At 39.4% G+C, this 120,600-nt stretch overlaps 2 protein-coding genes across 2 annotated transcripts; one reads left to right on the top strand and one right to left on the bottom strand.

Annotated features, from left to right (window-relative positions):
• The first annotated feature begins 20,537 nt into the window (after positions 1–20,537).
• Positions 20,538–98,786, top strand: LOC139734081 (Kv channel-interacting protein 4-like). Its single transcript, XM_071644895.1, has 8 exons — positions 20,538–20,631; positions 33,101–33,225; positions 65,851–65,920; positions 76,695–76,765; positions 81,390–81,497; positions 91,961–92,065; positions 93,655–93,717; positions 95,058–98,786. Exons 1-8 carry the CDS (start codon positions 20,601–20,603, stop codon positions 95,103–95,105), a joined length of 621 nt encoding a protein of 206 aa, XP_071500996.1. The 5' UTR covers positions 20,538–20,600; the 3' UTR covers positions 95,106–98,786.
• A 9,136-nt stretch (positions 98,787–107,922) lies between these two features.
• On the bottom strand, positions 107,923–111,927 carry LOC139734060 (uncharacterized). Its single transcript, XM_071644875.1, has 3 exons — positions 111,333–111,927; positions 108,955–110,167; positions 107,923–108,550 (listed from the first exon to the last, which is right to left on the bottom strand). The coding sequence occupies exons 1-3, from the start codon at positions 111,925–111,927 to the stop codon at positions 107,923–107,925; spliced, it is 2,436 nt and encodes an 811-aa protein (XP_071500976.1).
• Between the last annotated feature and the right edge of the window lie 8,673 nt (positions 111,928–120,600).

The raw sequence follows: 120,600 nt of genomic DNA on the forward strand, positions 1-120,600 counted from the left end.
AGCATGGTGACTTGCCACTGATGCCAGCTGTCTTGGAATACTGGATTTTGTCTTTTGATGGATAGGCATGTTTACATCATAAGGTCATATGGATATTATTGTGCATGAAGGAACAACATACCCAGCCCCCCCCCCCCCCCCCAAAAAAAAAAAAAAAAAAAAAAAATTGTTGTCCATGTTTTTAGGCCAAGCCTAACGTAACCCAGGTCAAGCCTAATTTAACCCAGGTCAAGTTACTTCATGTATTTATTTTTATCAAATCAGTGTATAAATGCCAAATGCCCTTAATCAGCTAGGAATGGTGTGTTTTTTCTTCATTTGTATACATGTTTGTTTTCTTCATAGAGGGCACTTATACAAAATATACAAAGTAGCATAGCCAGTAAGGAATAAAAACAAAATTGGAAAATAAAAGCAAATACACAAGAAGTACAAACACAACTGAAAGATAGCATGAAAAAAAAAGTACTTTAGTATGTACAACAGTATGAAATTCATTCCATATATTCCTCTGCACCACCAAATAGTTCACTAGATTGATGTTGTAGTATTAGTGCGGTACTGTATGTGCCGAATATTTTGCAAGGTTTTAATTTTTTTTCGCGAATTTCACGAGTCGGTTGCTATTTGCAAATTTAAAGATACGCGAAAATGTTGACTCTGATTCTGGTATGAATGTGACATGCATGTTGACATTTCTCTGTTCTGTACCATACTCCATGATAGTGAATTTAACCACTCGCAAAATCGTCTGAAAGTCTCAATTCGTGGAAAATTTAACTTCTAGGAAGAGCTGAAATTTTCACCACGTGACCATGATGTATTCAGCCGATGCCTCGTTGCTATAGTCTTTCAGTATCACATAGTTGACTTCAGAGACACTGGGGAGCTAGGAGACGACCTCGTCGATGGAATCAGTTATGTGTAGGGTCAGCTCAGGTTAGTAGGCACAGGAACGGCTGTGTGCCACATGCGAGTGAATATTGAATGTGGCGCCTCCGTCAAAGGCATTAAGTATAGCCAAATGTGACACAGCAGAGAATTAGTTCACTTCAAGTTAGCATAATAGCTAGAGTTTCTGGCGAAACCTGTAGATTTCTTCTTTTTTTCCCCTCTCTCTAGCTCTCTCTTCTATTGGTGGACATGCAATTTTAAAACAAATTGACAACTTTGTTTCTCTTTTTCCCTTCAAACACAGACAGTTTTTCACATTGTGTCTTCATTTCAGACAAGTAAATGACAAATGTGACACCATTCAAGTTAGGAGATCTTGCAGTTCTTTTCTTGGATTAAACTGAGTGGATCTTTTGTGAGACATTAATGGAGGGGTTAGAAAGGAAGAACCAAAATTGTGTGAAGGTAAAGACATGTAACAACAACTGCAATTATTCTTTTTTTCACTGAGGCAGAGAGAACACTAATGTAGTCTTCATTCTAACTTCAACCTTAGAGTGACACTTTTGGACATGTGATAAAGGCAACATGCATTTAAGGTTCATCTCTTTGGTTTACACGTATCTTATTCTCTCTCTTCCTGTCTGTCTTTCTTTCTTTCTCGCTCTCTCTCGCTCCCTCTTATTCCTCCTTTCCTGCAAAGGCACTTATCCCTTTGTGCTAAAACAGAAGTGAATAGAAGTAGAAAGCCATGCTGCAAATACCTCAGAACTGTTGCATTAAACTGTCACAGAGTGCATCCCTTTTCCACAATCTTGGGGGGCAATCCTTGACTTTTGACAAAGGAAAGAGTACTTGGAACATCCTGACCCTAGTGATCAAAGGAAGCCTCCCTTTCATAGCAAGTTTGATTAGAGTCCTTTTGCCATTCAGCTCTCCTGCCCCTCCCCCATCCCCAATTTAAATGCCCTTGCCTTTCACCAAGTAATCCCAAGAATCACAAGGGGGTTTAACCTGTTGAGGAAGGGCTGATTTTGCTACAGCACCCATTTCCCCATAGACTCTGGCCCGAGTATACTCCGGGGACTCATCCTTGACAGGTTAAGATACAAGGCCTCTCAAGGCACTTATTCTAGGTTAGATGAGCTGTGGTTTCAACTACTTTAGTTTCTAAGAGTTTCCAGATTTGATTCTCTGACTATCATTCCTCGCCCTTACCTATGAATCATTAGCAGACAGGAATCTGAGTGATTGGCCTGTAACAATACCACTGTGACAAATTGTGCACCTTGTTATGCAGAGTATCTAGACGGGCAACAAATACACGTATTGATAGAGTAATATGCAACTTGTTGAATGTACAAAGTTATCAGGAAGGCTGTGTCATAACAGATTGCGGAAAGCAAGTTCAGACAACAAAATTTCTCACCACTGTGGGACTAGGGCAGAAGGTAAAATGAAAGAAAAAAATTGCCTGAAAGATACAGAGATGGGCAAAGTTAGTAAAAAGAATGGAAGAGAGAGAGAGTGTGTGTGTGGAGGAAAAAGGAGGTCCTGTAAAGGCTGTTATTTTCGTAAACAAATGTTTTCATGAATGAGGAAGTCACAGACATTTTTGCGAGATGTTGTTTTTGCAGTTTGAAGCTGAGGTTATCGTAAGTGAACTAATGCTTGTCATTTCACTCCGCCCCCTTATGCAAATCAAGATCTGGCGGTGGGAGTTTTTATGTGTGGTTAAATTACCACCTAAACAGTGATTCATGAAATTCGTGAGACTTAAACCCTTGTGAAACTGTGTCCAACTGTACTGAATGGACAATTTTCATTCTATATGTTATGCTGATGGATATTTTGTTTTAATGCCAAGGTATCTGTGCTTTTGAGTAAATATGTAAATGAGGTATTTTACCTACATTTTATGTGGTGCAGATGAAGGGGCAAAGATATATCTTCAACATTTTTGTATAATTCTTAAACTCGTCAACAATCTTTTGACTTTGAGGTGAAATGATAATATGGAGTGTGATATTTTCAAAAGGTCTTCTTTGACTTTGAAAATGTGATACAGTGAAAAATAAAGGACTAGGCACCTTATCGTTCAATGTGGCAGTCTTTTGCCCAATATCTCAGAGATCGCTGATTATCAACCTGCCACCGTGTTAGTGTTTTTCGCGTGTCAAATCCGACCCATAATGAGCCAATAATGTCAATTTTTGAAGGTATGGTCATAATACGGAGGAAATCCAATTCTGGCTGATCTTATTACTACAGGGCGCTAAGCTCATTTTCATGGTGGGGAGATGTAATTATAGATTGATGATCACCGTGGTTGTGAGAGTTTGCAATGGGTCGCAGAAACACGGCTTTCTTATCTCGGCTCATCTTTTTCGGAGACTGGCCGTAAGGCCTTATCCCTTTGCAGCATGTCAGGGGAACTACCACTCTATTGCGTGATTGCAGAATAAGCCATAAAATGTAATTTCTCCACCTTTATTTTTCTCTCAGATCTTAAATACTGATATTGTCATCAGCTCATCACATTTTATCTAATTTAGCTTTTATCATAATATCACATACTCTTAAAGGGGAAAACTCTTCAAGCTTCTTTTTTTTCATTGTTTCAGATTTTTTTTTTCTTTTTTGCTTTTCCAAAGCACGGCAGCTCATTTTCTCTTTAGATTTACGATCAACTTTCCTATTCTCTTAAGATCAGAAATTTGAATGTGAAAATAGCTCAAAGCTATCTACACATTGCCAAGATAGACTTGAAAAGTGGAAAAAGATTGACATTTTCCTTTTTCTTCATTTCTGGTCAACACATCTGCTAGCTTATTATTTCAAAACCAGTCAGCACAATCTGCCAGTGAACAGGGATTTTGATATCTGTGTATCCTCTTTGCATCACAAATAGTTGTAAAAGCCTTTGTTCATGACCTAAGACAATATGGCACAGTTTCACTTCAGCGCATCTGTCTAACATGTTTACAAATTGATTCAGTGATTTAAAAAAAATATATGTAAAAAGTAAAGAATAAAGATGGAAACAAAAGCAATCAACCCCTCCCCCCCCAAAAAAAAAAAAGAAACACTAAAAATTGTGATTTTGAAATTTACTAAATACACTTGTAAAATTGACCAAAATAATGTTTTTCAGAAGGGCACTGTATATCAGACCTTTAAGAAAAAGAAAAAAAAATCCATTACAAGACTATGATTATGCCATTATTATTATTTTTTTTTTTGCAAACAATGACACATTGCAGTAAAGATAGTGAGATATAGAGAATAGCAGGTAAAGAGATGGGGAAACAATTACATAGCATAGTGGCACTCTATCAATAAAGACACTGTTCATATACAAATATGCTTAAATCATCCTGATGCATTACTATTCTTCCTTTATAATTGGAGATCATTCCAAAGAATCAAGCCAACTGCAAAAAGGAGGTGAATCACAAAAGATCAAGGGCAAGTTTGAGCAAGTTTGGGCAAGTTTGGGCTCGGTCATGTGAATGCTTGGGGTTTTGGATGTAACTTGAAAAAAAGAGGGTAGCAAGAAAAGGGACATCCTCCCACTATTCAGCGGGCATCCCTCATTATTTTGTTGGTGTCACTTGCCAGTCAATTTTTCAAGCCCCCGGGATGAGGTGAGAACTGCGGTAGGCAAGAGTGTGAATCTTGTTTGGCGTCAAACTGTCGTGTGGATGGAGGAATGGATGGAGAACAGAAGTGGTATCTACAATGTGTGCAGAAAAGAATTAAGGGCAACTAACTTTTGACCACAATATAGTGACTGTGGTAAACATAATCGTTAGCTGAGAACCAGAAGGGTTTTGTTACAATTTGGGAGGGGGTATTGAGTTATTGCTATCATGTTGTAGAGTTTGATCTGTTCTAAATCTACAATATGGCATCAATTTTAAATTGTTTTCATTTTCTGTAAAATGTTGAAAATCAAAACCACAAGGGTGTTAGTCTATCCTATATTTGTAACAGTGTTCATAGATATACCTAGCTTTTATTAAATAAACTATTTCATAAAATGTGATTGTTTCATGTTTATTCACACTCAAATCTTAGAACGCAATAGCGCCCTTTTGCCCCTCAGCTGATGATATTACATTTTGCCCCGTAGCATTGAATGAGCATATTTGATATCTTAGCACAGACACATATTCTTATGTACCTATTTAAACATTCAAACATATTATACACAAAGCTCTCTTTCTTCCCCTGTATGTATGTGTATATACATATATAAATAAATACAGTCACACCCGTGTCGGCATGCATATATACATACATACATACATACATACATACATACATACATACAAACATACATGCATACATATGAATCCACATCTTATTTAATTTCTACAAATGTTCTACAACATACATTTGTATATAGGTCCACACTCTAACAGTGACATCAAACTCGGCATTCTACCATCATTTTCCCTGTCCATAGAATGCAGAATCTCTCTTCAATGTACAGTATATTTACATCTCTCCCAGGATGCCATGTGCCAGCTTAAATTGATTGGTTCACAGAATATCTCGTAGAATTAGCTTCTCCCCCACGTAAATAGTGTGTTAATATATTCCATTTTTCCGAGACAAAAACATTTTGAACATTTCTCGTTAGCTTCCAAATCACTTTCACATCAGCAGTGGATGGGGAGAGGTGTGCAATAAGATCCAGCATGGGAGATCAGGCATGCACATATATGTGCATCCACTATGGAGAAATGGTCATTTGGGAAATGGACAACCTTTTCCAGAGTAGCCGTAATGCTTGATAAGATTCTTCTTAATCTCTCCCCTCTCTCTTTCTTTGTAACTTGTTCTCAAGGACAATGGGGACATTTAGTGAGATCGGGATTGTGGTTGCATGAAAGGTGATGGTGTGGACCCCTCTTTTTTTTCTCTCTATTTCATTATAAAAATCAAGGAGGGTGCTTAGGGGGAGTAAATGTTGCATTTTTATTCTATTTTTTTTCTGTATTTGAGTAAAGGATTTTTATTCAAAGACATCCACTGATTTTTTTTTTTTTTGATGCTGTTACACTTTGTCACAGAATTACAGTAGGCATTGCCCTGCATAGGGTCATTTACATGTGTTTCATACATGAGAAGGGGAAATTAAAGATTTGCAAATTTGACAAGGTTGATCTGATTTGATTTGATAGCTTCCTGTATCATTTATATGCATAAAAAAAGTACAAATTATCATGTGATTGCAAATGGGCACAGTGTCTTTAGTGTGCAGTATTAATGCAAAATAAGCTGAATCAATACTTGGAACAAACTGAAGTACTACAGCTTGAGCAAAGCTTGATGTGTTTTCAGCCCTTGTAGAGAGTAGACTATGATAATTTAATACCATCCATCACTCCAACTTATGATTTTCTTCACTTATTGGTTTGGATGATGCATTTTACAGACAGGAGCAGTCTTTGCCTCAAAGCTAGACGTTGATAGCATATCATGTGCTTGGGGTTTGGAAAGGAGGAAGGTTAACCCATTGAGGATGAGTCCCGAGTATACTCAGGCAAGTGTCTATGGGAAATGCGTGTTGTAGCAAAATCAGCCCATCCTCAATGGGTTAAAAGGGAGTATCGCAATTATTCAGTGTATCACAGTTGATATTTTATATTCTTCTTTTTTTTTTTTGCATTTGCCCCATAAGTTCTCACAGTATTACCTGCCCAACAGTGTGTTTTACTTTCCCTGGGCAAGAAGGCAAGTGGGTTAGTAGCACCCTGTTATTATCAAGTTCTGCCTCGTTGTGTTCTCCTTTAAATTTGGCACGTCACACCTTCCGTTAATGAATTGACACGTCAGCTGAGGCTAAGGTGTCCCGTGTGAGGCTACCCCCACGGGGAATGCACCTGCTCCTTGGTGGGTGGGAGGGGAGGGCATCTCCATCGCGGGATAGGACGGTGTCAGTATCACTCCAACCCTCCACAAGTGACCCCAGGAGGAGGAGGAGGAAGAGGAAGGGAAAAAGGATACACTAATAAGACGGGATTGAGTAGATCGAAAATAGGTTGTCCCGCCAACCTCCATAAATCGTTTCCAACAAGGTCAGTTTCAAATGTCTCTTGTTGCTTGTATCCTAGAGAGTGTAGCATGTACACACAAGAGATGGAGGCTTAGAATAAATCACAGCAGTAAGGACAAATATTCTAGGAATCATTTCAGAGCTTCATCACATACAGCTGTACTGTCATATTCAAAAAGAATGCAGGTAATGATTGTGTCAGAATAATGGGTTAAATGATTAAATATAAAATTACTCTGAATCTACTCTGTAGGTAATTCAATGTTTGAACTATCAACTGCAAGTTTAGCAGGCATCAAAAGTGTGCATTTATATCTTTGTTTTTTTCCTTACTCTATGTTTTTCAGGGGATTGGTTTTTTTGTTTTTGTTTTTCTCTATATATGTATTCTATCCAGACAAATCTTTCCACTTATCAATTATGTTTGATGGCAGTTAAAGTAATATGCAGCTTTGACACATAGAACTAGATGCTGCGGAGGTTTTCTTCGGCCGAGGCCTTTTTGCTTGATCCCCTCGTCTCCCGCGTGATAACATTATCTCGAGTGATTTGTAAACTTCGGGATCATTACCCGACAATGTCCTCCGCTATTCCCTCTCGCTCTCCATCTCACCAACCCCCCCCCCCCCCCCCGTCTTGTTGCATGCGAGGCTTAAGATTACAAATGAAGTTGTGACGCAGATGCGACGGAGCCCTCAAGCGAGACGTGAATGTGAGATGATCGCGGGGTGACAAGAGAGGTAGAGGAATAGGCACCCAAACAAAACGCGGGACTGGATGTAGACAATGACAATGATGCATCCACTGAGAATGACATCAGTTTATTAAAGTAAGGTCATGGAGAGTTATACGCTACAGCTACAGACATGGCTGTGCATCAACAATGGTCACCAATGCTCTGAACTATACAGAAGAGACTGGAAAGCATGAAAGACTAGTCCTGAATATGTTCGGGCAGGCCGGCATCTATGGGAAATGCATGATATAGCAAAATCAGCCCATCCTTAACAGGTTAATGCAAGCCCTCTCCTAGTTACCCTCTCTGCAAACCTTCACCCATCCACACCATCAATCACTCGATCATTTTTGTGTGACGGAACAAGAGGAGGCGGGGTTCAATTATCAAAGACTGAAACAGACTTCCACCAAACTGGCTCTGCTCTCTAAATATCACTTCCAAATTTCTGAAATCTCAATCTCTCTTTATATGTCAGGTATAAATGTCCATTTATCTACAGTGGGAAAACACAACTTAAATACTTGTCAATGTATGTCTGCATGTTTGTGATACTCGATACATATTTTTCTTTTGTATTTATATGTTGTTATATATTTATGATGACAACTCTGATAATTGAAAAGGGTTATATAGCACAGAATAAGCAATGTGTATGTCTCAACTATGCACTCAAGAAATGGAGGAGTGTAGAATATGTAATTCCAACAAGACAGAGTTTCATGTTTGCAGAAAGTCTAAAAAGGTGCATTATTAAGTCAGAATGCATGTTTTTCTATGACTGGTTACTGAAACTGTACTTGTCTTACACTCAACCACCATTGGTGGACAGTTGCCGCACATTTGTTTTCATGTTTCACTTGGCATTGACATAATACATATGAACAAAGAACAGTATACAAAATGCAAAATATACAATGGATTAGAACTAGAAAGTACGTCTGCACATACTATAAAGGACATTTATCTAGAAGCTGAGATGGTGAGGAACAAAGGGCAAAAAGGAACAACACAAGTAAGAGAAGGGTTTTGCACATATATGAAGGTATAGATATAGATAGATTATATACATAGATAAATAGAAAGATAGATAGATAGATAGATAGATAGATAGATAGATAGATAGATAGATAGATAGATATATAGATAAAGAGATAGATGTATCATTTTTTCCCATTTCCTGTTGATAAAAACAGTGTAGGGAGGGAGAGAGAGAGAGAGAGTGAGTGAGATAATGATATCTATCTAATAGCGTGTGTATATGCTCCATCACGTTCTTGCCTCATCCAGTGTGGGAACACCTCCTCAGAGGTAAACCCTGGAGCTGGATGCCCCGCCCCCTCTAGGGATGGAGATGGCAGGCACGTTGCCGTGGAAATGAGGAGTTGCACCCCCTATCTGGAGAGGTTGTTTGTATGACTGGAGTCCAGGATGAGGAGAAAAGGAGAATTGTCAACTGCATGACACATTTATTTTGAACTCACCATACAGAAGTCATGTCGTTATTGTGCAAATCAAATTAATGCTCATCGTATTCCTTGTTCTCTCTTGCATTGAAATGTCATGTCTCTTTAGGAATATAAGTGAACGAGGGAAAGAAAAATTATCCCTCAGTGGCACTGAAGCAATCATTTTAGAGTGCAGTGCCATTTGTTTTTTCCCAATTTAGAATTATCAGTTGGGATGTTTTAACCCAAAGTAACAGCTTCTGACTTGACTCTATGTGGAGCATTAGAGGTTAATTTTGATTGAGATGGGGCATGAGGTTTCCAACATTTTTTGATGATGATTTTTTTTTAGATAATGAGGAACCTCTTATGAAAAATGAAAGAGCATATAATTCTAAGAGAAATTCAAAGTTTATTTGATGAAAATTGGTTTTTGAAATGGCTCATGAGATATCCAAAACAAAGCAATCCAGGTGTGAGTTTCTTCACATTGTCTCCCTCTACAGGTTTGATTCCCACAGGTTTGAGTCCCACTGGTTCCTTTTTCCGACATGATTGTTAATTTACTGATCAGCAGTTGCGATCTTAACAAATTTAATTTGTAGAGGGAGACAAATTGAAGAAAGTCACACCTGAATACTTTCTTTTGCTTTTTAACCTCTGTCTCCTGGAACCTGAGTGAGTCATGTGTAAACCCGTGGGACTTATCAGTTTCTCCAAGTGAAGTGGTTAAATTAGTGACACTTTATTGTGGTTTATTTATCCTGGAAATCCTGTAATATGCCATTAATATTTTGCTATTTGTCAGAATTTCTTGCTAGGTGTTCATATTAAGTGTTGTGATTAAATTGCCAGAAATCGTGATGAACACAGCTTTCATTCCAGCTTTACACAAATATAGGGGTTATTTTCAGTTGTATTTGCATTATTTCTCTCTGGTATTGTCTTCCCCAGTAGAGATATGTGCAACATGCAAACATTGATAACATGAATGATAGCTGTAAGCAGTAGGCACACTAATCTCAAAAGAAATCATGAAAACTGCTAGTTCTTGAGGAATCAAGCCATGTTAATGCTGTGTCATTGGAATGCTGTTCTAGCAGTCTATGCAGAAGTAGCCCTCTTAAAAAATAAGAGAAAAAAAAAGATGATAACCTTTGTAGCACTCAGTGGCTGGCTCGAAAACTAATCTTCATGCCTAGAGTAATCATCCCCTCTTTGATTCACCCATGAATCTCTTAATCACATTTGTAACACTGTTGGGCAAGACCCAAGTAGTTTTAAAGTGAGGATGCGAATATTGCCGTCAAAGATGTCTTTGGCTGATTGAGGTTATGTGTGCTCCACACCACTCACGCCACATCCGAACCGCGTGCTATATTGCACACCCTGAACTAGGTCATTTAACTTGAGGTCCTGGCATGAGTCTCCTTGCAAGTGAAGTCCATCCTAAATGTCTCCCTCTGTTGGTGGAATGCCAAAAAGGTCAGATACTACACCAGTATTTTCCCCTCGCAAGGTGAGAGTAGAGGAAACCAGGCAATATGGAGCTCACATCATGAGATTTTCCGCGAAATTCTATCCATCGTTTTTCGGGAGCCAACTTTGTAAATGTTGATGGCATACACTGCATGTTTCTAGTCTTTGCTGTACGCAAGTTTTGATCATCCACTGATATCAGTAATATTTCACTATCTCTTGCTCTAATTGGAAATATGAAATCCATTGAGATGACTGGGAAGAGAAAAAGAATTGCTTCTCATCAATGACCTTGGCATTCCACTCTGTTCATTTTACTCCAATATCTGTCAAATCTAATTTTTCTCTTTGTTTGCTGCTTGATCCTTATCAATGATTCCTTTTCTGTGGCTCCAGTAAAAGACTTAAAAAAAAGAGTTTTGCTGATCTTTCGGTAAGGAATTAAACCAGGTCGCTTCATGATGGAGCAATCATTCTATCATTTCTGAATCCAATCAGGGAGTTGACCCAGAGGAAGCCCATCCCAAAAAACCCTTTGCCTGATCCAGTGCCACTGTAATGAACTCTGATCAATTTTCAAGTGCATTAAAATGCCATATTCTGTGAGTGCATTCAACTCCACTTGCAGTTTTGTAAGGCCACATTTCAACTTGTCACATGGAAAATAGCCCCCCCCCCAAAAAAAAAAGAGAGAGAGAGAGAGAAATTACAAATGCAAAGATCTCCAGCTCTTACCTCTCTCTCTCTCTCTTTCACACACAAACACACACACACACACACACGCACACACTCACTCACACACTCACACACATATAATACATTGTCTCTGTCATTCTTGTAACCACACTTTGATTGCATAAAGCAGTTGTTTGGTATATCCCTGACAAATGATCACAATATAGGGTCAAGACACAATCCAGCACCCAGCCACCTCACTTCCAAATCCTGGTGCAAAATACTATACACTTCATCTATTGCATGTGTTTTTATTTTTGCCAATTTCTCAAGTCGCTTGATGTTAGTTACATTAACAACTTGTAACAATATGTACATCCCATAATACAAATTTGCTGTACATACACGAAGAATTTGACTGCAGAACAGATGCCATTTTTAAACATTCTAAATTAATTCCACCATCAGATATAACAAAACACAACCTTTCTGGTAATACCTGAATTGTTACGAAACAAGGAATATCCTTGAGGTAATCATAAAAAGATATCCCATATTTTGTTACTATTTTCTTTTCAAATTAGCAAGAAAGTAACTAACTGGTTTTTCAATCAAAGTCTTCATAATTGCCTCCAAGGTGGGAAATTACCAGTCGCTAACTTTTCTCCTGGAAAATGCCTAAAACTTATTTCATCATCACTGCCGTTCTCAATTGCAAATTGAACATCTCAAGAAATTGTTTTACAAGTCCCAACGCAAGGTATCATGCTCACAAGATGTATAGTGTATTAAGTGTACTTCAAGTAGTGGCACTCATTTACTAAGCATTGTTAAAGCAAAGTTAAAGCTAGTTACACCAAGCTTAACCCCCATTGAGGACGGACTGACGGGTTAAGACTCTGTAAGGCAGTCTGGAGCAGCGCAAGAGGTGGATTAACTTTGGTCTGGTATGAATGGGGCATACGAGATACCCAATTCCTTCTTGTCCCGTCCATGCAACTTCGTTGTTGACATTCTTGGGGTATCGTGCCGACGGTCTCTGGGCCGTAAATCGGGAATGAGCACCGAATGAACGTGATTGATTTGCGCAATATTTGATGAACTCACCTGTCTCGCCCAATCCTTCTGGCCCCCATTTCACCCAGCCACATCCTTCTCCCCCCGCATCTCGTTCCCTCTGCAATAAAAACAGTCAAACAGAGCAGAAGTGGATCTTAATGATCAAACTATCAATCTCTCTCAGTCTTACGGAGACAATTTTCGTTTGGCACGCTCTCTGACGATGATGCCGTGGACTTTGCGGGACCGCGGTAGCGAAAACCACTTTCTTTAGCATCCCCTTTCAACATCAAATTGGTGCTTCCTATAGGGAAAAGACCCTGTGGTTATTTGTAGCCTTGCAGTATAACATTTTGCGGTTTTGTTTTTGTACAAAGTTTGTTTTTAGGAGGATTTGTACGTTCCAAATTTAGCTTACTTCATGTACTGTTGATAGATTAGATTTATCTTCTGTAGTGCAGTGTTATTCTATGGTAACTGTTTCTCCATATACATTGTCTTTGCAGCATTCTGACCTAAGTTTGATGTGTTCACTTTTCTCAAAGCCTGAAAGCACTGGAGATGGCTTAGGATGGGATTTCTTTTTTTTGGGGGGGGGGGGGAGGGGGGGGGGCTGTCTACATCTTTAGAGCATAATTATAAAGTCCATATCATCAAGAGTCTCCCATTAGTGTTGCTCCATTATTGCTATTTAAGAGTTACAAGAGATTCAACAGATGAGTCTTGTCAAAACTTGCAACACATCCATTGGCAGGTTGGGGTTTCAATGTTCTGGAGATTTCAGTAACCCTCATGAGATAACAGCTTCTTAAACTGAACTGACACGTCATTCTGACAGGCTGTCAGTGATACTTACAGGGTTAAACAATTGGATTAAGGTGGGGGACTTCGTAAAATTTCCTTTTCATGGTTGCTGTGTGGATTTGCTTTTCGGATGATGCAAATTGACAAAGTGTGCTGACTGTGAGATTACGCATGGTTGCTATAACATTTATATATATTTTTATACGCATTTTCACAAAATCAGCCAGCTGTAAAAAGTTGCTATGGGCAAAATTACCTTCTTTAAAAGTTTGTGCGAGCCCTCTCTCACTCACACCTACTCCTTTCCCTCGAGCAGTGCTGTGAGAAGGGAGAGCACACTTTGGATACAGCACCACCTTCGTAAAATCTGTGATTCTGTTTTGATGCAATGAGGTTTTGCTGTATTTGTTTTTCTCTCTCACCGCATGATCGGTGGCGTTTGCTGCATTACATGAGCAAACGCGTGTCTCGCGTTTTAATTTGAGTGGTTTTCCTCGCCGAAGTCGGACGAATATTGAGACGGGTGATCTCAACTTGCTTGTACAGTTGCAGAATTGATACAAAAAAAAAAACTGCAGTAAGGGTGCATTGATGTGCCTGACTGTTAACACTTGATGTTCACCACAGCAGAGCAGCGAGAGCAATGAATCTGACTTCAAGACAGGGATCGAAGGATGGGAGAACTTCAACAACATCACATCTGATTGATGAAGATGGGAAGATATATTCAGTCTTCACAGAAAATTAATTTCAATGAGACTTGGCTCATAATTGTGGCCTCAAAATGGATCTTCTGCATTATGAAATATGATTATAAAAATGACCATTCACTTGACACAGGTTCCTCCTCTGAATGGGTTAAGAATAATGACATCATGAAGAAAGAATAACTTTTTAAAAATATAAATAAACAGTTCCATGACATTTGCCCCTGCAACAATTGCTCCCTTGCAGTATCTGCACACTAAGCCAAACATAAATTCAACCCACAAACATAACCCTAACCCTTATTGTAATCCTCACATCAAACTAAACCTAAAACCCAATCACAACCCTAACCCTAAGTCCTTGGAGAAAATAACACTGGAGCAATTGTCGCAGGAGCAAATGTTGTGTCACTAAATAAACCTTTCTTTGATACTTTCATGCATTTATGTATAAATAGTGCCTTGCCAAAATGTTGTGATGTGTCGTTTATTTGAAATATGAATAATCATGGCAATAGGCAAATGAATGGATGATATTTCCCAAACTTAAGATGTAGCACTTCAGAATTAGATTTTAAATACACTGGTCCATTATTTCAGATGCTGTGCCAGAATTGATGATTACAAAGACTATCAGTATTCAAAGGAAACTGGAAACTTTTTCATGTACATAAAAACATACTGCTTTCTCATAACATTCAACGAATACGTACCTGGCTACATTTACGTTCACCTTCTTATATGTCTTTTGTCCTTTGTAGTGTTTGTTTTTGTGTGGCATCAATGTAACCATTTTTAGCTGTAAATCTCGGGATCGGCCTTAAAGTAAAAGAAACCCCAGCAGTCTACGTTGATCCCTCCCCCCATACTGAAATAAGTATTTTCATGCTGTATTAAGTCATTTGTCAAAATGGTGATTTAGTTTTCCCTGTATTTTTTGTATGTTTTATATACTATTCTTGAATTCCTTATAGATTCTTTTATTAGATGTGGAGATACGATTTTTTTTTTTAATGAGGAAAGAAAAATGTTGATAACAAAGGGAAAAAAACCCTCTAATGTCCAATGATCAAAATATCATTCATACCCTCTGAGGGTAACTGAAAGGGGAAAATACACAAATGCCCAAGTTATTGTATATGGAAGGGTAGGAAGAAAGAGAAGGGGTGGGGGTAAGGGGGGATAGGGGAAGCTGGAGGGGAACGAAATGATAGGGCTTGTAGGAAGGAAACTGCTGGTATGATAAGACTATACACTCAGTGGGTAAACCAAGTCATTGTTTTTAATCATTGTCGTTTAAATGTCATGTCTGCCTAATACCATCCCATTCATCATTCCCTACGAGGCGTTAAAAAAACCCTTCTTTGAGGGACACAAAAGTCATCATCATCAGATTGTGATTGGTCCATGAATTATTTGGATCCAATGGAAGTCGAACTGAGCCTGCTGTAGTCTAACAAATGATCTTTGTACTAGTCTAGTGGGTACTGTGGTCTCTATTGGCTCAGGGGTCCCCCCACCACACTGTTATATTGAATTTGCTACTTTTCAAACATATGTTCTGCAGAGTCAAAACTGCTGGGGCCAAGTTATAAGGCAGAACATGAATGCCTGGGGAAGGGAAAAGTAAAGGGCGTACATGATCAAGCTCCCAGAGTGGGATAAGATATGTAACTATATATTTCAAGGCTTAGAATTAGGCCTGATCAAGCCAAGATTATACAACATCTATGTGCCTGTGCAGATTTTTACCACTTCCATGTAGATTAATGACCCTGTAACGCAGGCATTCTTGGCGCAAGAAGGCCGGCCTGGCTCGGATATGTTATTTGAGAATCCCAGTAACAAACTGTGTACAGTTCTATCACTGACCTGATCTGTGTATAGGTATACAGTCACACAGTCTAAGAATCTCGACTAGAGTCGACCATTACTGATGAGTGTACATTTTGATGCACATATTGGATGACCAGTGCTATTCCTGGTTTTTAACTCTTTATGTGCCATGGTGGAAACCCCCTGTGTGCCATGTTATTCTGAGACACGAAGGTATATGCTTCGAGAAAGAATTCTGTTTTTTCCAATTTGTATAGCTTCTACAAATTTCTGTTAAGATGAGCATAATAGTAGGCAAAGCTAAAGAGGAATGCCAAGCTTTGTTTCGATATAAATTGTATGACGACTCTATTTTCAATTTTTCTTTTGAATGACCAGTTGCTACATTACTGTAAAGGCATGACTTTCGCACATAAAACGGTGGCAGAAACTTAGAATATACAAGCAAATCAAGTTGGGAATATCGCTTGATAGTCGATCACCACATAGAATGCAAGCCGTTATATGAGAGGAACAAAAGCACGAGAAACGCTTTCATTGTGCCACGGGATTAGCAGTAATTAGTGGTTTATCGATCGGTCTTGGCGGCTTTGTTTGTTGAGCAGAATATGCGAAGTTGGCACGCCATCGACTGAGTCGGACGTGCGAACGCGGCACATAAAGAGTTAATGAACCGCAGTAGGCAGTAAATGAATGGGACCACCCATCAATCCCAATGCTACTGTTGTGCCTGGGGGGTGTTTCATAACGCGCACTGTTTGTAAAGTTACGAACAACTTACGAGCGACTGGTGATCAGTTCTGATGTGCTATACTTATCAGAATTTCCATAATTCAGCACAAGAACTGATCACCAGTCACTCGTAAGTCGTTCGTAACTTTACGAACAGCTTTATGAAACACTCCCCAGGTCCTTAAATCTACAAATTATAGGGATGTGTATGTGTGTGTGTGTGGGGGGGGGGTTAATATTAACAAGACTCTGGTTTTTTTTTTTATTTACTGAGATGTGTTTGTGTACTTACTTCTATATGCCAGGGTATTATCATATCTAATTATTAACTCATTTGGTCTTGGACATTGTTACAAAACCACAACTACGACAGCCATGATTTGACAAGAGTCGATCATACATGGTTGATTGCCTTTCACCAAAGTCCATATTTGCTCAGGTGTTTGTAATGATGAGTAGGTGCTTGGAAGTGCCAGAAAAATAATGTGCAACCTTCATTCACCATTGAGCAGAGTTAGACCCGCAACATCTATTGTTTGTTCATGTGAGAAAAAAAAAAAGAAACAAAAACTGGCAGCATTTTTTGTTTGTTTTTTATGCTGTGTATAGGCCTCTCTTTCTGTGTTTTTCCTCTTTGGATTTTGATTTTGAGCAGCAAACTTATGTGCCTTTAACGATAAGTCCCCCTCTTTAAAATGCCATCCCTGTATACCTTCATTCCCTCCAGCTCCACCCCCACCTCCCCCCACCCATCCTTGTGATTATAATTGTGGGTTCTTCCCACAGCAGAAGTGATCACTGACATTGTAGAAGCTATTTGGCTCCCAGCGCCAGTGCCAAGATGGATAAGGCGATTTACCAGCATCAGGGAAAAGTGTCAATTCTATAAATTGGAGACGATGTGGGCAAACAAATAAGAAAAGAGGAAGGAAAGGAAAAAAACAGAAGGAAAGATGCAGAGTTAAGAACAGGATAAAGATGCAGGGCGAGGGGGGGGGGAGAGGGGTAGAGAAATAATAATTAGGACAGAGTACGGGAAGACAGAGTGGTAAAGATGAGTTTGGTATCATATCAGCCTGAAGCTATGGGTGGAAGATAATGGCCAGTAGTAGTGAGACCTGGATAGCTAGCTGGAATGACACTACAGCGGTGGTGGGTGGGGTGGAATGGAATAAGGACACCTCGTAGAAACCGACGAGGTAATGGGGCGATCCTGGCTTTGAGCCCCCGTTTATGACACCCGTGTCTCCGAGCAAAGGCATCTTTTCCTCACACTTTTGTTGACGGGGTGCGCCGCAAGGGTGAATTTAAGTCTTTTGTGGAGTGCATGGTCTCATCCTCAGCCACCACCAGACGAGACCAAGCTATGGTAAACTCCATCCATGGAAGATTGACATGATGCATATATTGTAAGCTAGTAGTACCCTTATTGATGGTGTTCTTTTTGATCAAGACCAACATCAAGTCCTCCAAGATGGCAGGTGCCATTTTTCATGACCTTAAAGCCTGAATTTTGTTTTACTTCTCTGTATCCCATTATATTTTGTACTGATCATCAGCAGGATGTGAATTTGATGGATGCTGCAGAGATTCAAGTAAATACAAACTTTTTGTTAGGACTATTAGCATGGCATATCATCTATTGGCAAAACTTGGTGCCTGTTTGACGATGTGTAGCAAAGATGTTGCAGAGAATTCCAATTTTGATATTTCTGCACACAAACAAAAATTGAAATGTTTATGTATTGAGATACCATGCATTGAATCTAATTATACACTTGTTTTTCTTTTAAAGACAACCCCCCCCCCCCTCTCTCTCTCCCATGGGTCAAGTGCTAGCTTATTCCCAATCTGTTGCCTTTCATGACTCTTAGTAACTGAAAAATGAAATCTATAATATATACATGTTTATATATGTATATAGCTGGATACGATCTTGTGGGGATGGAAAATTAATTTCCAGCTGTTTGATAGGAAAGAAAGAATCCATGCCTAAAGAACTCACTCTAGCTTTTAATGTTAAAATCATCCAAAACTATGATCAATTAAACTCAACAAAACAAACTTTCCCATATTATCTCACTGTCTGTTGTTCCCAAGTACATAGAAATTCTTACATAGAAATTCTTTTTTTTTTTTTGCTTTTGTTTTATGGAGGATTATGTGAACATTCAAATTTTGATAATGACTAGACTCTTATGTGATTTTGATATGGCAAATATATTCTCTATTTCCTTTCTCTGAATTGCACATTCCAGGTTGCCACATTCTTCTCTTTTCACATTATCCTATTGCATGAATTAACCATTTTTGGGTCTGTGCATTAAAATTCTATGTTGCAATCATGCATGCAAATTCACTACTGTAAAACATGATATATTCGCGCCACGAAATCTTCGCGAATTGGAGCCGACGGCCTTTTTCTTGGCAAGAAATTTTCGCGAATTGCCTCTTGCGTTCAATGCATATGGTGTAGATAAGAAATTTCGCGTGCATTTTAATTTCGCGAATCTTGGCGCTCGCGAAATTCGCGAAATTAAAATGCATGCAAACATTTCTCGTTTTACAGTATATTATCACTGTCACACACACACAGACACACAGACAGACAGACAGACAGACAGACACACACACACACACACACACACACACACAAATAAGCATGTAATTACAGTCCTTGTACACACATGCAAACATTCACACAAACAAAGATGAACAAGCATGTGTATGCACAAAATAAAAGCACATGCACATAGACAAACAAGCAAACCCCAAAATAAACATGTGAACAAAACTGTATGTTCACACATATATGTGTACAAACAAATAAGAACAGACATAAACAAAACATGCACACAAACATAAGTTTATACCAGTGAAGAAAGGGTGCCAATATCAAAGGATATTTTAGTTTCCATGTTATATAGGAGTTATAGATAAAGGGATGAGTAACTAATCAAAAATAGAATGTATATTTTCCAACGATTTGCTTAGAATCAGAGCCATATTTTTTGTTGTTGTTGTATCTGTGTCAAAATATTAAGACATTTCTCCTTGTTTTATTTCAGTATCAGGACATTTCCATTTATTTAAATTGTGTCATGGCTATTACAGAAATATAGTTCCTCAAAAGGAAAGGAAAGTTAGATGAGTGTGGCAGTGTTTACTGGGCCTCTGACAATTTTAATCAGGGTCAACCTGTTTCGATACATATATGTCTATAGAGGGAGATGTAAGAGAATACATATTGTCTGTTGAATAATATCATGAGTCGTCCCCCCCTAGAGCTTGCGGCAAAAAAACGGTTTGCATATCGTTATGAAGATCTGCGGCTGACTGACTTGCCAGCCACAAACAAGTTCTCTCCTCCATCAGCAATAAGACAGTGCATTCATGGCAGTAGGACGAGTGAAATCGCATGCTGATTCTCCATCGGGCCCAACACAAGGTGGATAATGCTGTACACTCCCCCTCCGCACACAAACACACACACACACACACAAACACACACACACACACACAGAGTCATACACAGCACACACACACACACTGTTCTGTATGCACATGCTAACACAGAGAAGTAGCTTGTTCGTGTCTAATGGCGGTATGCAAGCAATTGTAAATCATCTACCATCCTGTTGTCCTCCCCTGTTCGCAGCCTTGCAAGCCGTGACGGTGATGCGTTGAATTTCCAAAATAAACGACATCATCGGAGGATCTTTATCGGGTGATGAGTGTCTCTGATTTTTTTTCAATTCTTTCTCCTCCCGGTAGATTTCTTGTAATGATGTGACTTTCCTCCTAATGAGTGATGTCTGAGTGGCTGGGTATGTATTCAACATCTCCGTCTCCCAAAATCTGCTCGAATTTGAAATTTCGCTAGTCGGCAGCCACCTGACGGAATTAGATCCTGCAACAGCGTGCGTCCGCCTGGCATTGTATGTGGTTGGAAGCCGTGGCCAGTTGGCATTGGTCAAGCGGGGTACGGCGCAAAACAATTCCTCGCTTGTTTGTGTTTCTTCGTTCCTCCCCCTCCAACAAAAAAAAAGTCTTTCTCTCTGACGGTGTGTCTGTTTTTGGGGGCCACTGTGGAAAAGCAGAAGGGTGGTCGCACTGATCAGCCGACGGCAAGTTTTCTCCATGTAGTGAACGAGCACGGCATCATGGGCGCCTTCTTGGCAACGCTTGGTCAAGGTAAACCCTCCTTAAAATTACCCCCCTTTAAAGGTGGTACCCTGTCTTTTAGCACCGCCCCACCCCCTCCACTCTCCCAGCCAAACAAAGTTCTGCTCAAAAAATTATGACAGCACTTCACACTGCAGATAAGCTTGTGTGACATTTGTCTGTAAAGTCCTGTGTCATTGATACCATTCAGTATGGAGAGTCAAAGGGTTGTCATATTTTCTTTGAGTATACAAAGCAACATGATGTCATCTTGAGTATAGAAAGGATCTACTTTTATCAGCTTGATGTGTTATACCTGTAGCATGAGTGTACCCTCCCCTCCCCTTCCGTACCAACCAACACAATCCAATAGATTGTTTTCCAAATAAATAGTACTACCTTTAAACCACGCACTTCCACTTTGTTTGTTTGTCGGTTTTTTTTTTTGTTGCTTTTGTTCTTTTGTTTTTCCTGGGGGAGAGTAGTAATGTTGTCAACATTGTTTAGTGGTGTTGTATATTTCTCTGCTGCTGTGTATGACATGCATACTGTATGTGCATATTGCTTGTATTAAGCATGTATTCAAAGCACACACATCATGACACGAAAGTCATGTGTTTGCTAGCTCCATGCATCATTGTGCATTCCAGTCACAAAGATATGAGCTCAGATGATCACGGGGGGGAGGTACGGATTGAATTGTCAATGATTCAAGTGTACTGTTTGGTATTTGGGTAGGTGCATGGAACATTTCCAGTCTTTAGTCCTACATTGACTCTTAAGTATCATTGATAGTACCTGCCGTGCATAATCATTGTGCCTAAATTCATCACCAGCCTGTATGCTTGTGGTTCCAGAAGAGTTCCTCATGTCATGTCTTCCATGGAATGAACAACAGTATGAAAACAAGAAGAAGACAGTGTCGTGTGAATGCATTGGCATTTTGATTGAAGGACTGTTCAGGGTGGATGGGGTCCTCTGATAAATCTGACAGAGTTATCTTAGAAGTTAGATGATGCTTTCTCCAGTATAATTATGTAAGGTGATTCACCTGATTTTTATGCTAATGAAGTAGTAGATAATGAATACCACATATCCAAAGTGAGCGGTATGATAGGCAGCCACATATCCCTTCAGTTTGTGTCATGCGTTTCATTAGAGAGGCAAATATATTCAAGAAGTTACTGGTATGTACACCCCCTTTTCACATTAAAACCATATGGTTGACTGGCTGTGTTCACCAAAGGCCAAGCATGGTGCATTCCACTATCCAACACTTCCACACTTGAATTATAAAGATGAACACATTTTGTTATGTCTAAAAGCAAAATGAAACTTGTTTTCACAACCCTTACCTGGTATCCCTTTTGTTTTGAGGCATTGTTGTGAAGGACGATCGAATATGTCATGCATATATTATGGAGTAATAATGCATTGTACTTGTTGTGGTTCAATGACTTTTCACAAAGCAAGAACATACAAAATTGATGTGCATTTGTTATGTTCTGTTGCTTCTGCTGTGCACAACATAAGCATAGCCGTGCTGTGTGTAGATAAGTCAGTGATGAGTGAATGTATTCCAAAACGACTCACACAAAACAGGAAAGGTGGTTGGTGCTTACAAAAATGTGAAGCAAATGCATATGATAAGACTCTACGTCAGCATACTTGATTATGTTTTGCACTCTGGTCACATTAGAGGCACATTAAGTACATCAATCACAAAATGTCAAATTCAACATGGAAGATAAGATTCTCCTCTGTGCATGTCAGAGAAGAGGTACTGTGTACCCTGTAGATTTCACTGCGTTTTTACTTTGCCAATTTCATGAGTCCGTTGATGACCCCAGAACTGACAACTCATCAAATTTTTGCCCCCATAACCTGAGTGCAGTGAATAGTCACCCTGAGGACGGACATGGCTAATTTCTATCCTTAAAAAGGGGCAAGACATGAAGAGCTTCTTTTTGTCACTCTGGCTCCTGAGATAATAAATTCCACCAAAGGTTGAGATTGTCACACAAGTCCCAATTTGTGAAACATCATGCTCTCTAGGAAATATAATACGGCATATGTGCAGTATTTTGCATCTCTCATCTCTAGGTCACAGGAAGTATCATGTGTCAGTCATATCAAAATCTGTATCAGTCAACTGCCTCGCTAGTTCGTCAAACTTCTTGACAGGAAAGATCAGCCAAGGATCAGAAGTGGCTCCTGTAATCTAGCCCGGATGTGAACATACTCACTGAACACCTAATTAAATCCAGCTTTACAGCTGGCATACATTGTATACCTGTCTATTTTTCACCGGCACTGATACCACTATCGCTGCATTGTCATTTTGGATGCGTCATCACTGTTTACGTCAATCATTATCATAAGTATCGCTGTTATTGTTATCATCATTATTATTTGTAATCTTTAATAATGGGTGTGATGTTATTATTGACGTTATCATGTGGGCAAATGCTCTTCAAATGTCAATATCGTTGTCATGACAGTGGTTTTTTCATCATAACAAATTGCAGTTTATTCTCGCATAAAACCAAATGCAAGTAAAGACATAGCACTGTCTTTGTTCAAGATATCCATGCAACTGTTTGAAAAGTTAAACAAATGCCACAGAATAAGAACAGAAAAACATATATATTTGTTTTTCATATGCATATGATAATATGTAGAGAGTAATGTGGTATTCTGATTCCACAATTTTTTTTTTCATGCCACAACACTACAAAGACTCAGCTATATCTATCCATACAATTTTTCACAAGATGGAAAGAAGGATTTCTGCAAACCACCGAGCCTTCTGAAACCCAGCGACAACATCAAGAAAACAAGGTGAATCATCCCGTCTCCATGGCAACGATGATGTGATTAGCCTTCTAATGCATAATTCCACAAACAAGTCTGGAGCCCGGGGCGTCACTCTGCAGCAAAGTCAGCATTTTGCCATTATCATTCACTGAAAAATGTATGTCTGTTATCTGGTGAAGAAGCATGATGTGTCCTTAAATGTTATGGCTTTCATTGACATTTACTGCCGTCTGACATGAATATATTTTTTCACAAATCGGTTTTTGCCCATGGAAGACGTAAACATGAGCTATAGTACTGCGTAAATTTCCCGCTGTCTGTCTGTTTGTGAGTCTGTCTCTCCATCTGTCTTTCTCTCACTTTCTTTCCCTATCATTCTTTCATACACAAACAGACAGACAGACAGACAGACAGACACACACACACACAAAGTACAAACTTTTGTTCAGTAGGTACTTGTGATATGTGTATATAGCCACAGTCATGCCTAGAGTATTCCAACCCAGCTTAGGAATATAAGTTGTTATTGTGAACATGGCAAAATCATGAACAGTATGAAATGCAACCTTATCTGTTCAAATCTGAAAAAAAAACTACTGTTGATAGTAGCATATATGGTATGTAAAACCATCATCTTCAATTTCTTAGACTTTCCTTGTAGATATACTTGGAAAGGGTAAAAAAATGATGTGATTTCATTAAGTAAGCAATGTAAACAAAAGTGGAATATTTGTCTTCATTTTAGCAATAGCAATATAACTGAGAAAAGTTGCTATAAAATGAAGGTATTTCCAATTATGATGATGGGTAGCCTTACAGAAATGAAGTTTTGAGTCTTTTGGGTCTGAGAATCCAATTTGCATATGACAAGAAATAAGACTCCCTTTAGATACATGCCTCATGTATCACTGAAGTTTTTTTGTCTGTTGACACCTACATACTGTGTATTCAATTGAAATCCACCCATGCTTGTTTTACTCTATCTGAGAGATACAAGCTGTTTTGGATGATGTACATCTATGCTGAGGTGAGCACAGTAGAGTGATGACTTGGGACCACAGAATTTCGGTTTCCAAAAATCTATACTCTGCCACTTCTTCTTACCTCAGTCAATAGCTGATCCTGAGTGGTTGTAACAGTGTAAATAGAATTGATAGAAATGAATCTTGACACTGGCAATCAATGCTGCGTTACAGTCTGATTTGTTCTGGAGAAGATGACTGTCATGCGGTTTGTGCGTCACATCACAAAAACGGTGGATATTTATTTCCGTTTGTCACACCAAGGGGTCAGAAGTTTACCCCAGTTTCCTCGTAAGCTGCTTGCCCTTTCTTCCTCAAATGTTGCGAAGATGCATGTGGCGTCCGTGGACGTGAAATAGTAAACATCATAAATCTTGGCGTGTCTGACCTACTGTGTACATATGTGCGCGGGGAGATGCCGGTTCACATCACATGCGGGGTTATGCGTAATGTGTGCTTGTTTTGGCGATCATCCAGCTTTAATGTGTATACTCCCGCACTGTGAAGGTACGCAGGAATTGAGTTACCAAGATCTTTGTGATCAGCATTAGAACGCAACTTCACCCTCCTGTAGATGCACAGAGGGAGATAACATTTTCAATATTAGTAAAACAACTAATTCATTTTCAGTACAGATAAAATGGCTGTTACAAAATACATGCAAATAGAGATACTTGTTATTTTTAAAACAATTGTATACAATGCAATAACAGTGAAACGCTACCATGGGAAACTTCTTGGTAAGCAAATTAAAGTGAAATGGGCTATTGGTTACTTTGCTGTGCATATGACATCAATTCTATTTCAATGCTACCCAGTCATCCTGCTCTCACCCCACATCTTAGCAGTGATGTGCATTCATACCAGTATCTCAAATCAGTACAGCTGATGCATCATTCAGTCTAGTCTTTCTTCAAGCCCGATATACGTACCTAGTGCCCAATCCAGCATATATGTGCCAGTCTTGAGTTGAGGCTATTCTCTCCCTCAAAATGTCTCCTGTATCATGTTAAATGGAATCTCATCTGAGTGTATTAGAGGATGCAGTATGTGACCCGCCACAACAAAAGGATCCTAAAGTCGCTGATGGCTGAGCCGAGAAAATCAAGCTTTAAGTGAGGTCAGCAAAATCGGCCAAAACCATCGACTTTCTGTTTTTGACATAATTGTGTACTCTTATGTTTCGTATATCATCTGCCAAAATTTTGAAGCTAAATGATCAAAGGAATGGAAAGGAATTAGCTTTTTTCTGGGCCATGATTTTTTGAGTTTCAACAGAACAGAAACGTGTCCGAAGATTTGGATTTAGCGCCCTAGCAACGAGGGAACCGAAGTGTAAAGCTCACACAATGCCCAGTCACTGGTGTTAGACCGCTGGCACTAGGCTTGAATTCACATCACGGAGGTTGCTAGGGTTATACCTTCTATTGTCCAGAGGTGAAAACTGTTCAACCTCCCCTTGATCATGATTGCATCGAAAGGAAAACTTTGACGGTGGTTTTCTCGAAATGCCGATTTCTTCAACCACGTGACATGCTCTCTTAAAATCATTGATATCTCTGCAACCAAGTATTTTTATGAGTCATGTTATATATTAAGTTAAAGGGTTAGAGTAAGGGAACAATGTCATATCATTTTCAGAAAATCGACCTCCAACAACTTAAGGATCCTTTTGTTGTAGCGGGTCACATATATGCGGGTCTTGAGTTGAGGCTATTTTCTCTCTCGAAATGTCTCCTGTATCATGGGACATGGAATCTCATCTGAGGGTATTAGAGGATATAATCTCCCTGTGTATGTGGTACCGGAAATTATAGCGCCCACGGGCATGGAAATAGCCCAAGGCGCTGAAAAGCTTTTCTATACATTCGGCCGTTGACACTCCAGTTTAGACGAAAAAAGAAAGTTGTCCCATGCCCTGCACGCTACAAAAACAGTAGACGATATCGTGTTTGCAATTGCATGTGCAGAGACAACTTTGCAGGAAAAGAAGATGTTCAACCTGATGAGACCGCATTCTCCTGGAGGGGATTTCAGAGGGATTAGAGTCAGGAACTCCATTTAGTCGATGAACTCATACCCATTAAGACACCTGCTTGTGTAGGGGAAGTGTGGCTGTGCCTATACATACCTGAGTTTATTCACCCCCGCGACGACCCCTTAACATCATTGGTTTTCTCGGGGGGACCTTTGCGTCGTAGTCCAACTGAGCTATACTATATATGGATTGAGATTTGTTTTTGTAACCAATATGGGAGCCGGCATGCACCGTCCCTGGGAAATCACCGTAGGGCAGTTGTGGTCACATGATTATACTGGGTGTCGTACCCACATAAGGTACAACCCCATGGCTACCGTGTGATGTTGTCACCTTAATTCAGATGAAGAAGAGGTAGAGAAGTTTAATATCATGGCTGATGGCCGTCAACAACGAGGATTGAATCATTACCCTAGAGAAGAATTAGGTCCATTTCCGTATAATCTATCCGTACAATTAGGTCTGCTTCAAATAAGTTTTGTGCCTAGCTGTTGAAGGCTACAGGGGCATAAGTCAACATGTGCCATACTGACTTTCATATGGTCCAGCTCCCCTTTGTATTAATACTTGCCATATCGAGGGGGAAAAAATGTATGCTGATTAAGTTTTACTTGTTGTAGGGGAGAATGTGTAGTGGACTTTGCAGTGATTTGTGATATGATAGTTGATTACGGTATTTACATGATTTATCCCCCTACCCCCTAATCAAGTGAATCAGATTCATTACACCATTATGATGTCAAGTATGATGTATGATTCCATTATGTGTCTACATGGCATCTCATCAATCGACACACATCAGAGGAACGGGGGGTGGGGAGGATCTTGTTGAGTCGAGGGATCTCGGTAAGATGCACCATTTGTGTTTTGCGTGAGATACACATCTCAGTGACATACGATGGAGCATCTTGTGTAGGCAAGTGCAATGGAAACAAATTTACTGCCGAAAGATCATGAGCCATAAGTTGCCATACAGTGTACATCAGCTGGCTCATTAATTGTTCCACAATGCAATAAGCTGGTTTCTTATACGTGTCACATAAATGTTCTGCAAGTCACAGTCAATCATATATCAGCCTCTCTGTCTCTTCCCATAAGGATGGTTTTTTATTTTGTTTTTTTCCACTATTTCAGAACTCCTTCAACTTTCTCCTCTACCCTCACACACTGCCTTATCACTAGAATACATTCCATACACGATATAGACTTCATATTATCCAGGTACCCCATATTTACTATCTTTACATTTTCCTCACTGGGTTCTATTCTGAACATTCTACTGCAGTTGTCTGCTGGTGAACTTTCTTGCGGTATGATGCAGTTGTTGCTGTCGGATATTTTTCTTCCCCCCCCCCCACACATCCAAGTGCACCTCACAAATCATCAATGTCATTTCCAATCTCTTGAAGCTGACACGTGATGCAGACAGGCGGTCCGTGCCCGTTGTCGTGTCTAATCAAATAAGACGTGCCCACCCGGCTCGAAAGTTACCCCCACAGTCGTTCGGTCGCGAGAGATATACTAGAAATTCTACTCACCGCTTTGAATATATTTGCCAATTCTCCCCCCTCATGGATCAGACTCTGGCAATTAAATCCTTATTCAATTCGATTGTGGCACATTCTGGCAATTTTTGTTTTTTTCCTCTCCTCCAAGTACTCGTAAGTTGGCAACTGAGCTTTATAGACTTCATTTTTTTTTCCTCCTCTCCCTTTGGCACATAGGAGTTTCTGCACTGAAAGAAGCAATTTGTCACATACGTCTATTTTAAGGACAAGAAGCAGAAAGTGTACTCTCCTTTGTGTAGTTTATACACATTGTAATTTGATTGTGCCGCAGATTGACGTGGCAAAGACGGGAGTCATGTGTGGTTGACAGGTAGTTTACCATTTTTCCTTGAGCGCAAGTAGTTAGTGTCCATTAAAAATATGTCATGGTGGATGTAGATGGTTTCAGGAGACATGTAGGTAATCTAGGCTTGGAGCAAAATATCAGCCTGCTGCACGCCATCATCTCAAAACACCATTTAAACATAATGTTTGGATAGGTTGAATAGTGACAGTGACAGAGCTAAACAAGGACAAAACTGCTCTTCATGGCATCTTGTGTAAACAAAGGAAAAAAAATAAAGTTGAACTTATGGCTGACTCGTGACTTGTGGTTACCTTCTTGTACAGAATGTCCACACACTTGAAACACAGCATGCAATCATGTAGTGATGGTTGGTAGGGTGGGTGTGGTCACCTTTTCATCAGAACACATGAGACCCTACCATCCTTGTCCTCTTTTATTTCCCCCTTCTCCTCATCTTCCCCATCACCCCCTTCCCCCCCCCCCCCCCCACCGAAAAATGAGGATTTTTGTAAAGCATGTCAGGAATCCCTTCCTTCCAAGTTCTGTCCATTGTGTTCACACATTAATATGCAGCTCCAAGAGTTGGAAGAATCAGACCCATGATATGCTTTACAACGATCCACATTTCTCTGTAACCACTTAACCAAATTAACTGGAGTTTTCTGCAAAATATAGGTAAGATGTTATATCTTAAGACTCTGAAATAGCACCCAGACAGTTTAATCATATTGAAAGTTATCAATGCAAAAATCCAACTGTAATCTTTTTTTTTTTTTGGGGGGGGGGGGACATACTGCATATGCTTTCCAGCCTGGAGCCACGGACAGAGAAACAAAGAAATCCCAAGGGACTACTTATAAATGTCATCTCAGTGTAATGACCAAAAATTAGAGTCACTGCTTTCTTGATACGCATTCTCAGAACTTGCTAATCGACTTTTTCACTAATTTCCGTCTGACGCACGAGAAACGTGCCTGGCATGCAAGTGAAAAGCCATGCAGTGGGCAAAACTCGAGTGAAAAATATGGAATCTACTCCTGCAAGATGAGCTGTGATTGACTCTCATTCATTCTGTGCCTTTCTAAAGTGAAGAAAAAAAGAGAAAGAAAGTCTATTCTGCTCCGTGTTCAGGACAACTCTGCTGGATAGAGTTAATTCAAACCAACAGCCATGAGAGTTTCATAAAGTTACGACACGAAGAAAGAAAAATAAGCATCACTTCCCTCACCCTCTGTCTTAGATAAGCAACCAGACACAAAAAAGTGCACCCTTTGCAGGAAAAAGGCAGTGATAGAGGTCCCTGACACGACCCTCCAGATTTCAAGCTATCCTCTCTGCTGATGAATCGCAGGACTGTGAATTGAAAATCAAGTGCAACCTGCCCCTGCCACGAAAAATAGTTAAATGGATTTCATGCTCCAGTTAATTGCCAATAATCCGTCAAAACACATTTGGAGAAGCGCTTCATCAAGTGAGCTCGCAACCCCTCTCTCTCATTCTTTTTCTTGTTCTAACTTCTTTGCAGCCAGTCATTATTGATACCTACATCACTTGTCGGTCGTATTCACTGCTCTGACTTTTAGATTTAATATTTCAAAATGAGCGATAAATCTTGTCTGCCTTCTAGTTGATCAATCACAGACATTACAGATTAGATATCCATTGTAATTAATGCTATCATTGTTGTGTTTGTTATTATTGATATTTTCATGATTTCAGTTTTCATTATCGCTATCTTCTTCACACATAAATTGCAGTCCTGGTATAATCCATTTAAGCTCAGGGACACCATGGAATAATGTAGCTCATACCATTTTTTTTTGTAATCAACATTATCATCATAATTATTGCTTTTGCCATCACTATGTAAAGATGAATACAGAAATATATATATATATATATATATATATATATTATTTGAATTATTTTATTAATGGAAGTTGCTTAGACAAGGAAGTTTAAGATTCATGCAATCTGCCATTGTCACTCTGATCGCAAGGACTGACAATCCACAGATGCGATCGTCTCAAGTGCTTCAATATTCTGAATGAGGCGTGATTTTCTCATCACCCTCCCATCGCTTGAAACGTTAGGAGGAGAGCGCCCGAGCCATCGTGGTAAAGATGCATACAAGAGAGTCAAGCAGAGCGAAACGCATCCCACTGGATAATTCAACCTCTCCTGCGCCGATAACTCTGTGCGTGTCAAGCAGTGTAGGGTTTCAGATGCTTCTGTGCCACCGTCACTGGCTTTTTTCTCCCTTTTCTCATTCTTTTTTTTTTCCCCCTGCAGGTTGCCAGTTAATGAAATTTCAAATCCCAATGGTATGGTCATGTAGATGGAGAGAGATAGGTCGATATGGTGGCGCTGTGTGATCGTAGCACCCATTTTACATCCTGCTTTTGCCTGAATCCTCATCAAGTTTGACCATGCAATCACAATGAAGAGAATCACACATGTAGGCTTATTACTTATCCTCCTCTATTCTCCGGAGTCCTCGCATACATGCAAGAGACAGCTAGGAAATATGGGCAGTGATACGTCCAGTGCACCTCCTGTTTTGGTGTGAAATATCGCTCTAATTATGCCCAGTAACTTGCTGACAACAGATCATATTCAATGCACTCCCCAAAAACGTGCCATTTAGTCGCATGCACAGCGGTACATGCGCAGATTTGGGCTCCTGCAAGGTCAACCCACGCTGGGCCAGTTCATTTTGTATGAGTGATTGAAGGAATTATAGACTACTGATGCTCATGTGTAGAGCAGAAGGCGCGGAGGTGGGGGGGGGGGATAGGGAGCAGTAATTTGGATTGATTGTATGAAGCAGAGATGCTAAAACATTTCTGAAAGATTATGTGTCTGCAATCTGTGATTTACTGGTACATATATTGTTCAAATATTGTATTGTATGTTTGTGATTTTATTAGATATGACTTATGGTACAGATGCCGTATGATAGTGGAAAATGACAATGAAAATGATATTTGATATTGTTCACAGAGGCATTAATAATGATAACGATAAAAATTACAGCAGTAGTAGTAGTAATTATGATAATTATGATCTAAATAGATATGATTTGTGTCAGCAGTAGGTACCTCATTGTCCAGATGTTATTTACTGACTTTATGCCCTAAAAATTCCATACACTCATATAAATGTTCATATGGATTCATTTATTGATAAAGTCAACATTTGTGACAAACTGCATCTATGATGCCCAACCAATACCACATTGAGTCAGCATTTAACAGTAGAACCCCTCTACTAGAGGTTCACCATCTAAAATTTTGTAAGAGTATACAGCATGATATATCTGAAATTTAGTAGTTATGTATCAAAATATAAAATCCCCCCTTGACTGGAATTAAAAACAATCAAAATGCATTAATGATTTTTTGTTATTTTTGCCTACAGTTCTTAAAGTATTCTAAATATGCTTGTGTGTAGAACAGAAAAGTTTCCAAAGTTTATCAGTCAATATGGTGAGTTGCCATAAAAGTCTGCTCTGATCACCCCTCACCCCTCACCCTCCCCCACCCCCTGTTCAAAGCTTGAATGCAGATCAGGTACCAAACATGTCTGGACACTGCCCCCACGGAGTGACGCGCAACGACCCATTTGGGCACAATAAAGAACATTCGGAGGGGCCTTGTCAGTCGGGTCTTGCCCAGAGGGCATTACACTGTCCTTTGTGTGTGTGTGTGTGTGTGTGTGTGTGTGTGTGTATGTGTGTGTGTCTCTGTGTGTGTTGTCTGTGAGAGTTTGCAAGTTTGTTGTTTATGTATTTTGTCTAATACTTCCTTCTAATGTATTGCATTTTCATCAGTTTTCTTGAAAATGCTTTATTATTGTGCAATGATGGATATGAAGTGTATGATTTATACAGTATGTATTGTACACATTTAGAATTGAAAAAAAAAAGGATTAGGCTCATCCACTTTTTTGTAATTGTAATATGTGAATTGCATGAAATTAAGAAAAAAAAAGATACTCAATAAAAACTCGTGTTAGGATAATGTACTGTCTTACATAACAGTGACACTTGTAGATTGTGAAACTGATGCAGTCACCTTGTCTCTCCTTCTCTCATCCCTCCTCCAGTCTTTCTGTTTCTTTGATCTCACCATATTACCTGATTCTTATCTTTTCTTTACTGTCCTAGAAAATAACAGTACTTACTTTGTCGTGAAGTAGGCATTCTTTTTAATGATATGTTGTAAATCTGTGTGCAAAGGATAGAATAATGAGATTCTAAATGAGCCTTACTGACACTCCTGTCGCTCATAAAAATGAAAATATGGTGGGAAATTGATTCATCTGTCTTATCCTCATCATATGGCCTCTGGAACCTTTTCAGTCAATCATGTTTCCTTCATTCTACTGCCGAGCCTTTCCTGTGGTTTGTTTTTCCATTCAGCTTCAAAAATCAAAGCTGCTATAAATGAAGGAAAGGTGTATAAGCCAGCGTTGCCTTTGCAACAGGTTATTGTCTGAATTTGATCTGAATTATGAGTGTATTATGAGTTCAAAGTAGAAGAAGCAAAATTTTGCTTTAAAAAAAAACAAACCAGAATTTTCTGAACTGGTTCATTCCCTGGGTCAGTAAAAACCAGTCTCACTTTTTGTGCATGAACATTTGTAATGGAGAAATACAGATTGTAGCAAATTGTTGTACCATGCTAATGTGAGGTGGCAAACATGCTCTTTTAAATAAATAGCAAGACATCTTATTTTTGTTTGAATTTTCGTTCACTCGTTTCAGACCATGATCTGGAGGACATTGACATGCAGACAGTGCGCTACAAGCCAGAAGGTCTAGACAAACTCTGCAAGATGACCAAATTCTCCAAGAAGGAGCTGCAGCTGATGTATAGAGGCTTCAAACAGGTAATATACCAAGTGGATGGGTGGTCAGTGGCCACTGCTGTCATGAGATCATGGGTTCAAGTCCCTATTTGAGGAAGGCTTTTACTATGTGTCTGTATGTGTGAATGAAGTGTGCTTCATTTTTTTTTTTCTGATTACCCCATCTGGGAGTATACATATACTTGATTGTGTCTGTGTGTTTACAGTTTTTGATGAGTATTTAGCACAAGAAAAGTGTCAGAGCTATTATTTTCATGATGGTTTAATTTCATGAATTTTGCGAATCACTGTTGGCCCACACAGGTAAAAATATTGCAATTAGACTGGAATTAGCGCACTTGGGACAAGCCTTTGTGTCAAATTGCAAAAGCAACATCTCACGAAAATGTCTGTGACCTAATTTGCGAAAATATCTGTACACAAAAATAGCTGGTTCTACAGTATATGTGACCGTGCACCTCAAAACGAACATAAAGTCGCACACACTGATTTTGCGTGAGGACTGAAAATAAGTGAAATGGGTCAACCTAGCAGAACTTGACTTTTTCATATTTTCTGAAAGAGCGGGTCTTCTTTTACATTATGCTAAAATTTGGTATCATAAAACGGGCAGGAAAGTGAGTTTTTTTTAGCAGTTTATTTCTAACATTTTTGGTTGAATAGTGTGATTAGGTGTGTCTTTAGAATCCCTTTTTCATTTCTGAAAAACCTTGTCCACACTCTTCACTTTCAACTCTAATAACCTTTGAAAGGATGGTACTACTGCTTTGAAAGTTGGCATTAATTATGGACAGAATGTGTTAATGAGGCATGCTTAATTTCAGTTTAATCTGATAATCCCTTCATTGTTGTTACTCTGGTGCTTTACTTCCTGTTTTTTTTTTTTTTGTTTTGTAATATTCATCGCACAGCCAGCACGGTTTGGTAAAGATTAAGCGCTTGAATAGAGACTGTACTTTAGAGCCTCTTTTCTCAGTTCACACTTTTCCTGAATTTGTTCTTTGTTTCCAATATTTAGATATGTTAGGAGAGTCTATTTGATTTGAGTTATACATCATTTTAAAGCTTAAAGTCTGCTCTTTCAGAATATGTTCTTAACTAAAAATTCATGTCTGCCGACTTTTTGTTTGTTTTGAGGTGCAGGGTCACATATGTTGTAACTGTGTGTACATATGATTGTGTGTGTGCATGGTTTATAATGAATATTTTAGCAAAAGTGTGTGTTGATGTCTGCAGTATTGAATTTGATGTGTGGTGGGGTTGTGAGCGTACACACAAATATATGTTGTGACTGTGTACATATGATTGTGTGTGTGCATGGTTTATAATGAATATTTTTTGCACAAGTGTGTGTTGATGTCTGCAATATTGAATTTGATGTGTGATGGGGTTGTGAGAATACACACATATATGATGATTCAAATCAATTCAATTCTATTTGAATTAAAATCATTAGTTGATGAAGAGTTTGGAAGCGTTTTCTTTTCTGTCTGTGAACACAGACAGGAACACTAAGAAAATTTTTACATAAAATTGTAATTTAGAAAGAAAACAAAGAAAAGTCATTGAAAGTTAACCCATATGATATCAGCAAAATTGTAGTTGAAACCAAGGAGATGTTCTGGTTTGGGCCATTTTACCTACTTGTGCCATTTTACCAACTTGTGAGAGTAGATCATGAGATTACTCCAGAATAGCGGTCGAGGACTGATCAAACATGATGCCAACATGACGAGAGATACTAGACCAAGACCAAGCATTGTCAAGGACGTAAGAGTGCCTCTTGTTCGACCTGCAGAAGGTCACACTTAGCCGCAAGGAAGGTAGCATCCCAGTCCAGACGAAACACTGCAGACACGACCCCTTGGGGTGATGTTTAAGGAGCAGAAGGGGAGGGGGAGGAGGGAGTGGAGAGGGGAGAAATGTTCCTCAGGATTGGCCCCTTTAACCCATTGAGGACTGTTTCATTTTGCTACAACACGCATTTCCAATAGACACCTGCTGGAGTATACTTGGGACTCGTCCTCAGTGGGTTTAATTGTTTCTTTCCAATACAGTTAGGTATGAATTATGGAAGGGAGCTTTGAATGAATGGGAGGGGATGGAGGGGTAATGTTCTTGAGGATTGGCCCCTCTTGTTTCTTGTCAACACATTCAGGTACAAATTATGGAAGCTGGAGCATCGAAAGATGGAGGGGGGGGGGGGACATGGAAGAGGAAGGGGAGGAGGAGGAGGAATGTTTCTCAAGATTGGGCCTCTTTTGTTTCTTGCCAACACATTTGAGGTATGAATTATGGAAGGGAGCTGTTGGAGGCCGGCTGTGTCTTGCGCGAGGAGGAAGAGAAGGGGCGCATGGAAGAAGAGGAAGGAGGATAACTGGCATGAATAATGGATTTGGGGAAAACATTGATCCATCCCTGACTTTCACAATACAGGATGCTGTGTAGCGTTCTCGTTGTTGGCCCCATTGCCCCCAATTTTTCTCCACTTCTTCTCTCCTTTTTCCTCCCACCCCCCCCCCCTCCTCTTTCTCTCCATTTTTACTTTGTTTTTATCTCCTACCTATGTTTATGGTCTTCTCTTCTTTCTGAGCTTTGCAAATTTACCTTCCGCTTCTTTTCCTGTTTCCTGTTTTCATATTTTCTCACCTTGTAAATACCCTTGCCTTACTTTCTATTTTTTTCCATCTATCTATTTCTATGTGTCTATCTGTCTCTCATTCCAATATACCACACGTATCTTTCTTTCTCCTTCTCCTAATTTTCGTTTGTTCTGTTTTCCATCACTTGTTCCTCACTTTTATCGTATATCATTCAGTTTTAATGAGTGATCAGGTTTCTTGGGTCCCTGCTCTTTCAATATCTAGATGTCCCCTGATTATTTACCTGACACTACCTTATATTTCCCAAACAACCCATTCCTGCATGACCTTTGAAGTAGTTGTTGTCTCATTCTCCTATCTTCCCGCCTTCCTTGTCTCATTATTTCATTCTTTATTTTCTCTTCCCTTTCTCTCTCTCTCTTCATACCTATTCTTTCTTTCTCTCAATTCCTCATCCTTGTCAGCTCTCTTCCTCTTATCTTTTTGTCTTCTCGTTCGCCCTCTAACCCGGTGTTTGTTCTGATGGCCCACCTTCAAATTCTGGTTTGATGTATCTACACTGCCCCAAGACACTGTGGCGATCAAGGTAGAAGGAAGGAGGGGGGAGGAGAGAAGGGGTATCGGATGGCTGGCAGGAGGGCAATGTTACCCCACAATCGATGCATTCTTCAGAGGAGGGGAGGTGGGTGGCTGTTGTTCCATCTAATTATTGGCAGAGGAAGGAGATCTCTCTTGTTCTGTTTCTTACTCTGAAGAAAACATGTTCTTAAAAGATAAAGTTTTTTATGCTACTGCTTGTGGCCTGATAATGCATGAAAGTACAGACACAAAAACGGAAAATGGAAAATATGTTTTGTAAGCGACAGAGGGACAGGCTAGAAAGAATAAATGATATATGCTGTAAAGGTATGACTGAAGATGTCACATTTGGGGCTGAATATATCCTAAAAAGTTTACCAAAAGAAGTCATGCAAAATGGAAACACTAAGAGAATGCTCTGTTTGCTCAAGGTTTTGATTCCATAAAACCCAAAGGCAGGTTACATCCACACTGTGAAACAAGAGTTTTGAAAATACACCCACTTCAGGCTTGTTGACAATAATGTACAAAATCTTGTGTAATTTCTCATCAAATTTTCTCATTCTGAGAAGGAGGCACTTGTCAGGAAATCCATAAGATATTTCCCAGTCTCTACCTCTGAGTCAATCCCTGCTGCACTGCCCTTTGTCTTGCATCCCTGTGCGTGGCACAGGCATATCTTCTTCTCCACGGGCGTGGGTTTAACGACCGGTATAAATCATGACACAGTCATTTATTCGAGTGTCCATGGTAACGGAGGAAGTTTTATCACCCGAGCGCAATCTTGGAGTTGACAATGAGCGCTTGCAGGGAATTACGCTCCCTCTCTCTCTCTCTCTCTGTTGTTTTAGATGCAACCACTAAGGCATTATAACGTCAGAAGAGCATTGCCAATCCGTAGTTGCTACCATCGGACTTAATCCATTAATGCAGGTCGTTCCTAATGCGTGCATTTGTGAATTTGTTCTCCCACCTTCCGAGCGTGACATGCATGATGTGTCAAAGTATGTAATCGCAAATGTCACACCCCTCATTTGTCACAGCAAAGATCCCATTTGAGGCAGGAAATAGAAATGGTATAAAAAAAAGAAGAGCTTTGCCAATATGATAGTTTCTCTGGCCAATGTCAACATCATTGATGCTCATTAATATTTATGCCATTTCAGACATGTTGGTGACTAGTCATTTGCATTTGTCCTCCCCCCCCCCCCCAAGTGTGACAAGCCTCCAAGTTCAATAAACTTTTGTCAAAAGCAGAATTGCACTATTGCTTTGCACTTTTGATTTCTATTTGCAAGACCAAATATTTGCTACGGGGATTCCACTCACACCTGTCGAATATTTCCCCGGAGCCCTTCAAGATTTCCTCTTTTTTTTTTTTGTCTTCTACTCACTTTGTCTCTTTCTTGCATCTTCATCTTTTTCACAATGTCAAATCAATAAATCCATCCTTTCTCTTATGGATGGTAACAGGCACTTCAGTGATCATATTTATATTCTTCATATTGATGGCAATCTGGCTGCAAGATTGGTGATTGGATGAAAGTTTGAATAATCACAACAAGTGATGTCAAGAAATAATGTACAGTTTATAATTTACTCTGATAGATTCACGGTTGCAGGTATTCGAATGATATTCCATCTGTTTCCATAACAACATAATTAACATTTCTGATAATCTTTTGTTTTGTATCTGTTACCAGTGCCAGGAAATGCTTGGACTCTGAATATTTTAAATGATTCTCATCTAGATATGATTCTAAGCAACTGTCTTCTACTTGCCGACACACATAGTGCGTTTATGATACAGATTAATGGCTAGTGATTGGTTAGCCAGCCCACAACCTGCAGAGTTTATGTAACTATGCTTTTTACTGGCAATTCATTAAGTGCATACCTACAGAACCTGCAAAGTGCATTTAAGGACTATTGTTCTAAATGTTGTGCTGCTTTAAGCTTGTTTTGTTTGCAGGTTTCAAATTAACCTTCAGCAAACTTGCTTCACATGTGCCATACCCCCCCCCCCCAACTGAAACAAGCAAGCAAGCAAGCAAGCAAAAAAATCAAAAGTAATAAATGAATTAATAACTACAGCCGTTATGGCATAGAAATGAGAGTATTCGATGATAAGGGGATTATGGTAGAATTATCAAGAGGCTTTCAATTGGCAATTAAAATCTATAACTGATCCATGAAATTGACATCACATTTTAAAAGATTACAATTTAATACTTCTCCATCAAATTGTCAAAATTTTTACATTATTTCATCAGATTTTGTACCAATTTAATGAAATTTACCCTATTTCTTATAATTATTCTCCAAGAATGCCTTTCTCCAAGAATGGATAGGCAGTCAAAAATTCAGAGTTGCAGTGAGGATAATGTGATGATTTTTGCAGTGATATTACCACAAGACATGATGGGTTGCTATCTTCTAAAATAAGGAGGATGGTTGCACTCCATGCCTTCTCGATATAATCACGGCATGTCATACAGCTCCCTCCCCACCATGCATCTGATTTTTCGCTGACTTTTCAGCAGCTAATGGCGAGAGAAGTGGGGCAAAGTGCAAATAACTGCCCCCCCCCCCCCCCCCACAAAAAAAGGAAGCAAAAAGTTCTCGCAGCACTACCCATGGGAGGGAGAAATTTTTCAGGAGAGAATAGATCAAATATTGATGGCTCAGTGAGAGGAGGGACTCCTAGCTCAAGTAGGCCCTGCCCTCATGACGAAGTCTTCCCCTACAAGTTGAGTCACACGTTAAACTAATTTTTGGGGCGTCAGGTCATGTGTTGAGGTGCAGGGGGGGGGGGGAAGGGGGAGGAGACCCAAGGAATTGAGGTTGAAGATATGAAGTAAACAAATATGAAACTCTTTATATGGCCAACATGAAATAAATAAAACAAAATGAATAAATAGGTTATAGAAAAATGGGTCTTGCTGAATGTTTGCCTTAATTTTCTCTTTCTTCGTTCATATTTTATTCTTTTTCTCTCTGTCTATATCACTGTCTCTCTGTCCCTTTCTCTGCATCTTGTCTTATCTTGTAAGTAATCTTCACCAAATAGTTGTGAATTTGTATTACTGAGGGCAAGGCAAAACCCAGAGGAGAGATGGAACTTTGTGTTTCATGCACTCTGATTCACTCTAGTCCCACCCATACAGGAATGTGTGTGCTACTTCATTAGTACAGAAAAAAAAATTAGCCATTTGTTTAGAGATCAAGGGAGTAAATTCTTCAGTATGCATATCTACAATGTTGTTGAGGTGTGGTAATACAGTGTATATTCTGTTATTCAAAAGTGTAAATGTCATTCTAAAGAAGATAAAGGAATTATGTAGGTCCTATGTCATGTACCCAGGTTTTAGAATTGCCTTTGGCTGTGCTGCAGCTCACTGCTGGCATCTTGCCAAGTTAATAATCTACCATATTGGAAGATGCGATATCCACTAGCTTTGCCTCAGTGCTCCCCTTTTATCTTAGGTTAGCATTTAATAGTGATTTGAATTTTAATTCTTCCCTGTCAGAGGAGTGAAAGGACTTTGGTCCATCCCAGGAAAATCTCTGTCCTTTTTTCCAGTAATCCTCTGAAAGTAGCTTTACATAAATGCATGCAAGATTTGTTAAGTAATACAGTGTGTAAATCTGTTCATCAATTGTTTATCTGTGCAATATGACAGTTGATCTCATGTGGTGCTAGTCGTGGTAATTTGGGGGTAGAGAAGTCATGTTCCCACTCAAAATTGAGCAATAATTGCATTGAGATATACATTCCTTACATTGTATGAGGAGACTGTTCTCATTACAGAACAGTTATTTCTCATCTACAGACTCAAACAATCCGTACATTTGAGTGACACACATGCATAGCTTCACATTCACCTCTTTAATGAAAAGCTGTTTAAAAACTTTGTAATGACAAAAATGTTTGATCAACATTGTGAGTGGACAACTATATATACAACCGTTGCAAATCCTGTTGTTTTTTATACAAATCCGACTTTTCAAGAGTGATATTTGATACAGTTGTGGCTTTTTTTCTCTCTACACTATGCATACTTCTTTCTCTGAAAAAAAAAGTGCAGCTTCTTCAATATACATGTGCTTGAATCTTTTCACCAAGTCATGATATCCGCTCAGGAGAAATTAATGCAAGAAAACCCTTCACATGCCACAGTCTGGTCAGACACTCTTGACGGCTTGTTTCCGAGCTGACATGTGGCTGAGGAAAGTTAACCACAAAGTTAAACTGGTACCTTGGAATTCCCCTGAAATGAGGCAATGGCGGCTTTTGTCGATGAGAAATGGGATACCCTCGCGCACATGTAATTCTTTCCCTGTTCTTACTGGAAAAAAGATATAAACAACAGTTTTGTGGTTGTAGTCGCTGTAAGCTTTGAAAGAGGTAAAATGCAGAGGAATGGATCAAGATTCCCTGTCAAGTGCAAAAAAAAAAAGAAGAAGAAAAAGAATGAATCCCGGAACAGTATTATATGTGACCCTGCATCACAAAACCAACACGAAGTCGCCAGACATGAATTTTTGGTTAAGGGTAAATTCTAAAAAGAGCAGACTCTAAGGTTTAAAATGATGCATAACTCGATTCAAATAGATTCTCCTAGCTTATCTAAATATTGGAAAGAAAGTACACACTCTGGAAAAGTGTGAAGTGAGAAAGGAGGCTGTGAATACAGGGTTTATTCAAGCACTTAATGTTTACCAAGCTGTGTTGGCTGTGCGATGAATGGGACAAAAAACAGGATGTAAACCTCTGGAGCAACTACAATGAGGGGATTATTAGATTAAGTTGCAATTGACCATGATCTATTAACACATTCTGGCCATAATTCATGCCAACTTTCAAAGCAGTAGCACCATCCTTTCAAAAGTGATTAGGGTTGAAAGTGAAGAATGTGCAAAGGATTTGCAAGAAATGAAAAGGGGCCTCTAAGACATACCTGATCACACAAGCCTACAAAAAAAAAGGTGTTGTAGAAAAACTGCTGAAAACACACTTTCCCATTCATTTTATGATCCCAAACTTAGGTATAATGTAGAAGAAGAATAACTCTTTCAGGAAATATGAAAAAACTCAAGACTGACTTGGTTGACCCATTTCACCTTTTTTTTAGCCCTCACAAACAATCAAGGGGTGCGACTTTTTGTTGGTTTTGTGTTGCACGGTCACATATTCATTAGGATACTTTGCTACCAAAAAAAAGCCATTTGAATACTTTAATATTTGCATTTAGCATTTTTTGTGCATCGCTTGAATTTCTTCTTACTGATCATGCACTTCATTGTTTGTATGTTAAGTTTGTGTGCACATGGGTTTCTCTTCACAACTCAGTCCAAAAAATTATGCTACTGCCACATCTACTTTCATATCTACCAAAGATGACTGTTGTATACATGTGGTGTATAGATTAATCCTTGTTCGTTGTGATGACTCTCAGTTTTGATGGATTCAAGAAAATGTTTGAAAGGTAAAAATGTACTAAAAAACAACTGAGCCATGCAGTCATCAGGTTGATTTTAATTACAGCAAGAAAGTAAAGCACCACTGAGCTTGCATTTAATGGTATTCTTTCTGTACAGGGCAGTTGATAAGAAGGTAGGATAGGTCATGCATAAATTTGCACAAACATTTTTTTTCCTGGTCTTGTCCTGATCAGACATGGTTGCTATGCAGGGGCGGATCCAGGAATTCCGTAAAGGGGAAGCGCCTTTACAAAAATTAAAGGGGGGGGGGGCATTTTTTTCTTTTTTTTTTCTTTTTTTAACAAAAAGTAAAGGGGAGGCGTGCGCCCGGTGCGCCCCCCATTTGGATCCGCCACTGCCATGTGTCTTTCCCACACAGTGCTTTTTTGCATATTGAATTTAGGGATAACATAAGTCTCAACTTGTTCTAAATGGCATCGTCTTATGGGCTGATCATTACTCCATTCCTCAAGATAAACTCTGACCTTTTAAGAGCAAAGTTTTCAGAATGAAGTGCTCGGGCCTCGAGCATCATATTCTGCAAAAACCGAACGCAGCATGTAAATCACAGCACTGATGAAAATCCACGAGTAATCTCCACTAATGAATACAGAAAGGTCAAAGATTATCCTAGATGAAAGCTGCTGGAGGTTTTTTCATCTTTCTTGATGGTTTTTGCATGTTTTCTCTTCCACAACACAGCTTAGTTACAAACAAACAAAGAGAATCTTGCTCATTCAAGCAAGCATAGACATTTAAAAAGGGGGTCTGTTCAACCAACACAAGAAATAGCTGGCTGTCAGTCAAGTCGTCTTGAGCTCCCTAGAGTGACTGACCGCCTCCTTGGTCTGACAGTAAGAAGATTTAACATTTATCTTTGCACTCAAGGATGACCTGTCTGCCAGATTCTAATTTCCCAGTCGGACATTTACATCCCTCTCCTCCCTCCCTCCCTCTAACTCCCCCTCCCCCTTTTTCCCCAAAGGTGACATTTTTCATCACGTAGGTTGGAGCGATTACCAGGTTTGAACGATGCTTTAACTGAACAGTGGCAGAATTCTGGCTTGCGAGTAAACCCCCCCCCCCCCCCCCCCCCAAAAAAAAAAAAAAAAAAAGAGAGAAAAAAAAAACATTGGATGACAAAGTCAATTTAGTCATCAGAAATTTAAAAGGTGCCCAGGAGTTGGATATGTGTCAGAATTGATTTAGTGCAATTTCACAACAACAAAAAAGAATGCTGAAAATACAAGAACAAAAACCTGGAAGGGATAATATGACCAAATAAAGAGAGAAATAATTTTTGCCTTGTCAGAAGTGAGTGGAAGGCCTATAAATCTCTGAGCAGAAGTGGATTTGACTTACATGCAGCTTTGAGTGGAGGGTGCATGATTTGTGTAAAGTTTGTGCTTGATTATGACTCTAAAGGACCCTTTATTGGTAATAGGCAATAAAGATAATCATAGTAGAAAAAAAAACCTCCTTGGGCTGTTTTATTTTTTATTTTGTTTTGTTTAGTTTTGTTTTGTTTTGTTTTGTTTTGTTTGTTCTTCGTTTTAATTTACCAAAGATAATTTTAGCACAAACTCAGAGAAAGGAGATTCTGGTGAAATATCTATTACTGTTGAAGTGGAAATTTTGGTGTGAATGTATATGTTTTATATATATATATATATATATATATTTTTTTTTTTTTTTTTTTTTTTGGTGCTCGGCCAGGTAGGGGAATTTTGCGCATTCTTAATTCCATGGAATCAAAATGTGAACTAGTATTACATGTATATTGTAGCAAGCAAAAGTACTCACATGCTTCTATTTCTGCGGTAGTTGCACGTCGCCAAAATGCGCAGAAATATCCACTTTCGCAGGAGTCTAGGAAAATTTCTGCAAGCGTGCAGTTGACATAGGATGTGGTACCAATTTTGTAATAGTTTGACTTCATCTTGTCAGCAACGGTCAAGAATGTTCTCAAAGGTTGATTAGTAAACACACAATCAAACCTGTGCATAGAGACCACACAAGACAGGTGGTGACTTTAGGTTTGAGGGCTATATGATTTCAACACTTAACGGAACTACGCAATGCAAGTACATGTTGACTTGTTATTGATTGATAATACCCTGGCATCACTTATGTGACAAAAAGAGTGTATGTGCCATAGATATGTGCCGTCTATTTTGTAATAATTTTTCGACCACATTTTTTAAGATTACTTGGATACACCCAAAAAAAACCCACAAGATTCTGTCAGTGACATCATTTGTCAGTCACTGGAAAAGCACTGATATGATTAACAAAAGACTGAGCGTGTTGAAGTACCCTGCAATGTCTTTTGTTCAAATCATAGAGTTCACATGGAAGCATGCAAATCATGCTCAGTCTAGGTGCATTCCAATACCTTTTTGTTAATCATATTAGTACTTTAGCAATGGTTAACAGATGTGAGCTGCTATTAAGTAAAATTTGGTGGCTGTTGATATGGTTGGACTGTGCATATGCTGTCAATATAGACCAACATGGCTGGAGTGAGGCATTCTTTTGTTTTAACTTTCATTTACATGCTTTCATCAATTGCTTGCCTTTAGTTAACCCATTGAGGATGGACTGACTTTGCTACAACACGCATTTCCCATAGACACCTGCCGGAGTATACGCGGGACTCGTCCTCAATGGGTTAAAATCTGATGCTTACAAACGTGTTTGCCTGCCCAAAGTAGCAAACATGATTGTTTGAGGGTACTTCTCAGGAATTCATCAGAAACTTTTTTTTGTATGTTTGTTTTTCGTTGTTTGTATTTAGTTGGTTTATTTGTTGTACAAGATATTTCCTGTACCAATACAGCACTGAAGGCACCATAATGCTAGCCCTGCCAGAATGCAATCCAAGCCTCAAAAAGACACCTCTGCTGATTACCCCCTGGGAGATGGAATTGTTCATCAATGGTTCAAATATTGGAGAAGGGAAGCAGAGCACACCAAAAAATGCAGTGATGGAAAGGTAATTCAGGGATTACTTTTGAGAAGGAGCTCTGTGGGGGCGTAGGGTAGATGAAGTTCTTGTGACATGGACTTTGACAGGAGGAAAAAAAATAAACAGAATAGAAACCACCTTCATTGTCATGTCAGGAATTGCACTCAACTTATCCCTACTCCTCCACCTTACAATGAAAGTGATAAAAGACTTTATAGTATGTAGATCCTCACTCTGTCCCAATCATGCAGCCCACTCCTGGCTTTGGCCAAAGCACCAGAGTCAGGGACAGATTTGAGAGAATTTGGAGAATTCAAGATTTACAGGTGTAACCTCGGCCAGCTTGTGAGATGACAGTTACTTTCCCAGTGGTGACACTTATATTTTCTTTCAAAAAAATCTGTACCTCTCTACTCAGAACAAAATATCCTCTTTCATAATATTAAACTTTAGCATCGCTCACTGCATGGTACAATGAAGCTACCCCATTGCCAGTTTGCCATTATTTTCTTTTTTGTTTCTGAGTGAATGTAAGCTAGTCATCAATGGCAACCATCACCCACTTCTTTACTGGTTATGGGATTCTACTTTGGAGCTGTCATGTTTTTGTATGGAAGGAAAATAAAAACCGATAGAAGAGGAGATTTTTTTTGAAATACCTGTTGATGGCAGATGTGAAGATTTGAATGTTATCAGCACACCGGCCTCCCCCCAAACTACACTCATTTCGTATACAAAGCTGTAACCCAAATCCACTTGCAGGCTTTCAAATACATATCTCTCTTTGTCATCTCAAGGCAAAGCTCTTCTTCACCTGTGTATTTTTTTTTTCATTTCTCCCTCTCTCCCGCCCCCACCCCCACCCCCTAGAGTATAGAGGCAATTATGCTGCCAAATTGCTCAATTTTCAGAAGGCATGGAAAATTACCTGTTCGCAAATTCACAGAATCTTTGTACAACTTTTTTATCATGTACAGATGGGTGATAAAGCATATAGAGGAAGTGGAAGAAAGAGGAAGGGCTGTATCATCATTCTCTTTATTATCTCATTTTTGTTTTTTCAGTTTTGAAATCTCTTTGGAAAACAATGTCATATATTTAGCAATTGAAAAACACTCATCTGTTGAGAAATCAGATGAAATATGAGTAACATGGGCGATCGAATAAATGCAATTGTTCTAATGAAGGTAGATGACCAATCCTGATAGATGCAGCAGTACAATCACGTAACACCTCACAATTTGGAAACACCTCAATCATAAAGAGAAATATAATGTAGATATAAGAGAATAATTAAAAAGGAGAGGAAAACTCATTTTGTACTAAAATGATACACATACAGCAGAAAGTAATACTAAATCATGCTCGTCATAGAAGGGCAATGAATGAAGTTTTTAATTTGCATTTGAACAAAAATAGTAAACTTAATAGACTGACACTGAGTATGAATAAACAAAGAATTCCATATTAGCGGGCTGATTTCATGTATAGAAATGTTGAGTGATAACAATATAAATACTTGTTTGTTTGCTATAAGTGTCAACATTTTCCTGTTTGTTTCAATCTAAAGTTTAAACATTTGAACATTAAACGCATTCTTTGATGACTCTTTTGGTAATTAAGTAGTTTGGAGTAGTTTGGAGTCATCTGGAGTAGTTTAGAGTTGTTTGGAGTCATTAGGAATAGTTTAGAGGGAGAATTAATGAGAGAGATAGACACATCAACACACACAAATATATGAAAGTGGCTGTTCCTGCAACTAATGTAGGCCAAAGTGCTCTTCCAGTCATACAAGGAAATAAATTTGAGACCTGTAGGTTTGCCAACCTAACATCGAGACAACGATTCACAATCAAATCTGCCATTCAATGGAGAAGATAGGCGATGTAACCAAGTTATCTTGGGCAATTGACGCATTATGGCGATAACCTGTGATAGATTGGAGGATATCGGCAAGTTTGGATTGCGTGCCGTCCGCGTCCCCGCGACCCATTTCGGAGCAGACTGGTTTGTTTTCACTCCTTAGGGTCCTATTCCCTACTTGCTTCGGCTGACTCTGTCCAATCTTTTCCTTCTGGTAGTTTTCCCTTCTGGGTAGTTGCCTTAAAGGTCTTTCTTCAGTTGTTATACGTGAAACAAGCGAATGAAGCCTGGATTCTAAGTGGTTAATTGCTTGCATTTTTTTATCCACCTCACATGGTTTGTGAGGTAGACTTGAAGAGATTTCACAGAGAGAAGAGTCTGCTGGCTTGTTTCCTTAAAGCTTGACACAAATTGATGCAACAGTTTAATCAGACTACTAATTTCATGGTAGTTTGATTAAATCATATTATAATTGCAAGGAAGGGACTAGAGGTACTGCAATTAATCCCTCTGCCTCCCATCCCACCCCCCCCCCCCCTCCAGCTTTATGCTGCCGAGAGAGTGTACATCTTTGCCTTGGCTGTGAGAATATGAACTTGTCAAGTATGAATCGGACAGAAAATGTGTATTTCATTTGGTGCAAATTATTGCCCAGAATAGTGTTGTGGGATTAAGCATGTATTCCCCCCTATTCAACTCCTTCCAATCCCCTTCTTTATCAGGTCATAGAAAGTAATGATGTTCATATTTTTCAGACTGCTTTTTTATATAATCATCTTCGTGAAATTTTGGATTTTTTTTTCACTGCAAACTCTGAAGTTCATTCATATCCAACACATCAGTCACCTGATTGCTATATAATGAAAAAAAAAAATCCTCGCTGCCCAAAAATTATCAAAACATCATGAGCCAGATGTCTGAAATACTTTGACCCTAAATCTAAAACAGTGCACATCATTTACTATTTCAAAGGAGAACTAAAATAATCCTCAAATCCCAATATTTTTCCAACACAAAAAAATAAACTCATACCATTCATATGTAGGTTCCCATGTACTCCAAGCAATGAACTTCAGAATTATATTGCAATGCATTTCCCACAACCAAACTGACATACTCTGTAGATAGTGAGTACTCCTACAGATCAGCATCATTACAGCACACCTCACCACACCACATATCTTCTGCACTCACTCAGTGAGTACTGTGGCAAGATTTATCATGTGCTTTATGATAGTCTCTGTTATGCTGCAACATGGACCATTTTCCAAGTCAAGCTCTGTTTGTGAAGATTGTTCCCTGCATTTCTAATTATTTTCCCAAAACTGTATTGAAAGTATGTGCTATGCTAGTGTTTCTGCAACATGACAGTGCTGTATACCTTTAATATTCATGCTTTTCCAACAATTGTATTACACTAAATGTAGGCCTATATTGATGCTTATAATTCATGATCATGCCAGCATTTCATTAGCAATTTTGTTATGTAGTGTATTGAAATTGGAACTGAACAAATGATGGTTTTTTTTTAATTTTCACTAGTGATTTCAAACCATACGAACATGCACGCAAGTCGCATGAACATGTAACACACCTATCAAACACAAATTTAATTCCACAACAGCCTACAATGCAATACGGTCAATTCATCCAGCCAGAAGGTCACAGAGGCAAAAAACACAAACCATTTCTACTGTCTGGTGAGCTATGGCCCACAGTAATGAAGGCTAATTGATAATCCAACGTGTAGATTTCCACATGACCTCAATCCACTCCACCCCTATCCTTTTCCGTTTTTCCCCCAACACTCCCTCCTATCCCCCATCCCTCCCCCCCCCCCCCCCCCCCCCCCAATGGCATCCGCTTGTCCCGGAATCTCCGGGAACTTTAATCACTGTCCTAGCCTCTCTGGCCGTGTCTCCACAGATAATGAACTTTAATCACCGCACTTTGGAGGTAACGGATGGATTTTGTGTACCACCTAATAGCCTTTTAATTAGGGATGAAATGACAACCGCTCCTCTGCTTCAGAGGCACGTACTCATGTGGGAGAGAGAGAGGGAAAAAAATAAAATAGAGAGAGAGATGGGATTGAGTTGAGGGAGGGAGAAGAAACGGTTACCATGGAGATGAGAGTGATGTATAAAGAGAGGATCTGCTGTCTTTGATGGGATGCCCTGCCTAGCTGCAAAGGTGTCTTGAGTAGGGAGGTGGAATGGAGTGGGGATGCAGTGCAGTGGGCCCTGGAGGGGCAGACCCAGTCACCTAAAAACTCTGTACCAGTAATGGGTGAAGTATAATCCAAGGAAATTCTTCTCCAATCTCTTTTTGTACAGGGTTGGGAAACAGGAGAGGAAGGAGTAGAAAAGGGGGGGGGGGTAGGGGTAGGAATGACATAGAAAAGTTACCATGACAGCAATGATGTGCAGAGTGGGATCATACATTCAGGTTGCATACTGCATGTCAAACATATAAGCAGTGATGGTAGTGACAACTGTAGAGGGGCTTCTGGGAATCGCTTCCATCTGATTAGATCCAGGAGGAAATGGAAGATGACTCATACTGTTGCATCATAGATTTGCTGTTTCCAATATCAGAGCTGGGTTGTGCAAGATCTTGAAGAACCACTTAAAAACAAGCATCTTTTTTCTTTTCTTTGATCAGCTAGGTGGAGTATAATCAGTGCAAAGCGGACATTTCTTGCAAAGTCTGACAAATAACATGAACCTCTTTTTTTCACCAGAATATAAGAAAAATATCAAGAGCATATGAGATGTACCATCAAGGTTATAATGATTGAAGGGAAAAAGACGATGTCACCTCTTAACCACTTGAAGACTAGTCATGAGTATTCTCGGGCTGGGATAAATGGGACATTCGTGTTATAGGAAGATCAGTCCATCGTCAATGGGTTAAGGTGTTACAAAGGATAGTCAAAAATCATTGACAAGCTCCATAATCAAGCCATTGCCTTCCCAAAATTAAAAAGATCCCGTCAGTGTAAGGTGGACAACTTGGGAGCTGCCCTTTTCTCTTTGGTTGAAATAAAGTAAAATGGATAGATGATGATTGAAGGGAAGACAGAGTGGGAGAGATACAGCAAGAATGGGGAATATTGATATTCATCTCTCGATTTGACTCATACCGTACCCTTAGCCGGAAGCTCTCCTAGCTCTGCCGAGAGGGGCCATCTCTCATATTTCACTGCTAATGCAAAGTCCAGCCAGCCGTTTGTGTGGTGTGAGACCTACAAGATAACATCCAATCAACCGTGTCAATATTTCTCAATTTGCTAGGTCAAGCGCGCCCCAGCCTTTATGTGGCTGCTGTATTTGCTCGCCGTAAATCGGGTGACAGGGTTTGGACAAATTGAATTATGGACGGTAAGCTTCACCAACAGCCTAACGAGGGCCCCCCTGGATGCCATAGAGTGTTTTCTGCTTTATATTCCCTTTAGACTTTGCTTTAAGAAGGCATTGAACTTATTTCTCTAAGTCTCCATTTTGTACACTTTTGGCCAATAAACTACACACATTTCTTTTAACCCATTGATGATGAACTGATTTTGTAACATCACGCATTTCCCATAGACACCTGCCCGAGTATACTCGGGACTCGTCCTCAGAGGGTTAATATAGACCTTCATAATGTCAAATTTCAGAGTTTGCTGTTTTGATATTTTTCCTTTCTCCCTCTCCCTCTTCCTGTCCTACCCCCCCCCCCTCCTCCTCCTCTCTCTCCCTCTTCCTGTCTGTCTCTCTGTCTTATTCTCTTCCTCCCCCTCTATCCATTTCTCTCTGACTGTCCAGCAAGGGAAAGCCAAAGGGATTACTGTCAAGCTCAAAAAGCAAGAGATCCCGCAGATCTCACCTTCCCTGATTTGACACTAAGCCGCAAAGCGACCGAAACAAGATATCCTGTGACCGCACAAAAAAAAATCGATGGAGCAGAGAGAACCAGCATGCGGAAATTATGCGTATCGCTTTATGCGCTCATCATCTGCGAGTCAACCCCCGCCTCCCATTTTCTCTGACTTTCAATCAAGCTGTGCAGTTCAGCGTAAAGTCTTCGACTTCTAACAACCCAAAATAATGACCTCTGCTCTTAAATACAAGCTGTTTCCTTTCACCCATATTCTATAAGTCTCCGGGGTTGAGTGATAAGAAGTAATGACACATGGCAGGAAGAAGTCCTTATGTTTATTTCCCCCCATTCCTCCATTTCAAGGGGCAGTCTTACTCAAGTGCTTCACAAATTTGAATTCACTGGTCGGCCATACTTCATGCAAATGTATAGTTCTTTTGAAGTGCTCCTATCCAAGAAGTTTGCAATAGTCCCACCTGTCTTGTCAATACATTTGTGACTGCCTAGATCAAAAACCTACAAAAAAGTTGCAGATTAGGAATCTCTGTAGTTGAGTAGAATAACCGTTTGGCTTGACTGACTAAAATTTGTAAAGCCTGTCTTACCTGGGAGAGTAATCTTTTTTTTCTACCTGTTGCCAAAATATGGTGGCTTAAAATAGAACTGAAATTGAGATACAAGCAGTTTTATTGGACCATATTTTTTTTTTTGACAGGTGCTGATAAAACATGCATTCATTGTTAATTTTGTGCAGCATACCTGAATGAGCTTCATCTTTAATCCTCTTTTCTTCTTTTTTTTTTAGCTGCACCTCTTGACTCTCTCTTACTTCAATAACTTTTTGAAAAGGGCAGAGTGGTCCCATTTCAGCAAGTTACAGATCATCTTAAAGCTTAGAGCTTACTCCTAAGCAAAGTAGAAAAGTGGAACTTGACTATGGCCCTCTTTTGGGAGGTTTTGAGCCGGGGAGTCGCATTTGCAATTTTGACATCATGATTTGCTCCAGAAATTACTGAGTTGTCTCCAGTGCAAAAAAAAAAAAAAGTCTGCCTCTATGAGTAGTGACAAGCTAAGTGCTATGCAGTTAAACTTTAATCACTACTGATTGCCTGCAAATAGTTGACATGACATTAAGCAGTACATGGGTCTTTGTGCTGCACTGAAGCTAATTGCTCTTATCCCGAATATTTTGGTTGATATTTGGCAATGAAATTTTCCTTCATTACCATGTAGCACTGAGTGAGAGGGTGCTCAAAATATCGCGAGACCAATGTCCTGTTTTACGAAGATGTTTGCATTGATGTAAGTTGCAGTGTGTGCAGCTTACATCTGATTGGTTGTTAACATGACTGTTGCCATAGTAACTTCAGTCATTGTTAACATGACATGATGGTAGCAACTCCCTGTCTGAAACATGCTGCCAGCCCCCCCCCCCCCCATGTATTTTCTGTAATGACGGCGCTTTCTTGAAATTATTATTCCAGTACAGTTGAATTGTTGCCACGCTTCCGGTCAGACATTGGGATGTTGTACGTTGATTAGCTGATTCCATGCAGGACTCTCATCAGCTCTCTCAAGTTGTACTTTTGTTTTTCTTTTATTTCCTCAGTAGTAAATCTTTAAGTTAGACTAATGTAAGAAATCAGTAGAGGGTCATTTTACTGCCAACAGAATATATGCCATTTTATGCAGTTAAAAAAAAAGTCCCCTTAATTGAACACGTATTCTGTGTGATTCACCTGTCTCTTTCTTCATTCTCTCTCTCTTTCTCTTCTCTTGTATTTTCTTCTATCTATCTATCTATCTATCTATCTATCTATCTATGCATTCATCTACCTATATATCTCTTTTTCTTACTGACTTTCTAATATCATTATAGCAAGGTTGTGTTTCTAACCATAGGCAGCAGCACCTATAAACTCTTGCCCAAAGTCTTTCTTTTTTTGGCAAATATCTTGAAAGTATATGACATAATTTTATGCTATATATATGTAATGATGAGTAGCATTACTGGTGAAAGGCATGGTAGATATTCAAAGTTCAGCATCATAAGACCAAAGTGTATGAGAAATTCAGCTGGCATCTGACACATGGAATCTAATGTCAGTAACAGTTTTTATGGCAGCTGTGAAATCAGATGACATCATATGGCTGTACCGTGAGTGTCACTCTGCATTTCATGAAATTTGATACGCAGTTAAAGTTTATGACAGGCAGTAATCTGAATGGATGTTGCTTCAGTCAGCATAGGATGAAGGTCAAAGGTCAAGTTGAATGTTTAAAAAGTGTGCTATAGCTATGCAAAGCTACAAATGATATCTCACATGACTTCATCAGATGTTAGCCAGTGAGGTAAATAGGCAGGGAATTAGTCATGATAAAATCTCTGGTAAATTACCTGCATAGCCAAAGTCCTGTTAAATATTCAATTTCATTCTGAGCAGCAATGACAAAAACAAACAAACAAACAAACAAACGAACAAAGACAAAAGTGTAAAATGTATTTTCCAACTTTACTACATGATCAAAGTGTAATACAGCACTCTACTCTTCATATTTTTGACAAAATATGTTAGAATACAGTATGGGATTCTTGGAATCGTAATAGATGTGTGGACAGAATTCAAGGACGAATGAACAGAGCTAGCAGATGATGTTGAGACATTCAATATTACCATGGCACTTTGGTAAATACAGTGTAGTCCATGATATCTGATGTTTTCTCATTCATCCTTGACTGCCACTAGCTTTCTAGGTGCTCGATATTTACATACGTCCTTGTAGGCTACTCGATGAAAGAAAATAAAACACAACGAGGTTGCTCGTCGCTGTAAGCGTGGAGTGTGTTCTCATTTTCCAGAATCTCTCTGAGTTGGCCAAGTGGGAGAGTAATCCAACCAGTCTCCCCTTTATTTCTAATCTTCAAAAATCACCATAGTTTTTTTGTTGTTCTCTATTCCACCCCACCCCCCCCCCCCCATGTGTGCTTTTGAGATACATATTATGTTTTTCCATCATTGCTGTTCCCCTTGGAATGTTGTTTCTTTACATAATGAAATTGATACCATCCATACTTAAGTCTTAATTCTACAAATGCAATAGAAAACTCACTTATAGAAGAAAGCAAAATAGATTTAACAAGCACGGAAATGTGAAAGGGGAACGGAAGTTTTTCGGGGAAAAAGAGAACTTGAAGCAAAATGAAATAGCAAACTGACTGTGAAACTTTATAGGCCAAATCCTGTTTTGCTGGTTTTCTTGCAAGATTAGGACGAAGACAATGTTATGAAATAGAAGCCAATGCAAATGCAGATTAAAAAGGAGTCATTTAACATGTAGCTTAGGAAACCTGAGAAGTACTGCATAGAGTCCTGGGATTTCTGTGTTCACTTCAGGGATTCATCTGATGTGGTCAGTTTCTTTTCATTGCATTTGATAAAGTTTATGCCTTTTTTTTTAGACACCTACCTAAGTTTGAAGTCATGATTAGCCGATTAATTTTGTATAGTAATAAGGTTGACTTGTGTTTTCTGGCCCATTAGATTATTCAGAGGTAACTTGATATGGTGAGTTATTCACAAGTCATCTGTGTTGGTGACTTTTAGCAGCTATTAGCATCTAGCCTGTGCACATATGCCTTAAATTTTCAGGGCTGCTGCTTTCAGCTTTGAAATATATTTAAACCCCCCCCCCAAAAAAAAAAAAAAAAAAATTATCATAAAAAATATGAAGAGCAAAGAATAAAGTAACCCAAAATATCTGAAACCTTATGATCCTGCAGCTGTATTTCAGCTTCGAATGGGGATTAGGAATGGATTAATAACTATTCAGCTTTTCCAATACATTTTTGACATTTAAGGAGATCTTAAGTCCTGACATGGAGTCAAGAGACTCTAAGATACTCAGCAAATTGAGCATTTCAAACCTTGAGGTTATAGAAACTTGTGTATGTTCACAACAGCACAAGTCACCTTCTGTTTGTGCAGCGTGTACCAAAATATCAGTAACTAAGTTTATCATGTGCTGCTTTCCCTAATCTTCATTTTCGAATGTGTCACAAATCATTGGTCTTTCAAATTGTGGCACTTTGTAGAATACCAACAACAACAACAACAACAACAACAACAACAACAACAACAACAACAACAACAACAACAACAACAACAACAATAACAATAACAACAACAACTGTATTTGAATTGACCATACTGAAAATGTCATCATTGTATAATCTGGAAACATTTGCCCTTTGTTCACACAGAAATGTTCTCGTAAGGGGGAAACTTAATTATCAAAAATGTTTTGCCCAGGGAAGAACATCCCCACAATGTTTCGCCCATGAGAGAAATTAAGAGCTGATCCACAATCAGGTGATCACTTTTGTCCATTTGCCAACAAGGCCTTTAGGGAACCACAATGATATGATGTTTTTTGTCTATGAAAAACATACTTTGTGCCTAGATTTCTTGCCATTCAGTACAACTGTGTGTAATTGGCCTTCTGCTTTTATTTTTCATTTTGTTGGAAACTGCTGTGAGCTTGTTACATTGATTATATTAGAATACATTAATATGCCCACGCACTATTAAAGGCATGAATGAAGCGTAGAATCAGAGGGCTGAATGCTATGACCCATAATACTGTTGGTTTTTTTGTTGATTTTTTTTATGTGTGGGGGGTGCAAGTGAGACAACACTTTTTTCTCCTGTCTAAAGAGGTGTAGATGATATAATTAATGTTTCTATAACCACACTGTCTCATCAATCTCTCCCTAAACTGTATCGATTGGTGAAATTGGTTTTACCAGCGAAGCAGCATCATCAAAAAATATGTTTGAACAAGTGACTCACAAATGATTTAATGCATGCTGGCAGCATCAATTTCAGGACCAATTATGTTGTGTGGCTGCCTATTCTTGGTTCAATTACACCTGTGTGTACTCCTTGTTTTGGCTGAATGAATACAGCATTGGTAGATTGTTTTAGTTCAGATGTCAGCCCATATGGCTGTTGTGATAGCAGCTTCAGAAATAGAGGAAATCAAAATTTATATGTTATAGGTTTTAAAGTCTGAACAAAAAAGGTGAAAAAACAAAAGGTATGCCCCAAATATTTGTGGTTTGTCATATGATAAAGGCTAACATCTCTCCTTGTCTTTTTCTCCGTCTCTCTATCATACTGACGTCCTCCCCTTATATCCATGACCCAATTTATAATGAGGCTAATAATTGAGTTCACTCACTCAGCGTTTTGCAGAACTTCATGGAAATCCAAGGTTTCAGTAGCTTTGTAGGTCAAAGGAGATCACATACCATATGTGTGCAGCGCAAAAGAAAATCCCCGCAACCTCCCTCAAAAAAAAAAAATGAAATAAGTACCCTTTCTTAATATTAACATTTGCTTGAGGTTGACTATTTGCATCCAGCAGCCGAGCATGATATGAAAGTTTGGTGCCGATTTCCTTGGGTGTCCTTCAGAGAAGTATGTCATTAAAGCACATGTGTAAAACATATACTGACAGACATATGTTTGTGTGCATGTGTGAGTGTGTATGTGTTTATTTCAACACAGGGGCACGATTATCTTATTTCCCTTTTGTTTTTAAGAATTTAGGTGTATGAATGTCAGTCAGAGAGGTAATCTGTCTGAAGGCATCTTCCTGAAATTATTATTCATGGAAAGAGAAATCTCAGGGTGAGATAACATGTCGCGCAGAAATGTCATTCTGTGGCAGCAGTGGGCTTTTTTTGTCTCTTCCACTATGTACATCTGGCATACCCCAACCAATAATGCAAGGAGACATCATTGCACATTCGATGTCGAATGTTGCTACTTTAGGGATGTGAGAGAGAGGTTTGCTTGCCGAGCACGTCCCTGTCTTGTGCAACACCAGTCCTGGCACGTGGGACTGAAGAGATGCGTGAGAGGGGGCGTGAGATTTGATAAAGGAATCTTAGCTGCCGCAAGGTGATTTATTTACCCATTCTCTTGTCCCTGCTGGGAAGCGATTCACTCCATCAGGCTTAGCGGAGGTGCCGTCATGCGCTTTAAAGAGACAACTACCCATCGATATTTTTTCCCCCCATTAGAAGAACAGCAGGTCGGTTGCTGGCGCGGTTGACGTATCTGTCCCCGCTGGGATTATGCTTTGTCGTAAACATTCTCCCAACAAAACCCTGAACACGGCTCCCCAGGAGTTCCAGTAATGCGTCTGCGAACTCATATTGTCTGCCTAAGTGGCCCCATCACATGCGTTTGCTGCAACGACACAGCAGCATGAACTTCAGGTCTCAACTAGTATCTGTTTATCGTCTAACAAATGCTTCTGTCGCATATGCCACCAAGAAATTATTTAAGCACTCAGCCCGGTGGCTCTTACATAAAGTAAAACTCATGCAGAGACTTTACTTCCCACTCTTTGTATTCATCCCTTCATGCATTTTGCATACACCCTGGAGAAATACCAATATTTTTCTTTTGTTTCCGATATCAGTTTCTATACACATTTGGACAAAATCTAAAAGAGCTCCAAAAGCTTGTGATTGTTGCAGCTTTGAGAGTCTATGTACTATTTGTTTGATATTTGTGAGGATGACACTAATAATCCCCTTGACAATTGCTTGCATTTCATTCAAGCTTGCAGAAATAGATCCATCGTGTTTAATGAATCTCGTGTTGGCTCTTAAAGTTGGCAAATTCTGTTTACAATCTTTGCTCTCCTTGATTTATGTGCACTTTTAGATCATGCTCTCCGAGGGGGGGGGGGGGGGGGGGGGGGGGCAGGTCACTTTAGGGAACAACAAATCATGTAAAGCTCTGTGCAAGTGTTTTTTTTTTCCCAGCTCTGTGCAGCGCAGCCCCCATATTTTTGCATAATGATAAAGTGATATGAAACTATTACATTAGGACTATTATAAGTTGAATTGCTACCCGCATTGGCTCTCTTCATTCACAAACATGTCTTAATCACTGTTATTGATATTAACTTGCTTGGGTCAAAAATGGTTATTGGGCATGCCAGACATCACATCTTTTGACATCCCTATACCACTAGCCATGAGAATGATGCAGCATGATGAGATCAAGTCTTATATTTTTTAAGAGGAAATCTGCCCCAAAAATAATAAACTTCAAGAGAAAAACAAAAATATTCTCTGCAAAACAACACAAAAATGACAAAAATCGGATAAGATATAAGGGAAACATAACATTTTGAAATATCACATTTTTGTCAGAAAACATTAATTGCCAGTCCTTATGAATATTCAAATGAGCAAGTTGACGAAGTCATGCTCTTGCAATTTCTTATTCATTTCTTATACGTAAGTGAAAAAATGTCACATTTTAATCTGATTTTTGTCATTTTTGTATTGTTCTCTTGGAAATATTTTCCTCTTTTTTTTAAAGTTTTTTTTGGGGGGGATTTCCTCTTTGAGTGGGTCAGAGGCATGCATTGGTATTTCCTATTATTACATCAGATGTAAACCAAACTCTGTGCAACTGTAAAAAGAGCAATGCGATTGCTGTCTACAGTAGATCTTAACATATTATCATTATCTTGTTCTTGAGAGCACAGGATATTTGTAAGCATTTTGAGGCGTAACATAAAGTGGAGACACATTCTTCCACAAACACATATTCCCAATCACAGACAAACACCTTTAATAGCTACAAATATGCCTGACTGTACATTTACTTCAAATTGAACGGCACAGTTGAGGAGAGACACTGTATGTGCAGCAAACTTATTAACCCTACACACACTGCCCTGGATCTGGAGGTGTTAGAAGCATCTACCCAGAGAGTTCCGATGCTCTTTCAATCTCCTGCCCACACACATCCACAGTTTGAAAGGTTGTGTCAACTTTGGTTAAAATAAAAGCTGAAGACATGTGTATGTCTTCTTCTGATAAACGCTCTCCTTTTTTCTATCCTGATTTCGCTTTGCTATTTTGCTTGAAGTTGTCATATATTCTCTTGGGCCAAGTATGTCAGATAATTTGAAAAGAAAGAAGAGACAGTGTGTTAGAGATGGAAAAGTGAGATACATAATCCAATATCTAACCAAAAAAAAAGAAGAAAAGAATCATATTCCCTAGATACCAGATAACGGATGAAGTTTTCGTTTGCGAGCCAACTCGGAAATTTGACTCTCGCAAAAATTGAGTGCGGGATGGGAAATCTGGTGTGGATTAGAAATTCATTGCGGACGAAGCTGGCCGTGTTTACTCTACCCAAAGCCCAGCTGGGATCAGTATTTCGTTTGGTCCCCGGTAAATAGAGCTTCTCTCTCCAAACATTGTGCGAGATTTATGGGAGAGGGTTGGTGAGACGAACATGCCCACACTCATCAGGGGTGCATAGAATCGCCCGGCCGGGGGAGTGGAAGTCGCAATTTACGCAGCTGATTTATTGATCGATAAGGGAAGATGTTGCGTTGACCCGCTTTGATGGGGGGGAAATGTCGGAGCTTGGTCTGGGCTGTGCGAGCAATGATGGTGGTGGTGGTGGGGGGGGGGGGGAGATGGGGAGGTAGGGGAAAAGTTGATGAGTGTGTGATTTACGAGGTCAATGTTATGAGGAGTTGATGCCGCATGCAATCACAACTGATTTTCGGGAATGCCACTCGGATTTTTCGTCCTTGTTCATAAATTCAGAACTTGTCACCACAACTCCTCGTCTGGGCATTTCGTTAAAGTAAAGACTCAAAGTGGCAGTGAATGAGCTTTACGACCAACTTAAAAGAGGTTTAGTATTTTTTTGGTCATATTCAGTGCATGTTTCAGCATTCAGTATTGGATGTCTGTTTGCAAACATTGTGTGTCACATGCATTTATGTAATTCAATTCAATTCAATTTAATTCATACATTTATTCAGTAATGAAAATCGTTTTGATATAAAAATGTTTACAAAATGTAGCTGGTACAGTTCTGAGAAAGCCAGAGGCTTGTTAAAATAGAATGTACCCTTGAAAACAAATCATGCACATATTGCAATTTAAACATTAAAATACCAAATGATAAAAGGAGCACAGAGAGAATGAAACATATCAAAAGAAGCACAAAATTGAAATTAACAAAAATTACCAATAACATCAAGGGAACATGGAGAGAATAAAACATACTAAGACAGAGGACAAAACAAAACAAAACAAAACAAACAAAACCACATGAAACATAATCAACACTTGTATAAGTCATGTCCACATTCTTAACTTCCTTCTTCACTTCCACCTAGTACCTTCAGTTGATGAGTTAAGTCATATCTTCATACATAGGCATGTATCTGAAGACTCTTTCTGCAAACACTTAAAGCAAATCAAAACTTTAACTGTCAATTGAATACATTCATATACATATACAATATCATGAATTACTTAGGGTAAGTTAAAAAAAGTGGTTATTGAGTGAAAGGGATACAGTGATCTAGAGTTGTGAATGTTTTATTTCTTTTTTGTTTTGCAATGAATGTGAAACATGTATCTAAGTACATGTTAAGGCTAAGATAATCACATTAGCATGTCCTTTTTCCATGTTTTTTTTTTGTAGTAAAAGGGATATCCTCCCATGTGATCATTAATTGACTTTGAGCAGAGAGGTATTCAGGCAATGATTTAATAAGCATTCATCGAAGAGTGAAAGATCCATTAAACACCCGCTCACAAGAAAGATTTGGTATTAACCTCATAATGACCTTCCATGCTCATGCTGTTCATGACTTATGTATGGATGTTAAAAGTCACTTAACATCCATTGATTTGATGACTGGGAAAAAAAAAATTCCCTCAACTACAAAAGAGAAAGAATAAATTGCATCATGGGTAGTCAATAGAAAGTGGTTAAAGGAGGGCCGAGTCAGAAAGAGAGGGGATTTGAGGTTGGTGGCTGTCGATTGTAACACCATCATCGCCACCACTATTCCTGGTCGTAAATCCATTATGGGAGTGGAGTGCACTTTAGTTCCAGTCATGTCAGAATTCAATGTTCACAGGGATCTCAGTCGTCTTGTTATTCAGGGAGAGCCTCAACAGTTGCCAAGTTGTCGTGAATGTGCTGTCCGTGTTCTAATACTACTCACTATCTTATTGTGTGCTTCTTCTCTTTTGGGAGGGGGGAGTGTCTGACAAACGTCACCTATGTGTTCAGATCCCTGAACTTGTCTTCTTTTGGGCATCAAATGCCAAAGATCACAAACCAGTTGCTCTAATTTGCATCCTCGCCGCATTAGGGTCGACTACATTCAAAACCGAAAATTAAATACACATAAACCAAGTGCTCATGGGCCTATAAGTGGCTGAAGTCACATCTGACACTGCACTGTGTTAATTCAGACAGTGTGATGACAAGGCATGCATCTTTGCTGTAGTCAGAAACAGCCAATCATTCTCAGTCAAAGAAGATGTGTTTCCATGGTGATGACATCAATTTGGGATTGATGCTGTGTATATGGTGGGTAGGAAGGCAGGAGGGCAGGAGAAGAAGCAGTAGAGCATCTACTTGTAGACATTACACAAGGACCGACTATGGTGCCTTGTGTAAAAAAAACGTCTGCAGTTAGCATGCAAATGATGTTGTTGGTGTGTGAAAGAACTTGTGAGACCCCTTGGTTGCTCAGCATTCTGTGGCACTAATGAGAGGGAACTGAATAAATCGGATGGATGCTGTTGTTGTGCCTGCATTGGAGATTCCAAAGTGATGGAGAGAGAGAGAGAGCTGTTTTGGGGAGGGGGAGGGGGGCAGATAAGATGCACTAGATGTCTGTTGTTCACACATGAGAAGCTGTTTAAAGCATCGGGTGCTTTTTAATCCTTCATTTAATTCCTGAATCAATTGAGGGATCTGTAGTGAAGAGAAAACCTCAAGGGTCGCTGCCCAAAAGGGCCCTGCCGGAGGTGCAAGTGAAGGGATGATCGAAAGAAGCACATCCATTAAAGCAGTCCTTGCTTTGTCAAGAAATGCAGGGTTATTCAATTATTTATGTAAATAAAAAGGCCTGTTTGAAATTTTGCAACACTGATGGGAAAAGAGTTCACACATTTTCATTTTATGTCCAGAAGGAAAGAACAAAAAAAGTTCCAGGAAAATCTGTCGACTGAATCTTCCAAGAAGCAGTTCCAATTTGTTGATTATGCAGCAAACACAAACCTAGTGAGGAAATATGTTACTAGATTCCACACCCCTTTCATCATTGATCATCACACACAAATATGTGTACATGGGACCATTATGTGTGACAATTGCCATTATGTGTGACTATTGCCATTATGTGAAACATTGCCTCACCTTGTGTGTGACACATATATGCACCCTGTAATGAACAGGTGCATGCCTCATGGCACAAGCAGCTTGACAAGAAACTGGTCTACCCTACAATTGGCAATGTGATAATCGTCTGTGCGTAGGTGGCTGCTTGCTGGGGTTATTTCTAGTAACCCGCTTCCATGATGTGGATGTTGCATTAATTGCCCATTGAAAGCATGCACTTCTTGGATGTATGCATGTTGGTGCATGAGCATTTAGTGGGTTCATGTCAGATGTTGAAGTTCCTGTAAAGGAGATCGAAGATATATGTTGATGTGCAATTTGATGTTGATGGAAAAACAACTCTTTTATGTGACAGGGAGAGATCGAGATGTGCATATTGTAGAGAAGGAAATTTGTCAGAATCCATGTGTTCAATGAGAGAGAATATAAAATACCAGACACCAAAAATTTATCCCTCCTAGGACCACAATCCTGAAATCTTGTTAACACTTCATAAAGACAAATAATCCACAGAACTAAAAGAGTTAACCTATGGTTAAAATCTGAAAGATCCTACTTATATTTCATACAGACAAATTACCCACAGAACTGAAAGAGTCAATATATGGTCATGGAGGGGGGGGGGGGTGAGGGAAATGGGGAGATGTTTAAGGAAGGAAAGAGAAATCATGCATGCATAAATTGTGGAGTAGGTGGGCCGAAGTATATCTGCACTTTTCCAAACAAACGCAACCCAGAGGGGCCTTTCACGACTCGTTGCTCCTCAATAACATCAGAGTGGGGGGGATGCGGTCCCTTGCATTGGTGTAAGAAAATCAACCACTTTCCAAAGGCGCGAATGGCGTGGGTGGTGAACGTGGTAGGGCGCGGCAAGGGTCTACTGGGTGGAACACATCGCACTTTGTTTGACAGAGATTGCTTAGGGGATGACTTTGTAAACGCCACCTCAGAATCTCATGAGGGTTTCTTTTTTTGGCGGGGGGGGGGGGGGGGGAGGGGATATTCAAAAATTTGCTTCATTACCCACTTCATCCTGCATCTAATGTCAAGGTCTTCAAAAAAGTTTTTCCTGCATCAATTCAGAGCATTTTGGCACTTCATAAAAGAGAACATATGTTCAGATTGGACAAATCTTGTACCACTTATTGTGCATTAGGCAGATCAGGGGGGCATTTCATGAAACGTTTTGTGAGATATTCGTCTGACAAACTGTTAAAAGCTATAGAAATCCTTGCATCAACGTGTAAATGGCTGACAGCAAATTTGTCTGACAAAGTTGTCGGACAAAATGTTTCATGAAATGCCCCCCTGGACACAAAAGTAGATAGTCTATACTGTAGTAGAAAATGCCGTATTAGAACATTGTAGATTTGATTTAATTGTGGATGTCGAACACTCTCTGCAGGTGACAAGAATTAGCATATATATTTTTTTGTGTGTGGCAATATTTTTTTAGAAAACAAGCTTAAAGAATTATCAATAAGAAAAAAAGTCAAGTTTCAGAGACATATACTTTTACCAAATAAAGCTGTATCAGCCCTTTAAAAGGAGGAATGGACGGCTGTCATTAGCGGGATGTTGCAGGGGGGAGGTGCAGTCATCAACGCCTCATCAAATTGGCAACGCAATTAGCGTCTAGCAACCCTCTGTAGCACGACAAGCCCTCTTGGATGTAAATTTTTGATGGCACGGGGAACGGAGACCTGGATGCCAGAGAAGAGGAGGAAACCAAGCTCCTGCCGTTCTTTATCTTGAACACGACAAGGAGAAAAGAGGGGGTGGTGTAAAACCGTAACCAACACGTCTTTGAGCCGTGTCACATTAATTTGTCATCTTCTCCTCCCACGAGGGCGCAGTTCTCGTCCCCATACAGTGAGGACGTGTTACTGCGAAGGTACTATTTGTGTAAGACTCTTATCAAAATCTCATCAGCTTCAAGGGAAAAACTATTTTGAAAATCATTTTGCAGACATTTTAAAGGCCTGTGTCTTTGCGTGTGTATGAAAAACATGTATTTACAGTATATAGACATGAGTTTGTGCATGTGTGTGTGACTTTTGACAGCTTTATATCGAGACAATATCCTGAATGCATAAAAATGCTGTTGAAAATAGATTTACCAAAATTATGTGAGAATTAATCTCCACTGATCAGTTTTCATTGCTTTCACTTAAAGCAAGTGTAAGTAAGCTCCCATAAATCAATGTGAAAAGGACTTACGGTGGATGCAAGATTACTGTATAGATTATGTCTATTTATATATATATACATACATTTTGCAGCATTATTCTTTGTTGAGTTTTGCAAGTCAACTGAAATTCACTAAATGTATAGTTAACCAAAATATTTCCACTGGTAACAGAAATGAAATTTATACCATCCCCAAGGTGTGAAATTGCAAAGTTTTGAAAGAGGGTAATGTCTACTTGCCGTGCTGTCACTTGTTTTCAATTGCAAATTCAACCTTTTGCTGAATTGCCCTACAAATCATGATTCCCTTAAGTATTACACTTGCAAAATATATAATGTATACAGTATGTGGCGACACTGTTTGGGGGACAGCAGGCAAAAGAGGAGTTAGTTTGAAGTGGGTCATCCACCATATGGCAGAGACAAGATCTTTACATGGTAATACAGAGAGTCTTCTGTGTGTGTGTTGTTGTTGCTTTTCTTTCTAGGAGTCCGGATATGGTTTCTGCTGCAAATTAAATGTTCTTGTAGCCGTTGCCGTGGAAACCAATGGATGGCTTCGGGCCTGAACGATGGGGTGGGAGGGCGGAGGGGAAGAGGGGTAGGGGTGAGGAGGAATCTTCACTGGGTGCTAGAAATGGTATAAAAGAGATCGAGAGATGGGACATACTGGCATTAAGTAAAAGAAGGTGGAAAAAAAATGAGATTTGTGAGGAAATATGGAGGAGAAGGGATCTTGCCAAGAAGGAAAAAGAAGAGAGAAGGAGGGGCAAATGTGACTAGGGGTGTGGCATTAAGGGAGAGTGGGGAATGTTGACGCAAGAGAGGAGGGAGAGAGACATTGTAACATGGGAGTGGCTGTGATGCAGTCCAGTGTCATCATATGTCACCAAGCCTCTCTCTCTCTCTCTCTCTCTCTCCATATCTCTTCTTCATCTCTCTCTTTCTCATCCCTCTCTCTATCTCTCTTGGGTCTGTGAAGGATGGCATGAGACAAAAGTAATATGAGCAAGATAATGGAAGCAAGAGTAAATGCGATTATAGGAGGAGAATAAAAAGATGCGGAAGGGGAATAAGATTCGGATTTTGCGCTGCAGGAGCTTTCGTACCGAATCGACACTGATCCCCAATTTTCAATTTTTCTTAGAGTTTTGCAATCCCATAAAAGACCCAATTGCCTCTAGAAATGATATTGGAAATGATATCACTCACGAAATATGACACTGTATGTGATAAATGTGACAACGGCGATAAGAGAAAAATGGGTAGGCTGAAAGCAGAAATCTCTTTTGACATTCTGCAAACAACATCAAGACTGATGAAAAGGAAAATATTGTAGTCTGTAGATGGACATGCATACTTAAGTGTGTTATCTATTATGTGTGTTGATGTATGACTATGTATGCATAATTGTTTGATTGTATATTATGTGACCCAGAACAACAAAATACTGAATCAGTCAGTAAAAGATTTGACATCGTTATCTTGTTTGTAATATGTTCTGCATGCCTGTACAGAGTGTGACAGTTGTGTACAAGTTGTATAGAATGGACATAATGTGAACATGATGCTTTTTGCCGTGCAAATCTTCAGGAAGTTGGCATACTGTACTTCCCTAACCAATACCAATAAACCCCACTGATGAGTGAAATAGTTTATAGTACGGTATACTGCTTGTGTGAAGACAATGTGTTGATTGAACTTTGAATCCTGTTTTTTCCCCTTGAAGAAATTGCTTATTCTATGTGACGCACAATGTGACGTGTTTGTTTACTTGTTGATTCTCTAGCTGTTGACATTGTGTTTTGTCCATTTATTCTTTTCTCTTCAGGAATGTCCGTCAGGCATGGTAAATGAGGACACCTTCAAGGACATCTATTCACAGTTTTTCCCTCAAGGAGGTGGGTACCACATTCTTCTCTTTTTTTGGGGGGGGGGGGGAGGGAAGGGATTGAAATTGGTGTTGTTGGTGTTTTTCTTTAGCAGTCAACTAGGCTCTAATACTATCCACATCTCTGGACCCCATGGAAGAACAGCTATTGCAGCTGAATATGGGCTATCCAGCCATCTTCTCAGATGGAAATGAAATAAACAAACAAACAAAACAAAACAAAACAAAACAAACTGGGACAGTTGAATGAGTAAAAACGTTATCATACACCATTGATTTCTGAATGAGCAGTGATATAGCAGCATATCTGATTATATTTAACAGCTTCAACCTTGAAATTTTGGATTCTATCATAACTTTAATCTCATGTACTTCTTTGATGATATACCCATCTTTTCTGAGTTTCTGTGACAGTAACACTATGTATACACACACATATATACAGTGAAAATATATCACATATACATATGTCCATGACAGAGAATGTTGTTGTGCCTGTTTTCATGCTCCACTTCTAACAAGTTGTATGATATCGGTCGGAGGGCTTCGGGATAGCATTGCACGCGACTGCAGTTATGATGATCGTTAGCAGGGTGTTGTGATCAGAGGGATGGGATTTCATCAAGGGTCGTAGGGAAGATAAATTGGTTTGGTTTCTGCCGCTTTGCCTCCAGTTGCCGTGGAAACGGTCGGAGGCAGTACTGGCGTAACCAATACCCTCCTTCCTCTCTCGCTCTCCCAGTACCCTTAAGGAATTGAACCAAGAGCTCTATTTCCCTTCGGTGTCGGCACAAATCGACGGAGAGCCTAATGAATAGCTATCCTACTGTGACTGCATATATTCTTGTTGCAGCAAATGAAACAGAGGGGCCGACACAACAATGCATGGCATTCAAGTACTTCCTGTTAAAACGACGGCTTTCAGGTTGTCTTTCTTCCTTTGTGCCCCATCACCGACCAAGGCCCGACTTTATGAAATGAACAAACATTGATTTTCCATCTTGTAATAGTTGTCCATTGTCCATTAGACCCTAGACTTTCCAATGATTTATGATTTGTGCAACTTCTAAAAGCCTACCACAAAAAAAACATTGAAAATTAAAGAGCCATTCACAAGATTAAAAAAACAAGTTTGTTGAAAAACAAAACTCCATTGAAGATATGATGCAGTCCAGCATGGAATAGGTCAGGTATCTAAACACAATACGTGAATTCCAGACATTAGTCCCATTCACATACAAGAGTTATCAATATTTGGATGGTGTTGCAAAAATTTATTCTATTTGTCACCCTTCACACATGTCCCAATAGGAATCATTTGGTTGCATGGTTATTCATCTTGATTGTACTAATTCATTTCAACTTTGCACAATTTGTTTTTATTCCATTTCCAACATGAAACCAATTTTAGCGTCAAATACATAAGGATCCAATTCTGGAGCAGTTTTCATTTGTTTTATCAAGCTCTCGACGATGTTGCAAAAGTTGGTGCAGATCAGTGGAGGTTGGGCTCATGAAAAACTTAGCTTCCTCTCCAGAAATCTTTCTGAAAAACTTTGCCACCTCTCCAGAAAACTTCCCCACAGCTCTGACACTCTGTATCTCCTCATCTAAGAACTTAAATCATGTAATCAAAATTTTGGTGTATGAATTTCTTGTCTTACCAATGATTATGCAAATTAACATGACTGTTTTCAGCAAAGAGAGTTGATCCTGATGCTGACAGTGAAAACGCTTTGAATGTCACAAGAATTTATTACTTCACCGAGTCAGCCATTTCAGAGCTTAATAAATCTCCAACATCACTTTCAGAAATTGAAAAAATATCTCTGTGGATCAACTGCTTGGTAATGATATTGGCAGGCGTAGTTAGTCTTGGTTATAGTACATATATTAGAATTTCTAATTTCTTCATTTCTAGAAGCCTGTGAACATTTTAAGTCTTCAGAGTCTTTTTCCATGAACCCTTCACTTTAGGTTTTCGATGTGGCAGATGGCAAGATGCACCTGTGCAGTTTCTAAACCTGCATTTCCTAGAACATGCACTTGAAGAGGTAGTCTCATGTATGACACTTCTGCTCCTCTTTGCTACGACAACGCAGGAGGTTGTCAGAATTTTACTAGTCAACAGGTGTTATGAAAATGCTTTGAGGTATTCAGTCAATGAATTTCAGCTGCATTGAAAATAGGGCACTCACATACATGCACATACACACACATACCAGGGCTGCCAACTCTCACTCATTGGGAGTGAGACTCACTCATTTTGGTCCTTTCTCACTCTAAAACTTTATTTCATTTGCATGCATTTCTATTGATCTCACTCATTTTGACTCCTAAATTATAGCATTGGCCTGCTGTATGGGAGTCTCACTCTCAACTGGTTTCCAGTGTTGGCATCCCTGACATACACACACATAAAGATATGCACACACACATATACAATCACAGAATTATGCAAAAATTTAGGTAAAATTATGAGGATGGTAAGAAAGAAAGAAGTAAGGAGCAGCATGCAAAGGAAAAGTAATGCTGCATCAATGTGTTTGCGGGTTTCCATACTGAAAGAAGGGCCCCTGGAACTGTTGCATTCTCTATAATGTGGTTTGCCTGGATATATGTGGATAGCCCTATCTGCATACAGAGTGGGAGTTATTACACACCCCTTGGAAACCCTTTTCAAACCACTGCACATATGCGTCATCAAGGATTCTGTTATCAGCAGTGCGATTATCTATCCTGGCTGCAAACAGCCAGCATGCCATTAGTCTTTAAAAGCTGAGGTGGGAAAGGGTTCCTGCTTGAAGAAATGTCATCTGCTTCTATCTAAATTTGTCCTTCCCCCTTTTGTTTCATTCTGTTTCTTTGTCTGGTATTACTTTGAATTGATATCTGTTGCATCGCATTTGTGCATGTCCGTGTTGGGGCTTGTGTTTGTGAAGCAGCAGTTTTGGACCTAGATGTTAAAACAAAAGCGTCATAACAAAATGTTTACTGAATGGGGTCATACTGGAATGAAAGCATTGTGCATTTACCTTCACAATGACAGCACAAACCAAAAATTTTCAATGAAACTAATTTCAAAGCACTGTCCCTAAACTCTGGCTAAAGTGAGGAATATATGCAAGTTGTGGCAAGCAGAGTGATATTTATAATCGAAATGAAGTTTTGTCATAAAGTTTTGCCTTATTAATTGGTCAAGTACAACGGGACTTATCTAAACTTGGAGATTGAAAAGGACCATAAGGATAAATGTGAAAGAGAATGGAAAAGATTTCACCCATATTTTTTTTTACTTCATTTCATCAAATGATATCAAATCAGACACCTTTTGCAGATCGAATGTGATAATCGCTTCAACGCAACCTTTATCTATATATTTCGAAATGTCATTAGTCAGTGAAAGAAGTGCAGTTTGAGTAGAATGGCCTGGACAAAATCCTTGCTGATGGTTATTCAGGAGGTTATTTTCAGCGAGATAAGCATATACCTGATTAAAAACTACTTTCTCCATAACTATAGAAAGGGTAGGTAGTGAGAAGAGAGATTTGTCTGTAATTAGATGGATTGGAAGTATCTCCACCTTTACAATGTATATTGGGGTGACATGGGCTCATTTCCATATGATGGTATGAAATATGTGATTCTGTGTATAGGGATATAATTTGTTTTTAATTCATTTCCTTGTAGATTTTCAAATTTCAGTGGATCCTGATCAGGGCCCAGTAGGGTACAGTGGGCTGTGTGTTCATGCAGGTGCATTTAAAATCTTTCAAGAGTTATTGGTTAGTGATTTCTTTGCATCAAAGGGTACGTTCGAGCACTCTAAAGCGTACCATACCGAACTGTGCCAGTTTTGGAGCGTTCGAGCGCTCTGTGGAGAAAGCGTACCTCACAAATTATTTTTAGAAAAGGTCATGCTTATTTATAGCAAGAATGTCATCCACCTGGCGCTTGAACTACTTACACCTGTCCCGAACAAAGAGAATGATGTCTTTGCATTGTGACATATGTGCATGATACGTGCATTCTTTACAGCGAACTTTTGGTATGCGTTTGGTACGCTTTTGGAGCACATAGGGAAGTGGTCCACTTTTGGCTCGTTACAGTACGGTACGGTACACTTTAGGAGCATTCGAACGCTCCTTTGGCGTGGGTACGGTACAGTACGGTACAGTTGGCTTTAGGAGAGCGCTCGAACGCACCCAGAGAAGATTTGGTGATGCTGGTCTCCTGTTTATTATGGTACCATATTATTTTTTGTTTTCGTTGATCTTTTTATTAATTCCATTTCCTTTGAAAATATAAGTTTAAAAAAAAAATACATATCATATACATAACATTTGTTATATCATAACATATTACATACATAACATATTAGAGTTCATCAATGCAGAATAAGCAGGTTGTTTTTTTTTTTTGTCTTTCTTTGCCCACCTTCCTGTCAAAGGTTATAAATTGTATTAATCTGCAGAATCATTAGCACAATGCAAGGTTAATGACATCAATCCCAAGTGTGAAACCTTGCTCTATCCCCAAGTGCTGTCATTAGGCATGTCGTTGGGCGGCCAAATAAATTATCTGCCGAAAACACAAAACAAAACAGAACAAAAGTAAAGGCAATTAAACAGCCATGGCTCGAACGTAAATCATGGCCTTAAGCTGTTTCAACAAAGCTTGTAGGAAAAAGATTGAAAGCATAAGGCTGAAGCATCAAAACAAACAAAAATATATGCAAAGAAGAAAGTAGAAAGGGAGCAAGCTCAGTCACATGGGATTACATTGTGTATGACAACACAATAACTCTAGAAGTTTTGCACTGGATTAAGAAGAGAAACAGCGGTGGTGTCTGCTACCATGCATTTAGGTGCATGTCCAAAAGGTTTTCCTTTACCTGATGAGGACAGGCTGATTTTGCTACCACACGTACTTCCCTTAGACGCTTCCCCAAGTATACTCGGGCCTTTTCTTCAACAGGTTAAAGGACAAGTTCTTCTCCTTCATATACGTGTGGATTGAGTGAATGTACAATATTAGTAGACAACATATCAGTGAACGTTTGGGGAAAATCTGACAATCCAATCAAAAGTTACGAATTTTTAAAGTATCTGCACAGTCACTGCTGGATGATAAGACTACTATGGTGTATGATGTCACATGCGTACAACGATATAAGGAAGATATAAAGAGAATTTCACAAAGTTTTCCTTTTTGAAAAGAGTTTACATTTCCTCGACTTGTCACAGATGTATGTTAAGGGTAATATGATTCCCCTTGCCTTCTGAAAGAGGGAAGTCAAGTGACCTTTTATTCAGGGAGAAAAGTGAAAATATGTTGAATTTAATTTATATTTTCTTTATATCGTTGTACACATGTGACATCACAAGCTGTAGTAGTCTTCTCATTCAGCAGTGACTGCACAGAAACTTCAAAAATTCATAACTTTCGAACAAATTGTCCGATTTTCATCAAAGTTTCGTTGATGTGTTATACCAATATTGCTGCATTCACTCAATCCACATGTCTATGAAGGTGAACTTGTCCTTTAAAGAGATTTGCAAGTGAAGACTAATTGAGGAATTCAAGAAGAGTATCTGTAGTAGAAGAGTGAGGGGAGGGATGCAGATGCAGTTGCAGAGAGGCAAAATAGTGTGGTCTCCTTGGAAACCGCTTGCAGATTGATGACGCGGCTGTGTCATTGCCCATCATCTGCGTGGCGTGGCGCTCGTAGGATTCCCACATCCTGTGCAGCAGGTGATCCGTCAAGTGTGCTGGCACTTCCTGTTTTGAGTTTAAAGATGACAACTTTAAAGGAATGATCGGGAAATCTTGTGTGACGGATGGTGGGGGGGGGGGCGAATGGGGTCGAATGGAGAAGCTGAGGAGGATTTGGAGGGGGGTTATGACTCTGGAGCCAGAGAGAGATCTGTTATTTATGTTTCTGAGCTCTTTCACACCATGAGTTTCAGGTTGGATCACATACTTGTCACGAAAAAATTATTATTAACAAAAAAGCATTACGGTTACAATATATCAGATTTAAATCAATATCATATATCATTCTAAATCAGATCAAATCATATCCAAACAAAAATCAAGTCAAAATATGAGGCTCAGCTTTCATGCCCCAAAAATTGATATGGGGCAAAATTGCTCAGATTTAACAAATGAGTCTTTCAAATTCTTCCTCCTCACATTGGCTGTTAGATGCCATAGAGAAAGAGAGAGAGAAATATATCACATGCTATTAGGTCTATATCTCTCTCTATCTATCTGTATGTATACAATCCATATTTATGAAAAGGAGAGTGTTTACTTGTGAGACAAGAATAGTAGCCAAGTTCTCATTCTATGTGTCGTTAGCTGACAATCACTCTGTCCCATCAGTATCGAAAGACAGCGACAGATTTTCCGTTGTTTAATTTGCCAACCAGAAGCCTAATTTACAGCAAGATATCCCATTTCCACTTTGTTTCTGCCCATGCCGTGAGTTTTTTTCTCTCTCTCTCTTCCACATGGTGTTAATCGTGGATTGTACAGACTGTCCTTTTTTCATTTGTAATTTGTCCTGGGGCAAGACACTGTTTATGTTTGCCAATGCTTGCAAGATTACATCTTTAAACCAAAAATGGCGTCCGTCAACCAGAGCAATATGAGAAACTTTCGTAGACAAAACTCAAAATGCCAGGACTTCCCGTCTTTCCCGGCAAGTGGTCTGATGTGGGGTAATCGTGCAGATCACACATTTGCATTCTCCCCTTCAAAGAATCCTCCAATAAAGATCAGCTTTTCTTTTAAGAGTGAGAGATATATATTTAGAGAGAGAGAGAGTAGTCAAAGCCGCCTTCATCGTTTGGAGCGCAGGTGTCTGGTCGTCTGCGAGTCTGGTGTAACCAAGGTGTCTCCTTGAAGTCTGCTTTTATCTGACCTTGGATGAATGGAATTCAACCAATCCAGTTGCTTACAGTGGTCACTGTCAGACAGACTTTTGCATAAGTCATTACTGCTGTTTTGTCTGGATTTTTTTTGTCCTTCTTGGTTTGTGTTTTGGTTTGCTTTAGTTTTATGTGATATTGTAGAATGTACCATTGTATGTAGCCAATTCGGAGCCTTGGTGGTAGAATGCGAGAGAGATATTTCAACTTTACAGTTTCATGGTTAACCCGTCGAAGACTACGGCAAAGCAAGACATTATTGCCGCACGAAGTTTTTACAAATTGCAACTGGCATGCTATGCATAAAGTATAGACAAGAACTTCAGTGTGAAATTCAAATTCAAGTCTTGGCTCTTGCAAAGTTTGCACAATTTGCATGCACACCAAAATTTCTGGTTCTGCAGTAGTCACGAGTATACTCAGGCAAGTGTCTATTGGAAACTTGTGTTACAAAAAAAAGTCTGCTCATTTTCAATGGGTTAATAGTAGCCCTTATAAGAAAATAAATATTCACATGTCACTTCAAGTGTCTACAGACAACTGTGCCCAACAGAACACTCCACAAAGACCAAACAGATATCCTGAATCCTTGCTACAAAGTGCCTAGAAATCTGACATTGCTGTAGTTTGAACCTTACTCTTACATGTGATATCCATATACCACACTCATCTTTTTCACATGAAGATCAATAAGATAGTTTTAGAGAGTTCAAAAACAGGAATAAGCACATTCTCTTTTTAACGATGTGTCACACAAATGTCAAGATTTAACAAGGCATTCATGGCTTCAAGTTAGGTATATGCAAAATCATATAAAGTCTTAGCTTTAAAACGTATTGGTGAGATGTCCAAATAATCTATGATTTGTCGTTGCAGTTTTTTGGTGAATAACTGATTGAAAAGTAAATGAGTATGATACATATGTGCAAGTAGGATCGCGTGATCAACATAATGCAAAATTCTGCTTATGCTGCATAACTAAGAAACAAAGTGCAATGAAGACTCCTCTTTTTGTCGTGATTATCATTGTCAACCACCCTGAAACAGAATATTAAGATGAATATTGATTTTGTTTTCAACAATCAGGTAACAATCAGTGGTAACCAATTTCATTGCAATATACAGGCACAAGTTAAATAGTGACTTTATTTGTTTTTTTTTTTACATTGTGGGTCATATCTCATCTCACTATAGAAGTCAGACTGACTGCCCTGCTTTTATTTTCTTGTTTTCATTTTCATAAAACAAAGTAGCTTCATCTAGAGAGCTCTGCAAAGCAAACTGACATTAAAAAAAAGATAGAAAATTGAAAGTAGCTATCATCATTTACTTCCCCTGCCCAGTGTCTGCTGCTTGATCTACTTCTATTTGTTTGTGTGCAAATTTGACGAAAGATCTCTTCTTGGTAAGCAAAAAAAAAAAGAAGCAAAAGACAAAAACAAAAAGAGGCTTGAACTCTCTTGTGTAAATGCAAAGAGAAAAATTGAAAAGGATTTATAGCGGAAGAAGTGGGGAGTTCTCAAGGATGTCTGGTCTGTGTGTTTTCCATGTGCAAAATCGAAGAGACAAGGTACTCCAGTCCAGCCGACGGTTCTGCCTATCTCGACCAATCAGGGAGGATTAATCAAGGGATCACCCTGGGACTTACATCAACCGGAAGACTGCAACCCTGAGGGCGCACTTTATTCGCCTTTTTTTTTTTTTTAAGAATATCTTCTTTTTTTTTCTGTTTTTAGTAATTAGCATTTCACTGGAATGTGTTACCAGTTAAAGGGACAGTGTAGCTCTTCCTGTAAAAGTGGAGTAGAAGCTGCAAGTTAATGCACAGGCAGAAATCACATACAAATCTAAAACTGTTTTTCTTGGGCATTTGCTCTCAGCTATGTATAATGACAGAAATGTTGTAAAGAGTAGACCTACATTACAGAAAGAATTAGCAAGGCATTGTTAATCATACGTATGTTTTTTCAACGAAGGATATTGACAATTAAACATGGAAGACACAGTGCACTGGATTGTTGATTCAGCGTGTCAATTGCTCAGGACACATTTTGGATGCTATCGGGTGGATTTTATGCAGATTTTATGCAGAAATTATCAACAGTGACCAAATAGCCTGTTAAACTCATCTAGAAGCTGAAGAAATGAACTAAGAAGAAATATTCTGCCACTTCCATCTCCACCATATACATCACAACTAACGAGTGATATTGTGATGCGATGATCGTAACGAGCCTCAGGTGTTTCTATTTGTGGCCCAAGGACTGCTCAGATAACATGGCAGCTGAAACACCCGCCGATTTCCTCTACTAAAGGAGTAGAAGAAAAAGAGAAAGGAAAAAAAGCGTCTTATTTCTTTTTTCTTTTATTATATGTGTGTCCTTCCCCTTCCCACAAAATGCCTTTCTCCATTATCATCTTTCTATTAATTTTGGTTAAAAAAAAGGATGCCACCTGCAGTAGGGTACAATATATTTCCACCAGCTCCACTCTCCCTCCCCCCCCCCCCCCCCCCACCCCACCTGCAGGACAGCCTTTAATAGCCTTCAGACTCAACCCAACCTGACTACCTCTAATGGCATTTTGTCCCCTCTGCACTCTCTCAACTTCCTTTCTCTCTCTTTTTTTTTTTTTTACTATTCTTTACTTGTAACAGTGCCTGACACATATTAGGATTCATGGAGGTGGGGGGGGGGGGTAAATTTGCACCCTCTTGTTATATGCCTCGGGTCAACAGGTGCAAGCAACTTAACTCTTTTACTCTCACACACACAAACACACACACACACACACACACACACACACACACACACACACACACACACACACACACACACACACACACACACACATGGTGAGAGAGAAAGAGAAGTGCCTACCACTGTACGCTGGGAAATCACAAACAGGTTATAGGATGGCATGCCACAACCATGTAACAGTTTAGCTTTCAACTCTCATTACTCCAGACATTTTCAATACTTCCAGGTTTTACGATCATTTCCCTACTTTTTATTTCTCAAGCTGTGCATAGGTAATTTGTCACTATACACTACTGTGTAGCTTTTTTAAACGGAGTGGTCCATTGTAGGTTCTCTCAATCAAAATGTATTACTGTAATTAGTATTATTATTATCAGTAATATTGCTATATCATTATCACTTCTACTGTTTTTGATATGATTAGCATTTTTATTATCACTGTCACAGCTACCATTTTGTCATTAATTGTGTCATTATTTTTACTACAGTTATTGTTTTCATCATTGGTGTCGTTTTCAAAATGTTAATTTATGCTATGTTTTGTGTGTCCTTTTCAGTTAGCGTCATCAGTTCTTCAGTGGTAGATGTGAACAGAGCTCGACAGAATTCTGGATTTGGCATTCGCCGCAAATATCTACGTGCATTTACAGATTCAGTTTGTTAATCATGACACTGACTGCACTGATTACGTGATGTCTGTGTGCAATTAAGTAGTTACTGGATGTATATGAAGAGTTTTCAGACATGGTCCTATCAAAATGCAGCATCAGTAATCAGGCATGTGTCATTTAGAAGTAGCTCACTGCTGTAACTTATCCCCACTTTATTTGTTTTGTTTTGTCGGGAGAATTTGGCCGTAAGCAATAATCACGCACCAGATCATGGATCTGTTTCAGTGAGTAGTGGCTGCAAAGAATGTTAAGTACATTCCGTCAGATCACATCTTCCGTCGATCTCGACAGCGAGTACGTAGAGCTGCCGGGGGCAATTTGAGGAACTGTGATTTGAATATTAACCCTTGCTTTTTTTTTTCTCTCTCTCTCTCCCACTCTCTGCTATACATTTTTTTTTCTCTCTTCATTTCTTCCAGATTCGAGTCACTATGCACACTACGTCTTCAATTCCTTTGACACAGACCACAACGGTTCGCTAACATTTGAGGTGAGTGTAAAAGACCCAGTGGGTGACATGGAGGTTTCACAGCCAGTTTCTCCTGACAGATTACCTGATATTTATCTAACCTTTCTCTTCCTGAAGACCCGTCTCTTATCATCTCTACCATATTTTTTTATTTCACCTTTTCTCTTCTCGGTTCCATTTCTTTTTTGGGGGGGCATCAGTTTATTTTTTCTTTCTAACCTCATTTTTGGTGTTATTTTTTTCCACTTTCCTACTTCTTGTGTCTATTTTATGTTGTCACTCCTCTTCTTCTTCAATTCTTCTTCATCACTGACCACACAATGTTTTTGTTGATTTTTTATCATGAATTTGATTCCTGTCTGTTTTTCTACATTTCTGTATGCATCTTTTCCTCTTTTTACCCCATCCCCAGTGCAAGAGAATCATGATATCTGGCAATACCTAGAAACATAAAACTCTAATTCTCAATACCGCAAAGAACAACCCTGGTTTTGTTGCTGTAGCCTTGCCTTTCAGAAGTCCAGTTTGTGGGCTATAACAGTCGTGTGTGTTTTCAATTTTCAAAAGGAGTGATCAGTATTTGTTACATGCAATATTGAAAACCAGACAGAACAATTTATGGCAGCTCGCAGCCTGTCCAAAAGATAGCACCGACTAGAATGCCTGTAAGACTTTTGTGTTGAACTGTCAATTTTTAACAGACATAATAAGAAAATTTGTGTGACCCTTGTGCTGATTTATCAAACATGTTGCCTATATTTGGTTGTTAGGCAGTGGCTTACAATTTAACAGATTAACTGTGAGCAACCAAGCTATATGTTTGATAATCGTACACCCAAAATACCTCATCACTCAAGTTTGCTCTCAAGCTTAAGGCGTATGGTGAAGTACCCCCATCTGGTATGAAGTTTTGTTTTGTTTTGTTGTTGTTGCTGTGTTGTTGTTTTTTTTGCCATCTTTTTCAACCCGATGTGTGCAAGCCTGATTTTGGTGGCTCACTTTATGTGTGCAAACAATACAAGAGGTGTACATTTTTGAATGGGCGCATTTTAGCATGGCCACATGGGTCTATCTGATTCTTCCTGACATCAATATTTTCCTCAAAATTTGGTTTATAAAACCCAGCAAACAAACAGAAATAATAGGAAAGAAAAGAGGAAATGAACGGTTATGTTGCAAATAAAAACACTTGTAGGTGAATACAACATCTCTGCAGACAATAGTTATTTGTTCATGATGTCTCTAAAGTTAAAGGCAGCTAAATTAGTTTTCTCTCCCAAACCTAAATTTCATGTTGTTTCAGTCAAATAATGTGGGATTGTCTGAAAGAAAAAAAAAACAACAACAAATAAACATACGATGTATTTGACATAATTTGTTCTGAATGTATTTGCAGTTTATAAGTTGAATGAAAAAGACTGCACACAGCATATATTTTGTGGACATATTTTTCAAATGGAGACCTGCTGGACTGTGATGAAAGCAGTCAGATGACAGAAGGGAGAAGAAGTATCATCCCATTTTGAGAATCAGATTTGTGAATTCTTACTGCAGAGACAATGTCCTTTGCATTTGTGGTATATGAGACAACACTTTGGCATGTTGTCAAGCTTGTGAATACCAGTCTACTCTCTAAAACTCATTAAAATAAAACCACCACAGTGAGGGCAATATAAAAGCATTATATCTCATTGGGTTCCATGATATTTGTGCCTACAACAATTGCTCCCATGATATATCTGCATGCTTAGCCAAACATAAATTCCACCCACAAACATAACCCCGACCCTGATCCTAATCCTCGCATCTAACTAAACGTAAAACCCTATTACAATCCCTACATCCTTGGAGAAAATATGAACTGAGCAATTTTTGCAGGAGCATATATCTTGTCACCATCACATTTAAGGTTATTTCACAAATACCTTCAACCAATCACTCAGATCAGTGTTGGACATTATTTTTGTCAGTATTTATTGTCACTCTACTCCAATCCCAATGCAGACAGTCAGCCCAGCTTGATACATTTGTCATCAGAGTATCTCTTATTTGTTTCTCCCGTCTTCCCATCTGAAGCAACAAGTGTGGTCTCTTTGGGACTTGTTCCACTTTCTGAGCCACATGATATTACGGCGCAAACTAGAAAAACAGGCAAAACTGAACTAAAAGGGTGTCAAACCGCACACACACCAGTAATGCGTGCCTCCGGCCGTACCACTGCAAAATATGTCAATCACCTGTTTATTGCCACAAAGATTCCTCGTACTGATTTTAATTTGAGATTATAAGATATGGCATTCGCAAGTGAGAATTACCCAGTTAAGATCTTCTACTTTGTAAAATTTTGTCATGGTGTTTTCAATCTCTGCGGGCAGTTGTTTATGTGACCCTATTCTATCTCGAAAATGAAGGGATATGAATTTATGCTGAGAGCAATTTCAAACCCCATTTCATTATGATTACTATCAAGAATTAAAAAATAGTCGCCTTCCAAAGAAGCATTCCCAAGATGTCGGTCGAGTCCAACCGATAGCTAATGAAGGTGTTGTCATGGCAATGTTAAAGCATCCCCCATCTGAGAGAAGAGGACATATATGTAACTCATATCCCTTCACACACTGCAGACGTGATGCGGGTACATTGTATCTGAAGTTTCCAAAGAGGTTGCCATGACGATGGGAATGCATCATTGCATCTTGGTCTTGGTTTTCCAATGTGTGCTCTTTATGCTACCACCCCCCCCCCCCCCAGTACAAGTTCCCCCTCCGTCAGTTAACCTAATCTAATTGTCCGTCTGGAATGACTGCTGCCCTACCATAAGAAAATAGCCAGAGGGGAAACTGATAAACCAGCATTAAAATCCCAAGATAGCACATACTGTCTCTTGCCCTCATTGGGAGCTGGGAGCTTGGAGCTAGGAGCAAGCCAAGAGCAAGCCAAGAGCCGGCCCATGTTTGTGAAACTGTCACATTTAAGGAGCTGGCTGCACAAGCAGAGCATTGCCATGAATCCAAACTCACAACCCCCCTCCACCCAAACAGGAGAAAAGAAGAAAAGAAGGGAAGGAGGAGGAGGACGATTTGTCTCTTGTTCCCAGTAATTCCGCATTAATCGTTTCAAAAGAACTTACTGACAATATGAGATACAAAAGAGAGCTGTCATGCCTTTATATAGACTCCACAGAGTAACAGTTACAGCTGTGTAAGCTGTTTGAAATTCAATTGAAAATCACCATCACTTGAATGTGGGGATCATGGGACATTACACCAAGTGAAAAACTGACTGATTTCTCTCAGAATTGTTGTGAGTTCCTCCCCCCACCCCCCCCCCCCCCCCCAAAAAAAAAGAGAGAGGAATAGATGAACATAAATAAGTTTTAATCCTGAAATGTTGACAACATTTTCTTGGTCATCCCTCATGGCAAAAATCCACTCATGAAAACAAAAATACGAGCAGAAGCTATCATTATCCAAATATTTTTTTCTACTTCTTCTTCTTCTTATCGTATCCACACACTAGATGATGTGTTTTTGCCAGAGCTGGACACAGCTTTTGGCAATATCATTATATTCTGCAAGGTCCCCAGCCTTGCATTTTTCTACTAATACTCTATAAGATCCATGGAAACAAAAGTTTTGTAAATGAACTGATAGGATAGAGTATAATATTTTAAATTTTCTGTCTATCACAACACATTTTCTGATATTGAAATGCCATTCTGAAAATACATTTTGGGTTGTTGAGAGAGAGCATATTACTGTCTTAATTTCTGTCTTTCTGTTCTTGAGGTTTGTTGTCTATGAAGTGATTGGCTTCACTCAAGCATCTCATATTCCTCCTCTCTCAATTCATGTATTCATAATTCCTTTTCTTTGAATTCATGTAATCATATTCCTTTTCTCCAGGGTCATATGTCTATATTCCCTTTCACTAAATTCATGCATTTTCATTCCTTTTCCCCAAAGTCAGTGGTTTGTATTCCTTTTTCCCCCCTGAATTCATATGCTACATATTCCTCTCTTAATTCATATGTGACACATATACAGATAGACAGATGGATGTTTATATGTTTATATTTCTTTTCTATGAAGTCATGAATTTCTATTACTTTTTCCCATATACAGAGGTTTATATTCTGTTGTTTTTTTCTTAACTCATATGCTTATATTCCTCTCTGAATTATGTCACATTCCTTTTCACTGAGTTCAAGCATATTGCTGGCTGAGAGCCAGAAGGCCGTTAGCGCATTTTTTTTTCTTTTGAGGGGGGAGGGTATTGGTATCATATTGAAGAGTTTGATCTCCTATACATTATGGTGTCAATTTCTAAGTATTTTCATTTTCACTAAAATGTAAAAAAAAAAAAAAAAACTAAAGGGCCCTATTTCATCCAATATTTGCAACAATGCCAATAAATCTACCCACTTTTGATTAAATGCACTTGAAAAGTGGTAATCATGAAAATTAGTTGTTCCATTTTTGCTTATGGTCAAATCTTAGAGTGGGATAGTGCTCTTCTGGTTCTCGGCCGACAATATATTCCTCTGTGAATTCATATGTGATATACGTTGTAGATAGATGGATGGATAGAGGTGCATGTGTATGTGTATGTAAAACTTTTTTTTTTTAATCTTTCCCCTTTCCAGGAGTTTGTCCAGGGCTTATCAATATTAGCGAGAGGGTCCTTGCAGGAGAAACTGAATTGGGCGTTTAACCTCTACGACATCAACAGAGATGGTTACATCACAAGAGAGGTGGGTCAAATACCAGGATGATGATTTGTGGTGATGAAAAATATATATATATATCTTTATCCAACATTCCAGCAAAGAAAATTGGAATAATAATGATTATGAAGGTGAAATATGTGATATCTGCTTGTAATCATCATGATCATAATCAATATTAATATCTGGGAGATGATGTTGATGATTTTAATTGTGGCCATCAGTGCTTAGCATCATAATACCTCAGACTGTCGATATCGTCATCATTGTTGATGTTATTGTGATAATTTTCGTCAGCGCAATTTTCCATTTTGTAAAGGTCAATCATATTTGAGAATGGTAGATATTGATTAATATCAATGTGTCATTAATATACCAGAAAGACAGAAGTGTTTCAAAAACCACAAGAGCAGTCATGATGTCCAAGTTGCAGAAGCATTAAAGTATAGAGCAGCCTGTATAAATCAAAACCCTGAAAGCAGCGGTTTTTCTTGGCGTGGATTTTATTTTGTTCTCTTCACTTGCTTCAACTATTTATTGCATCATTAGATAAGAAGCTTGTTAAAGCTTGTTTATACATATATATGCTGATCCACCTTTTCATGATGATCATAGTACTGCAAGATTAATCACAACAGTTGTGTTTAACAATAGGGATAATGCATACATAATGGACCTACTAATTAAGATGGTAATTAGACTGGACAAAAACAATAAGTGATTTTGATGTGAGTAAGATCAGTCAAAGAGTTGAAATGAGAAATGTATGTACACAGGTAAAAGGGTAGAGTTAATGTTTTGGTGATAGATTACAGATGTACAAAGTGTCGGTTTCCTTTTGCAAATCTGGCTTGTTATGGAACATATGGGAGAATTATCATGAGCTGCACCAGCTTTTAGATGCTTGGCCGTGTTAACAACAGTCACGCTTCCATGTGGGCGGTTGTTGTGTAAGACTGTGCTTTCGGATTGTGCCCAAGTGTCTGTTTTCCAGCTTTGGGTTTTGCATTCAATCGCGAATGCAAAGTGTGGAGTTGATGAGAAACACAAGCACGTAAGCCGCACCGTCGCAAGACGCGAAAAAGCCTCCCCCTCACGCATTGTTCGCGCCGTCTGCCGAGAAGCTTGCATTACAAGGGGACGCTGGGGGATGATGTCATATCTATGCGCATAATTATTGGATTTGGGAATGAGAACCCACAGAGGTGGTCGTTACAATGCCCATCACATCAAACTCAATATATATGCACGCATAATTATGTCTGATCCATATTGCTCACAACATCCAAACTGCTGTACCAGTATCATTTGAGGCCTCGTACAAGATTTCTTTTCAATGCATTTTTTCTCTAATTCTGTTTGTGTGTGTGTGTGTGTGTGTGTTTGTGTGTGTTTGTGTCTTTCTCCTTTTTTTATCATTTAAAGTAGCACACCTGATACCTTAAAGTCTAAATCATAATATCTGCATGGTTTATACCAGGAGATGGAGCCAAGAAATGGACAGATAGAATGAGGGAAAGCAATTCAAATCTGGATGTCCAGACTGAGTGATGGTAGTTCTTTGTCAATTGCTTGTCATCAGGCTTTGAACTTTGGCACCATTTTAGGCAGGAAGATCGGGAGGGGAAAAAAATGACTGTGGCACTATGTCCTGTTTTAAGATGGTGTTCTATCTTCCCCAAGATAGATAGTGCTACCTGGCACATAAAAAGCCATCATGGAATAAGTATGCATGTTCAAGCAAGTTGACTTTTATCAAGAGCGTTAACCCATTCCTCCCACAATTCTGTGAGAGCCTCCAATACCCCCAAACAAGGTTGTTTGGTTACAATCCACCTGTGCAGAAGTACTCAAGTGGTACATATATTCCCTTTCCACAGTCAAGCAGAATCTCCCAAGTGGCCCCCCTCCCCCAGCATTCCTAATTTGCTGTTTGTGTTTCACTTTTTTTTTTCTCTTTAGCACAAATGGTACAGTTTAGCTCAGGGCAGCACCCTATCATTTGAACCAGTCTTACCATTTCATTACGTATTGCAAAACTTAGGCAATCATGTGACCAAAACAAAGAACACAAAAGCAACTACCTAAATTAAATAGATTGCCTCTCTACCCAGGTGGCGCACACTATCCAAACGTAATGAGAAATAGGATCTATTTTGAGTCTTCCAGCTAGTTCTACATCTAAAGATGATAGTGATGTTTCATAGCAACAAGTTATAGGGAACTTATAGAGAATGACAGCAAGTGATTGGATGTTTGAATGCTGAAAGGTTCATTTTAGGTTTTACACTTTGTTGCAGGTGCATGGAGGTCAGAAGTCAAATGTGACTATCCTGATTGCTCTGTTGTCTATACAAATGATGCACAGGATAGAGTGCGTTAGTGGAGATGTGCATGTTGCACTACATTGTAAATACCCGAGAGTGAGCTGTATCTCCACTAACGCCATGAAATAATCCTGTGCATCATTTGTTTTATAAAATGGGTCGAAAACTAACAGCATTTTTCACGTACCTTTGTGGGTCAAGATGTCCGAAGATGTTCGTCCCAAACATTTACGCACGTCGCACTCGGAAATCCCGCACATATAAGTACTGTACGTATAAGAGTATACGTACGCCACACAAGAAAGGCCGGCGGGCCGGCAGCCCGAACTAGAAGTTGTTTACAGGATTGACAGCGCGTATGCATGCAATTCATAGGAGCCGCCGCGCGCACAGACGATCGGCAATAGGATTTAACACGCAGTGCAATGGGACTAAAATAACCAACGCACATGTGACTCATTTCAGCGCTTCCTATTGGCTACATTCTTGAACCCATTTTATAATAGATTTTCAGAGGCTTGAACCCCAAAGCATCAATTATGGTCTAGTGCCACCATCAGAGACCATATACCTTTTCCAGAAGAAGGAACAATAATTTAGTGACTGGTCATTTTGAAAAAAAAGATAAAAATAAAAATTTGTGCTGCATGCTGCAGGTGGCAGGTTACTATCTGCTCAAGAGAAAAAAAAATGAAAGATCGAAATAAATTTAGAATAACATCCTGCCAGTGCCTATTGATTTCTTATGCATGGCATAACTTGATGCTGCCAGCTGAGAGCTGCTCAGTACAAACAACATTTATATCTTCAACATGGGAGGAACTTTGTTGCAAAAGTGACAAGTCGTCTGCCTGGGAGACTGTGCTTTGTAATTTCACACACCCCCCACTGAGGCTGCATCATTATTTTGTCTTCCCATGGCGATACCCCCAGTCGGCCACATGTGTGATGAGGCAATCCCTCTGGTTGCAACGCTCGCTCGTGTCCTACCACGTAAGGTTCCTGGCGGCCGGATGAGGAGGACATCACCTTGGAAGAGGTGTGATGTTCTTTCTCCGGGAGACAGAATCGCAATCAACAGCTCATCTGTTTTGTGGTCCCCTCCAAATTGGATTTGGCAGGTGACAGAGTTTGGCTTGTTAATGGGGAAGGGGGAGGGGAGGCATTTGGATCATGAGTAGATGCATGTGCTCACAAAGTTTGTAGTTTTTATTATTCTTTTTTGAATAAAAGAGTCCAAGAAATAAAGAATGATCTCTGGAATAAGCTGTTGCTGGAGGAAGTCAAGTCAGTCTTAGTTTTGAAGAGTCAAAATGCATGCAGGGATTGTTATGGTTTTACAATTGGGGGGGGGGGGGAGGGGAGAGAATGATATATTCTGCTTTTTGCAGAATGTTGTGCTGACATGGATTCCTCTAACAACGAAATTTAATCACTTCACAAAGGCAAGCAGTGAGTAACAATAAGGCTGCAAATTTTCCTGTGAAATTATTGACATTTCATCACCTGTTTTTGCAGTTGAGAAAGGATTTTAAAAGAACTTAAAAGTGCTGGGAGTGGATTTCTCAGATGTAAAGCATTCATGAGGCATCATTTCCATGTGTAAGAAGAGATTGAGAGAAAAAAAGATGATCGTTGTCAAAGAGTCTATCATTTTAGTCGTCAAGTCATCAAGGAAACTGAATTTCTGAATTAACATAATCTGCTAGAGATGAAGGAAATGTAAATGCAGTATTAATAAAATTTGGTGTTTACTTCATTTGTTGCTAAGCTGTAGTGTATTGTCACATTCTCTCAATGCTACAGGTGGGATGGGGGTTTTGCCTTTCAGTTTGTGCTGTGAGATGCGATACTAGTTTTCCTTCCACAAGGAATTTCTCTGTACATCCTACATGGAAGAGATGCCGTAGGACTAATCCTTCACTTAAGTACCAGAATTCCCTCATGAGGAAAAGCTTCTCATGTTGTATTCGCTCACGCATTTATCCCCGAGGTAGAAAGAAAATGAAAACCCACACTCTGTTACCGTTGATTGCTGTCGGTAACAAACAGGGAAGAAAAATGCAACAAACTGAGGTAGAAGGAGAAAAAAATGTAACCCTCTAGTGTAAAGTATCGTCTCATGTTGCAAAGTTAATCTGATTTCATTCTTGGTTCATGGGAGGATAGTATACCCATTTTTTCTCCTCTCTGCTTGGTCTTTTTTTTGGGGGGGTATTATTTTGATAAAAGTCAACATTACATTTGTCTCTCTCTTTGTCTGTGAGATGCGAATAGAGAATCTGATTACACGGTAAATCAAATTCTCCCCGCGATTTCAATTCAGCGACCGGTCGACGCGGTACAATGTGTCAAGTTTCCAACGCATCCTTAGACTTGGTTATGAGATAAGTTCAAAGGATAACTTTGGCCAGGTTCATGTCACAGGACAGATGCATAATTTCATGTAGCTTCCCGGTAAATGCTAAACCTGTCATTCGTTTTTATTCTCAGGACATTTATGAACATTCTGCATTTTTCGCTACAGTGGGTGCTGTCCACAATGATTTATGTGAGCTTGTGTCTTCACTATGTTTATTATTGTAAGCAAAAAACAAAACAAAACATTTTTCTACCTCTCTTAAGGAATGATATGACTAGGTACATTTAGAAAGAAAATAAAATTCTGTTTACATCATTCAATGTATTCAAGAAAATTGTCATTACCAAGGCCTCCGTCTTATGATGTGATAAGTTGTTCCTTGTAAATATATATCTGTTGCCGTCCAAAGAAGCTGCTTTGCTGTTCGTAGGCATCGTCTGTAGATGTATTACTGGCATGATGAGTTAATGGCTTGGTGGCGTCTTGCTAGTTATGTTCATCTCATTTATGCCTCGGAGATATCTCTGATCCGCCTCAGCCCACAACGTGTTCGGAGAGCCACGAGTGATTATGAAACAGGTTTCAAAATAACTTTATGTCTAACTACACACAGAGTAAATTCATGATGAATAGCATTTCATTACACATGTATAGATAGATAGATAGATAGATAGATAGATAGATAGATAGATAGATAGATAGATAGATAGATAGATAGATAGATAGATAGATAGATAGATAGATGGATGGATGGATAGATAGAAATAGATAGATAGATTGATAGATAGATAGATTGATGATGAAGTAAATATTCCACTATGGTATTCATTTTTTAACTAATGAGGACTTTCTATCCAGTGTGTGTACTATACATAAAGTTTCAAATGGATTGACCTCACAGACAATAGTCCTTTCCTCAGTCAGGTTTTTCTTTATGCCTTTTGAAAGAAGGATATAGGCTTATCGTTTGACAGAAGAAAAATATTACATGTCAGTGAGATATGACATATAAATCTTTTAAGACAACTCAAATAGGAATATTTAACCCTGTTTGATATCGGCTACCTTCTACAAAACACATTTTTCTGTTTCTCCCATTGCAATTTATGGTACTCTAGAATGCCGGTATTTTGCAAAATGCCCCACATTTCAGTTGATTTCCTTTGTTTTGTTTTGTTCTGATTTGTTTTGTTTTTTCTCTCATGATATATTCATGAGGTCCTTTAAGCCCAGAGAATCCAAGGATTGGTGTGTGCTCTGTGTTTTCTATGCAAATTCAAGAGCTATTAACCTTTACCTTGATTGATTCTCGTTCTCATGGGAGACTTTGTGTTCACTCGATCTGATGGCATCAGTCTGATTTGAGGCAGTCATAAGCCTACCATATGTTCATATCACCAAGGGCATCCCTCATTCTTTAACCTGAACAGATCAGTATAACTCTCTGTTTATATGGCGCAGCACAACCTCTGGTGGGAATTCACTCCTTAACCCATTGAGGACGGACTGACTTTGCTGTAACATGCATTTCCCATAGAACCCTGCCCAAGTATTCTCGGGTCTTGTCTTCAGCGGGTTAAGCTTTCAATACCGGTATGTTTCCTCTCACATGAGTGTATAGTATACAATTGTACTTCAATATGAAATATTCAATGTCCATCCTTGATGGTGCTTTGTCCTGAGTGGACATTAAGAGCCGCAAGTCTGTCCCAATGTTTACATGGTAAGGTTATTTTTGTGACTTCAGGCTGCCTTCTTCGTTCTTTGATGCGTTTGGGGAGGGGGAGGGGTTTTGATGGCTCGACCTGCAGGACCTTGGCTAATGGACGGGGGAGCTTTCGTCAGTTGTCGGTATTTGCGTCCCCTCTTGCGCGCAGTATTTATGGCATCGTGCAGTCATTTTGACATTAAGGAGTTTTCCCCGAAGCGCGCGTCCATCCCCGCAGAGAGTTTGACCAGGGCAGCTGACCGTCAAGATTAGATTGCGGGCGAGACGTTCAAAAGAGAGATAGGTTTTTTTTTCTTCCCCATTTTCATGGCAAGGGGGGGGGGGGGGGACAAGTGGAGTATGGTATTGCATCTTAGCAATATCCCTATTCAGGCTGGGAGAGTAGAGGAAAATGCAAAAAGAATTTTCTGCTCCCAATATTTGGTCACATATGAACATCTATGAGCTGGGTTGTGTCTGATCTACTGCCTCATGGATCCGTGCTGACAAGAATGCTGTATTTTGATATGTATTTTTCTTTCTCGATGCAATTTTCAAACAGTTGAGACAGAGAGGGGTTGGATGGGATTTAGCATTGGATGGTCAGACCCCGTATCATAGCAACAGATATGCCAAATCTATATTGTGTTTTACTGCCCACGACAGGTGCCGTTTACAGACAGAGACAGGGTTCGTTGTAACTAATATTACCTACCGGTAACCTTTTTTCACATGGTGTTTCCACAAAGAAACCAGAGTATATTAGAGAAATGTGTATCATTACTCTCCAGGTTTTTTTGTTTTTTTTTTTCAAGCAGTAGTGTAATCTCAAGTTATTCAAACAAAAACCCCTCTATAATCATCCATTTACCGTATACACTATATATTTCGCGAGTCTAAATTTTTGCGAATCGGGACCTCACGACAATTTCGTGAGTGGTTAAATTCGCGAACGTGGAGTCTTGTACTAAACGGAGAAATGTATACGCGTACGTCACATTCATATCGGCATTAGAGTCAATATTCTCGCGTGTTTTTAATTTTGTGAATAGCAGCTGACTCGCGAAATTCGCGAAAATAAAAACTTTGCGAAATATTCAGCGTATACAGTAGTCAAAACAAAACCCCTTCACAAAGACCTAAGGAATACAATATGTCTTTGTGAGCTGTCAATCAAAACACAGGAATAGTCTGTATGAACAGCAGCTCTGCAATATCCAGGTTTGATGTTGAAACCAATAATGACATGCAAGTACCAGGAACACCAAATCCAAGAAATTGAGCAGACTTGTAGGACGTATATCAAATCTTAAGTGTACTATAGTCTACGCACCTATACAATGAATGCACTTTTGGTTCTATACACTTAAATGCTGTTCTGTATTAACAGATGGTTTGAATTAATATTTGTCATACTAGTAATATTGTCTGAAAGTGTGGGGAAACAGTTACAAGCTTTATTACCTTCTGTATTCATTTTCTTTCCGAACTTTTGGTCATCAGGCCAAAGATGGTATTTGAAAATTATTATTCTAGCCAGTTGTTATTTGTGACATAATTTATACTCAGTTTTCACCTGTGTCAAAATATCAGATATTTGGAAAAAAAGGGGGAAAATTTCTCATCCTCAAAAGCCAAGACTTGCAACCTGCCTCATTGATATTTAAATCCATTCTAAGAAAGTCTTGATCTGAGGTCATTTATGAATGATGATTTCTTGGAGATTTAAACAAAAAAAGAAAAAATGAATGCAAAGTCTTATTTTTCCATATGGAGCTTTGCTTGGCCAGTACACAATTTAGAGTCTGACTGTTTTACCAAACTTGCACAGCTGATAGACTAATATATTGGGGGGGGGGGGGGGGGGGGGGGCTAATGCAATTTGACACTGACTTCATTGGCCTGATAGACATGAAATGTAACAGACTTGAGCAAATGTGTTATCGTAGAAGCCCTGGAGTAGTCTACTGAGCTCACTAAAGTAGTCTACTGAGCATTTCGAATGCTATGGGGGGAAGGCTGCCATACTCAATAGGGGCAATGACAGAGAAAGTCCTAACGATGCATCAGGTTTTTACACCTGGACCAGTCATGGGGGGGGGGGGGGGGGGGGGCAAACTTTGAAAAATTGTTGTGGTGCTTCTTCCACACATAACACAGCGGTAGGTGCATACTATGTGTGTGTGTTATTCTAATGTGTGTTTTGTGTGTTTGAGAAAGTATGTATGGTATGTAAGTGATTGTATAGCTGCTGGTGTAGCCCATATTTTCTATGTACCATGTAGATGTGCCAATGTGTCCATCTGTCCCTGGTAATCTTCAAGCAATAAAGCAAGGCAAACAGGAGCCTGCATGAAACTATCCTTAAGAGATCTGTTTGCGGCTGATGACAGCAACCACTTTAGATTGTCGAGTCCTCGGGCCCGATCCATGCGGTGATTCCACATCTTCTCGTGATTATAAGGGGGTGGTTACCATGCTGGGGAGGTTTGTTTGCAAGACCGTGGCATTGCGAAGCCAGGAATCGACCAGACATGGCAGAAAGATTTAGGGCAATGCAGGGCATAAGTGTTTGCATGGCTGCCAAGGGAAATTGATGTTAAATACAAGTTTGGAGGTCTCCCTCTCTCCATCTCTCTCCCTCTACTTCTCTCATCTCTCCTTCTCCCTCTTCCTCTTCCATTCTCTCTCCTGTCTCACTCTCTCTCTCTCTCTCTCTTTATAGTATAAGATATTCTTCTGCCATTTCCATGTAAACATAAATATTTTTCTGTCTTCTTATCAAAGAAATGGACTCAATGGCAAAGTCTAAATTATGGAAAATAATTGGTTTGCTGGTAAGATCGTCATTAGAAAAGTCATTCTCTACCTCACCCCCCCCCCCCCCTCTCTCTCTCTCTCTCTCAGTCTGTAATCTATCTATCTTTCTTCAAGGTTAGACAGGGCCCTTTTCTTTATTCTGGTACATTGCATTCTTAATGATTTAACAGGTTTTCCCATTTCTTTCCCTCCCCCTTTCTGACTTGAATTGTCAAATATATCATTTTGTGATTTCATGTTATTGGTTGTGAAGATCATTACACGCAGAACATCATCCCTCATAGTGAGGCGCAGCAGGTTTATATCTAGAGAAAGATTAAGCCCTGCTCATGCCTGCAAGCCGTCAAAAGAGGCTTAATTCTTTCATGTGGCGCCATGTGCCTGGATAATACAGTCCACTGGCTATTACAAGAGTCTCTTGGGGTGAGGCGTAAGGAGTCGGCAATGTTTACTCATTTCCACGAAGGGGGTGTGTGAAACAGTTCGCGTCATCAGGCTCTTTACATGGCCAGCTCTTTGCTTCTTCTGTGGATCTTCCACATGCATGAGTTTTTGGCTCGTTCACACTTGGGACTCTACTTTTCATGTCTTATGCAATGATCTCTCAGCAATCACACCAGAACACATATTACACCTTTTGGTGCTTCCACCAACAAAACCTACAACATCAGGACCCTGAAACTTTTACAGTAGATAAGTAAAGAAGAGAAGTTCAAAAAAGATTCAGGGAAACCTATTAATTACTGCAAACCTGTAGAAAGTGTGCTCAAAACTGTTGCACTTTCCAGAAGTTCTGATGATAAATTGGATGATTATTTGATTGGATTAAACCGAAATTGAAACACCTGTAGGAGATGATAACTATTGCCAAAACTCATTTTTTGCTGGCTGTTAGGTGCACTCAGTTTCTGCTGTGTATGAGAGGTTAATTGAACTACCTCCTCCGCCCTTCGCTGGGATTTGAACAATTACTTTTTCAGGTGTTGCTGTGGAATTATCTCTGTCAGTTTAGCAGCTGATCCAACGATACAAAATAATGTGAGCGTTGATCATTTCAACAAGCATATCCATTTGGAGCATACTTATGTCTGTGCCGTGTATTTTGCGTTAATGTTTGTTATATGTACTGTATATATATATATATTTTTTTTTTTTTTTCAATCTGCACTAGTAATGTAGGATACTTTTGCATAAAGATTACAACTTGGTGTTAGTTTGGTTGGTCTTTCATGTACTTTCTTTTTTTTTTTTACACTATCTTTTATTCTGACAGGAAATGCTGAATATAGTGCAAGCCATCTACGACATGATGGGAAAGTACTCCGAGCCAACGGTTGAAGATATCTCACCAGTAGAACACGTCGAAAGAGTCTTCCAGGTTAGTAGACCGCTCCTCGAGAACAGTCAATTTCAATCTCTGCTGTCGCCATCTTTGTTGTGTCGTATCATTGCGTTTTGATAATTTGGCACTCTCGTGTATCTTTTGTTTTTTATATACCATGGTATTTGTTTTTGCTTGTCTGTGTTTGTAGTCCTTGGATAATAGTCTGTTCTCACACATCCTTCTTATCTCAATCTCATGTGCTATCTCCTGGCCTCATCCTCCCAAATTCTATAATTTTTCGTAAAGAAGAGTTTTATTCTCCTCATTTCCACAAGTGACTGGAAAAGTATGGGTAGCACAGAATATAAATCAGCTTTGATTCCCCCCCCCCTCCGAAAAAAAAGTAATGTGATTGTAAAATTTTACGGACTATTTATCGTACATAGTGCACTTTTTTTCTGTTAATCTTAATACTTAATGTGTTTGCTCTGGTTTGGATGGTGTGCACATCATGAAAATTGCACCCACTTAAGCAGTAAATCCTGAAGTCTGGAAATCTCCCATCATTTTCCTTGTTACTTTGAGCCAGCTTGAAGCGGGGCTAGTCTGAAAAATGGCAGACTGTTCAAGAGGAGGAGTAATATTGACATTAGAGTCATGTTTGCAAGGCGGGTTGTCCCGTCGAAAATCGTGGGGGATTATCTCACGATGCGTACCATGCGATCTTGGCATTATTGATTAGTCTACCGCTGTTGACGCCAGCTCTCTACTGGCACCGCACAATCAAAAACTTTGTCTCAGCGGATGTGATAATTGCACTCGGAAATGTTTCCAAGTATTGTTTTTTTCAGTCAGCGTGTGAAGAGAAGATGGCTGTATTTTTTTTTTAATGGGTACCATCTCTTTTTGAAGTTTTGTCCCTTTTGTTCAAAATGTTTCATGAAGAACATCCACCATTATGGATTTTCCTCCTCTGTTATCATTACTTTGTTCTTTTCACTATTTCTATTTGTTTTGTGTTATCTTTTGTCTTCTTTTTCTCTCCTTTCCTTGCCTTAGTCATACCTAATTTAAAAAAAAAAAATCACCTTAACATAGACCCGACTACTTAGACGAAAACAACACAGTGCACACAGGCTTTTGACTGTATGTACAAAGGTGGTAGATAGCATTTTCTATTGACTATACAAAGGTGGTAGAGGTGGACTTCTGTTGCCATTAGCGACAGCATCAGTTTAGTAGTGAATTACCTTCTGAAAATAGCCATTGCAATATTCTATGTCTCCTGTGCAACAGCAGGCCAATTTGCTGATGCATTCAGATTTTTTTTTTTTGGTACATTACATTTCACCTAAGGACCTTGGTATACTAATGAGCCATTCAAGTCACCTGTTACCACTGTGAATATATTTAAATGCTTGCAATCCACTTTGTACTTTGACTTGTTGCTCATGTCACAAGAAATCCTCTGGCAAGCTTTCAGGTGATTTGTCAGAAAAAACAAACAAACTTAAAAACTTAATTTGGAATAAGTTTATAAACTAGTGTATATCCAAGTGTTTATATTCCTGTTATATCAAGGTATTTATATATTCTGACCTTTCTTTCATCCCCCATCTTTTTTCATCATTTTTGTCACTTAGAAAATGGATCTGAACAAGGATGGAGTGGTATCCATGGATGAATTCATTGATTCATGTAAACGGGTAAGACCACACCCACACCCACACCCACACCCACACCCACACCCACACCCACACTCACACACACACACACACACACACACACACACACACACACACACACGAGGCAAATCATACCCATTTTCAATGATATGAAGAAGTTTTATATATGCGTCAGATAACATGTCCAGAACAAAAGAAAGCAAGAGACAGAAAATCAAAGCAAAGGACTGGCCCTCTCCCACAAACACTGTGGAGACTGGCAAGGGTTTGTTAAACGATGCCATTTTGCACTGAGGGCGGCCTCCTGAAATTCTACATTGAATTGCCTTCTAGTGAGGCAACAGGAAATAAACAATTTTTGACACTTTCCTGCATCTTTTGCTTCTGCTCAATGCCTCTATTCAACTTGAGATAGAATATGGTGTTTATGTTTAGATTTTACATTTCTCTCTTATATAATTCACTTGTAATAATAGATACATGTAGCTTTGTATTTTGCATAAATATGATTGTAATAAATTCATTGTATTTCACTAAGATGAAAGACTTCTTGGAAGATTGAAAAGCTAGTAAGATGAGTCAACATTTTAAGACATTTTTTTGTGCGTGTGATAACAGGCTTGCAGACAGATTGTAAGTGGTGGTTGCTTCACTTAGGTGACATTAGAAACTTTCTGCTTTACTTGATAAAAAAACAGCAATATGCAATGTTCCATTGATAAGGAAGGTATCTCACATTGCTCATATTCAGTGAAATATTCCAAATTCAATACCCACAATGCAGCGATACAAGCTCATCATCTGAAGTGAGCATGTTGAATTCATTTTGTGCAACCCAGCAAATCTAAAAGCTGAAAAATGAATGAATATACTAAAAAAAAAAAAAAAAAAAAAAAAATAAAAAAAAAAAAAAATTGCCATATGTAGGTCTAGCACTGCAGGTTCTTGGACACACTACAATGGCTTTATCACGAATTGTAAAATATGTATGTGATGTGTGGGGGGGGTAGTTTGGAGCTCATGGAAGATTTCTGGCCTGCTTTTCGTGGTAGCCGACTCTCATGGCACAAGTCTTGATTGATGCAGCAATACAAAATTCTTGACAAGCTGCAAATTCTTTTCTAAGTGAGATTGCCAGGAATTGGGTGAGAGAGAGAGAGGGTCAATAAAACAAATTGGGTTAGTCATCTGCCCATTCAAGCCTTTCATTGATCACTTTCTTCTCACCTGGTATGTAGTCTCTCTCTTCTCTCTTTCCTTTCTCCCTCGATCTCTCTCTCTCTCGTTTTCACTCAAACTCTCCATCTATCTATCTACTTTTTTCAATTTTTTTTTCTTATGTCAAATGTCCCACTCCACAGGATGAGAACATCAAGAAGTCCATGCACGTCTTTGACACAATCTTATGATCAGCGGCGCTGCCCCGCGCACGGAGGGACTGGATGCGATGACAGACAGGGGGGCTAAAAGCACGTGCAAAAAACCAAGTTTCATCCTCACACGCCCATAACGGCTGCCAACATGAGAAAAAATTTATTGGCCATCACAGCGACTGATGGAGAGTTCTCTCAACTTTCCCCATGGCAACAAGGTCTCTTCAAATTTACCGCATCACAACAACAAAAATGGGCCCACAGAATCAACAGCAACAAATTTTGCCTCTCCTATTTTTTTTTTAATGTGACGTGTAAATCTCTCGGGTCAAATAAAATGCAAAGTCAAATTGTATAAGGCATATGTGCTTTCATTCAACGGGAGACAACAATATTGAAATGCTGTTATTCTGGAGTTTTTTATTTTTACTTCATTTCTCTGTTTGTTTTGCATAATAACTTGTGAGATCACTGGCATTTCTTGGAAGAATTTGTTTGTGGGCTTGTCAAAAACAATCTAGTACACAACTATTTTTGCTGCTTCCTTCTCTTCACTATATAAAGTCAGTGCTGATGATTCTCTTGTCAAATCGGCAATGGCGGGTCTGTTTCCTGTTTACATGGGAGCTAGGGTAACAATGGGATGATGTCTGGAAGGTGTTTTAGTTGTTGAAGTTCAGGGTTAAAGGCAAGCTCACACATAGGAAACTTGATCAGAAAATGCATTGTTGTCAATTTAAAGACATAAAATCAAGGTCTGTATTGATTGATGACTTTGCATTTTAAAAATTATTTTAATGGCTTGATATCAAGATGATTTTATCAAAAACTAGTGATTACCATGTTGGCACACAGAGAAATGAAAGAGCAAATATCCTGAAACATCTTAATTTCAAATACAGAACAATGAATCAGTATTAGAGGCAGCAGTGCAAATGCGCATACTGCTAAATTGGCAACAGCAGCAACAAAGATGACATGGAAGAGGAAAATCTGACTGACGGAGTTTTGCCCATAAATTCAAGTTAGAGGGGTTGCGAGGGAGCCAGTTGGAACCTGAATCTGGATTTGTACACATTTGACCTAAAGTGACCTTTTCTTCCTTTACTCTGTGTACAGATCTGTAGCTCTTTGCAGTTTTTTCTACCGCCTTTGCTGTATACAGATACTGCTTCGCCGTGCAAGTATTTCACACGGCAGAGGTATAAAGAAGGTGTAAATTGGGAGAGGGCGGGGAGCAAGAGATATGGGATGCATGCAAGAGTTTCGCTGGTGAATGGTACAAAAACTTAGTAGATATTGGGGAGAATTGTTATAGAATGGGAGCATAGCTAGGCAGTACTTAGAAATTTGCAGTAAGTCAGTATATGGTACGCCAACAGGAGATGACTATTTGTATTTTGATAACAGGTGCTATATCATGTTACGAGGTTTTTCGAGGTTTCAGCTGCTCCGACTGTGTATATTGTATATGTAAAACCAATAACGACAGCAGATTAAGAGAGAACATTTATCGATTGCTCAAAAAATTTAGATGCAAATGTAGTCGACAATTTATTGAGAGGTATACAGTGGTTATATGCTTGTTTCCAATACTCCGTATAAAAAAGTTTAAATCATTGACAATAATCATATACAGTTATTATATACATACATACATACATACCTAAGTGTATCAAGCAATATGGTCTTATCAATGTAAGGGAGAGATATTTGTGAGTACAGCTTTCTATCTTTTGCTGGGAGTTGCTCATTTTAGAATCAAAAGGCAAACAAAATGCTAATAATTGTCATGAAATAAAAAAAAAAGAGAAAAATCTGTCCGGTATCATTATTCCTCACACATGTATTCATATGTAGGTTGTGGAGGTCTTCTTTCTCTATCTTGCGGTTATATTTTCTAAAATTCTGCATACTCTTGCAGAAAACAAAGGGGGAGAAAACTCTGACACAGAAATGCCCCGTTGGCATCCTCATCAAAAAAATCATATATCTGCAGTCTCTTCTTCTTTTGAGATATGACGTTGCAGCGATTGCATGGTTACAGCACATGCCAGGAGGGTGGCTAGGTGATGAGTTGATGCAAATATAGAATACCTGTGAGACTCTTACAGTTCAAATCTTCAGATGGTCCCACAACCTCTGCTTGCCTCAGGTAGTGCAGTGTTGACTATGGGGTGCCGGTAGTCGTCGATACTTTATTGAGCACAAGAGGCTTGCCATAGTACAATTTAGGATGGAAGGAATACAGAATTTTCAATCTTTATAACTTGTGTGTGTGTTTGGAGAGAGACAAAGAGAACTTTTTTTTTTTCCTCTTTGAAATGATCAAGATATATATCACTGTTATCATTATTTTCATCTTTTCATTTAAATTTGCATTCCAGTATTGATGTAATTTTTTTTAATGGGTTTATCAGTGTATTTTCCTGTACAGGTATTGTAACGACATCACAAAGGACGTGCACTCTAATGCTGGGGTTAGCTGTAATTTCTTTGACAGCTGGTGGCGTGTGAATCTCTCAGCTTCTAGGCATGTCTCAAACATTTGGGTTTTTTTTTTTTTTCACAAATACTTGCCACAGTTACACAAATGTTTTCTTTTTGGTTTTTGTGGTAATAAGGATTTGATTACAAAGTGCCTTTGGGGATCTCTCTGTGGCTTTATCTATAGCATATATCATATAGCCATGTTAACGAACGTGAACCGATTGATTATATGCCAGCAGAGAAGATACGGATATTTCTTAAGGAGAGGTCTACTGTGTAGAAGGCATATTGGATGTAAATTGACTTCATTTTTTTTTCTCGTGATCAGAGATTGTAAATGCAGCACCATAGGGAGGTGCTTATGTGATCAGCTTTTTATTCGATCTTCTCTGTAGAGTGTGTATTGCTGTTTATTTTTATTTTCTTCCTCCTAGAGTTGGATAGCATTTTAAGTAGTAAATGGATTATATTTTCTTGTACATACATATCTTGAAGAGTTTTTATTATGATTCTGAGCACAGCAGTTATACATGTAGAATGATTGTAGGATTAGGCTATTTTATCGACAAGATTTTAAGAATTATGATATATGAATCTATGGGATGGATAGGAATGAAGAAATTATCATATTATATTCCATGTATTCAGTTTTTGCGTTTTTTGCTGTCCCCAACTATCTGGTGATGTTATACTTCCTCCTGTGGATCCATTCACATCCAATAAAAAATGTGACTGTTTACAGTACTTCATCAAGTGTGAACAGGACATCAAGAGTTAATAATTTCTGGGATTCCTTTAGCTCATACTCTGACATCTAATGGATAAACTGAAAAGAAAGCCAATGAGGTTTGACAAAAAATGGAGGGCATTTTGAATAGATATTTGTAAAGAACAAAACAAAACATGGGGGAGTGTACATTTAAAAAGAAAACAACCTGAAAGTGTAGGCAAATAATTTTAAAGATGGATCAGCAGTGTCATGTGCCCTTGTTTAGTCACCAAATTTTATCGTTATCAATATCATTATGCAATATGTTTTTAATCATGGAAAAGAAGTTAACTTTTGTAATGTATCTGCTGTGACATATCACCCAACACATGGATTCTTATCAGGCCGACATTACCTCCAATTTTATTTCATATTTGATGTGGATTTCTTTCTCCTTTTTCCAGCTTGTTAATTATTCTGTGGACCTTTTTTTACTTCCGGAATATATTACCCCTTGTAGTGGCAGATTTGGAAATTAATTCCTACCTTAAATCCTATAAATGAAGCTTACTTAAAACATTTAGCCGTTCTTGTTGAATTATATCTACACCATGCTATAACAGTATCATCTGCCTTATACACAAATAGTGTCTTTCTTAAGGAAAGGGTGATAAAGTTTATCAAATCAATCATAGCTGTGACATGTTTTGTTTTGTCCATTGTTTGCAAATAAGTGGCTCCCCATTTTCCTGTATACCCACAGGTTGAAGGCAAGTATTCTGCTAAGTGCTTATAGAGAACCGCCCCCACCCCCCCCCCCCCCCCCCCCATTTAACATAGGGTATGCATATACTCATTTCCTCCCATTGAAAGCACCCCCTATCCCTGGACTGCCAAATGTCTGAACCCCTCTTTTGTGGGCTTTTTGCAGACTTTTCCTGTTTGGGAGACCCCCCTAAATCCAGAACACTGCTTAATGCACCCCCTATCTCAGGTGAGCCCTCATTCCAACCCCCATCTAAAGACAGACACCCCCCCCCCCCCCCCCCCCCACACACACACACACTCACCTCATCTCAGGTAAAACTACAATTGTATGAGGTACATGACAAAGTGTATAAGAGAGATCTAACAGCTTTGCTTACTGTTATGTTACATCCAACTATCGAGTTGAGGGGAAACTTGGGGCAATGTTTCTACCCTTCAATAAAAAAAAAAAAAAATCCTGAATGAGGAATGAGCTTTCAAAACTAGCAGGCATTTGGGGAAATTGATCCTGGGATTTGCCAGATTTTCAAGATATTTCCAAACCCTTGTTTTTGAATTTCTTAGGAGCTCAAAGAGAAAGAGAGAAAAAACACCCATTTTTAAAAGAAATTTCCTGGATAAAAGTTAAATTGTCAGGCCAGATTTTGTCAAGCGTCACAAGAACCCCTTTACGGGAGATTTAGGGAAACATGTATGCAGTCCCTCCTCCCCTGCAGTTGTTGGGGGGGGGGGGGGGTTAGAAAGACAGAAAAGTAAATGCAGAAAGTATGTTTCTCTATCTCTGTGTTTCAGAAAGGAAATGACATCACAGTTTTTCATCGAATACCTTCAAAGTGTAGCAAAACTCTTATTTTATTAGCCTTGCTTCAAGAAACAGGTAGAAAAATGTGATGACATGTTTGTTTGTTGAATATCACACATAAATTTACCTCATCAATATAATGCCCAAAATGTTGCCCCATTGGTATATGATTTTTGTTTTTTCCAGCATGTAGCAGCAAACTTTTCCTTTGAGTCTTTACAGTGTTTCATCAACATTGAATGCTATACTGGTTTTCCCCATATCTTAGTAAAATAAATAAATATATAAATGATAATTGAATGTCGTATGGGAGATTGCGAATGTTTTTGTTTGTTTCTTAATTAAACCTTTTAATGGCTTTTGCAGTATTCAACAATGTCACTTCACTTATATATAAATGTTAAATCAAAGTTGTTGGGGTTTTTTTTCGATGCAGAGGTTGTATTCGGGGTTTACATTTGTCGAAACAAAATTGCTTCATTTTGTATAAAAGAATAGGTGTCATGTTATGGCTGGTAAATATAACTTTCGGCAGTGGTTCGATGATATGTAATGTTAGGAAATATTTTAGCATTATTGGCAAGTATGTGTTACCCTCCATTTAAAACATAAACGAAAACATATAGCGCACACTTATGCAAAGGTGTCATATTTGTATGTGACATTACCATGTAATATTTCCCTGCTAAAATGGCGTACAGTCATCCCCATATATTACGTGTAGTTCTGGACATACTTTGCTTGGATCGCAGAGTTTTTCTACTTTGTCTGTTTTTTCAAGTATATCTCACAATGTATCCACAAAGGAGCTTGGTGACACTTTCTTGTTGATTTTGTTTCTTTCATTTTCCTTAAATGTCCAGTATTTTTAGAGCTATATCATGATGCTATTAAAATTCATATTTTAAAACAATATGTGGTGATTTTGCGTATAATGTATTGGAATCTGACAGGATAATATTTTGTGTGTTGTTCCACTTTTGCGGTCATGTTAGCACTTGAATTCCATGTTATTTGAAGGTCAATTATCACTGCCTCATTACTTGGATTTAAGTTGGCTGGTGGACTATAGAAGACAGAGAGGAAGTTCATAAGAGATATGTTCAGACCTTGATCCTTAACTTCAAGGATAAGCTCGTAGTTAAGTAGGGGCATCAAGTGTCACATTGTCTCTTTTGTCATAAAATGACAATTTGGTCGACGAAATAACAATTTCATCACAGAATTGTCATTTGGTGGATTTCACTACGAAAGAGACCATGCAACACTTGGCACCCCATACTTAACTACGAGCTTATCCTTGAAGTTAGCTTATCCTCAAAGTTAAGGATCACTGTGTGAGCGTAACTAATGCCTTTGCTTGGAGAAAAGAATGGAAACTGAAAAAGAAGGGTCATTGTTCTATCATTTGTGTTTGTGAATCATTTGGAGGGCTACCCTTTTCAGGGGTTTGTGTATAATGCATGTGGATTTTAATCACCCGTTTGCTGTAAATACTTCTTACTGTCTCATTCACACATATTTATGTGGCAAAAGAATGTTGCGCCATCCACCATTTTGTGGTGCTCCATTGTGAATGAGGGTATGAGGGGGAAATGGAAAAAAAAAATGCATACAAATTTGTACCAGACATTACAAGACGTAATTTCACAATAAAAACAGACTGGAAACATGCTTTTCTTGACTCTTTTTGTGTGGTTCTATTTGGTCAAGTTGTTTGAGATCTCTATGAATTTGTTTAGCGCAAGGTCTCCGTCAAACAAGATATATTCACGGCATGAAATTTTAACGAATTGGAGCTGACGGCCTTTTTGGTGGCATGAAATTTTCACGAATTGCCACTGGCATTCAGTGCAAATAGTGTGGACAAGAACTTTCACGTGCATTGTGATTTTGCAAATCTTGGCTTTCATGAAATTCCCTATATTAAAATGCACCTGAACATTCCTCATTTTACAGTAATGATTCAGCTGTCCCCCAAGGCAGTACATTATGGGGATTCTTGAACAGAATTTGGAGTGACAAAAAAATCTTTTTTTGGTAACATTGATTGTGCTGTAAAGACGAGTTCACAGTCTGCATTATCAATTATATACATTTTCTTAATCTATTGTAATTTGATATTTGATGTTGAATTCCGCCAGATATCATATCACTTTGACATGCAGTGTACCAGAAGGGAAGTTAATGGACAGTACTGATCTTTCAAGCATGATCTCGGAATGCAAGGACACTGATTTTCTAATACTCTACATGCAAATTCATTCATACATTTTCAACAGTGCTGCAAGCGTGTCACCCCTCCCCCAACCCCTTCAAATGCATAATCTTATACTTCCGTCTTTGGACACACTGAATAAATTAATATTGTGTGCCCTCATCTGCATACATATACAAACACACACACACACACACACAACACAAGCAAAAACATCAAAGCACAGACTAACTCATCACTACTGTGAAGTTGTAGATTTAGAAATGACTAGCATATGGATTGGCACTTCATCATAACTACTCTCAACCATGGAGGAGCAGTACAATGCCTGTAAGATGTAGTTGTGAATCTAAAAGAAGTAAATTGATTTAGAAACCCAATTTACCACAACATTTTATGATAGCTAGGTTTACCTGCATTTCATATAACATGAGCTCTGCAATGTTTTTTTGAGGGTCATGTTCATGAAGTCACACAAACCAGCTATCACATCAATTACATAAATGCGAAAACACACTCTCATACACATGCAATCCAAAACACCCCTGAATGATGCTTGCCCCAAGAATCACCATCTCTGAAGCTTCATCTGTCAGCTGATGAGCGGAATATCAAAAATTATAAACATAAATGTGACCCATCACCACGTTACCCCCTGATAACATCAGATGTTGAAGCCTTGAAAACTGCAAAGTAAGGCACTCTGGTTAGAAAGTGAGAAATGTCCTTATATGTGTGTGAAAAAGTGCACAGAAAAACACTTACAGTTTGATGTCTTGCCAGTAACCTGTCCAGATTTTGTAAACCAGAGTCTAGGACTGTTTTGAAATCTGAAAGTTTTGTTTTTGTTTTTGTTTTTGTTTTTGTAAAGCTTGCAACTACTGTTGTGGCATGATGTGGTACATTGCAGCTTTTCCCTTGCTTTGTTGTTGTTGTTTGTTTTGTTTTTTTGTAGGATTGTGGAACTGAATTGGGACATACATACACTTTGCAACATTGAAATGCTTAATGGTTTGAAATAGATACAATTACAATGACAGATCATCAAAGTTTGGTGACTTTTCCAGCCTTACGTGGTGGTAGGTCATACTGTACACGTCTATATTTTTGCGCGATTAATTTTTCACGCTGAGTCGCTCAAAAACATATTAGCAGGTTCTTGAATTTGTGCTGCACAATTGTCAACCCATTCAAGTTATGCAGAGAAAACTGTGAAGATGTGTTTGTGGGTATTAGAATTCGTGCTAGCCAGAAGTAGCGTGAAATATGCCAAAATTAATGTACCACAAAAAAATGTGTGCATTTAGAGTACAATGTTGGAATGATGTCTTTGGTGCGATTCAGCATCATCCTCGCATCCCACAAACAAATATCTTATTTTCTTACTTTGTATTAAAGATATTTTAGCCTTCCTGTATCACACACATATACAAACAAACACATCCAGTACATAGTATGTTTACAAAAATATTCCTTTGTATTATCTATGAACAAATCATAAATTTGAACAGCAACGAACCTGCGGCCATGATTCCCATGTGATCATACATACTTAGAAATATGAGTACATAGCAATGCAATTTGAAATGTGATGCATCATTACAAAAATAGCTGATGGCCTTGGCCAAGACTTGAAGACCTGGATAAGAAGTATGACTCTAAGCATTCTCATCCATGGCTGCCTGTGTGGGAACTTGAATCCTAGTCCTTCTAAAGGAAAAGAAAATAACTCTAATATAATGTGTATGCATGCTTACATTTTTTTTTTTTGTTATAGAAAAAACAATTATACCCTTGAAAGTAGGCTCGACCTTAACCTGTTGACGACAAGATGATTTTGCATTAACATGCATTTGCGTTAACATGCATTTCCCATAATGTGCCCGAGTGTACGCGGGACTAGTCTTTAACGGTTTAAAAGTAATTACTTTAAAGACAATGAAATGAGATGCAAAAGATACTGGCAAGAGTACTGGACATTAAAGAATGACTTTATCAGCATAAGAAAAAAAAATTATACCCCTTCTGCACATTGCACAGAAAATTCTTCTTTTTGAGATGAAATCATATGATGCAAATAAAAGGAAGGATAGCAACATTTCTATTTCTTTATGTAAAAAATCTCTCTAAAAACGGCATTGCAGCATCCATGGCAAGGCGGTTCAACAATTTGAATCTTGAAAGGGATGGTACGAGAGGAAATGACTAATCCACAATGCGTACAAGTCCCAATGCAGTGTGCATGGAAACATGGCGGCCTGGCGGCTTCAGTTGTTTGTATAGCATGAAATGGGCCAATGAGATATCAACATACAGTACTTCCTATAGAGATCAATGGCATGGAGACAATGTACAGTACCAACAGCAAATTATTGTCCATATATTCGCAAATGTTTGCGCACTTTTGTGCATTGCGCGCATATTCGCGCATCGTAAATTTGCGAATATGCGCACGTTGCAATGCCCTATGTAGGCCCTACTATATTTCACTTAGGATATCAAGCGCCAATTATTTCTCAATATTCCTGAATATTTGCGAATATTCGCGAATGTGCGATTTGCAAATATTCGGAAATATTCCTGAATGTTCCCATGGAAAATAATTTGCTGTCGGTACTGTATGTATATCCACCTGATGATTTCTCCAACACACTGAATCTTACCGTGCAGCCAGGAAATGTCAATTTTGTAAACCACACTGCAGTATTCTGAGGACTAAAAAGGCATGAGATCTTGATTGAAAAAACAAACAAATAATACTTTTACTATCCTGCAATAGACATATTGTGCAGTAAGACCATTAGGGGAAAACAGTATTTTCCATAAACCTGCAGCATATTTGGCAAAAAAAGTACAAAATGCTAAAAAAAAGCAAAAGTTGGCATCTCTGCACTGCAGATCTACTTGATCTACACTATCTCCCAATCCTGGTCACCACAAGAGTGAAATCCACTCCATGCTCATGTATACGCTTCAAAAAAAATTTTGGATAAAAGTAAAGCAGACAAAAACAGTGGAATTTCAGTCAAAACAGGCAGAAACTAGAAATATCACTTAAGGTGATTAATACCCCCGCCCCGTGATGACAGTCTTACCCAAGGAATGATCTTTCCTTGATCTTCTGCCATTTTAATGCCGTTACCATGGCAACGCAGCTTCCGACACGTCCGAAAAATATGTCTTGCACATCTTCCCACCAAGACTATTGTGTGTGCCACATTTCATAAGCTTTTGTCAAAAACTGAGGAAGTAGTTCAATCCACAAGATCTTTCCTTGATCTTCCGCCATTAATATGCCGTTACCATGGCAACGCAGCTTCCGACACGTCCGAAAAATATGTCTTCCACATCTTCCCACCAAGATCAAGGTGTGTGCCACATTTCATAAGCTTTGGTCAAAAAACTGAGGAAGTAGTTAAATCCGCAAGATCTTTCCTTGATCTTCTGCCATTAATATGCCGTTACCATGGCAACGTACTTTCGGGTACCGTCGAAAAATGCGTCTTGCACATCTACAACCAAAGGCACACATCTGTACCAAGTTTCATGGAAATTGGGCAAAAACTGAGGAAGTAGTTTGCAACACAAAATTTTCCATCATTTTGGCTCATAATATGTGAGCTGTTACCATGGCAACATACTTTTTGTCACTGTCAAGAAATGTGTCATGCTGACCTATATCCTAAGACAAACATTCAATATGAATTCCATGAGAATTGGAAGAACACTGATGAAGCAGTCTTGCCATGAAGCATTTTGCCCTATATTTTACCAATAACATGCTGTTACCATGGCAACGCACTTTTTGCCACTGCGGAAATATGTGTCTTGCACATTAACATATTCAGATGAACATCTGTACCTAATTTCATAAAAATTGATCAAAAACTGTGGGAGGAGTTCGCGACGCAAGATTTGTACCCATTTTTGCCCATAATATGCCGTTATCATGGCAACGTACTTTTGGGTACTGTCAAAAAATACGTCTTGCACATCTACAACCCAAGGCACACATCTGTGCCAAGTTTTATGGGAATCGGTTGAAAACTGAGGAAGTAGTTCGCGACGCAAGATTTGCAACGGACCGACCGCCCGACCGCCCGACCGACCGCCCGACCGACCGCTGATTCCTATATACCCCCTTCAAACTTCGTTTGGCGGGGGTATAATAAAGATAGACAGCTAGAGAATTTCAATGAATCATATGCCTTTTCCTTGAACAGGTAATATCTTCACTAATTTTCTGTGTTGACACATTTTCTAGAAAACGAAATTATACTGTTCATATCAAAATACTTGATGCAACTAAAGAGCAATGATGACTGTGTACAGAGAGTTGATTATGTTTGAATGAATCATCAATAAAAATCAGGATTTTTATCAGGCTTTAATGGACACATTGACAAAAGGGTTGTGATGTGATGACATCATTACTTTGTCTGATCTAAAGTGAAAACATAGTTCTGGAAAGGGTATGAGAACCTTTACCATTTCATATTTGCACCATTTCATATTATTTGTCAGATCCTTGAAGTTACCCAGATTTTAGGAGCTTGCACCATTTCATATTTGCTAGCAATATATCAAAAGAGGCTACCAAGAAACTTACCTGGCTGACATGATTTGCCGGGAGGATGAGTTGTTTTGGAGTATTTTGAGATCAAAAGTAAAAGTTGGTATACCGACTTTTATTCCAAAAGGATCCAGGTTATCTCGGTCTCAGGGACAACTCAGCCCTATTTCAGACAATTTATACGCAGTTCATGATTTCCATATTTCTATACACAGGTGCACGTTCATTTTGTATGTGCCCAAAGAGGTTCTTTGATGCACGCGTTGTATCAACTCAGCCTGTAACTGTGACCAGCCAGAACGCGAAGCGCTCCCATAGCACAACAGTGCATAATCCAGAGGGACAACTCGGCCTCGCTTTGACAGCGGGGCCGAGTTGTCCCCAAGTCCGAGTTAGCCTTCCCTGATTGGGTAAGTTCTGAGATGTGAACCTTTTTGGTTAATATTTCACATTTTCATCGTTATCCAACGAATATTTTCGTTATCCAACGCTATTCCACAAATTTCTTAGGCGTACATGTACATTTTGGAGCGAAATTTGACAGTTTTGCAGGTGTACCAGAACTATTTTTTACCTTTAATGAGACTGTGACTTATCTCACTGCTTTGCAAAAACATGGTAAACTTTAAAAGAAGTGTTGTGTATTCTTTTTAATGTTTTACCTGATCTCAATGAAATGTCTACCATCCTGCTAAAACATGGTAAACGAAGTGTTGTGTTTTCTTTTTAATGCTACGCCTGATCTCAATAAAAAGTCTATCATCATGCTAACTGGAGTTTACTCTGCTAACAAAAGGAAATTGTGAGACTCAGAGAAGAGCTGCCTCTGAAACTTTTCCCACCATCCCCAAAGTTTGCAGTGGAGCAAGAATGGCTTAATACTGTACTTGGTTGGCAAAAACTGTGCCCACTCAACATAATGTTCAAGTGACTGACTGTGAGTCATTGAATGACACTGATTTTGAAATTGACCAACAGGGTATCAAATGCACAGGACTGAACAGCTAGTTTTGCCTGTGTATCAGTAGCAATAGGTTATAATCACTGCTACAATATGTATTAAACCCATCATATAATTCACTTACAATGTACGTGTAGGAGAGACCAGTAGAGACTCTTGCAATTAACACTATTACTTGCTTTCAAAGCATTGTCAGTTTTTCTTAAGAATTTGCCAAGATTGGGGGGGGGGGGGGGAAAGCAATCAGTAAAATAGAATCCACAAGGCAAGGCTTACAGTGCTACTCTTCATGTAAAACATTGCATAATGCTCCAGAGAGTGTTTGGTACCAATTAGAGCATGAAGGAATGACTTCCCTGTACCGCCACAGAAGGGATGGAGCCTTGGATGAGGGTCTCTGCAACCTGTCCCGAAGTCTGGTGATGCTGGTGGGCATGGTGATGGTTGGTCCCGCTGCGGACATGGTGTTGGGTGGTCAGCTGCAGTGGGGCCGACTGTGAGTTCATCTGGGCCTGGATCTGCGCCTGGGCCTCCGCCTGGACCTGGGCCAGGGCCTGGGTGGTGTTGAGGGTGAGCAGGGCATCGGGGTTGGGCGAGGGCTGCTGGAGCTGGGTCTGGGGAGGCGGCGGCGGGGGACTCTGGCTCTGGGTCAGTGTTCCTGTGGCCAGGTTGACCAAGCTGATGTCGATGCTCCCGCTGGCTCCAGCCACTCCGGCCAGATCTTGCAGGCTGGTGGAGGCAACATGGAGCTGGATGGGGACAGTGGGAGTCCTCTGGGCCAGCTGCAAGGCGTCGGTCTCCTGCGTCTGTGTGGACATGGTGGCTGCTACCATGGTGAGGGCATCACTGGTGGCGGTAATGGTTGGGGTGTGGGTCTCGCCAGCAGGAGTCAGCAGGCGCATCAGAAGCCTCGGGTTCTGGGGAGCTTCCTCAACCACCATAGCCTGTTTGGGCTTCATACTGTATATCAAAGTGAAGTATGAAGAAACAAAATTGCTGCTTTTTTTTTAGGAAGTTTTAATACATACAGTTGGTTCTTCTTTCAGGAAAAATGCCACAGTTCAGTAACTTATCCTAATCTCTAAACTTTCAATCATGATTATCATGGTTCTTACTTTTTTCAATAACTTTTCAAGGATTACCAGCTCAAAACAAAAATCAGTTAGGCTTACTCTTTGTTTTGTTAATATTGAAACAAAGGTGTACGTGGCTTGTTGCAGAAAAACAAATTGTCTCTTTAAAGTATCTCATAACTCTACTACATATAAGTACAATAATTGTGAAGTCATGAAGAACCTCACATAATCATGCTGCGGCACATTGAGGCTATAGATGAGAAAAACAAAGGACACACTGATCCCTACCTTACATGCGTCTTTTCATGTGTTTTGAGGCTGCTAAGGTGACGGAAGTTTGCATCGCAGCTCTTGCAGCTGTATGGAAACTCCCCGCTGTGAATTCTCTCATGGCTCCTGAGATTTTCTTTGCGGTTGAACTGCGCACCGCACTGATCACACTGGAATGGTTTCTTGTTGGTGTGGATCATCATGTGCCTGTTAAGATGGCCACTGCGCTTGAAGGTGGCACCACACTGCTCGCAGGCATGCGGTTTCTTATCGTTGTGGATGAGCATGTGAGTCTTGAGGTCGTTGGTCGTCTTGAACTTGGTGAGGCACACTCCGCACGCATACGGCTTATCGGAGCTGTGGACCCGCCTGTGGCTGCGTAGGTCGCTCTTGCGCTTGAACATGGCACCACAGGCCTCACACTGGAAGGGCCTGTCCTGGCTGTGAGTCACCTCGTGACTCTTGAGGTAGACGAGCACACGGAACCGCTTCCCACAGATGTCACAGGCATAGGGCTCTTCATCCTTGTGGTAGGAGAGGATGTGACGTTTGAGATTGATTGACTGGATAAACCGAGCCTGACAGATCTCACATTCATAGGGCTTCTCCCCCGTGTGTGTCCGGACATGGATTTTCAGCGCTGAGCTATAGTGGCAGTTCTTTCCACAGAAGGGGCACGTGTAGCATTTGGATCGCTCGGCTACCTTTCGTCGGGGCTTTCGGTGCTCCTCTCGGTGCTTCTGGAGCTCATCCGGGTGTCTGAACATCTTTTTGCAAGTGGCGCACTTAGCATGTTCCTGCGTGTAGTGCGTCTGGAGTTCGCGGTATCTCGGAAAGACCAGCTCACAAAATTTGCATGAGTATTCAGGCTTCGATCGAGCTGCAACACCTATAGCTTCCCTCTTTGCCTTCAACGCTCGTTGTCTCATGGCCGACACCCTCTGCGAGGGGGCTCTGGGTTCCGGGTGCTTTCGAGTCCTGCGAGGTCTGTGCACCACAGCCTTCAGAGCAGCTTTGGTTTCCACCTTGCGCGGTGAAGAGGCCTGGCTGGTCTCCGCCTGTGAGTGGTACCTCGCCTGTCTTGCAGGTCTGAGGGGTTGCTTCCTCTGAGGCGACCTCCTGACCGGTTTCTCAGTGGCAGGTTGATTTTCAGCCTCACTGCCACTCTCAGCAGGCTCGGGCCCAAAGTCATTGTCATCTGAAGACTGCTCTTTTTCAGGTGCTCCTTGATCTTCTGAGAATGAAAAACAGAAACATTGTATTGTCTACAATTTCTGCCTATAGATCTGCTGACATAGCTCTGTCACATGCCATTAGCAATTTATAACAAATAATTTTTACATAATTGTATCTACAGGAATTTTTTTTTATTTTACTTATCGGGATAAAAAAAAAATATTTATTATTATTCTGATTTTGATTAATTGAACTGATTTGTTTTAAGAGACTGCTAAGGAAGCACTGAATGCAATAACCAAGCAATCATGAGGCCAACTCACCGAACTCTAGTACAATGGAATGGGCGTAACGCATAGTGCACTGAAGGTGGCATTCGCCATTTTGAGACTTCCATGCCAAAAAGCAAGCATGCTGGCTCAACTCACTAAATATATTGTTTATGTGGTGTAGACTAGAGTATAGAAGCAGACACAGCGAATTTTTGAGTAGGGGAGAATGTGAGGGAAGTTTGGGAATCACAGTGGTAGGAGTTGGAGTCTCAAAATGGCGGCGGTGGCTTAATTCATACATGCACATCAATGCACACTGATGCGCAACAAGCTCAAATCATGCAGCGTCCCTTCCATAATAGAGTGAAGGACAAGGCAATGATGATAAAGTGCCTTTCCTACAGGCACAACCACTGCAACAAGGGGACTCGAACCAGGGACTTCATGATTGATTGAAAGTGCATGGTCTTATTCACTTAACCACACTGTAAACTATGAACTCATTTTGAAAGCATTAACATTAAATGTAATTTAAGATTTCTTTAAAGAACAAAAACAAAATAAAAACAAAAACAACAAGCAATGTAAGCTTTGCAACAAACTTGCACAATATCCAATAAATGAAAAGAAAGTGTGAATGATGCTGGTTTAAATTGAAACATCAGTTTTCACTCATAGCAAATTCCCAATCACATTGTCTGTCATGAACATTCTACCCAATTTACAATGCAAGAAATGTCACTTGGTGTTATATTTCTGCATTATCATATCTGTTAGAAATCACATTTGATATTTCCTATCCAACTGATGCACAGGACAACTGTAATGAATATGGAAATAGTGGCATCTGGCTGAATAAAGGCAACAGGAAGCATGATGAAATATAAGAATACAAAAGAAAAGAAAAGGCAAGTTGTTGTTTAAAAAAAAGCATAATCACAATCTCACCATGATATGACTGAGAAAGCAGTATCAGCCGCTCACACATGACGTGGTTGGCCTTGTGCTTGATGTCTGCCAGAGCAAATTTCTCAGCTATGGCAATGATGTCCACACAGTTGTCGGAGTTTGTCTGCGACTTCAGGTACTCCTTGGCCGCCTCCTTGACAGAATGCACCTTCAGCGTGATGCCGACATGCAGCCAGTCCTCCACATTCTGCATGGTGAGGCAGAGTTTGCCTGAGTAGGCAAACTCCAGGAAGCTCCGGAATGACCCAGCGGTGAGCTGCGAAAGGTGGACGGTTTTCCCCGGCAGCGACAACTCGCCTTCCGCCAACTCCTTCCCCGGCTGGGCGGTGAGACTGTACACTTCTCGGAAGTACTCACTGCACGCCATCAGAACGGCAATGTGCGCGTGGAACTGCTCGTCCTCGATGACGATGGTGGTGTCGCACAGGCCGGGGTGGTGGCGCCAGCACTGGCTCAACATGTTCAGGGCAAGTTGGGCATGGCGGGTCACATGGTACTCCTTGCCACCACTGTCAGTTTCTGTCACCAACAGCTCAGGCGATGCTGTCTTTCTAGGTGTCCTCCGGCGTGGCATTCCAAAAGGCAAGGTCCTTTAATTTAGTATAAAATTTATACCAGCTGGAGAAGTTTGAAAGAATATTGTGAAGTGAAGTCTATTAGCCCATTTATCTGTGATTGATGCCATTTCATTTTAACAGCACTTTTAAGATGTTAAACTGACAGAGTAGGGCATACATGTACATGTAAATGACAAAAGCTCTTACCACCTTCAAATTAAGTCAACTTCATGTTAATTGGAAATACTAAGCTTAGAATCCAAGACTAAGGCTTACATGTATGTGATACATTTCAGCATAGTTCACACTCTCATGAAAGAGACAGACATCATACCAAAATGGGATAAAAAGAATTCCATGATTTTCTCACGTTACCTGTAAGTTTGAACTACGACAATGTACATTGTACCATTCTGTAAATTGCTAACAAACATGGGGTGGTATATCAGTCAAAACAGTGAAAGTTTCCTTAAAACCAAAGGGGAAAATGCCAAAGAAATTTAAAGTGATGTACTTTCACTGCACCAGATCAGTAATATTACATATTGTGTAAAGTGGGGGGGTGAGTTGATGAATTACAATGTAGGTAATCATCTGTTTTAAACTCTCCCATCTATTGGTTTGAACAGGTGAAAATATTTTATGTTTCAGATGTCATATCTGAGGTCATGCATAGACATCTAAGAAGTTTCTCCTTTAAAATTTTGTCTGCAATAAATGCTTCTGATTTTATGACTAGACATTACAATTTGTTTAGCAAATCAAATTACTAAAAAGAAAAGAGAGAAATTCAGTTCTTTAAAATCTCATGCAAATCTCTTATAATCTCACATAATGATGAAACAGAAACTTTCACAAAGATTTGATCAGCACCAGATTTTTTTTTTCCTTTTTCACTTACAACCCTAGGAGCATAATTGATATACATACAGCACATTATCAATTATACTCCTTCTAGGGTTGTAAGTGAAAAAGGAAAAGAAAAATCAGGTGCTGATTAAATCTTTGTGAAAGTTTTTGTTTTATCATTATGTATGTACCTTACCTTCCTGGACATTTTTTTCATTAAAAAAAAAAAAAAATCTTAGATGAATTTCATTTAAAGTATATAGGAATGAGTGTGCAATAAGCATTTGTAGTAGAAAAATCATAAATATATTAATTCATGCTATCTTACAATTTCATGATAGAGCAAGCTCCATATTGAGCCTACCTACTGTGTACATGTGGATATATCCTTGGATTACTATACTGTAGACCTCCATAACTGTGTATGAACATTAACATTAACTGAGGTACATGTCCAAATAATGACAATGATACTTATGATAATAATGATAATCAAGAAAAGCACTTGGAGAGCACAGACCTCCACCAAGCAGCTCATTGTCACCCATATACACGCATGCTGAATTTTGCCCAATTTCCAAATATAGCAGCCTTTTGTTTACGTCATCAGCTTGCAGCTATGTGGTGCCTCACCCAAGCAGAGTATATGCGCTTCAGAGCGCGTATGCAAACCTCACATATGCGCAGCTTGAACTACTGTACGGAAATTCATTGACCTACTTGGCAAAAGATAAAAAAATCCTTCAAAAATCCATAAATATTCCCGGATCAATAACAAAGTTCTAATCCTACATCTGTTCCTTACAGGTGTCATTATCAATTTTTCCTACAAGTTTCATTCAAATCCAGTCATACCTTTTTGAGTTGTTCGGCAAACAGACAAACCAACCAACCAACCAACGCCACTGAATTAAAAACATATCCTCCTTCCCTGGCGGAGGTAATAGTACAATAACGATATAATAATAATATCATTATTATCATTACTATCATCATTAAAAGCTCAATAAATCGGTTTTGAAACAGCTAAAATATATATTTTTTTAAAAGTAAAACAGAGTGGTCCTGATAAAAGGTGGGTCCTGGCCACCTTTTATCATTGAATATCTCAGCCATTTCAAAACCAACTTTCATCCAATAAACTTCAAATTCCTCTTTAAGAATCAAGCTCTTTTATTAAGAGATTTCTCATTATCTCATGAAAAGTTGGAAACCTGAAGCCCCATCTCAACCAAAACTAAACCATCAATATAAAGCTTCCTTAACATTAGGAAAGTTGCAGAACAGCCTAGTGCCAAATCAGCAAAATGTGTGAAATATAAAAATGGCAAACAGCTGAAGGTTCAAGAAAATTAAATTGTTGCTGTGGTCTTCTTGTCTTACAATATTACTCTCTACAAATTTTTGTATAAGTTCAGTCACCATCAGCAAAAGCAGGCGCGCTGCCCAAGTTTTTACAGCGACTGGGCTGTGTATAGGCCTACAGTATAGTTACTTTAATAGCTAGAGACCACAAGATGCCATATAATATTCAAAAAGGCATGAAGTTATGAACAACTCAACTGACCATACAATAGGCACCTACTCATGATTTTACACTAAAGTCTCATGTTAGGTAGGGCCTACCCTAGAGCTCTAGTCTGTTGTATTATGGCTAAAATTGACACTAGACAGATTTTGATAACTACATGTAAATTGATGCTGGTCTAGATCACACGTTTGAAGTTCAATAGAACCCTACATCATTCATGTGCGATTTTGTAACCATTTGACACTTGGCTTCATAGAATATGTAATTTTACTTTCGGGTATTTCTATTTTGAATCTTTCTTTCTGTGAGGGTATTGTACATGTTCAAGCTCATGAGGTGGCATGAAATAAGACAACTTTGAATCTACCCACTACCTAACTACACGCAGCGCTGGCGACAGCGCTGCACCTGTATTCCTTCGCGGACGTTGTTATCGTTCACTGTTTCCTTCATGAATATCTTTATTAATCGTGGAAAACTAAAATATAAGGAATTATCGTAATCTATGACCATCATTCAATAACTGGTATGCGATTTTTTGTTTAATTACGTCTAAAACTTACCGAAATCTATGGCTGAAATCAGGTCTGTAAACGTCCTTACTGCTTCACTCCTCATCTGCGTGTTATGTGAATGGCATTCACTCTCGTATACTACAACGTAGGTAGTCGGGGCGGAAGTGATGAGATAGTCGGATGACCCCGACTAAAAAAGTTCAAATCATTGCCGGTGCAGCACGCGCGGATCTACTACAAGCTTTACGTAACACATGAAACGCACGGGCGCACGGGCGTACGTAAAAAGCAACCACTTCTGAATGCGCATGCGTGGTAGTTTGTTGCTTATGTGAAGCTCTCGAAGGAAAAGATGCCACCGCACGATCTACTCCGAAAAATTCAACAATAAGGTCTGGATACCAACAAAACGCCGAATTCAACTCAACCATCAGGAAAATACGCTGTAGGTAAGTGTTGCAAATTATATTACTCTTAAAATCATACAAAATAAAAGGTATTTTATGTGATTTTGCCGTCAATAGTGACGGTCGTTTACAACGTTGAAACACTAACACATGTCAGACCCTGTGCGCAGCACAGTGTCTGGTCAGGCTACCCACTACCCAGTGTGACCAGCAAAAAACATGGGATTATGTTTGAAGCGGCCTAAAATTATGGTAATGAAATTATGCCATGAAATTATGTCACATTTTGTCAACCAATTGTGGTGCCTCACCAGCTGACAAGCAAAAAAAAAAAAGTCCTAACGTTAACATTCTACTCTTCCAACTGAACTGTGGTGCTCAATCGCCAAAACAAAACAAAAACTGCAAAAAACACGTCTTCAAGACTTTTTATTGACAATTTCGTCCAAAAATCAGCTCACAAACTAACAAATAAAGCAACCAAAGAAAGAGGTAGAGGTACCAATAATAATAAAATATACTGGTACCATTCATTGGCATATTATTATAGAAAAGATCTACCTATAGGTAAGGCCTACACAAAACGCCTGGAGATTTCCTTTGAAGTTTCTGTAGCAATTATGCTAGAATTATGCTAAAAACAGCCAAATTATGCCTAGCATAATACTAGATGCTAAAACGTCCAAAATTATGTCAGAAAGCATAATTATGCCAACTCTAGCAACATAGAATCTCCCCAATTTAACTGCTGCATGCTGCCGCCTTGCACAATAAACGTGCACACATGTGTCGCATCATGTACTGTATACAAACAACAAGGGATGTACTACATCTGTGCGATTTCCCGCTTATAACAGTGTCAATCGTCCACCTGTATTTGTCGAGCATTTACGATTACTTTCTATGCTAAAACAATGAGTCTACCTCATTCAATACATCCTGGTATTCAAGATACGCGTTTTCTGAGGTCAAGAGGATTACTCTGCGTTTTAAATATATTTATTTCCATATTTTACTTACCTCTAAATTGTGGGCGCCGGTGCAAGTTTGAAGAAATCCCTGTGAGAGGAGGTACTAGCATGCAGCTATTGGATTTCGCTACGGCCGGTAGAGCATTATGCCGACTCGATATAACCTACATACTTACTAATGGTAGGGTTCGTCTCGTCTGGAGAAGCAGCGAAATACTCTTGGAGCAGCAGGCGTCTTGCGTGCGTGTGTGTGGTGTGTGTAGAGCAAATGAACGTTGGACTCCGATGGCCACTGACCACCAACCCTTCGACCACCACATCACACCGGTAACCCCCGTATCACTACATGCATAGAAGCTCGTGCTGTAATCGAGATCACCAACAGTAATACTTAGTTAGTTTCGCAACATAGATCTATGACCTTGCAGCTGAGCCCAGGAAACCTAACCACTGCACTGCTACCAGGGGTAAGAATGTCGTATTTCTGGTGAATGTGCGTTACATGTGAGATTCACCCTTATCTACTGAGCAGGTTACTAGCAGTCCCTGAATCTGCCTTAGATGATGTAGATCTAGCTGAAGTTACTGTTGTTGGTATCTACCAAGTGTGAGTCCATCTAAACTGGAGCTGCAACATTGATTGGTACGTAACCCCGGGGAGCTCCGGGAGCTGCCAGTAACCAGTGCAGCATGCAGTGCAGTGCAGTGCCTGTGGGGTCATGGGGCTGTCCACAGCGCATGGCGACGCGTTCGGTCGGGCGGGTGGGATCTGCAGGACTGCAGTTTGTAGCCAGGCAGGCCAATAAATGAATAAATAAAATAGGCCTAAATGAATAGATAAATAAAATTCCTTGTGAATTTGAATAGACAGCAAGGATCTAGTTGTGGGAGATTGCATGGATCCAAAATCTAGAGTGAAGAGGTCTATACTATTAATTAATGGAGAGCGATGGTGTGGTGGCGTATAGTCTACAGTAACCGTGTTATAAATCTACTGCAGAATACCCCACCACTCTTCTCAAGCTTCTTTTCTTTCTTTTTGTATGATGAGATGGTTGGTTGGCAATCATGCACTTTACAGCCCTAACATAACACTAGTAACAGTTAGATATTTATATTATTGATGCGAGGTTTTACCCCAATTGAGCAGTGCATGCGAATTTGAGTACCTATCACTCTTGACCGACAAGTACAGTGTATGTCTAATTCCGCGAAAAACTTCTCATTTATAATAATGACATTTGCTGGGTCAGTTTTTCGCTTCTTTGACTTTAGACAGACACCATTGACAATCGGGCATTGATACATACGCTATTGCAACGGTTTGAACCGTTCTGGTTCAACGCAACTTCGACCCAGTTCCCCCCGCATAAAAATGGTTATTATTATTTTTTCCAGCTTGGTTTTCAAACCAATCTGGAAAAAAATATATACAGGATTAATCAGTCAACATTTTGACTCGCCTCTTCCACTGTTTCCTCCTGTTTTCTGGTTGTTTTCCTCCACTTCTTCGCAGCGCTCCCCAATTCATCGCCGCCTTCGTTTGAAAAATGACCGCACGAACGTCTACGGCAAGCCAAATGCTTCATACAATCACTATATCGGTACACAGTAAGTTGTTCGAGCGCTAAATTCAACTTTGTAATAAATTGATTGTGAATGAGCAAAGTTCACAATATTACGAAGTTAAATTTAGCGCTCGAACAACTTACTAGTACTTTAGTCAATAAACGTAAGTGATTCAGCTGATTTCAGCTGCATACCTGGTATTTCCTTAATTCCTTAACCCTGTATGCAGCACTTGGTATATCATATGGGGAAGTCTCTGCAGCTTACCAACGAACCAACGGACCTATTTTTGTACATTAAGATATGAACTCCCTGCCCATAATCTCCGCGTTCACATTGGTCCCCACGACGCGGAGACAGCCACAAGAGATCTTATCTTTTTTACGACTGACCGTTCACATTGGTACCTCATCTGTCCCCGAGCTGTGGGGGCATTTTGGGGCTTGGAGCGAGCTCTGCCACTTGAATCCAGGCATAGCGCATGCGCACATTTGATGACCACAGCTGGACGCTATCAATTGCGCCCCAAGGTCACTCTCCCCTCCAAATCTTGTCCCCGTACCCCACTTGCTTCGCGGGGACGAGGGGACAAGTCCCAGCGAGCGTTCACATTATGGTTTTGGAGGAGAAAGTCCCACAGCTCAGGACTTTCCCCGCGTTGCGGGGACCAATGTGAACGCGGGGACAATGATACAACCCTACACTACCGTGACCTTGCTTGCTATAAACGCATGGATGGGGGGGGGGGGGCACCTTGGGGGGCTATTTCACAATTTTGCCAAACTCTGGCCAACAAACCAAAGAGCCTATAGATGTGGATTCTATGGCCATACCTTTTACCATATAGATACAACTCCAGCCCTATACTACCAAGAAGGTTCGAGAGATGGAATTACAAAGTACTGACTACAGTAATTCAATCAGCTGTCAGTTTTCTATGGATGGACAAAAGAATTCCACAGGTGCATTTGTGCCTTTGATGTTCGATGCTTGAAGCCGCCATCTCTCTTCAGGAGCAATCTGAAGATTCATTTTTAACACTATCGGGTATATGCTGCTCGTCTATATATCAAATGCAATGAAATTTCACCCACAATGATAAAGCATATAAAACAAAAGTCAATTCTGTTTGAAAATATGTGCAAAAATGTAAATCTGAGCTGTATTTTGTGAAAGTGTTTGAAATTTTGCCCTCACGGAAAGCTGGTTTTATCACTTTTCTCCTTATTTCCGCCAAATGAAACTGATATTGATATGGTATCATCTGCAAGTATAGTTCTTTATAAATTAATATGTCAGATTAATTAGCGTACAGACACGTACAGTCGAGTAATTTTGCTATCTATTTCAGCAATATTTGAGCAATTTCTATTCGTGCACCCCCGTGCCTTTACCATTGTCTACCGCCCATCGTTTGTACTTAGGAATAGTGAAAGGTAATTACCATCACAAAGACATCTTCCTTGGAAAGTGGCTGGTGATTATGCAATGAGACACGAGTCAATTGTCTTCGCATCTGAGCGGCAGATCCAGTTTGACACATACTTGAAATATTTTTGAGTGGCGGCTTCGAGCATGGGATCAAAGCGAGTAAGACTGTTGTGACTCCATTTCTCGAACCTCCTTGATACTACCTATTGTAATACACAGCCCTATCGCTGTACACACGTAGATCGTTGGCTGACCAACCGGCAATCATGCACTTTATGGCCCTATACATTCTCGGTACCTCATTCCCCATATGCTAAGGTGATATCCCAGGAACCACCATGCACTGAGCAGCAGGCGAGCTTCTCTTGCTGTATGGAACACTGTGTGACAAGTGATAAGGTCACTAAAGCCTGCCTGACACATACAATGTAGCCACTGTGATTTTGACACATCAAACACTGCGCGATATCGCGTACCTTTGCTCTCCGCTGTGGGATTATCAAACTTTACATTTACAATGTTGCATCACAGAAAATTGTCATGATCATGGTGCAGAGTGTGAGGAATATTTTTGAACATCCTAGCAAGTCACAACAATCAGTAGATTTCTAAATATTTCTACATCTCCTTCATCCATCCGCCACCGCCACCACATCGCAATTTTTGTAACCACCTGCGCAGACGAGGCTTGTGTGTGTGTGTGTGTGCGTGTGCGTGCATGTAGTGGCTGCCCGTGAATCGGGATTTTTTCCCCCATTATTTCACAATAATTTTGCTCAAGGACAGTGGACATATATGCCCCTACAGTTGCAATAGATTAATTAGTGATCCCTGCTCAAGATATAATGCAGTATCCCTCCATTTATTAATTTAAAATCATGAATGAAAGATGAAAGTTTACCACTGCTGCGTTTTGTTGTGTGTCATCACGCACAGCACCCTTCCCTGTCAGCTGTCTCTGCTCAAACACGCCGCACAGGGAAGGCCATTAGAGCAATGGAGTGGCGTACCACAAGTGCTTTCATTCAGAATATTATGCACACACACACACACTGCATCCCAACCATCGATATAATCTCAATGCGAAATCCCACACACATGAACACACAACACAGTACCAGGAAACGAACCCCCGGCCCGGGCGCTCCTTGTAAAGTTGTATACAGTTATGGACTGTGGTTCGGCGTTTGGGCTGTGTTTCGCAAATTACCAGGAAACATGCTGTCGAAGCCACGGTGCCTGAGAGATAGTTGACCGACAAGTATGTCTGATTCCGCGAAAAACTTCTCATTTATAATGATGACATTTGCTGGGTCAGTTTTTCACTTCTTTAGACAGACACCATTGATACATACGCTATTGCGACGGTTTGAACCGTTCTGGTTCAACGCAACTTCGACCCAGTTTCCTACTATGG

The sequence above is a fragment of the Diadema antillarum genome, unplaced genomic scaffold (genome assembly GCF_040938485.1).
Source record: "Diadema antillarum isolate AM-2024a unplaced genomic scaffold, OU_Dant_1.0 seq00000508_RagTag, whole genome shotgun sequence".
NCBI lineage: Eukaryota > Metazoa > Echinodermata > Echinoidea > Diadematoida > Diadematidae > Diadema > Diadema antillarum.

Coding starts and splice junctions, on each gene's coding strand:
- LOC139734081 (XM_071644895.1), top strand. CDS start 20,601: ATGGGCGCCTTCTTGGCAACGCTTGGTCAAG. Junction 76,766..81,389: donor ACGGTTCGCTAACATTTGAG/GTGAGTGTAAAA, acceptor TCCCCTTTCCAG/GAGTTTGTCCAGGGCTTATC. Junction 81,498..91,960: donor ATGGTTACATCACAAGAGAG/GTGGGTCAAATA, acceptor TTATTCTGACAG/GAAATGCTGAATATAGTGCA.
- LOC139734060 (XM_071644875.1), bottom strand. CDS start 111,927: ATGCCACGCCGGAGGACACCTAGAAAGACAGCATCGCCTGAGCTGTTG. Junction 110,168..111,332: donor GCTTTCTCAGTCATATCATG/GTGAGATTGTGA, acceptor CATTCTCAGAAG/ATCAAGGAGCACCTGAAAAA. Junction 108,551..108,954: donor CATGAAAAGACGCATGTAAG/GTAGGGATCAGT, acceptor TTTGATATACAG/TATGAAGCCCAAACAGGCTA.